The sequence below is a fragment of the Ciconia boyciana genome, chromosome 9, assembly GCF_034638445.1.
Source record: "Ciconia boyciana chromosome 9, ASM3463844v1, whole genome shotgun sequence".
Classification (NCBI taxonomy): Eukaryota; Metazoa; Chordata; class Aves; order Ciconiiformes; family Ciconiidae; genus Ciconia; species Ciconia boyciana.
Genome location: NC_132942.1, coordinates 5821163 through 5964466, shown reverse-complemented (window position 1 = coordinate 5964466; position 143304 = coordinate 5821163). Strand labels below are relative to the sequence as shown.

Sequence of the window (143304 nt, the reverse complement as noted above, 5' to 3'; positions counted from 1 at the left end):
CTTTCTGATGATGGCTCCTGTGACAAATGCAAAAGGGCTTTTAAAGACTTGTCTGAATGCAGATATCTTCCATCTGCAAATACAGCAGTGTGGCGTGGTGGGGAATACATGGTCCTGAACAAACGTGCAAGGGGCAGTGCAGAATCATGCAGGGCTGGCTTTTGTGCTGCTGCATGCGTGTATGTGTGTTTCAGAGATGCAGTCCGTAGTCTGGGAACAAGCAGCAGAACAGTGGGATGCTGCCTCAGCATGTGGGTTAAAATGGAACTAGGATGGTGACAATACATGATGACAATAAAAAATTAAAGCTAGCGACAAGGTTTCAACCTTGACGCATTCCGCCTCAAGAGAAGAGCAGAGCTGAACACAAAAAAGCAGTACGTGCCCATGCTGTGTTTTTGAGTTGCCTGTGTATTGGTGCCAGGCAGCTGGGTGCCTTGAGTCTGTGTGTGCAGGTAGCCTCAGTCAGCTGGTTACAATGCCAAAATATTGGCCTTTTAGCTAAAAGGGCTCCAGCGAATCTCCCTGCTCCAGCGTCGGCACCAAGCAAAGGCAGAAGCTGCAGAAGTAGCTGGGATCAGATATGGGGCCACGGAGACAGGCCCTGTCTTAGTGTTATAGCAACATGCTTGATACTTGCCCACACCCCAAAGCACTTCAGTGCCCAGAAAGCCACCTAGGATTGTGACTCTGCCTGTTCTTTGAATTGGCCATATAGAAAATATAATTTGTATTGTTATGAGTTGCATGAAATCTAGTAACTGGTTAGTCACAGTAAACCTTTGTGTTAATGACTGCCTCTTCATTTTGGAAAAATACAGCAGCTAACTGATCTCCCCCTTCATATGTCAAAGCATCCACTAAAAGCACAAGCTGAAGTCACCAGTCAGAGGAGTTGTAGGGGCTTCACAAGATGCTGTTCTGTGGCCCTGGCAGAACAGCATCAGATCATCTGCTTAAGCAGCCAGAGAAAGCACAGAGAGAAAGCACTGGCAGCGCAGTCTTGAGAAAATGCTGAATGCAGCTTTTTGCTGGGTAAAAAGGGACTTGGAGCTCTCTCCTGCTGCTTCATTCCTGGTGCATGAAGGGAAACAAGGCTTTGTACATAATTTGAAAGCAAACAGGATTGTGTCAAAGATACCAGACTCCACCATTAATTATTTCTCCAGACTGGAATGACCCATGGGAGTCAGATTTTTAGCCAGGTCCTCCAGGCAGGCAGATAATATCATGAAAGGTTCTTATCTGATGGAAGTGGGTATTGCTCCCCGGATGTTACAGTGATACACACCAGCAAAGAAGCTGACAAAAATAATAAAATTTAAAAAAACCACACAAAAAACCAAAAAAAACTTCCATTGGAGTTGAAGCTGAGCAGTACATGAATTTAAATAGCTGTTTTAAGTTAGCTACTTGGTATATTAAGTACATCATTTTCCTGCTCCATTACTTCTTCATTAGCAATTGTTTTACAGCAGACTATGAATTAGAGTTTGAAAAAAATGCTTTTGAATCCTATGCAGTTTGACTCAAACTGATTCCTTGTCTAAAAGGGTAGATCTGATAGTTCATAGATCTGCAGGGATTGCTGATACATACTATATAGTTGCTCTAAAGGTGTCTGCATTTCAGAGCTGTTGGGCTATGCATCTGCATTGCTGCATTCTGTCTATAAGTTCCCATTAGGGCAGTTTCCAGTATTTTCCAAGCTTTGTCTCCAGTAACATTGCAGATCTTTGGGGAAGAAGGTGCAGAGGAGAATATTTCTTATGTGTTTATACAGTATCTACTACTGTAGGACTCCAATTCTAACTGAAATCTTTGGGTACTGCCACAGTATTAAATAATAAATCTTCCAAAATGTTGCTGTTTAAAAGCAGTTTAGGAGATTGTGCAGAGTGTCTGAGTCCTACTGTGCTAATTCACTGGAGCAAGGGATTTACTGTTGATTATTTGATAGGATAGGTGTTTGGCTCATAGTAAGAGCTGGGCATTCAGTGGCATTAAGTTGTAATTATCCTCTTGAAGTCCTTAGACTGGTCCAGAGGTGCAAAACTTAGACACAGGCCTGGACTTCCCCCAGTTCTAAGGCTGTATTGGGTTGTGTGACCTCATTGTGTCCTCAGATGTAATTTGAAATGTAACCTGCTCGAGTCTGAGCATCTTCTTCGGTTCAGCAGGAGAAGAGGGTTGGGGTAGCTCAGGACCTAATTCACAGGGAGACTCATCAATGCATTTTAATGCTTTTGGTTCAGTATGCAGGGTGTTTGTTCCTTGAAGAAAAAAAAAATCTGAGAGACGGGGTTTGTAATTACTCTTTGTAATTTGGATAAAATTGGCATCTTTGACTTGAATGACCCTCTATGCAAAGATTCTTTCACGCACTGAACAGCATGATTTCCCATCAATTCCCAGAAAAAGCACTGCTCAATCAAGACACCTCTACCTGCATGGGAGAACAGTGCTGTAGCAATGGTACTTCCCTTGGTCAGTAAGCTGGGTTTATTGCACACATTTGATAGTCCAGCCATATTTTCATTTTCATACTTAAAAAACCATGGATTTTCCCAGCAAGTAGTTCTGCCCTACCACAGATCTGCTGTGCAGCTGCCTCTGTCCTCCAGCTCGGTTCTTAGTCCCAGCAAGTGCCTCAGAAAATATAATACTTAAAATAGAACGGTTGTATGTGCCTCAATCCATACAGATTATATTTATAAACTGCCACTGCTCTGGGCATGTACGAGGACAGGCATGGCACCGAAAAATGAAAGGAAATGCCACAGAGCCTTTTATGCTTGCAAACACCTTGACTGTAACTTAGTTACTGGGAAATGCGCTTCATAGGGTAGTGCATGATCTCTCTGAACTGGCACCCAATTGCATGATTTGTCTCTTCGGTATTCATGAAGAGCTCTCATTATGGCTACTTCTCACATTTATTTCTAGTTACACTGATTTATGATAGGGTTTTAATTAACTTCTCTTTTCTGGAGCCGACCTATATACTTAATAGATCCTTACAATCTAGGCCTAACACATTCACACTGGTGGAAGTTGCACATGGAAATACCCTTATAGCCACAAGCTTTAATTAATAAAGGATTAGATCCTCTAACAGAGCAGTTAGTGAGGAAGATCTCAGCTCTTGTGTTACAGAGGAGGTGAATGACTTGTTCAAGGTCTCTTCTGAGCCCTGATCTCCCGATACCAAATCAGTGCTGTGGTCCTCAGACTCCCATTCCCACGGGCCAGGTACACCGTGTGTGTGGACACATCCTGTTGTCCAGGCAGGTTGGCTTTGTGGCTGTTGTTTTCCATCTTCGCGACACTCAGCTTTAGTGAGACCTCAGATCTGACTTGGCTTTGGAGGATGCTGGGACACCCCCACAGCAGACAGTGGAGAAGGGAAAGCTGCCAACAGTGTCGGACTGTTGATTCCCTGTGAGGCTGCCATGCATTTCAGTCTGAGAGAGCAGACTTGCACTGCAGTCCTGGCTGCAGAGACATATAACAGTGCTATGAGTTAACTTTGATGTGACATCAGACTTTTAGTTTAGTATGACAGTCCCTCAATTTTCTAATAAATTTGGGTCAACGCTGGTCTTTTGCGGGATAATTAAGGTTGATCCATTCTGCAGGGCAAGCAGGAAGAAAATTCATTACTGTGTGGGGAGGTCAAAGAGGGCCAAGGTGGAGAAATATCTGTCCTGAGCACTACTGTTTAGTGCTGCATCCTAATTGATCAGTGAACTATGCAAATGCTGAACAGGTCAGGCTCTGCATTTTATAAAGTGTCAGAACTGATGAGGCTTTCTTTGAAAAGTTACCTTGCTGTGCTGCATGCTGCTGAGAGAATAGGAAAATGGGATTTTTAAGCATTGTTCATTTTTAATTCATGGCAAATTCTTTTTATGATCTTTATGCAGCACTCAGTCTGCTGAGCATAGTGATTGCCTCTGTAAACAAAGTACTTGCAACACAAATAAGACAACAAACAGTCTTCAACCTTTCTTACCCCCTTCACCCCCCATAGCTGCTGTAGGTGCTGTACAAAGCAATCGCAGAGCAGAGACGTGACGGTCTCTTATGACTGCAAACAACATAGCTACTTTGTAATAGGATTTATTAGCTTGGGCTAAGGCTCAGGCAAGTTCAACTTCTTGTTCTGGAGCTAAAATCAAAGGCCACAGAGGCCACTGTTTCACACTCCCTTGGGTGTGGACTTCCTCTCCTTGTGTTTTAAGGAGGGAAACCTGATCCAAAGCACAGTCTACATCTTCTTTCCACCTGGGCTCCAGGATTCTGGGTAGAGTGTTGCCATGAACACTACTGCCCTGCACAGGAACAGAAAATAGGGGCATCTCATAGCTGAGTTGGGTCCTTGTATGGCACTTGCAAGCTGAAATCCCAACAACATCGGGAGGAGGAGCCCTGCTATAAATACAGGGCTTTGTTTGTAGAGCTTTGACTTGCAGGATCATGCTCAAGTCCCATAGCCTGAGCACTCTGCTAGAACAAATTGCTCTGAGAGATCTCGGTGTTTTTCGTTTTACTATGACTGGAGGAATGCCAAGTTTTTTTCATTCACGTGTCCAAAACAACTTATCTGACCTCAGGGCTTTACAAAGCACAATGAGTTAGAATCATCCAAGAACAAGACCTTCATATGAAGTAAACTACATATTCATTTGTACAAGTGATGTGGGGACAGAATTCCTACTTGTGGCATTAATAATTTTTGTGATAGGCCCTTCACCACTACTTCCCATCAATGCTAAAGCTGGGAAGCATTGTTTTTCACAATGAGGCAGGCAAGAAGTGGATCTCTAATTATGAATACTATTAGGGAGCAGAAGCAAAGCACCAAGGGTTGTTTTAAGTATCAAACAATGGAAATCATCACTTAGGCTCAGAGAACACGTGTCTGTTACTGATATTAGAATTGTTAATGTAAACATGTCATGCTTTTCCTTTGTGATAAGACTGTGCAAATAAAAAGAAGAAAAAAAAAATCATTTCAGAGGATGCTTGAAATGCTGGTTCCTCCAGGCAGAATTCTTCTGGTGGGCCCTGGTCTGCCTCTCGGACACTGGTTGAAAAGCAGAGTGGCAGACTGCCATCCCAGGCTGGGAGAGGTATGCTGTGGCTGACGGTCTTGCTATGAGGAACAAGGAATCTCTGATTCTAAGACAGGAGGTTGAAGTGCTCATAGGAGAAACAGCTTGGCTGGTACTGCTTCATAAAATGAAAACTAAGGAGAGAATGTGATTGCTGGCTATAAATACAAGAGGAATAGATAGCAGGAAGGAGAAGAGCTCTGTAGTTGGCCTGTGCATCTGTAAGCTAGCCCAGTGCTTTTGCATTCTATAAATTGACTTAATGAAAGATATTACCTCTCCCTGCAGACTTTGCTTTTCTTCTAGTCTTAGTCCATAACAGCTATGGTACTTCTATGCTTGACACTAGAGTGGAACACTTACAGTCTAGATGAGAATAAATTTAGTTAGAGTGTGGGGAGGCTTCCAAGTATGAGAGCTGCAGGGATCTGGAAAAGGCTCACAGTAAATATGATGTAGGCAAGGCACCTGAAATAGCCATAAATTGGCATTTGATTAGTATCTGAAGGATTGCATGACATGGGAGCACGTGATAGCAGAGTTGTTGTGATGGCTCAAGAGATCCTCTGCAGTCCTAAGGGAATGTGAGCTGAAATAAAAAGACTGTGTAACATCAGTGAAGTGGGAAAAATCTGCATGAGGAACATCAGCAGATTTACTATCCAGTGGTTTCTATTTAATTATTGATAGTAATCCAAGTACTGCTTACTGTATCTTGTACTATTTTACAGTGTTTTCCTCTGTGTATTGAATGTCTGATTTACTAAGAAACTATATGCCTTGGAGTTGTGTAAGAACAATAAATGTATTCATCAGCTTTCGTATAAAGCAGTTGTAAGACCTCACTGAGGAGGGCTTCTGCAAAGACTTAAGCTGGGGGATGAAGGGGAGTGTAATAGAGTTATATATAAGATTGGCACATCCATCTAATGTACTATGTAAGCTGTGTCATAAGGTTGGTTGTTTTGTTTTCTCTCTTTGCATGCTTAGAATTTACAAAAAGATTTCAGAACTTCAGTGTCCATACCTAGGGTAAGATGTTGGCTCCCACTTGGGCACTGTTCGAAGGAGCCAGGGTCTTGAATGGAGCACTGTGCTCAACACTTTCTCCTTAGGTCTGCCATGGACAAAAGCCCTTCGTCACAGTCAGCCAAGAGGAATGGAGGGCAGATGAGTGCTGTGGCCTTCTTAGCTCCCTGATGCCTGCAGTGGGAGGGTGACTGGCTGCAGGCATTTTGAATAGTTACAGTACACAGGGCGTACAGCGTTTTGAATTTTGGAGCAGTTTCTTCAATAGGACTGGATGTGGGATGGCATGATGCAGGACAATTTTGCATGGAAAAAATTTATCTGAGTGAGTTGCCGAACTTTTGTCCAGGATAAACAACCAGAGAACATTAGAATATTTCTCTAAGTTAACCTCTGCCAGTGGCATCACTGGAAGTACCAGGAGAAACCCTCATCCTTCCTCTGCACTGCATTGCATCCTTGCTCTGTATTGGTAAGAGGGAGATTCCTTGTCTTAAGAAAGGAAATACTCCAGAGCCTCAATATATATGGTTCATTATGATACAAAATACTTCATGCACATATTAAAAAATTGCAGGTCTAAATTATTCCTTGAAATCTCATCTGAAGGGGCAGGCTGTGATGGAGGGGCTGATAAAATAGAAGCTAGCCAAGGATGGAGACCTTACTGCCTGAGCCTCCCCAGAAGAGCACGCGTGCTCAGAAGAACAAGCAAACAAACCCTTCCCACATACTGCATGGGCCTGAACTCGGGCTGCTCTTTTTGATAGCTTGAATGGGCTTTGGATCAACCTGTGTGAATGGGAATGTGTTTCTAGTAATTACACAGCAATAACCTTGTGAGCTACTGCTTCCCAGTAATAGTGAGGGAGCCATTGCAAACAACTGGATGAACACAGGATGATGTTTTACACTGTCCTCAGTTATCATTCTTCTCTTGTTGTAAATGCATCTGAAGGGCGTGATTTCCATTTTGAGTACATTGTAGAACCAGGTCAAACATGAGGAATTCACTTTTTACCTGCCTGGTAACCTGACAGATCATGTAGTTCGATCCTTGTGAAATTATCTGACTAGATGCAGTGTTCTTCAAAAGCAGAGGATTGGAACTATTTAGACAAAGAGCAGACAGGTGTATTAAAACACAGCGATAAGAATAGTTGCTTACCCAAGCCTTACAGAGAAAATGAAATTAATGGGAAAAGTGTTACTTATTTGACTGTGAATGTGGGAATTATTACTAATTGCAAGAGTAATTCCTTGATAATGATGCTGTAATGATTCTTTCTATTACAAGTGGTAATGCTGTCATTACTACATTACTCAAACTCAGATCCATGGGGAAGCTCTGTAGGGTGAGCAGTGATTGAAAGTTCCACATTAAAATAATTACCCTCGATCTTAAATTTAGAAAGTGCGTGATGTATATCTAATGTTCACTAGATTTCTTCAGGCTCCTCTTCCACAAAGATATTTCTCTTATCTGTACTGGGCTTTGGTTATTTTGTTCTTTTTACACTAGTTAATTGTTCAGGACATGTTTAAGGATGATATTCAGAAATAAGAGTTTTAGCATTGTTAGAATGGTGACAACCGATAAATGAGCAGCTTATTTCTTATCTATGATGTTGTGTAGGGAAAAATGTATCATTCCTTATCCAGAGCTTTTCTGTTCCTGCCGCCTCTTTGAGACAGGATTTCAGCATCTTGGCTGAAACATCGCTGCCTCTTTGAGACAGGATTTCAGCATCTTGGCTGAAACATACAGTGGCAATGTGAGAAATATGACATAGGTAGGTGTGACAAATGCTAATCCAGGTCTCATTTTGATCCTGAAAGCCCTGGTGAGAGGGCAGGGGATGCAAAGGACTGTGAGAGTGCCCTTCTGTTCACAGTGTGGAAGGGAGAGCTATGAAGTCGGGCTTCCACGCAGGCTTCCTCTCTGCTTTTGCGCCTGTCTCGCTAATCCAACGGCACTTCCAGAACTTCCTAGAGAAGGTAGGGCAAGCCCTTCTCGTGGGAAATACTGTTAATTCAGCTCTCCCAGAGGTGAGTAGCTTGCTTGAATCCAGTATTTTAACTAGTATCTTCTGTACTGCTTGAGTCAGTTCTTTGATGGCCAGAATGAGGCATGTGGCTGTCACGTACAGATATGCCTCGGCGTAGCAGAGACCAGGGAACATCACTGAAATGCAGTGAGAAAATAAGGTGCTTTCCTCTCCTTACTCTTTCTCTGTGGTGTTCCTGGTAGCAACTGGGAACTGTGCCACTGCTGTGCCCTGCCCTTGGCTTGTCTTTCAATGGAAGACTGTGCTGACATCAGTGCTAAATGCTCATGGTCAAGGATTGCTATTAACTTGTAGGAACAATTCTGAAGGAGGGTTTTATTCTGGCTTTTCTGTACCAAATGAAGGGGAAGGAAGCCCCCAAAATAATTTTTGGCTAAGCTAACTGGATATAAATTAGGTTGCCATAGAAAAACACAACTCACTTCAACTCGGAGATGAAGGAGCCAGTGGGAGCTGGACAGTCTCCGGCTTTGGAGGCACTTGCAGAGCTTCTGAACTCTGTTTCTTCATGAAGTCCTGAACAGGGGCTGCTGGCTGGGACCACTGAGGAGGGCTCGGGTCCTGTGTGAGGGTGATGGCTGGCCCAGCTGTGGGCCCTAAGGACTTCTCCCTGATCTCTGACTGCTCTTAACCTCAGTGACAATCTTATCTCCTTGCTGAGCTTGTCCCAGTTAACTGAAGTTGGGGACTTGTCAGGATTCTCCTCTGGCAGAGAATTTTAGTCTTTGTTCTCATACATATTCTCCTTTGTAGAAGAGTACAGAATCTGTTTTCTTTTTAAGAATAATTTTGAACATATTAATGATATTGGCAATTACTCAAAGAAAAACATATAATCAATGCTTGTTAGTCTGTGTGGTGATAAATCTTAAAAATACAGTCTGTGCTCGTCTGGAATTTATTGCTTCAGGCAAGGTGATAGCTTCAGCAGTGCCATTTCCAAAGACTGCGCTGTGCATTTATTTTCTCATTAGCATCTAGTTTCTATTGTATATTTTGAACAAAGGTAACCTTGGAGTAGGAACACATTCCTTTCTGTCAGGAAGAACTTGTGATGCTGTTTCAAAGGTGCATGCATGATTGAGCAGCAATACATCACAAGAAGCTCTGCAAAGAAGATAATTCTCCGTGGGCTGTAGTAGAAGAAAAGAAAAATCCATTTTTTTAAGATTACCGTACTTTGTGTGTGGGGGAGGGTTAATTTATGTGTGTTGTGACAAGCTCTCTCAGATGGCAAGTAGACTGTTTGTCAACTCATAACTATCATTCTCCAAAATAGCAAAGATTCAACGATTTGCATTTTAGTAGGTTTTGATAAAAATTTATATTCTTTTTTTAAATGAGGGAGGCTGTTGTTGGTGCAAATTCTTTAAAAAACAAAAATCCAGAATGATTTTAATAGTTCAAGGGAGGAATTTGAAACAGCGACTCTTAACTTTCCACTGCAGCATCCATTGTATAGTGTAAAAACCCTTGGTATATTGTTAGCATTTAAAACGTGCTTAGGATGCGTACAGCCCACGCAGAGCTGGAAGTTCTTAGTAGCTGCATTTCTGAGGATGGAGGAGAAGACATGCTGGGCAAGCAAGGGAGGGCAGTCTTATGGCAAAAGCACTAGCTGGGCCCTGGAGGAAGAGGAGGTCTGTGGCGGAGGGAGAAGGCTATGTGACCAAGGGTGGGTCACCTGATTTGTGCTATTTTTGCTTCTTTGTTGCTTGTCTGTCTCGTTCATTTGGATTGCAGCTACTTTGGTTTGGGGATGCCATTGTAAGTGATGCTGTATCAGAGCAATGGTTTTGCTCAGCTGTGTTTTCTTGGGGCCTGGCACACTCGGACTCCAATGTCACATTCTCTCTGCAAAATAAATAATAAATGGTCCATCAATAAATATCAGTGGGAGACCTGGAAATGGCCTCTCAGGTGCTCCTGTTTTGAAAGAATCTGCATTCCAGCAGCATCTCAGAATATTAGACCCAGCCCAAGAAGGTAAATAGGAGCAGTCCTTTCTGTAGCTTGGACCAGAGCTGGGATAATAACCACTACCAGCAGCTTGAGTCCCAGGAAAGACCCATTCACATCCCCACAAACCACAGGGCATAATTAGAACAGGTAAAAGGAAAAACACTCGTAGCAGAGTCAGGTATCAACCAGGATGCTAATCCCAGTAGTCTCACTTCACAAAACACAAGCTGAGATCTTTAACAACTCTGCTTAGCCTCAGACCCATCTGCTCCAGCAGAACTGTGTCCCCACACCTGAGGTGAGCACTGACTCAGAGGAGTGGCTTCTGCGAAGAACCCACTGCTAGCTGAAAAACCTCTCATGTTTGGAAAGTTCATCAGTGTAGGGCCAGCTGTCTCTAATGCTGTCAGCATTTTGACTTAATGTGCCATCGCTGCAGCTAACAGCGCTATCTGCACTAGTGTTCTGGGTGCACCCTCAGTGGCCTCCTATAGATTAGCTGAGCTGTCCCAGGAAAACAGAAGCAGAGCTGATGAACTGTGGAAAGAAAATAGTATTTCTTCAGTTTGCTGCTCTTGATGGATTTTAATGATAGCTGAGATGGCTCTATCCATGCTGAGGATGCTGCACGCTGAGCGTTAGGCTGAGTACAAACAAGTGCTCAGGCTCATACTGCTGCAAAGCAAGAGCAGTGCCTGAGGAACTCTGGAGATATTAAAGGGCTGCACCAGCCGAAGCAGCTGGATCGTGGCTTTCAGCTCTCAGTGTGAGCGAGCTGTGGTGTCGGCCCTTGCTCTTGTGTTTTTATGATGATGGAGATAGAACAGGGAACTGATACCTTGGAGTTTCTCACTTTCGGGATTTTTCTGTGATAGCAAGTTTGAATCCTCAGCCTTCCTAGGGCACAAGAGTCACAAGAACTTGCTTCAGTCAAAAATGGGGCTGTTCAGTCCTGTACCAGGTTGATCCGAAAGGGTAAACCTCTATCGAAGGAGTTACTGGTTTAAGGATAAACTTCTGGTGTGAGGCACTGTATAATCACAACACAAAAAGATGGCTCTTGGCTTGAAGAGCATTAGCTCTGTAGTCAGCTACAGCTGTTCAGGCTCGAAAGATCACATTAAACGCAATGTCTGTTTCTAATCATAAAACTTGATAGTTTTTGAACAATACAAAGTAATGTCTTTGAAAGTGCCTTAAGTTGGTAATAATGATGAAATGCAAAGAATCATCCAAATTTTTTCTGTTTACTTCTATAATATAAACAGCTTTATTCAGTAGTTCCTGCATGGGGTATTCAAGATTTTTGACTGACAACAGAAATCCACATATGGCTGAGAAAAGTGTTGGCATGCTCTTGTGTGAAGTTTGTTAAAACTGTATGATGGACATCTTGTTATTTTAAAAATCCTTTTCCTTTTCAAACAAATTTATTCTGTGGTTTAAAAGCTGAGTTTTAAAAGCTAATTGGACAAGGCCAAGGATAATTAGACTTATACTTATGCAGAGTAGTCTTCAAGGACTATTCTGTAAAAGAACTCTGAGTCTGAAACTGAAGTTTGTCAGAATATCACAATTAAAAAAAAAAAAAAATTGCCATCCACTCTAAGTGACAATTCCAGTTTTACCAGGAGGTTCTCAGTATCTAAGGCAGAGATGATCTGGTGCCATTATTTACCATCCACCTTGTCAAGCTTTCTTCCTCCCTTCTCTCCTGGGGGTGATGCTGACCACCAAAATAATCGGACCTGCTGGTGCTGTTTGTAGGATTAAGAAGGTTAAACCAACATTTGGTCACTCACTGAAGGCTGATGATTCATAGCTGTTAACAAGTGCATTCAGTAGTCATATTCTTTCTGACCATCAAATCAATCACATCTTTAAGAGGAGTGTAAAAGGATTCATTTAGGAAATAAGAATGTTTGCAAGCAGCCTAAACTTTTTTCTTTTTTTAGGGAATTTAAATTCTCTCCTCCCCTTACATAGAAAAGTTTCAAAAGAACATCTTCGTCTTTTTGCAGTTGCTTCCTTGTAAAGTCAAAGATGAACAAAAGTTTGCTGAAGGCGTCCTCCAAAAGTAAAACCAGTCAAATCATGCCAAGTTGGCTTTTTTGGCTTTCTGTTAGGTGTGTAACAACATTGATTTCTACATAGTAGCTTATTTTTGCCATTGAAACCTGTGCAGCATGCACAAACATGACTCCCCTGCACAATCTTACTGTGCTTATTTAAGCCTAATTTTAAAAATCCAACAAGGAAGTTTTTTCTTTAAAAAACAATAAATGTGAAATGGAAAGCAGAAAACTGACTTCATTTATTCAGTGACTTCATTTCTCTCTGAAATCTTTGTGCTATAGGCCTGTAAGTGGAAAACATGTATGAATGTTACACATTGAAGTACCCCAGACTTCTAATATGGGTAACCAGGCAGAAAGGTTTCCTTCCTCAAAGCTTAATAAAGATTATTCAAATGGTATCTTACAACTTTGGTAGCAGGAATTGTTTCTTGTCTTTGCTGATTCCTGAGTAGGACAAAGATATATGAAATCAAGGAGAGAGAGAAGATGGGCTACACAGGACTACTTGAAACCTCCGAAGTTCAGACGTGATCTGCAATGTTGATGATGGTTAGGCTCAGCCTGTGTGTTTTCTGTGGCCATTTCCAAAAAGAAGCCACCTCCAAAATCTAGGTGGCTTACCAGATCTCTCTCATTAGGAAGAAAGCTTGATGTGATGCAAATACACTAAATTTATAACAAATATATTGCTAACATCCAGTTTGCTCCTGATACTGCAAACATTAGTGGAACTGAAAACAATCTGGTCTCTTTAGGTCTACAAAGTCTGGTCAGTAATGAGTTACGCCCATCTAAATGTGGTCCCGCTACCTTGGCATCAGGGAGCTGCTATCTCAAAGGCTATTCCTCTTTGTGCATGAAATGGAGTTTCTTGCCTGTAGTTCAACCACCTCCTCCTGATCCCCCACACCAACCGCAGCTGTATCAGTTCTCAGGTCATTCATCTTGCCTCCAAGTTTATTAACTGTCCACAGGTTTCTGGATCTTGTGCTTTTCTGCTTTTGCCTGGATCATTTCATGGCTGAGATACACGTCTAGAAAAGCACAAACGTTATTTCATTCAACTTGCCCTGGACTTGTAACTGCATTTCCCACCTATGCTATAACTTGTTAGGCCTCCCCTTATGCTTTTACCTGCCTCACTGTTATCACACATCAAAGATTCGTGCCACGTCCTGACTAAATACAAGGCATGCTCTGGCGTATTTCTCTGTAAAGTGCCAGGGGCCAAGTTCTCCCCTCGGCCTCCGTGCGTGGCTCTGCTTTGATCTGCTGTGTGCGCAGGCACCTGGAGGAACAGATCATCTTACCTGTGGTTTGCCTCCTCTCCCTCCCAATTATTACAGGAAGCAGCAGCTTTTACAGGGTAAATGAGACATTTGAAAGTGGCTTGTCAAAAGGTTCCTCCTAATTCCATAATGCAAATCTTGCATATTAAAGAAGTTGTCCCTCATTAGGCACGTGCTGTCAACTAATGGCAGGTATCCTCTGTTGCTAATATCTATACATTTGGGTAATTAGAGCTCAACTGTGTCCTGAAGAACTTACAATTGCAGCTTGTATGCAAAACTCAGAACTTCTTGAATGAGAATTTTTCAGTTGTCAAATCTGAGTGGTTTTGTGGAAAAGACCTGACTTCCCAGACTTCTGACAGAACATATGCATGTCTGAATGGCCCCTATTTCTTACTTTCCTACAAGCCCCAGCCTCTCCAAAATCCCATACAAATTGAATAAATAGTGTAGGGTTTCAGTTCCATGGAAAGGCTGCAGGTTTGGGCCAAAAATGATCCTGGAAATTTTTTTTCTTTTTTTTTTCCCCTGAAACCAAAGTCTGGTTTACTCTTAAGCTCTATTTATTGTCTAATAGAAAAGATGGAGGAAATACGCATTTGAGAGCAAACGGACTAAAGACTTCCCCAGGGTTCCACATGTACTCCAGAGCAGAAGCTGAATTGAACTTACAGCTCCTGAGTATAAATAGGGCCTTAACCACAGAATGATCTTTGTCTTGTTATGTTAACGTAATCTCTGTTACATGCTGGCTGACTTAAACCTCTGAAAAGCAAAGCTGTAGCTCAAAAATGAAACAATGGTGGAATCACTTCAGTACTAGTGAATTATTAGTATTAACCATTTAAAGAAAGATGTCACTGTTTTAGAGGAATAGCTTTTTTAAAAAGTGTTTTTGAAGGACAAATCTTTATATTTATGTGGCTTTTTTTCCTTAGCCATTCAATAACCAGACTGCAGGGAATCATCTCTGAGAAAGCTGCTTTGACTCTTACTCTGAATTCTTTTACCTATAATTTGCTAATGAATTTCGGCTTAAGTGCAGTTAAAATGTAAGAGTTTGACTAGGGAATGGATTGAAAATAATAATTTTCCTTCTTCCTGTTTCCTCTCTAGGCACTTGTTAAGAAATATTTGAATGCACTGAAGTGTGAAGAGACTGAGAGCTTGTTAAAATAGCAGAGGGGCTGCTGTTTGAGGGGAGGCAAAGAAGAAAGGAAGGAATCTGAAGAAACTTCCTTTCCAAGGAAGATTAAAAACATTTCAATTTGAGGAAAAATATATGTCCTTTCAGATCTTCCTGTTGCGCACTTTAAAATCAAACGAGCTAGAAAATTTGTTTGGCTGCTTCTAAGAGCATCGGTCTTTTATGTCTGCGTTGGGACACTGGACCTGGTGTGCACGTGCCCAGGCTAATTGCATTGGTAATGGTCTCACTGCAGCAACTGGATCCAAAATTTGATGGATATTTAGGAATAATGGATGCATTCGTAGGGACTGGGATTGGCAAAAACCAGGTTAAAGTCTTTAAATATCTAGTTTGCAGTCGGTGATTCATCCAATTTTGATAAGGACATTTTGCATGAAAAAGGCTTCTCTTTCCTCAATAATTCATCAACTTCTATATTTCTCAATAGCCATTGCTCAACTCTGGTTAGGCATCTTCAGGGCTGGCTGCTCATAGTGCTTCTGTTTTTTAATACCACGCATCCCCTGCAGTCTTCTCAAATGCTGTAACCTGTGGGATCAAAGCAACTTTAAGAAGGGCAAAGTCAGCCAGCAGCCAGCTCTAAAGCAAGAGCAGTATCTTTGTCATGGTGCTTGCTGGCTCGCGTAGAGGGTGAGTTCATGCCACATCTATCTAGGAGCACACAGCCAGGCTCCATAGGGTACAGCCCTGGGATGATGCGGTGCACAGGAATGAAGCCCGCAGTTGGCATATCACAGTAACTGTAGGGATGAGGACAGACATCAGCTGCAACTTTTCACTGCTGGTCATCTCAAATGAGAAGCAGTTTATGTTTGCCTACCAAGACTAACACAAGGCCAAGTGACTGGGGTATCTCTGTGTGCGTGTTTGCCACTTATGAAAGGACTGAGACAGGTTCTCCATGGGTCCAACCCACTGGTGCCAAATAGGAAAGGACTGGTTGGCCTCTCCCCTATTCCCTTCTGTTCTCTCTACCCATGTTATATTGAATTTGATGCTCCTTGGGCCCTGCATGGAGCTGAATCCATTTGTTAATCCAGCAGAAAATTAACCTCCTAAAACCAAGAGGATTTTTTTTCTGAATTGCCACAGAGTTGGCTCAGCACAGGGGCTGATGAATGTCAGAGCTGAAGCAAGGCAGAGACAGGACTTCTGACTTTGGTGCCGGCACCTCAGCTGTGCCGTGTAACTCCACCCATAGCAGTTGTTGCCTGCCCTGGGAAGTAGAGTTAACAAGTAAAATTTGGTTACTGTGAAGGGTCTTAGTTTTTGTGAGGTTATTACAGATTAACAGGATGATCTGTGGAGCAGATATCTTGTGCTGGGAGCAGATCTGACCTGACTCTCTGCAAGGGTGGCAGTAATATACCTCTTATTTTTGCAAAACTGGGCTAATGTGGGTGCAATGTTAGTTTGTTTCATGATTTACAAGCATGGTAATTTAAAGCATTCAATTAGATTACATGTGATTAAAGACACTTTTGCTGTTAATCAGTGTGGATTAGGAGGATAGGTTTAAGAGTTTAACACTGAAGAGGACTTAAATATTTGTGAAGTACAAACTTAGCCATTCATTCAGCTGTAAGCCTTTGGGATCCTGAGAAGGCCATGTTTCATTTCACAACTGCATACAGATGGGGAAAGTCTGTTTACAGATGCGTCATGTTCTGTGGAAGGGACTTAGTGAGAATGTTTGCCTTGGACTTTTAGTATTATTCAGATATAGTTCTGGTTTAGTTTGGATTTTAAGCAAGAAATTTGCCCCAATTCTACTCTTATGTGGTGGGTTGACCCTGGCTGGACACCAGGTGCCCACCAAAGCCGCTCTATCACTCCCCTCCTCAACTGGACAGGGCAGAGAAAACAATGAAAGGCTCGTGGGTTGAGATAAGGACAGGGAGAGATCACTTGCCAATTACCATCACGGGCAAAACAGACTCAACCTGGGAAAATAGGTTTAATTTATTACCAATCAAATCGGAGTAGGGTAATGAGAAATAAAACCAAATCTTAAAACACCTTCCCCCTACCCCTCGCTTCTTCCCGGGCTTAACTTTACTCGTGATTTTTCTCTACCTCCTCCCTGCCAGCGGCGCAGGGCAATGGGGGTTGCGGTCAGTTCATCACACACTGTCTCTGCTGCTCCTTCCTCCCCAGGGGGAGGACTCCTCACACTCTTCCCTGGCTCCAGCGTGGGGTCCCTCCCATGGGGACAGTTCTCCATGAACTTCTCCAGCGTGAGCCCTTCCTTTGGGGTGCAGTTCTTCATGAACTGCTCCAGCATGGGTCCCTTCCACGGGGTGCAGTCCTTCAGGAACAGGCTGCTCCAGCATGGGTCCCCTGGGGGATGACAAGTCCAGCCAGCAAACCTGCTCCAGCATGGGCTCCTTCTCTCCACGGGTCCACAGGTCCTGCCAGGAGCCTGCTCCAGCATGGACTTCCCATGGGGCCACAGCCTCCTTCGGGCATCCACCTGCTCCAGTGTGGGGTCCTCCATGGGCTGCAGGTGGATATCTGCTCCACCGTGGACTTCCATGGGCTGTAGGGGGACAGCCTGCCTCACCATGGTCTTCACCAGGGGCTGCAGGGGAACCTCTGCTCGAGCACCTCCTCTCCCTCCTCCCTCACTGACCTTGGTGTCTGCAGAGCTATTCCTCTCACATATTTTCACTCCTCTCTCCGGCTGCAATTGTCCTGTTGGGGTTTTTTGTGTTTGGTTTTTTTTTCTTCCCCCTGACTTCTTAAATATGTTATCCCAGAGGTGCTACCACTGTCGTTGATGGTCTGGGCCTTGGCCAGCAGTGGGTCTGTCTTGGAGCCAGCTGGCATTGGCTGTATCGGACACAGGGGAAGCTTCTAGCAGCTTCTCCCAGAAGCCATCACTGTCGCCCTCCTGCTACCAAAACCTTGCCACGCAAGCCCAATACATCTTGTTTGAAATTCAAGGTTTGCTTGTACAAGTGCTAGGTACAGATTGAGCTAATGCCACTGAAGTTCTGCACAGGATGTGGGGATGCAGCAGGCACGGGGACTGAGCTGAGCTCCCATCCCAGCCAGTGTGAACATACCATGTATGGATGCACCAAACTGTGCTGGGGCGGCCCATTGCTATGACCCTGTCACACCCAGCTAGTCAAAGGAGACATTTGGTAATCACTTTGAATCCAGGCCCTCAAATGAAGAGACCCTGAACTTTTAACCGAACTCTGCAAAACCCTGATTGCTTGGCTGACGTGCACCTTGATAGGCAGATTTCCAGAAATCTGGGGAATTAAACAATAGTCTGGTATGGATTAGTGTTGCTGGCTTTGAAAATCATAGCTGTATATTTTAAGGATTGAATTAAGCCATTTAAATCATCCAGCCTGACTCGTATAACATCATGGAGTTTTCTTGCCTTACATTCTAATTGAGATAAAATATATCTCTTAGGTATAAGGACCAATCTGCCACATCCCCCAAACAGGCTCTTCACCTACAAATTGTCCTTAGTCTTAAAAGTGCATGTAATGGTGCTGATGCCCCTAAATTATGTTAGCAAGTCCATAAAATTGGCTTTGATATTCAGCCTAATGTGCTAAACTGAGCCGGACACTGAGAAGCTTGATTGCCCAAGTAGGGCATATAGGTGCCCTGGCTTGAAACTTGGCTTCTTGTCACCATAACATGTATTCTTCACCTTAAAAAACAAAACACCTAACAACCCCCCCCATAGTGACAGCTTGTTTACACATCACCTCAGCGAGCCTCTATATGGTTGCTATAGTGTTGCTAACACAAGTGTGTGGATTACGAGTAGTAATTTTCTGCTACTACTTTTCCAGTTGAGCAATAAAATAATCCATGTTGGTGTACAAGCAAGTACTTTTAGCACACAACTGAAAATGGCTTTATCAAAATTCCCAATTAAAACAAACCCAACCTTAGCCTTAAATTTGAAAGCCTATTCATTAGCAAAACTCGTTAGCTTGTCAGTTTGTTAAATATTCCCAGGACTAAACTTGCATCCCCAGAAAGAACAATGCAAAATGCAGAGTTTTAACAAAGCCGTAAGAGAGGTGGAAGTCCTCCTTTCTTTTGCTAATGTATTTTCAGCACTGTTTTGCATCCTTATGACTCTGGGGAACATAGTCTGCAAAGTACATGATTAAGCATTATCATCATGATTTCAGAAGCCATTCTGTTACACCAAGTAATAATTCATTTTCCACCATTGTGCACACCGATATTACTGTCGGAGCTTTAAGCTAGACCCTGGCACTTACACAATCAGCAGAAGAGAAGCCATAAACTAGCAAGAACTGTTGTGTACACTTTTTCCCACTCATGACTTTTATACTTAAAGCCAAACAGGCCCATGGACTAGAATTACAGTCCTGCCATAGGCTTGGCAGTCTGGTCAAAATAAGGCTGTTCTGTTACTCTAAGGCATTTTGGTTTATGGTTATAGTTTTCTGTGGGTTTGTAAGACAGTCTTATGTTTTCCTGGAGGCACCATTTTAATTTTGAGGGCAAATCATGACCAGTGTTGGATTCGTCTGTTTAATGAGATTGCTCCAGGTAGAATTTGCTCTCTGTTAATTAAAACATTCACTTGGACTCAAACTTGAAGCAGTGCTTGGAAGCAGGAGAGCAGCAGCCCCTGGGTGTGGATGTGAGAGGGAGGCTGAGGTTGGCAGGAAGGTGGAGCTTTGGGGCAGAAAGAGGTGCATGAACCTTTACGCTTCTAATCCCTGCTTTTCCAGTCTCCCTGTACAGCCACCTCATGTGCAATGACATGATGGCTGTGATGTCAACTGACAGAGTATTACAAGGGGCTCTTGCTGCTCATAATCCCTAGACATAAAACTGGAGATCTAGGCCCCATTTCCCAAACAGGGAGGAACATTTTCATTACTATGTTAATTCAATCTCTCCTATAATAGTGATACTTTAATTGCTCCTCTGTTTTCCTCAGACATAATCCAATTCCCTTTGGCCTCCTAGTTTATCCACACGTTAATTGGGTTATTGCCTTGTAAAACAGAAGGGCAAATATATCACTCGAATTTTATCACAGACAATTAATAAGCATGACTGAGTTTTTTAAAGTGCCCTAATGCAATTAGGTGCCAGGCTCCCAGGAATTTCAGTGGGATCTGGGTGCCTTCCTGCATCACACCTACTTGGAAATCCCCATCCCAGACACATAAGGAAAACCATGTTTCTTTACTGTCCATTGAGCACTTCAGAGTTTCTCCTTTTCAACCTGAATTCCTCATTCTACAGTCTTTAATCTTGTAAATCTGCTTTTGATTTAATCTAGTAAAATTCCTTTTGATTTCCTTGATTAAGGATGATGGGGTCAAAGCTTTTGAAGTACAGCTGAAAGCTTCAAAGTATAAAAAAAGGCAGAGACAGAGCTTGGGGGACTGGTAATGGGACACCCAGCTTCTGATGTTCAGGACTGCAGTCCCTGTCAAAAATGACTCCACACTTCCTCAAGCTTGAGGCTGCGGGACTGGTGTCCATACCCCGAAATCTGATGGGGCTGCTGAGTAACAGCCTTGTTCATCAAACTCAGAAAGCTCTGAAGCTTTCCCATCTCCCCACACCAGCTTGTTGTGGAAAGGAGCTTATGCTGGCATGGCCAGGTCTGTGCCAACACCTCTGAGCCCCTCCTGTTTCATGGGCACTTGTCCTGTGACTTTTTATTACCTGTGTCGAGGAACACTGGACCAGGATAGTAGCATTGGAAACTTAGGGAAAAAAAAAAAAAGTGGACCACGAGGAACAGCCTTAATTCATTTTCACTTGAGTAGTGCAGGGAAACACCAGGACTGAGCACTCCGTGGAGATCTTACCCACTTCGTGGCTGTTTCACCACCACTCATATCGGCATAGTCAGAAATACCCTTTGTTTGTAATCACGACCATGCACCCTGCGACTCCTTCAGCTGGCCTTTCTTGGAGACAATGTGTTGCAACAGAAAGGGAGACGGCTGCTACATCCTCCCAAAAGTTTCTACTGACACCAGTATTGGGTAACAATGAACAAATAGCCACCGTTGCTACAAAGCCTTCATAAAGGAATCACATGTGCTGAACTAAGCCCTCTTTACTGTTGCTTATTTGGGGCGTGAATCAACCAGCATAAAAACCAATAGTGCCTGATCAAAGGGTGAATACTAACGATAAGAATATTATATTAAGTCATGGGATATCTCTTCCATACCAGCAAAGGTATTATAATCATGCCCTACCCACATCGTGTCTGTGTAGTGGCAACAATCAATTTTGTTCAAGCTAGCAAGGGAGAAATAAGAATTGCCAAAGCAACACACACTTTGTATTCTCTCTTCCTATAAAACATGGAGTGAATAAAACTGACAGGGATCATTTTGCTTTGAGTGGTTTTCAGATAAAAACACTTTCCACCCAACCTTACATAGCACAGGTATTATAATGGCCGGGGAAAAGCATATGTTTTGTAGACCATTGCAGGAGTTGCTAAAATTGAAAATAGAAGTATGTTACAAGTGGTGTGAGAGAGCTGGGGACAGGTACTCCTCCAGTGTAGCTCAAGCAGGGGCTGAAGACCCAGGACTGAGCTTAGCTGGAACCCCTGGGCCCATGGGAACGGCCCTGGTGAATGCAAGGCAAGACATGTATAAATGCAGTGCTAGATTAATGTCATAGTTTCTCTTGACCTGGAACATATTGTAGGTGGTAAACCTTCATGCGTCAGGGAAGAAACAAGTCTTTTATCCTAAAGGCTAAGGGATGTGCCAGGAAGGTGTACTGCCCTGCATCTGTCTCATGGAGAGTCTTAAAGTCTCCTTTCAAAGAGGCTGATGTTGGCTGCCATAGGATGTTGGTTTGGTTAAACCATGAAAACCCAAACCAAAGAAAGATAATTGCTTTTGGTCCAAAATTATTTTCTTTATTGGAATCTTTCTCATTTCAAGTAATTCATGGCTTTAGAATCAGTAACTTTCGCTGAGATGTGAATTTGGGCTTTTCAGGAAGTACCATATTCCAGACTTTAATGGACAGAGGGATAATGAGCGTACTGGTCCTTGGGTGCTTCATGGAGCTAGGCAAAGTGTTTGCTTTTGCTTCTGACTCTTCCATGAGGAAAATAAGCTCTATTGCTGGCTGGGCTTCCATGTTTCTGTTGAGCAAAAATTACTTATATCTGGGAAGTTTCTCATGCGAGAATGTAGAGATATGCTACTCCAGATGGGCTGATCAGGGTCTCTGGAGGGTGCGGATTCTTCATCGCTTACAGACAGATCGACAATATCTCAAAGGTACAGTTGTCCAAACAAGCTGAGAGCTCGATGTGGAGTGTCTCTGACCTGTTACACTGTAAATTGGCTATGACTGTCATAAGCATCATCTTAAAAGCTACAGACGTATTTTTTGTGTTGTGTCTGCGGTTCTCCCATTTCCAGGAAACACCTTTAATTTAAATAGAAAAAGTCTGGGTAATTAAACAAAGCAAAATGCTGTAGAGAGGAGTGTGCCATCCAGCTGTGATTGTGCAAAGTACCAAAGTTTCTTTTCTCCCCTCCAAAGAAATTAAAGGAGTTACAGTCTTGTTTCAACTCAGCTAGGGTTCCTAAAGCTCGCTTTACCTATTTACCACCATTACTGCTACTGGCTGTAGGCGTTCAGCTGTATGCATATATAGAGGGAAGTGTTCAGCTGCCTGGGTTGTATTCATGGACGACAGCTTGGGAGCACCTGAACTAGCCTGGCCTCAGCACAATACCTGACCAAGTGGAGTTGTGCCAGTGCATCTGGGAGCACAGGCTGAGCCTTTCAGAGGCATTGCTATTCCTGCTGGGGTCTTCACAGTGTTTTTGCTGCTACTCAGCTGCATGCTGAACCAGCCAGCTTGTAGGACTGAGCGGTGAGTTTTCCCTTGGGGAAACTTCCCTGCCATTTCATTTGGAAAATAATAAAAATGAAACATGGAGATTTTCTCTGTAGCGGTGGATTTGGAAAAGAGGGAAATGACTGCAGTAGTGCTCTGTTAAATGCTCACTGCCACGGGGGAAGGGATGCTGCTGCTGCTAAATTTGGGGTGGATTAAAACTCCCTTGTAGTATAGGACAGAGCATTTTCATTTGGAGCTGGGAGTCCGTCCAAAACAGAAATGCAGAAATACAGATCAAGCTGTGATTCTGATAACTGCTCAATCCTGTCCTCCCATCCCTTCTCCCTGTACAAAAAACAATGCAAGTTTTGGTCTCAAGCCTTTGGTCTTGCTTTTCTTTTTGGCTGAGCACTCATTTCAGGTAAATGCTGTCAGACAAGCTTGTTCCATTTCTTGAAAACTTAAAAGTCCAGGGATTCACTTTATGAGATTTTTTTCTTCATTGCAGGCTTCAGAGTTTAGACGAAGAATCCGGACATACTTGTTGGGGTTTTTAGTTACAAAAATGTCTTAAATAAGATCTTCTATAACCTTATAATCTTTATTTGTTCTTGGGCTTTTTTAATACCTTTCAGGATTTATTAGCTGTGTATATGGAAAACACCCTAAAATCTGATAATCTGCAAAATCTTTACTCAGGCTGTTGAGTTGATTGCCCTTTACAAGACTTTGTGACATCTCAAGTACTTCATTGAAGCTACAGCTATAATAAGATTATTGCTAGGTTGCTGGCATTAAATATAATAGTAGCCACAAGGTTTTAAAATTGTTGCATGCAATTTTAAATGTATCATTGATTATGCTGGAATTTATTCACAGTTCTTTAAGACAGCACTGTGCCCAGATGAACTGGGAAAACCCTGATCTTTTTGCTGATAAGAAGCAGAGCTCCCATCATTTTACACCAACAGAATCAGGCTCGCAGAAATATCCCGAGATAGGGAAATAAAAATATCATTTAGGTTGGTAGCTGATCTGCCTCTCTCATGTAAGTGGGAGGTGGGCTCCAAATTCAAAGCAGCAGAGGGAAGTAGAGCACTGATTTCCTCAAACTGTTTCCCAAATGACCAAGGAGTCATGGGGGATTGGGCATTTTCCCCCAGTGATTTTCCTGGTCTGCTCTTTGAGATATATTAGCTTGGCCTCATTCCCCGTAGAAGAGCTATCTGGATTGAATGGTCTAAAACCTTTAAGATCAGCAAGAAATTAACAAGCACAGATGGGAAATTGAGTCCTGTCACTAACTTCGAACAGGCAGCATAAGATCTCAGGGATAAATGAGAAGGCTTAAGGGAAATATGGTGCTTAAAGGACTCTATTACTTACATCCCATAGCACTGATTTTGATTAATAGCTCACTAATGCTAGAAGCACCATAGCCAGATCAGAGGGAGCTCCACACACTGGAGCTATATCGGGCCCCAAGAGCTCAGTCTACGGGGCACAATCGTAAGATAATTCATGTGGTTGTAAAAAAAGGGATGGCAGAAATGGGAAAGAGGGCAAAAGTGTTTAAAATGCAGGTACCTATTATCTATTAGATCTGTTTCAGTTAGGATCAGCCGTGGTCCATGCTGTGTCTCCAGAGGTGTTATTCTGGGTTGTCACCCTGGTACGTCTGAATGGAGTTGAGTCTGGGGTGCTGAATATTGTGATTGCGATGTGATGCAGAGTGAGCTATCTTTTGTGTGCCATGGCACAATTTCCCTAGCCCAGAAGGACCATCTGAGGCTGAGAGGTTATTTGACTCCTAAGGACATACAGACTGTAACTTTGCCATCTACACTTGCTCTGTCACTCTGAAAAATCAGCCATTTGGCTGGCATGAGACCTGAATTTCCCATTCATACCAGCTGGTGCAATGCAAGTTTCAGGACTGTTTTAACCGGAGAGATCTGTGAAGGTGGCAATAGCAGTTAAGGCTTTATCAGTTTTTTCAGACTTCTGGGTGAATGAATTGTAGGCTCTGTTTATGACCTTGAACTGAAGATGACCACTCTCTTTACAGCCTCAGCATAAGTCTTACCAGGACCTCGTGAGAAAAGTGTTATCCCCTTGTGGAGCAGAGCAAGCCAAGGGTTGTGATCCTGAGGTGTCACACAAGCCAAATCCAGCTCTGCTTTCCCTGGCCACAGCCAGCCCAACTCCTGTGAGATTAACGAGCCAAATTCTGATCTCACTTATATTTGTGGAGTTGTCCCATATTTGTCCCGAATAAATCAGTTTTACCCTGTTCAGGAAAGCCAGCTAGGTTTTGGTCCCAATAAAGTCAATGGGAATTTTGCCATTGACTGCAGTGGGTTTGGGTTTCATTTGCGGTTGAGAGCTTTCAGTGTAATATAATTATTTCCTACTGCAGAAGGCAGTACTGTCCCAAACCTGAAATAAATACTTGGCATCCTCTAAACCAGGCAGCTCTCATCTAAAGGTGCATTGCATTTCCCATAAAGACTGCCGCAATATTTGGTTGGCCAGGATGCTTCCCCTTTCATGCTGAATCAACAGCTCTAATTAAGCATGATGACAAAATATGAGGACTTCTATGTAATTATGGCAACGGCACCACCTGCCTCTAATTAAGCTGCCAAAACATTTGGTCTAAAATGGTGCAATGAATAAGAAAAAAAAAATTATATGCAATATTTTGGCAACGCAACAAGAGGTTGGCTTTCCTCACATAATAAGCTTTAACAAAGTGTTGTTAATCTGATTTCTGATTAACAGACTATTTAATCTTATAGCAGTCTGACGAGACTGAGCTGCCTCTGGTTTAAGTTTCCACCAAGAAAACCTAAGATCTCTAACATTTTTAAGGGCTATACTTATAGGAGAACCATTAGATTCTCTTATTATTTTCATTGTTCTTCTTGAGCGCTCCAAAGGTTACATTCTCTGAATTCACTGAACTTTTAAGCCTTTCATTAAATTGGAAGCCGGAGGAAAAGCTAATTTTTTTTTCCACTTCCTAATTCCTCGTACAGAGAAGTCACTGGTATGACTAATTGGGAGGAGGAGGGGTGCCCAGAAACCTTACAAGCTCTGCACATTTTAGAGCTGCTGGTCAGCTGGCAGAAAGTATCAGCTTTGTGGGCTGCTGTGATGCCCTGGGGTGTTCGGTGGCTAATGGTCTCCCCCTAGAAGTGCTTCTTGGGTTGGATTTAGTGACAATGAGGAGGGGAATATAAAGTGTAGCAACAGCAAAGCAGCCCAACCGCTTTTTCAAGACTTGTGTGGCCATTTGGGTTTCAGAGCTGCTAATGTAACCTGGCATGTTAAATCAGACATGATCAACACTGTAAAAGAGCCAAGCATACCGACAGTACAGATGGGTGGCAGATAATGAAAGCAGCCGTGGCTGAGCAGTGTAAAACTGCTGATCAAACCACGTTAATATATGGGACTTACATTTCTGAAAATCAGCATTTGAATACTAGGATGAAAACAGGTAACTCTGTATTCACCGTAGGTGCCAAACCTTCAAAAACAAGTTTTCAGCAGCTTTCGTCTCTGCCCTGGCTGCCTTAAATTTTCTTTTGGCATGATTTTTTGACTGCCTTGTGACCCCTGTAATGATTGGTGACTCCATAAAGTGGGTATACTTAGTTTTCACCAGCCGCGGTGTTTTATTTCTGTTCTCTTGCCCTGTTGAGGCTCTTTCCCATAGCAGTGTCTGGGCTGGATTATCTACTCCCACTCCAGCTGCAAAGTCTTAACTAGCTTTAAAATTCAGAGGAGTTTCAAAAAAGTCCAAGAACTTGGCAGCTCTCGGCTATTTGTAAAGATGACTGTTAATTCAAAGGATTTGTTTCAATTTTCTCAGCCTGAAGTAATGACAACAGCAGTGTTCTTGTATCTGTGTGCTGGTTTTGGCTGGGATAGAGTTAATTTTCTTCATAGTAGCTAGTATAGGGCTGTTTTGGATTTGTGCTGAGAACAGCGTTGATAATACAGGGATGTTTTTGTTACTGCTGAGCAGTGCTTACACAGAGTCAAGGCCTTCTCTGCCTCTCACCCCACCCCACAGCGAGGAGGCTGGGGGAGCACAAGAAGGTACAGCCAGGACAGCTGACCCCAACTGCCCAAAGGGATATCCCACACCATATGGTGTCATGCTCAGCATATAAAGCTGGGGGAAGAAGAAGGAAGGGGGGGACGTTTGGAGTGATGGCGTTTGTCTCCCCAGGTCACCTTTAGGCGTGATGGAGCCCTGCTTTCCTGGAGATGGCTGAAGACCTGCCTGCCCATGGGGAGGAGTGAATGAATGCCTTCTTTTGCTTTGCTTGTGCACGCAGCTTTTGTTTTCCCTATTAAACTGTCTTTATCTCAACCCAGGAGTTTTCTCACTTTTACTCTTCTGATTCTCTCCCCCATCGCACCAGGGGGGAGTGAGCGAGCGGCTGGTGGGGCTTAGTTGCTGGCTGGGGTTAAACCACGACAATCCGGTATATTGCTGGGACAGTGGTGAGATTTTTAGCACTTGAGAAGAGGCTTCCTGGTGCAGTTCCCTGCTCTGACAGCACAGATTTGATGGCACAAATGACACTCCCTTTGTAGGTTAGACAGCCTTTATATCTGTGTGCTCACACGCCCTTCAGAGTTGGGTGCAGAAGTCCATTTGTTATCTCCAGGCTTCCTTTGTGCAAGCAGTACGTTGGTTAAGTAGTAAACCTTAAACAGATTTGCTAAACAAAAATGTAGTTGACGGGTTGTACCATGACCCACCAGGAGAGAGGCAGCAGTGTAAAACTACCTCCAGATTCCACCCTACTAACAACACTTGAGACATGGAGCATCCCCAATAAATGGTTTCTGTACAGCTGCATGATAAGAAGAAAAGATCAGGGTCAGAGGTCTCATTTTGTACTGACAGAGTGCATGGATCAAAACCCCGATGTGGTGAGTATCCCACATGATTTGCTGAAGCAGCGGGAATACCCAGTTACTCACCACTCACTGGGACTCCAGCCGACAATAAAAGCCAGGATCTCTATTAATTCTCAAATCTTGTCAAAACACCACCCTGCTACTCAAAAACAACAGCAACAAACCTTAGGTGACCTCACCTCTCTTACACATCGGACTGGCAGATGAAATGCTTTTTTTTACCTCCGCTCTCTATTGTATTTATCAAATATGTTTTCAGATGCAGATTTGGGAATACCCTGTGTTTACTTTTAAGTGCGCTTGGTAAGATTTGTTTTCTTAAGAGCTGATCCAAGAACTGAACAAATGAGCTCCTGAGCCGGTCTATAGAAGGAGATGGCTAGGGTCAGTTTAATGTTTTCCATGATTAAAGTACATACTGCTGAGTAAATACAGGGAGGAATTATATATTTGACTAGCTGCTAATTACAGTGAGCTCATCCTGACTGTGCTTCCTTTATAAAAGATGAAAGTCAGATCCCTCAAAACTCTCATATTTAGTTCCTTTGGAGAAAATGGTCAGGTAAATAAAACAAGTATTACTGCTCTAGTTTGTATCATGCTTCTTTTGCATGCTAATCCAAAGTTCCCCTGAGATAATTTGACAAGAAGGCCATTAATGCAAATTTAAGCGTGACCTAGAAAGGATTTATTTTTCATGTACCACATTGATGCTCTGCTATTGTTATTTGTTCTTCTTTGTTTTAAACTGCCTAGTGTTTTGGGCTTGCCTTTCCTTCCCTTTCTTTCCTCCTTTTTTTTTAAATCTCATGACCATAGTAGCATACTTCACCTCAGAAGAAATGTGTTGCTTTCAAATAAAATGCTCAAGTAAGATATGAAAATGTTGCACGTAAAGAATGGAGTTAATCTGGCAAACACTAGGTATCGTTTGGAAAAACTGTCTTTGTAGGCAATTGAGAAAAGTTGACTAAATAAAAAGTTTCTTTTATTTTACTGGAGAATTTGTGTGCAAATTTGCATTATAGATACCTGAGCTTTCCCAAAAGATGGGGTCTCAAAGCCCTCCATTGTCTAGCTGTGCCAACTGGCCAGCAGAATTAAGTAAATACTGACAAACCCAAAACTATTGCAGAAAGTAGGATTAAACATTCTTCTTTCAATTGCTCAATTTTGTTTCTGTAATTTCTAGGCATATCATGATTTTGGGGGACTCTAACTCTGACATTCATGTGAGACATCTAATGTAGAAACAAGCAAGGAACAAAACCAAACACTTGAGAATCTCAACAGTTCTGGGTTTCGTTATACCTTGTAAAGAATAGAAAGACCACAGTTACCTGCCTCCCTTTAGCCCTTTGCAGGTCACTTCAGGGCTTTTACTATTTTTGCAATTTAATATATATGGAAATAAAGTATGTAACCTTTCCCAAAGGGATCTCAAAGCTCTGTGCCATCTTCCTTCACTAAGCCCTCAAAATATGCCATTGCTCATTTCAGGAGAAATAAATCCTAGCTGGTTTCCAGATAAAATGTGGCCTGTTAGTATGTGTTAATAAAAATCCCTCTGTCTGAGCCCGTGCGTTTTTTTCCCTTTGGACAGCTAATAGCAGAAGAAAAACGGTTACTTTCCTTTTAGCTCCTGAGTGTGCTGGGAGGTTATTGCTGATGGTGGCACTGAGAATGCATGCAAGGGTGCACGCACAATTCGCTTCTGGGTTAGTTAATATTTTTCCCTTTCGGGTCGATACGTCTGCTTTATATTCGGCTGAAGAGAATGCAAAATACTTCCTCATGTGATGCAATGGGGACAGCGAGCAGTGCTGAGGCGGAGGGAAGTTAAATGACTTGAGGTTATGGAGTAATTGAAGCAAAGGCAGATCGAGGTGCGAGTCCCACTGGAGCCAGGGCTGTGCCGCCAGCGCTCCCGCTCCTGCCCTGCCCGGGGAGCCACGCCGGGAGCGATGCCGCCAGGCAGCGAGCTCTTGCTGACACCATGCCAGCTTCTGCTGCCGGAAAACGCATCCAGTGTCCAGCCCGCTTGACCCCCTGTCTGAGTAACTTGCTTTGCCATTTGTCACTGCCAAATGTTTCTTTATTCTGCCTCAGTCACTCGGTTTGCCACTCATTTGACTCCCTGCATAATTAACTTTGCCAGCCAATTGACTCGCTGTGTAATTATCTGTGCCAGTCACTTTGGTCTCTGCATATTAATCACGGTGTCTAACGGGCCTCGGGGCAGGTTGCAGCTCGGTGGGGCCGGCAGCAGGTGCCGGCCAGCCCTTGCACCCACTGGGCACTGCCCGGAGAGGGGGGAGAGCCCGAGGGCCCGCCGGCACAGACAAGACCTCGCTGGGCTGGGACCGCAGCACGTCCGGGACAGCTGCAGAGACACGCCGCCACTTGCTGCTTCTCTTCTCTGACCTGAATTTAACTCCGTTTCCCAGAAGTGCCCCCCTCCAGCCCTGCCCCTCCTCATTTAATTGTTCTGATTTCATATCGTGTCCGTCTGCCTTTGTCGGCTTCTCTGACACGCTCCCCCGTGTGCTTTACTGCACTCTGGTTGTGCAGACTGGCCCTTCGCTCCCCAAACGATCTGCAAGGCGTCCACAAATTCTTTGTTCAGCTTCAACCAGGGGACTGTTTTTGCAGGATGCCTTGGAAAAATTATCTGACTTAGAGTGACAAGTGTGAAGAGCAGTTGCAGACAGTTTATACATCCTCCTCATGGAAAATAAACCTGTTAGTGTATGCCATATGCTACAAAGAAGTGGCTCTCGGCCACGCAGCTGAAACAGTAGAGCCTTTCCTTGACTCTTTGTCTGCTTGTCTATTTGTCTTCAAAGAAGGAGGCCCTTACAGCTGACACTTCTCCTTCTGTCCTGTTTGCCAAATAGCTGTGGACTTTGTAAATAATGCAGACAAAAGTTTTGGATGTTGTTAGGAATAAATAACGTAATGCCTAGATTTATCATCTAATCGCAGAATAACGTACTTTGGAAAATGATCTTGCCTGCCTGCCTACCATTCAGAGAGGTTTCGTTTTCTCCTTTGGTGCACTTTGCCTTTAAAATCTCTTTGCTTTGTTCTGCCCCTTCTGCCCAACTTCAGTCTAGCCCCTTTATTGCTTGATCAAATTTTGTACAACTTCATTCCCCGTCGGATACACTTCAGTTCTAAAAACACAATCCGGCACCAAAACCAAACAGACTTCCAATCTCATTTTCCCTGATGGTGTTTTCTAGTTTGTCTGGACAGATAAAATCTATTACTAGGATTTTGGCCTCTCTGTACCCTTTTATACTGACTGGTTATTTCATAGTCCAGTTATTCTCCTTGCTTAGAGGACCTATAACAAATTCTTGTAAAGAGCTTTTTAAAATCCTCTCCCATTGCTCGATGTTTTGCATTTGTATGTAACCAACAACATTTCGCAGAGCTTATTTTTCTGGAGTATCAAGGAAGATAAATCCCCAAATGCATTTCTGAGATACAAAGACGTGAGTCTATACTGTGCAATCAAGCATGATGTTGTTATCTCACCTAATTTTGGTTGAGGTAGCTCCACAGACAGGAACTTTCCAGCTTCTGCTGTTAGTATGCCATGAACGTGACGTGCTTTTGCCCCGCCGGCCAGCTCTGCGCAGCCAGGGCTGTGCTCAGCACAGACTTGCTCCCAGCTCACTCATGGACCTCGACACGGTGCACCATTGGGTATGACCGACGTGAATATTCTGCTCATGTCAAGGGGAGGCAAGCATTCCCCCTCCTCCCAACTTGTCTTTCAGTCTCCAGCTTTTACATTCCCTGACATGTTCCTTGGAAAGCCTGAATTATTGTTGGTAGTGGTTTTGTTTTGCAAGAGTATGAGTTCTTTGGCTGACTAATGCACAGACAAATCATCTGTCCTGGCTTGGTCTTCCCGTAACTTCCGCATAACAAAAGGAAAAGGAGTGATCACATCTCAGCTGTCCTGCGCTCTCACGCCTGCGTTTCAGTCTGGGGCAAGATAAGGGTACGCTGCTGGGAAGAGATCTAAAGTTCACAATCTGGAGTTTTTCTTCTGAGGTTTAACAATTTTTTTCTTCTTCAGAAAAAATGAGTTCATGGGTGAAGTATGACTGCTGTTGGTTGTTTTTTTTGTTTTTTTTTTCCTGAAGCGTCTCTGCTCTGCCTCTCCCGACAGCTTTGAGCTGCAATAAACCCACTCAGAAACACACCAAGAGCTAGTTCTGACTGGTGCGGACAGTGCAGCTGCTGAAATTCGATTTCAGTAAAGGAAGTGACATGACTGGAGCAAATTCCTCAGCTTGACATTTAAGAGCAAATACAACATCATCGGTGGTTTGGCTGGGGCTGTTGTTGTTTTGGACTAGGCTTGGGTCAGTGGGAAACATGGCAACAGAGGGGATGTACTAATGCAGCTTCATGTTGCCTGCTCAGCTGGGGAGAATTTGGGGGACAAGGGGACAACTTTGCATTTTCCCCGGGTGAGTCCCTACCTTTGCAGATGTTCAAACGCAAGGCTCCACGCAGAGGGAACTCCAGCAGAAAGGAGGAAAGAAACATAGTCCTTGCAACAAGCTCTAGCTAAAGATTAACCTTGCTGACTAATTGAATGCTGGGAATGAAAAATGTTAAAACAAATATACTAAAGAACCGGGCTGTATTTTTCCTCTCTATCTGCTGATGGAGGGCTGTGTTGTCACCTGTCTGGGCCAGTATCTTTGGATATTAAATAAACCCAGTCTCCTTCTGTGATACAGTACAGGGAAGTTAATTCGGCTCTATTAGAAAAGTCGACAGCATAAAGCAAGCCAGTAAGAGCTTTGAGAGTGTGTCCTTCAAGCTATATTTCACACCCACCTAGTACATGGAGATAGCAATGTTTACTATCACTTTGTAAGTATAACTCTCTGGATGACTAAATCAGAAAGTAATGAAATGCAACTGCCTGCTGCATTTCTGTTTTCTATTTATTCATCTTTCTGTAAAAGAGCCTAGGGTCTGCGATCCCCTCCTATGGGAAAAGCAGGAGTAGGTCCCCCTCTGGGGAAAGCCTGGCATGTGGGTCCGGCTGCCTGGCTGCGGCTGGGGAGATGTGGGGGCACGGACTAGTGCTGCCAGGGGATTTCAGCTTCAGTGATGGAGTAGGTTTGGTTCAGGTCTCCTAGTTTAGCCTCTTCACTGTTGTCTGAACCTCTGGAATGTCATTCTAGGAAGAAACGTTACCTGGAGTCGTCTCATTAGTGAGGATGTGAAACAGTGAAGAGGTTGTTATCAGCAGCTTGGGTCTGCTGTTTTGGGTTCCCCGTTGTGAGCCAGAAGCGGCTGCAGTCACCGGCCGGAGAGCCTGCGTCGGAGGGCAGCCCAGGTACCCGCGGGAGGGACTGGGGAAATGCAGCAACCGCTTTTGCGGACAGTCCTGGTGTGGTAATGAGGTGCTCTGGGGAGGTGTCTCAGGAACTAACTTTACATTCAAGACCAAACTTTACCACTAATCCACATGGCGTTACAGACGGTGCTGGTGGGATGCCAGTTCAGAACAGAGCTTGCCAGGAAGGGACCCTTTGGCTGCAGGACACGTTGCCACAAGAGGTCAAAATGTTACCAAATCTTGACACCCTCCAAAGTCAGCGCGGCATCTTTCTCTTTACCAGAGTTGACCTGCAGTGACGAATGATTGCCAGAAACAAGGGAGAAAAAAGAGACAACAGCGGAGGAAGTGGGAGAGGGATGCTGTTAGAAATCTTTGGCCTTTTAAGACCTCCTTTAAAGTCTCTCTATTATTGCAAAGATGAGCTTGCTATAAACTTCTGAATGGACAGACAGAGCCTGAGATGCAAGAGAATGGGCCTAAGACAGTTTTCTATTATCTGGGAGATTTCTGTCTTAATAGAAGCTTTCAGAGCCAGCATGAGAGTTGAGCTTTAAAATTATGCCCCCGTAGGAACAGAGCGTGTTCTGATGGAAAAGGCAAATAAATTGTGTTTTGCGATATGATATTGGACACACAGGGTATTACTCTGCTGGTTCTCAAGTCACACAGACTCCATCACAGACAGCAAGCCTAAATGTCTTCTGTGGCAAAAATAAAAATCACTTTCTGTTCTCACTAAGAAAATACTTTGTTCCTACAGGGCAATACCTGGTCAAGGTGGCCGCTCTTTTCATCTTGCAGAGCTCTGCAGGGAGTTTTCTTCTCCTCTGTGCTGCTGAGCCCTTTCTACTCTTGTGCACACATTTTTCTTTTAATTTTTCTTTTGACAGTATCTATTATTTCAACCTGTAAGTGTGAAATTAATGTTTACATAATTTGAACCAGTTAAAACTAATTAAAGTAAACTGTCACCTTCCAGACTGGGCTGAAATGGAGACCAGCCCGTGCCCCAGCACACACACCCACACCCCCCCCACCTGCCTGTCACACAGCAGGATTAAATGGCAACAAATCATCATGTCAGGTTAGCCGAAGCTTCGCTGCTCTGGTGCTCCTCCATCCTGCAATTTCAGTCGTCACATCAGAACTCTCTGCACATTCAGACCTGCGGTTTACAGAATAGATTTTGTACTTTCAGCCTTGCCACTACTTTATTTACTTTAGTACTTTCTTTACTCACCACTTCTGGGTGGTGTCTCCTTCAGGGATGCTAGCCACAGCTTCCATTATTGGCTGCACCGTTTATCATAATTCCGCATTATTTCCTTTTCTGCCAATGGCAATCACATAAGAGCAATGGATTATTTACCTCCTTTCAGTTTAAATATGATCTATATATTTCAGCCCAGCTTAATAGCTCTTACATTAGCAGTGCATTTCTGTTTGAAGATTTTAATTGGATGTATGTTCCAATAATTCCTACAACAATATTTATTTTTCTGCCAAAAAACGGGATTCAGTAAAGAGCCTGCCTTCATGTTTTACAGGTTTTTTAAAGAGAAAGAATCTAATGAACAAATTTTTGTGTTACACTTGTTTTTTTTAATCTGCAATTAAGGGAATGTAATTACTTTTCACCTTGTCTTCTGTTTGCTTTTTGCATTCCACTTCTGCGCTTGGGGTATGAATCATGTTTTATTTCATGACTGGAGAACAGGCATGGGTGTGCTGCTGATTCTGTGTCTGGTCTATATTTTCAGTAGAGACACTCAGCTGCTACAAATCAACAAAGGAGTCAATGAAGGCAAGTTGGTTTAGATGAGCAAAGGATGTAACCTTTGATCTCCTGCAAGAAAAAGCCTTGACCCTACCCCTTTGAAAAATCTAATTTAAAACAAAAAGTACAAGACTGTCAATCAAACACATACTATTCTTCTCTTGCTGAGGGTTTGCTCTTGCAGGCTTTTTTCCTCCTCCTAGGAATGCAGTCGACAGAATTCAGAAAAAAACCTGATACCTAAGAAAGACCCTTCAGCAAAATGTTTGTCCGGCAGTGTTAGAACTTGCCCCTGGATAATGAGCTAGATCCACCTTTATCATTCTCTTGCAACTCTCACGCAATTAAGCAGCCGATTCCAGCGTTCACTGAAACTTACTGACGATTATCAGCCTGTATCTGCTCCTGCTGACAATCAATTTTACACTGGTGGAGCAGAGTGGGCTTGGGCTCATATCTGGCAGGTTACCTGCCTACGTACAGAACTCCCTCTCAAACCTCATGCTGTATCACTGATGCAATAACTTTAAGCTTTCCCTTGAACCTGCTCTCTAATTAACCACTGCTTTAAGTTCTTATCAGCAGATTAACTTACTGCAGAAACATTCTGCATTTCCATAGCTTCCAAGCCACATAGGAACATGGCTTCTGTCATCTTGCCACAACCTTGACATTACTCAACATGTCAGCTGAAGTCTTAGAAGTTTTCCAGACCCTTTAATCTTTACCCCTCACTTAATATTGTTCCCTTCAAATAGATGTCATTCCACCCACAGACAATTTGCCCCATGGGGATCTAAAGCAAGCTGGCTTGAGTAAAGACCCATTTCACACATGGAGGAAAACACAAGAAAGATAAGAACTCTAAATATAAGCCTCCATTTAAGAGGACAATAAAGCCTGTGCTTAAATCCATTCCTGTTGTAATTATTGGTGTTACAAGAGCTATAGAAACGACAGCCTTATTTGTACTTGCTGTTGTACAAATATATAATGAGGAGCAAGTGTTGTGTCCTGAAAGACTGCCTAGCAATGTAAGAATAGAGTCAACAGGAGATCCAAGCAACAGACAGGAGTACAGAAAACTTGACAAAACCTTTATCTACAGAGGGATTCACTAGCCAAAACAAATTACCTGTTGATCAGCGCTGTGATTTCTTTGGGTATTGTGGCATATCCTCAGCCCAAAGCACATATTTAACTCTAATTGAAGAAATTAAAGTTTAACGTGCTTCAGTGCTTTGCTGAATCAGGGCCCTAATGCTGCCACTGGCCATCTTAACGCTGGACAGAGATGAGCTAAAGAATGTGTCTGGTATCAGTGAAATTCCTTAGTGGCTCCCAAATTCAGTACGTTGTGTCCAGCCAGAAGAACTGAAGCCCCTTTCTATACTGTGATTTTCAACTCTGATTAAACCATCTCAATATACATTCCCGAGGCCACTGATGTAATAGATTCCTTCCAGAGAAAACACTGAGTAAAGCAACGCTGCCAGGAAATGGGAGCCCTCACACTTGGTGCCTGTATTTATTGTAAATATCCTGACTGAAGTCTTTTGTGCAGTAGTTTGAGAAGAAGCTTGTTGTTGTCACCCTCCTCAACTGCACCATTGTCCAAGTCTGGAAAGAAATTGGGATTTCATCTGTGGTGAAAAAAGTCCGTCTTAGAAAAAGAGACGAAATACAGTAAGGGCAAAAATACCCTGAAAATGGGTTTGCAGTGAGAAAGTAAGTTTCCTGGAGGTCTTGTCAAAATAATCTTCATCAACAAAGGACCCTTAAATGCTATGGGATTTTAGCTTTTTTTTTTTTTTCTGTAATAGTAGATTCAGTACATCAATGCTCGTTTCCCAAAAGTGATGCTCTCCCTGACCCTATGGTCGCAACATGATGCTCATCCCTTTGCTTCAAACAAATTCAGCACCTTTGCAGCTTTCTGTGGAAGGAGCCAGCCCACCTCACTCTTAGGCATCTCCCAGAAGCAGCAAAATTCAAGGGGAATTTTGCAGCTGAGCAGGATAAAACTCTTGAGTGTTTGTGCTAGGCACTCTACCATGGCCGTACCACAGGCTCGAGAGCTCTTCTGCTGGAATCAACAAGCCCCTTGTCTCAGTACTCCAAATGTCCAAAGCTCCTTTATGAATTAAGCAGCTAAAATACACACAAAAGAAGCAGCCAGTTTGTTGGCATGCTAATAATATTAAATGTCATTATACTGTTAAGTATCAAAGATACTGAGCTTGGACCAGAGTTCTCCCCAGCTGAAACCAGTTAGTGACTGCAGCCTAAGGCATCTGGGCAGGCCCGCACTAACCAGAGGTGCACATCTGCTCTCTGTGCCTGGCTGTGCCCATACAGCCATAGCTCTGCGAACAAGAACATCCGCAGCTACTTCCAAGCTACTACTGAAACTTGTGGGTCTTCCTATAGACCTGAGCGCTTGCCAGATTCTCATTAAGATGTCAGAGCTAAAGACAGAGATTGTCATGTAAAATGAGGGGCAAGGATGGGGCTTAGCCCCACCACGAGGGGCTCCTAGGGGCAACTGGAGAGGCTGCTCCTGGGTGATAACTCCTGTGGTGGCTGTGGACCAGCTGCACCTGCCCTATGACTGCTGACAGCTCACCTGGTAAAAATTATCACAACGCTAACAAAAAAGCACAGCTACTTACCAAAATTGAGAGTGGAATATCTTAGTGAAATCACATGGCTTACTGGGTGTGCCTTTCAATTTTTGATAAATCCCTCAGTGAAAACATAGGCAATGTGTCACCATAGGTACCTTTCTAATTAAACTGAGAACACACCACACCTATTCCTCAATGTCCAGTGCTCTTTCTCCTGGGTGCAATTCACAGTGCTGGGTTTGATCTATGAGCTCCTTGTGTGGCTTGGTTAACGGCTGCCTTGGAGCCTGCTCCTTTCTCCTCCAGCCATTACAGCAGCAGAGACCGACGGGATGCTGTGTCAATGACTTCCTGAAGCCAAAGCTGATACAGATTTGGGCAGTTCCATCTTACTGGAATTAACTCCCCTGTTGAGCCAATGAAACATGTACGTTGAAGTTAGCACAGAGTATAAGGCTAAGCAGTGTGAGTGAGAAGCAAGAGGCTGCATATCTACCTTAACTAAGGAAACCAAGCTGGGGACTGTCAGAGGACACCTTTCCTTTCACAAAAAAGTATGGAGTGAGTCAGCTGCTGCTGAAGGAAATATATGCCTTTGCCACCTTTGTTTCTTTCTATCTGAGAATCACATCTACATGTCAAATAATGATGAGCGACAACCCTACCCTTCCTTCTACAGCCTGCTGGCAACATAGGAAATGAGGCTTGGCTGTCTGGAGAGACAGAAGTGATAAAAGATGTGGAACGTCTGAGAACCAGAGGCCTCTTCTCTCTGGATCCCTTCCATGGTGTTTTATAGATTCTACCATCCTCTTTCCTTGCCCGTGGGAGATGGGTTATGATGTGGCAGAGAACGATGCTGTCACACAGCTGGGTGAAGCTAAGGGGCTGCACCTTTGTGAGCAAATACCAAAGAGTCCTTTTTCAGGAAGGCAGAAATAAGGAGGGACTGGGAGACCAACTCAAAAATATTCTTGGGTTTTTGTGGTTTTGTGATGTTTGTTCATTCTCCCAGGTGTCTCATTAAAAATGAATTAAAATGAGACAATTAGCTGCTACTGTGAATTTTCAATGCTGCTGCATCAAAGTACTTTGGAGTACTTACTAAATAACAGCTGAGTAATTGGTACCTATCTCTACCGTCTGTCACAAAGACAATGGACATGGGGAGGGTCCTGGAGAGATATGGTCTTCACTGAAGAAAGGAAATGAATGTTTAAACAGGCTAATTATAAACAACATATATAAATTAATATGATTAGCAGTAGCTTGACTGGCTTTTTTTTCCTTTTATTTTCTGCTTCCTTCCGTATAGTTTTCTTCTGGTTGGCTGTAGAATGGGTTCCCTGGTGATCAAACAAGAAAAGACAGAAATAATATTCCTTTCGCAAAACCACGGTCAAAAGGCCCTTGTGCTTCTTAAAAATGGAAAATGTGGATACATGTCATCTGGAAACCACTGCCTGACAGTGGTTGCAGAACAGTTGCAGCTTCTTCCATATGTTCCCCCTAACCTCGCTTCTTCTCCTGTTACTTTTCGAGCAGAATTCAGGTCTTGACTACTGCCAGAACCAAAATTCTGAAGTCCAGCATTTCCCGTGTCAAACCTACCGTGCATGCACAGCCAGTCCTTGTGTGTGGTGCACCCACATCCTGGGGGGGTCCCCCCTGGGCACACGCGTGTTTGATCCCTGCAGGCAGAGCCACCAGCCCTCTGCCCTGAGCGGTGATTTACTGCTTTTCCATGTGTGCAGCATGGTACAGCTGCTTGTGCCTCCCCAGCTCTCTGCTTCTGGGTGGCAGGGTTTCACCCTGGGAAAAGGAGGAAAGAAACAAGAAAAGCAGTAAGGCAGGAGACAATTTCTGATTAACTCTTTTTCACAGACTACATTTTTATTTGAGACTATACCAATTCCAGTTTTCATAACAATGCATTTTTCCTTTGACAAGTGCTTATTTCATTTCATATAGTTGTCTAAATAGTTATCACACTGCTAATGCTTCCATCCAGAAATTACTCCCCAGTGTGACAGATCCAGACCTTCCAGTAATTTGCGTATGTAAATTCAGATTATTGTTATTATGTTCACATGTAATACTACAGGTAACAAAATGAAAGAGCAGATACAAATTATCTGCATAAATATCTGCATAAAATATTCACATATGGAAACCTAATTTTTCTTGTTTGTATAAATGTCTGAACATGTAAGATCTATCAACCAATCTCACTTGTAGCCATACAGCTCAGAAGTGTGTCATATTTATTGTGTGACTCCTAACATCATCTTCCAGTAGTTCATAAAATAAGATCACTGCTAGGAGCTGATCGGAATTCAGAACTGTATGATCATTTGGTTGCTACTGTGGGTCTAAAATGTCTTTTTTCTTTTTTCCTGCTATGAATTTTTCTCATTTAGGAGTCAACTAAACTATAGTGATCTGGGAATTAGCAGCTGAGGACTGTTCAGCACTGCAGGATGCTTAATGCAATTAGCAAAGTTAATAAAATGTTGGACAGGTGCCTTATACCGGGGGAGAAAAGGCGTTGTTCTTATTTGCTCAGGATCAAACAGTTACGTTACCTTGTTTCTTTTAAGAAAGCATCTATTCTTAAAATGGAATGAAATAAAGAACAAAATCAATGACTGACCTGTTATTGGTTGAATTCTACAGTAAGCTTCCCTGTTTTCTACTTACGGGAGAACAGCTTCAGGAGACAACACGCATCTACTTGCAGAGGGGCACAGAAACAAAAGGCACACTGAACTGGGCAAAGCCTGAAGAAGATTACCCTGGAATATCTAAGGAACAAGTTGAAGCCAGCTCTGAACCATCTACCTTTAATAACGGGTGGAGGATGGGAAATATAACAGAGGTCAGAGAGGAGTAAGTATACTGTTCCTCCTCTTTTTGACAGAGCTGATCCTTGGAAAACACACACTTATCAGCTTAACACCTGAAAAGATGGTAGAAAAACTGATTCAATGAGAGACAGCTGAAAACTACTGATCTGTAGAACTGGGGGGAGGAGAAGACTCCTGCTGAAAGGTCCATGAAGCATAAGAAAAACAAGGATGTTGCCAACAAGGTAAGTGTGTGAGTCTACCTGTATCTTCACTCAAGAGCTCACAAACTGGAGGACTCCCCCACTTAGGGTGAATGTTCTCCTGCATTTGTCCTTGAGGGAAAACTAAACTAGGTAATTCTCTGAAGTTATTTCTATGTTGATTTTAGAGGAAGATTGAGTCTGAGCAAGAGCCTGTAATTATGATGGGTCTTTAAAATAAAAAAGTTAACATTTAGAGAAAAGACCTTAAGAGAGAAATTGCAGTCAGTCTGTCAGGCTGCCTGTCCTCAGGTTCAAGCTATGTTGTTCCAGGTTGTGTTGATTTTGTGTTTCCCTCACCTCTATATTTATATCCTTCTAAGAAAAGATTCTACTGTGGCTGAAGTGAAACTGGAGGAAAGGATAGTCTTAGATTCTTCATCCCTGTCCTGCCTCCTACGCCATCCGCTGCAGCGGCATCTGTGCTCGGGGAATACAAGCAGCTGCTTCTGACGTTACACCTTCCCCATGCCTTTGCTCTCTGGGGATCCCAACTGAATCCAGAATGGAAAGCAGGCATATGAAAAAATAGTGGCTGGAAGACACAGCATCACTTATACCTCTGTGATCATGTAGGCTTCCCTGTCAGCCATGGGGATATTGGAGGGTGACCAAAAACCCAAAGGGGCCCAATCAAAGGCAAACCAAGGATGCCCCATGCCATGCACAGCTTGTGAAACCCCCCATCTGCTCATGTGCCTCAGAAATCTGCAGAGCACAGTTCTAAAAACAAGGAGCGTTTTACTGTTCCTGCTGAGGAAAAGGCAGAGATCCTTGTGCAGAGGGCTGGTGTCTGTCGGCAATGTGTCAGCGTGTCTCTAGCTGCCTTTAAGCTGGGCTTGCAGGGCCACCCTCTCGGAGCTGAGCTTGCCAGACTGGAGAGCTAGTTTATTCCAAAGGGAAAACCTGCATGGGGACAGGCTTGGAGCATGGGCTTGAGGCCAGAATTAATGCTGATGTAGCCCCAGTCTCTGGGTAGAGCTACCCTTTTACCCTTTGCATAGGTGCAAAATAATTCTCAGTCCACAGGTGTAATGTCAGTACCATTTTAAATATAAAATGGGAGTGTGACTTATCATTGCGGGCTTCAGCTGAGAAGTTGGTCTTCTTAAAAGGACTGTAGTCACTTGCCTTCACTTAAAACAAAGGTAAGTTGATAGAAGCTGGTGGCTGAGATCCTGGACTGTGCAAGAGGAGCAGGCAGGACACGCTCTCTCTTGGGGGTGGGGGAGGTCACTTCCAACCTGCATTTTGTGTTAACGTGCAGCAATGCCCAACCCCTTAGACACCGCCTGGGCTGACATATGGAGAGAGGTACAGATGTGCAGGCTGCTTGCTGCTCCCCTTCGCAACCCTGGGGTGGAAGAATTCCCTAATCCTGCTTATCTGAAGTATTTATACCCCTCATAGTGGCCAAGTGTCAGCAGGCATGGCACGGCTGCATTTCAGCTTTGAGTCATCGGGTGAAAGAAGTCTGGTCTGGGGCCTGTAGTGACTAGAAATCATTACCTTGTGTTGGCTGCTTGTCCTCCGCAAGATGAATTTGTGGGCTTGATCCATTTTCCCCACATACATGCATAAAACGCCCACACATATGGCTTGTATTAGCGTGTCCTCATTGGCAATCTCTCTAAAGACAAACCAAGCTGGGGAGCACTGGAGTGTTTCACCCAGCTGCAGCTCACCTGGCCCACTGAGAGCACAAGTATGGCGAAGGAGCAGCAGAGACCAGGACATTCTCTGTGGCTGTCCTAAAGCGGTGCTGTGCTCCTGTGCAATAAGATGGCCCTTCCCCAACATTTGCGATAACCTTTCATTTGTGTAACCAGGATGTTTCGTCCTCCCTTCCTACAAGTGGCCCAGTCATTCTGCTTTCTAAGGACATGCACTTGAAGAAATAAGTAAATAAATGTTGCCCCTTATTTTCACTTGCGGTGAGCCCAAAGCTTCCCTTGAAATCACAGGTCTCTAAATGCGGGGTTCACAGGAGCGGGGTCCTGGGCATGCGGGGTCCCCCCCCGCAGCGGTGGCTCTGCCGGGCAGGATCCGGCCGCGGTTTGGGGAGGAGGCCCCAGCCCCCCGCTGCCGCAGAGCGAGCGGGAGGGGCCGCGCGGGGGGATTCCGATCAGCACGACTGCCAAAGCCAATTATCAGGCAGAGGACGGTATAATTATATTAGGGAACATCTGTACTTCATTAAAAGCCCTCGCGGGGCGGATTCACGCCCGGCCACGTTATGCCCAGGCGCTTCCACCCGCTCCTCGCCCCCCTTGACCGCGCACGGCCCCCGGCGCCGCCGCCCCGGGCGCAGCCGGCCCCGCTCCGCCAGCTGCACCGCCCCGGGGCCGCGCCCGGCTCCGGGCCGCGCCGCCCCCCCGGGCGGCTGCACCTGCCCCCGCGGCCCGGCCGCCCCTCCCGCCGCAGCCGGGCCCATCCCGGGCGCGGCGGGCAGGCGGCGCTCTGCGGCCGGGCTGCGCTGGGGCTCCGGGGCGGTGCGGCGCGGTCTCCTCTTCCTCCTCCTCCTCCTCCTCCTCCTCATCCTCCTCCTCCTCCGCGGCGGCGGCGGCGGCGGGCAGATGCGGCGGTTCCTGGGGCGGCTCTCGCCCGCAGCGGGCTCCCGTCCCCCCGCCGCCCCCATGGACGGCAGCGGGGGCAGCAGGCGCGCGTAGCTCGGTGAGTCCCGCCGCGGCCGGTCCCGCTCCCGTCCCCTCCCCCGGCACCCTGCCCGCCGGCAGCCCGCACCGCGCTGCCGCAGCCGGGGATGCTGCCGTCCTCTCCCGCGCTCCTCCGTTTCCCTCTCTCCTCGTAAAAATCACTCCCCCCCCCCCCCCCGGGCGCCCCACGCGTGTTGGCGGCGGGGGCCCGGCTGGCGGCGGCGCCGGGGCCGGGCTGCGGGGACCGGCTCGCCGCCCGGTTCTGCCACCTGCTCCCTGCGGCGTGGCCCCGGCTCCCCTCGGGGGCTGCGGGAGCGTCGCCTCTGCGGGCTGGTCCCTCCTGCCGGGATGGGGTTTGGGAGAGCGCTCCCTGCTCGTGTGCCTCTCTGTTAGGAGTCCTGGGCTGGGGGGGCTGCGGTTGGACTCCCAAACACTTGTTTCAGGGCAGGACTTCACCAGTATCAATCTTGGAGTTATTTTCTTTCAGCTAAATTAAATTTAAACTGACTCAGCGGTTGTAAGAAGCTCAGGGAAAAATGTCAGTTTTAGGCTTGTTTTCTTTACCTTGGGTTTAAAGACCTCTCTCTGTATATTCGGTAATGATTTTCTTTTGTAAAATAATTTTGTTGTGCTTGATTTACTCCTGGAATTTAACAATCCTCCAAGACAGGCAGGCAGGCTCGTTAGAGGCTGAAATAATCAGCTCCAAGGCACAGGCAGTGCCCTTGGCCGTAACAGGTGCAATGTGCTTATTCTTATGAACAATGAAATGGTTTCAGCATTCAGGTTTATTTGTATGCTCTGCATTTCTGTGACTCTGAAGAAATTGTCATGCTATGTTATGTCAAAGATGCGCTTACAGCATGAGCGTGTCCGTAGTACCTAATTAACAGGACATGGGAGCAGCTGCACAGACCCCGTCCGCCAGTGATGGCTTTAATACCCAGGGTATTCCTGGGTGACACCATATAGCTTGGGGTGTTTTGGTGGCTTGTGTGAGGACCCACGCTGGACATTGGTCCCTTGGTGATGCTCTGGCACAGCATGAAACACTGGGAGAGGAGGGGGAAAAGAGAAGTGCAGAGGAGGAACTATTTGTGCTCAGATTGTATTCTCTAGACTTGATGGTCCTTTAATACAGTTCCCTGCCCCTGTGTTTTCCGAGTAGGGTGGCGGTGGCACATCTTGTGTTGTTACTGAAACCTAAAATACTGACACTTGTATTCCACAGAAGAAATGTCCTGGGCAGGTATTTCATAGATAAAAAGATTGTCATTGTTTTAGTAGTTTCACGCGCTCCTTATTTAAGGCAAAAATCCAGAGTGACACCACATCGGTAATTGACTTAATGGGAGTCATTCAGGAGCTAGAGCTGTAAGATCAGAAGGAAATTAGACTGGAATTTAATTATTGCTCTCAAGCCAATGTAGCACAAAAGGTGTATTCCAGGTTCAGCTCCTGCTGTGGGATACCCGTGCTCTGCGGTGCAGCCAGTGGCACCTCCTGCCCGGAGGCATCTCTGCCCTCCTCGGCACTGAAAGATGCACTTTGCTGGCGCTCTGCTTTCCGGGACTCTTTAAATCTCACTTATTTTGTTAGGGATGGGAGGAGGAGTGGACTGCACGTGTAGGATGAGGAAGGATGACTGGGTAAAGTGGTGAGGATGGGGAGTGTGTTCATTTGTTACCCTCCGCCTCTTTATAGATTACAACAAAGAAATGGTAGAGCAAAGGAGGACTCAAGGCTCTAGCCAAGGGAAAGTGCCTGGCAATGAAGTCTGTTAGAGCTGTCCTCCTGGGTGATGTTAGTGGAGGCACCGAACAAAGCAAAAGCACCAGAGATGTCTAAGAGGTCTTGGCTTATTGTCAGAGATGCTCCGAGACTGCACTGGCTTGGAGTTATGCCTTGTAGCTTACCCCATCATGAGAGACAGTGCTTCTTCCTCCAGGAAAATGGTGAGAAAGAAATTCACGGTGGTGTTTTCTGGGCATTTGGCCCTCTCCAGAGGGTTTCCCCGGTGGCGGGGTCTGCCAGCTCATGCTAATGAGTTGCAGTAGCAGTGAACTTTGTGTTGTTCTGTGGTACCTACAAACCTTGGGACAGCAGAGTGTCTTGCAAAGGAAGTGGAGAAACAAAACCAGCATTTCTACTGCTGTGTTAACTTCCCTTGGACTTCCTACAGCCTCACCCAGCGATGTAATTCCATCCCTCGTGGTTCTTGGTTTACGGCAGGTGAAGGTAGGAATATGCTTCTGCCTCCTCTGAGGCACAGCATTTTGTATAGCTCTAATTCAGCCAACCAAGGAAGATAATTACCTTGTTAACCCTTTGTAAGGTATGACTGATACAGCTCCCTCTGGTTTATTAAGTTAAAAGCGGTGTGTACTGTTAAAATACAGCACACTTCTCAAAAAGCCATTAGTTAAGGAGAAAGCGTTTCTATTATACCATCAAGTCAACTTCACCTAATGATGTTCAGTTGAAAGGATTTAAAATGTTATTTAATCAAATTTGGGGACAATAATCTTAAAGGATTCTTTAAAAATCCTTAGAAACAATTAGCAGCCTTATTTAGCATCTCGGGTGATTTGTCCTTTTCACATCACTGGCGAAGCATGATGTTGCTGTGAGTAAGCTGGATAACATTTACGGATCTGCTAAAGCAATGAAGCTCTGGATAGTGGTCCTTTAATCGCCTGAGGCTTTTCTCGCTATATATGCTTGTTTAACAGAGTTTTGAAAATCATCTCTGGAAGCCAGTTATTTGTTTATGCTGCAGATGGTGATCTGGTGAGGGATATGTCCATGCTGCAGTCATGGATGTAGCCTGAAGCGCTCTGCTCTGCAGGAATGTGTGACCGTGCGGAGCTCCGTGCACCCTGCTGCTGCAGGTACCCGCTCTGGCCGTGCTGAGCTCACCTGTGCAGGAGTGCTGTGTCCTCACTCCACTGACCTGATGCGCCCGCAGGAAACAAGTCAAGGTGGGGTTGATGCAAGAGCAGAGACTTCTGGACGCTCCGGCCAGCGTAGGAGACTCGTAGCCCCGAGCCATTAGCTAGGCCAGGAGTTTAGCAGGATGTAAATTGAGTTAGATGTTTCGGATAGCTAAGAGGAGAGAGCAGCGTGTGCTTAAAATGAACAAGGCTTTAAGGGGGATCCAATGCCTTTTGCTCAGTATTGTTGTCTCTGATAGTGTTAGGAGAAGACGCTTTCTAGGTGCTGTTGATGGTGTTTGTGAGGACTGAGTGGCAGTGCCTGTCCTCTGAGGAATTATAATAAAGGAATTAATAGTAGCAAATGAATTCATAATCGTAAGTCTAAATCTGTGTGGTGAGTTCCATAGTAAACTTCATTTGTTCTTTTTTCTCGTTTCCTTGCTCGAGGACTGCTCTGCCTGTGGAATAGTAGTTCAAATGCTGTGTGGGGTGCTTCTTTCTAATGGCATTGCATTGGTTATGTTAGAAATGTTTTGTCTAAGTAAACTGACTCCAGACACTTCCCACCTGCAGGTTTCTTCAGGGATGCAGAAGCTTAGCAGGTGTGTAGCAAAGGTCTTTCCTTGCTGCTCAAATGTCTGCTCATGTCCTAAATATAACTTCTGCGAATTTGTTTTTGGTTTGGGGCTGGAGACACTTTTCTCTTTTACCCTCTTTATGGATTCGGAGGACTTAAGCATATGATTAACATTAAACGTGTGAATAGTCTCCCCAGACTCATTTTTTGGATCAAAGGCAGAGTGCTCAGTATGTTGAGAGGATGGAGCCCACAACCACTAAATGCAGGGAGCTGATCTGCCGCTGTGCTTGTCTGAAAAGTGTATGATATGAGTACTTTGGATTTATGTCTGTCTGTGCCCCAAATCCCTCTGCTAACTGCTGTCTTGATGTTCCTTATCTACAAAGCGCTTACAAGCATTAACAAATCTTTGTGATGCTGCTGCGGCATGTTGCTGTTCCCATTTTCCAGAAGGAGAACCTGAGAGGGTTTGGTGATCTGCTGAGACCACTGCGAGTTATGGACAAAGCGGGGCATTGAACTTGCAGCCTTTAATTCCCAGCCCCGTAGGGCAGGGGCAGCAGCACAGCTCTCTGGCAGTACTTGGTTAAGCATTGCCATCTTTCACGTCATCAGGATGCTCCCCAGATTTCCATCCCAACACAAAGGCTTCTCATATCATCTACTGGATCAGACTCCGATCCAAAATACAGTCTGTCTGCAGGAGTTGAGCAGTGGCCTGTCAAGGGAAAGAATCTCAGAGAAAATTTTTTATCTGTCCTGGTTCTCAGTCTGGCTGGATGTTGCAAGGAGAGCTGCTGTCTCAAGACTTCTGTAACCTGAATGGTCACAGCTTAGAGAAAGAGGGATTTTTCCATTTTCTTTCCTGTAAGTGCAGTGATTCTTGATTTCTCGCTGATTTAAAAATACTCAGAGTGCCTCTACAGAGCAGAGCGCCTGAGTCCGTGCATATAAATAGAGGCACACTAGGTGTGTATGCCTATGAGCTGGCAAATGAATCAGTTTCCAAATCTGAAGTTTGCGTAGTGTCACTTTTGGCTCCGAGTTGTTTTTTTTTTTTCTGCCTGGTTTTTGTGTTGCTTCATTTCCTTAAGTTCAAAGAATTTCTCAAAAGAGAACGGGCAGACTTCACATGCGGAGGAACGTGCTTTGCACTGATCTTGCACGGCAGCGCTTGTCGCAGGGCAGCGCGGAGGTGGGGGGCTGGCGCCTGCCTCCCTTGCTGCTCTGCCCTTCGTCCATACGGCTCTCTTGGACCGCTGTGGGATGCCGGCGTCCTGGGAAGCTGCGGTGGCCAGGCACGCTCATGCCAGATCAAATAACCGTGGCGAAGGCAAGCTTCTGTGTGTTTTGAAATTTTCCTTTAGGAAATGCGATTCATCAAAATGCAATGTTTTGTGATATAAGGCAAGTGACAAATTTGCAACAATTCTCGAGTTTCCCGCAGGTTAGCCGTCCGGCGTACCTGCGCGTACAAACATGCGTAAGGGACAGGCAAGCCCTAATTGGGACTTCACTACCTTTACGTGCTTTGTGAATGAACCACAACCATCCTGAGCTTTTTCATTTATATAATGGCATCTTTCTCTCTCTCCTTTTATCCTCCGTAGGGAACCTGTGTTCTGAACTAACGTTCCCTTCCATAAATGACCCAATCAGCCTTCATCGCTGCTCGTTAGATCAGAAACTTCATTAGTTAATAGCAGTGCTGTTCCTTTTTGTCCCTACTACAGCTAAGCTCATGGCATTTACAGACGGACTTGTTAGTCATTAATATTCTTTGTATTCTTCATCTTTGGCTTCAGAAAAGAAGGCCTTTCATCTCTTGCCTTGCTTTGTTTTTTAGAAGCAGCCAAGTTTGACTGGAGGAAAAAAGAAACCAAAAAAACATTTCTCTCCTGCTTTCTTATGAGCTTGCAAGCAGTCTCCCCTGCTGACTTTGTACTTTCACAGTAGACAAACATTGACTTTGTTTTCACAGAATATAGCTGGTTTATTTTTTTTCTTGGTTTACCTTTTTGGTTATGCCTCAGCAGCTTGACAGGACAGGATTAATTAGCAGCACCTGCCTATTTTGCGGAAATTCTCATTCTTTCCACAATTTTTCCATCGGGTTTATTGTACCTAAAGTCAAATTGGTGTAAAGAGAACATAAGCATGTGTCTAAACTTAGAAAAATTGTGAAGGGTTTCCCTGGTTTGGAGCCTAGAGGATTACTGCGATTGGTCTGTCGATTCTTGCTCTTTTCTTTAAAAGAAATCAAAATGCTGATATCCAGGAATGTGTTTTAACTCTGCCTACCTGGGGTAAAATGTGCACGGGCAAGTACAATAACAAACCATGTTCCTCAGTTGGGGAAGGCTTTCTTTTCACCACTAAATGCTCACTGCTTCTAAGCGGTCAAATCCTTCGCTAATCTGCAGTGCTAACTAAAAGGAAGGTACGGGGGCACAGCATTTGATCTCTGTGATCACATGGGATCTTGCAGCTCATTTCTGAAGAGCAGGACCAGAAGCAAAAAAACTTCTGGCCTGGGCTATGTGTGTTGTTCTTGAGGTTGGTTAAATGCTTTTTTGAATGTGCCAGTAGTTCATATCCATTCTGCTCAGGTTTCCTCACTCCTAGCTCTGATGCAGTGCATATCGCAGTGCGATCATTAAGTGTGATTACCACATTTTTGACCTATTTAAAAGTCTCTGGCTGTGAAATTCCAAAGATTCTAATTTAAGCTATAAAACAGATTAGTAATGTGCTGTCGCTTACACATTTCATGGTTCATTTCCTGATTACAGCAATTTTGAATGTGTATGTATAGTCTGTTCCAATGCATATGTATAAACATCGTATACCATGTACAGCCTGGTCATCTGGGCTTGGGGCTCACGTTCCACGTATCTTCCACAAATTAAAGCAGATGGAAGAGAAAACCACAAGTGCAAGAAGCTGCAACATTCCACGTTGGTGCTGGCAAAAGGCTCGATGCTTTCTGCAGGGCTGGAGCTCAGGAGAGGGTATAGGAATGAGGATCATGCAGGGGTATGGAAGTCAGGCAAGAGAACAGACTTCAGGAACCTCTTCACACAGTCCCTTGCTCTGCCCTGTGGACTGGAGAAGGTGCCCTCTGAAAGCATCAGGGCTCAGTGGCCGTCCCTGGATTGCTGCTAGGGGACGTTAGCTGTACTGAAGCTGGAACGCACCAAGATGCTACGTGTACTCAGTGGGTCTGCAGAGAACAAAGGTGGCTGTTGAGATCTTCCAATCTTTTCCATCACTTCATTCAAATCTGTCTTGTTCGTGGAGCTGAAACTCTGCAGAGCTTCCTTATCCGTGTGCACAGAAAGGAGTTTGGGGTTATGGTTACGTGGTCACTTATGATTCAGCCATTAGGATGACACAGTATGAAATAGTTCACCAAGGTTACAGGTGCAACTGCAAACAGTGGATCCAATACAGAAATTCATTTTGAAAGATCAAGAGCATGTGAAAGTGGTGTATACGTTATCCTGTGGCCCAGTCACTGCGTGAGGCCTGAATCGGCAAGGCACTTCTGTGCACGCTTGTATCGAGTCTGCTGCTGGTGAGGATGTAAAGAAAAGCCTACGTCTCACTAAGTTTCATAGGATTAGTTATGTGCCTAAAACTGCATCTCAAGATTTCTTCCTGAGCTGGGAGCATGCTTAAAGCGAAGTGGGTGGCTGCCTGAGTTTGGTGCCACGTTCCAGAGGGGCTGACCCTGCAGTCCCCATGTCCGTGATTCCGGCTTTCACGTCTTTCAGAAAGCAGCATCCCTTGGGTTTGGGTATGAAGCCTTAAAATCTTTGTATTGACTCTCCACTTACAGACTGGGTACACTTTTTACTTGTGTAGCAGCTTGTTCCCCTTCCCTTCCTGCAATCTCACAGCTGGAGCTGCTGCAAATCCAGTGGTTTTAATAGTTGGAGATGTTTGGGGGGGTCTCTAACATGACGCCCACTGTCACCTGGTCACAGACACAGTGGGGTCCTCTGTTTTTCTCAACAGTCGAGGTAAGGTATAATACCTACAGGCAGAAAAAGGAGGAGGGAAAAAAAAAAGGAAAAAGTGAAAGACAGGTGAAAGTTAATTTGGCTTATTAACTTATCCTTTTGGGTCATGGCACATGATCAGAGTCCTGACCTGACAGAATCAAACAGTTCTGTGCTGAAGTTGGTTTTGTTTGGGGTTGTTGTTTTTTGTGTGGGGAGGTTGTTTGGTTTTTAAAATTAGTTTGTCATTTTAATAATGGTTGCTGTGTCAATCACATCCAACACAACCAAGTCAGGAAGCAAGCAAGGTTTGGAAGATGAGGGCTTGAACTCTATTTATTTGCTCTCTTTAAAATACATTGTCATCACAAATTGACATGCATATTAAACCTGTAATCTTGCAGATATTTTAAATAGTTGAATAATTTGGGGCATGCGAGCAGTTCTTCAGAAGTCAGTAGGGACAGTATCTGAGCTTGGGCATTGGCAGATTAAGGCTACAGGCTGTTAGCTATTTAGCTATTTTCTTACTGCCATGTCGAGTACTTGGCTCTTTGGTCCTACGTGAGCTGTCAGATGTGGATGTCTGCCTCTGTGTGAGGTTAGCAGTGATTTTATGCAAGTTTGGGATGCAGGATGAAAGCAAGGTCTGGAGAAGAGCAAGGTGAGATGGGACCCTTCTCGTTCAGGACCTGGGGGCGAGCTTTGGCGCAGCTGAACCCCTCGTGCCTCGCGCACACAACGTGTGAGAGGTGAGAACCAGGCAGTAGGCTGTGGTATTTGTCCCTGCTAAGGAGCAGTGTCCCTTGGCATTTTCTGTCCTGCTCCGAGGAGAGGAGAGGGAGGGAGGGGTGCAATTGGTGCTCCCCATCTCCGAGCACTGCCGGAGGACAAGGTCAGCAGCCTCTCTGGTGGCTGCTGCTGTGCCACGACCTGGAGGAGAGATTTCTGTTCCTCTCAGCCTCCGTGGAGACTGCCAGCGCAAGCCTTGTATACTCATTCTGTGCATCAGGGGCAGGATTTGTGCTTCTGTTCCTGGCATGTGTGTACGTTAAACAGCGTTTCAGATGTTCAGTGTGTATTGCTTTAAAACACCAGCAGGAGAAACTCTATGAAGGCAGAGTTGCTGCTGTTTGGTACTCGGTTGCTGGAGGTGATTTGGATCCTTTGGATCCTTCTGTCCGTCTCCCAAGTGAGAAGTTGGTTGTGAGGCTGGCTAACCCCTGGCAGAAGATATCATTACATGGTGTACACAGCTGGGAGAGCATCAGCTTGTCGCTTGCAGTTGTCTTATTTCTTAATGTGGTGTAGTAAATTATAAATGTACACAAACACCTACGGAGCATTTCATTCATAAGCTGCCAGAGTGCAGTGTGCGTTTTGAAATTGCTGTTTTGGGGTTTGTTTTTGTTTTGTAGGATAACTTCATTATCTGATACTAGGCATTTCTTAAAAATAAATAGATCACATGAGAACCATGTGTCCATTAGTGATTCTGCTAATAAAATTTAGGTCTTTTTTTCGTTCAATGAAAGACCTTCTGTGCAACAACCTTTTTGCTCTTTATGGCACAGTTATTAGCTATTATTAGGTTGTTTCAGGAAGGTCATTATTTGCGAATTGGTGTGCTGTGGGGCTTAGAAGCATGTGCCGCAGCATCGTGTAGGCCAACAGAAGTATTTGAGAGCATAGATTGTTAGGAAAACGTGCAAGAGGTTTGTATAAATAGGGATGGTTATGACTAAGTCCCACTCGTGGCATCACTCGTACGCCTCTCTTCTGGGGTATAGCAGTGCGAACAGCTATCCAGTTTGTGTATTAAAGCAAGCACCTTCTGAAGTGGAACCACAAATGACAGCAGAATTATGATTAAAGGGCAGTCAGTACTGATGGCAAGCCCAACATAAAATACAAGTCTGGCTGTGGTTAGGAGAATGTGCCCATGTAATAAGCAGCTTAACTTGGTGTATTACTGTGAAATAGAAAGAAGCGTGAAATATGTGATGTGAAGAGTAGGCTGGATTTCCCTGTCACTTTGTATTTATGTACCTGGAGCTGCCCTGGCTTCTCCAGGGTTACTTCTGAATTACACCCAAGTGAATGAAAGGTGGATTTCCACTTCTCAACGCCTTTTTTTTTTTTTAAATTTGGACACAGCAGTATAATTTCTCTGTTGTAGCCCTAGATTTGAAGTTTTCATATCAGATAAAATGCAGCCAGTAAGACTAATTGGTCCAAATGTTTTTTTTTTTCCTGATCAGATGGTAACTGCTACAACTTCATTCAACTCCATTAAAGAAAATAGGTGTTGTTCCTTTCTCATTAATGGGAGTTGGATTAGACCATTAAAGGCCAATTTCAGCAGAGATATTAGCTAATACTAAGGCTTGATCCGCAGCGTTTTGCAGTCAATAAATCAGCAATTGCCATCTACACAGTAGCAGGTCTAGTAGGGGTTTGAGTGTCTTTGAGATTGAGGGCACTTGTCTTGAGTATCGCTTCTTTAAGTTTTCTGAAATCAGTGAAATTGAGATAAACCCAGTGACTTGTTCATGTCTATTGGAGTTGCTCAAAATTTATGTTCTTCACTGAGAATGGACTGTGGCCTGCTGTGCTTGAATCGGGGAAGTCAGGAGCTTTTCCCCTTGGACTATAAATAGCCCGCCAAATGTTTGTATTCTAAAGGAGGTGTTCAACCAACCACTGAAACAGTATTTCCAAATTTCTTTAAATCACTTCCTAATCGTTTCTGTTACGGATAGCCAGGTTTTACTTTTTGTAGGCTTTTACATGCATGAAGTTTCCTTTTAAGATTGTTGTGTCTCTCTTGCCTCCCCTCTTGGCAGGATTCTTCTCCTTTGCAAGCCACGTCCAAATATCTCAGTGGTATGTTGGGGAAAGAAAAGCCTCTTGTATAAGGCTGTGTGTGTGAGTGTTTCAGCAAGCAGCACGAGAAATCTGATGTTCTGTCTTGCACACCTTCTATGTTGATGTTTTGACAAGCCCCATTTAAAAAACTCTTATGGCAAGTGATTTTTATGAGCACATGTGGAGAGGAATGTGTAAAGTGCTTGAGATGGTAGGGACGAGGAAGATGCACGACAACTGCTTTGTGTAAGATGATCTGTGTTCTGAGGAACAAATGGTGCATTGGGATGACAAATGGAGCAGCGGAGGTGCAGCTGGGCTGCAAGGGCTGTTCAATAGCGGAGGTACTGCTGAGCAGCTCGATGAAAAGATTTTGTATGCTGGTCAATGTAAACAATTTCTTGTTAGGTTTGAGCTTTCTTATAAATTAATGATATAATTCTCATTGATTTAATTAAATCAGGTTCCAGGGTCTTGATTTGCAGAGTTTTCTGGTAGTGGTTTTATAACTAGAAGATTTTTAGGCAAATAAATGGCCTTTATTTTCTTGCTTGCTGGGTAGGGTGTCTGGTGATAATTAGTGCATTTATCAAGGCGTCCTTCCATGTTAGAGACGGGCCGTTATCCACTTTTGATAGACGGAAACAGAGGGACGGTGAGATTACGGGACTTGTCTAGAGCCTGCTGTGCGATGTAGCAGAGCACAAGAGTTAAGTGCTGGCGCCCTAAAAGCCAGGCTGGTCCCTTGAGTCGTGCATCGCTCTTCCTTTGGGCTACGCTGTGCCTTTGCCCTTCCTCAGGAGGGCAAACAAATACCGCACAAATCTGGCCCTGTTCCCTGCACCAGCCTCCCAAGGCAAGGCAGGGAAGGGAGGGTGCTGACCTGTCCCATCAGCGCCCTGGGGTGCTTTGTGATCTGGGGAGCAGATGCCATTCAGTTGCAAAGGGAAAAAGAGATCTGTTCCCCATCTCTTGTCATGGTGACTGCGGAAGCTCTCCCTCAGTGCAGACCTTCCTCTGGAGCTTGAAGACAAACAAATCTTAGTCCTCTATTGCAAAGGCTTGGGAAAGGCAATGAGCATGAGTGTGTGAATGGTTTTTCAGCATCTGAATAAAGAGCACGGTAAGGAACCTGGTGTTTGTTCCCGGTGAGGTGCGGTTTGCACACTGCCTGGGGACCCGTGGAGCTTGCGCTGATGACATTTGGAAAAGTGCATCAGGACTGAAGGTGGGAGCCAGCCAGGGGTGTCCCAAAAGGATGGAGAGGGGAAACAAAACAAAAACTGTAGGGAAAGTAGTGAAAACTGACAGTTTCAAATTAGCAGGTCTTGCTCTTAAACCACCTCCCAGGGGAAAGGTGTTTGGGAGAGCATCACTTGGGTCTTTCACGTGGCTCTGGCTGAAGTCTCCGTGGTGATTTGGAGCTGAGAAGGGGAATGGGTTTGCCCAATTTCTTTCCCAGTTACTCCAGATAGTTTCTGGTTTCCACAGCGCCAGAGCCGTGAATGTGGACCCTGCACCTGCCCGGCTGGTTCAACGGAAAAACACCCTCTGCCTGAGCTCAGGGCCAGAGTGCTGGGCAGCAGGGCTGGGCTGGGCTGGAGCAGTTGTCCTGTACGTGTGATGGCCTCGTCCTTTCTGCACCTGCAAAGCCGTGAATGCTGTGGGTCCAAGGCACAGCTCAGTCCGCAGTCCCCTGCGACAGCAGGGAGTGAGGCGAGGTCCTCCGTTATCAATAGGCCAGCTTTAAAAAACAAACCCCCAAACCCATGAGCTTTTACCTTGGCTTATCTCCCTGCTGTGAACAAGCACTGCTTGGTTCACAAGAGACTGTCTGTAGGTCCTTCTGCATTCTGTGAGCGCTTCAAATACTGAAAAGTTTGTTCCTAGTAGAGTAAAAGAGGGATTTGCATCGTTACTAGCAATGGAAGAGATAATTTTGCAAAGATATGAGCTAATATGAAGTATCGGTAGAAATGCAAGCAGTCTTTAGTCTGGAATATTATAAAGCAAAGGCAGAATACCAGAAAACATAAGAAAATTTAAAAAAAAAAGTAATTTGATGAAGAGTCATCTTGGCATGGCCTTCAAAGGGCATTAATGCTGTCAGCAAGCAAAACGCAGGTGCACAGACTTGAGGTTTTGGTACCTTCCCAGCTTGGGCTGGGAGCGCTGGAGTGATCCCCGCTGTTGGCACTGCGGGGAGCCAGTGCTGGTTTCTTGGCTTTCCACCTGGTGAGGCAACATGTGCTAATATCGTATTGCTCTGATTAGTTTTGGTTTCTCTCACTTGAGTTTGTGTGTTGGCTTTCCTCAGTAGATCAAGAAGGAATTAATGCTGCATTCTACTTAATTGTTCATCAACAGCTAAAATCATGACAAAACTGCTCCACCCCAATTAGTAAAACAACAATTAAGAAGACTTAATTAGACTCAGACATCTGAAATCTTCCTGCTTCCTGGGCTTGGGAATGCTGTAGCAGACCAGTGCATGCAGCTAGCAAACGTTGCTTCGTGTTAGCCCTGCACTGATGAACAGAGTCACTCGTTTCCTCGTTTAGAAGTATTTGACCTTAAGATACGACAATATATTGAGGAGGTGACTTAAATCATGGGAACTCGTGTTTCAAGACTCACTTAGTCAATATCTGGATTTTATTTATATGTATCTTATTATTATTTCTACTAATTACTGTGTCAAGTAACTAGTTTAGCAAGGCCAGCTTATAAGATGAATTGCAGTAAAATCTTGGGAAGAAGAGAATGTTTTTTTCCTACAACAGGACCAGAGGATTTTGTACCCCTGAGTTAGATTTGCAAAGCCTCTGACCCTCCCCCCATTGGTATTTTTTCTCCTAAAAACAAAGATGCTGTCAGTGCAAGTCACCATTTCCCCAAAAGGGTCGTTTACCTTTCATAAAAAATAATAAAGACCTGTATAAATACTCTCCATATGCTGCTACTGGATTGCATTAGTGAAATATGTCAGTGTTTGTGGCGTGTGCAGCCCCACATTTTATGACACCACTTGAAAAATGCGAGACATTCATATGAGTTATTTGGAAGATGGTGACAAGACTATTTGACATAGCTGAGTCTTAAACAGAGCATTTTCAAGCGTACAGTGGAGAGAGAAAAGCATGCGTGACCAAGCATCGCCAGCGCTGCGGTAGCAGACTTCCATCCATGTGCTACTAGAAAGATGGCTATGGGGCTTTCCAGTTTGCTGGATTTGTTTTTCCAGTGTGACCTGTGGGACCAAGCAGATGGCTATGAAGATATTTTCTGCATGGCTTCCAGAGATTTGAAAGCAGGGGTTTTCTTACAGCTTATGTAGTATTGGGTCTCTACCATACCTAGGTATTTCCCATCCACGGCTTTACTGAGCTTCTCGGATCATCTGTATGTTGCCAAGACTTACTGCAGAGCTCAGTAGTAGAAACGTAGACACAGAAGAATCTAAGAAAGGTCATCTTTGACCTCTTAAGCAACTTAGACTTTCCCCTGACAGTGTTGGCTACGGCAGAGTCAACCCGTGTACATCTGGTGTCTCACACACCTGAATGCAGCCATCTGAGTTGGTGACCAAAGCCGGCTTTTCCTGAGCCAGAAGAGCAGGGGTGATCAGGGGCAAGCTGGGTTTGGATTTGGGTCATGAGAGTATGCCATGGGCGGCTGAGGAAGAGGTTACCCCAGGCACCCTTTCCTCTGAAGCAATTGTGCTAATGCCCTCCCCACCCAATACAACAGCGGGGACGATTGATAGTAAAGAGCAAGGAAGCAGCAGCTTCTGCCTGCATCTTTTTATGACTATATCTAGTCCCTGAGCCTTCACTGTATTATCTCCTTAAATCTCTGTGCCTGACAATTTTGCTTTAGCACAGTTGAATGTATTGCTGTCCTGGGTTGCAAAAGAAAAGCGTGCACTTGCAAGCCTGCCGCAGGCTCTCCTGGGAGGATTTGGAGTAAACCTCCCAACGTGCAAGTGCCCCGCTTCAATTCTCCCTTTTCACATAGCTCTCTTTCAAAGAGCGAACTATTGCGAGGAGAGGCTGCTGTATGCAAATTTGAGATGAAACCTTTTGTCTTTCCAACATTTTCTATTTGCATTGCTCAAAAAGCATTTGCGGTTTCCCAGCTTTGGACTCTGGCTGTGAAAACGCCCCGGCTGAGGGCTGAGGGTGTTGATGCATTGCGTGGTGTCTCCAGGTACAGCATTCACGAAACAGCGGGTGACGGGATCGACAAAACCCGTGGGCAGATGATTTGTACTGCAGGCAGCAGCACAAAGTGAGGGCTCTTTTGGTTAATGAATATTGAACTCCTGTCTTAACAGCAAGTTGTATCCTGCTCTGCAAGTGAGCATCTTTGTGAGAGGCTGAGCTGCAGACAAGGGCGCTGCTTGCGAATTCATTAATTTGTGGCTGGGTGATGAGTGTGCTCCAAACAGGGCTCTGCTGGTCACCCGACAGTTGGTGCCATGCAATATGATTATTTCTTTTAGTTGTTTCGTTCTAATTATTTTTCTCTTGAAAGCTAAGAGTCTTTACTCAGTGCTGGATGCTTTTATCTAGCTGTCCACGTTGCGTTTTGTACATGACAATATCCTCCCTTGGAAAGAATTGATGTAATAAATTTGTGCATGCTGCAGTCCCTAAATTCAGCTCTATTTGTGGCAGGAGTTCCAAAGGGCACATATGTCTCAGAAACATTGTGACTGTTGCATGAAATGGTAATTTTAATGCATGGAAGATCAGCTTCTGATTTATTTTTATTAGTGCAGATGAAAATTACTATGCTGATTCAAGTAGGGCGTAAAATAAATATCTCTAATCTCATTCCGTGAGGAATATTAACTTCAAATTTTGTATTTCTTTTCTCTCCCAAACCCCTGTAAAATGCTTAGTATGCGACTTGAGTGTCTATTGTGTTTACGTAGGAAGGTTTCTCTTTTTCTTTTTTCATGCTCATAATAGGAAAAGTGTATTTTAATTTCTGTAGTGTTTTATGCAACATAGAAGTTCCAGTTCCTTTGATCAGGAAAAAGTCTCAGTTTTTAACCAGAGCACAGAAATGTGCATTTATCCCAATGGACAAAAGCATGTTAGGAAATCCTTTCCCAGACAGGATACTGCAGGTGATTTCAATTTAAAAACCACCAAGACTGAGAAATCAAAAATTTTCTACCAGCAAGAACACATGGGCAGCCAGAGCTTGTGGAAGGGATTATTTCTACTCTTGTTTTCTTTTTACCACCTACAGGTGAGGACCAATATGGTCCTGAAGACTTGATAGATATAGAAGTAGCTTCTTGGAAGGTTGACTGTAAATTGAGGTTCTGGCCAACACCCAGGTGCTTGTGTCTCCACTTGTTTCCCCAGCTATTTTGGCACAAGCTGTGGGGAGGATAAGCCCTTTGTAGACTTCAGCCGTATCCTGTCTGTGACAGGTTAATCTGCTGCCCACGTCCACACCTCGGGGTGGTTGACAGCATGAAACCAGGCCTGGAAATGGATAGTGCTCCTCCCTGCTGCCATTTCAGGGGTGGCATGTTATAGGAGATCAGGGGCACGATGTGTCCTAGCTGCTGTACCATGCCTATCTGCTGTCCTGCTGCTGGACAGTCCTAGTCGTTCTATTAGCGTGCAAAAGCCATGTTAACTGATGGCACTGGCCATGCCATCATGGCACTGGCCATGCCAAACAGGTCACTGAAGAAAAAGTGATGATTCTCGTAGCATGGCTCAGCACTCCTGCTCTGAACTACCAAAACTACCAAAGGATGTGGGTAAATGGAGTTGTGAATAACTAATACTAAGTGTTTTCATCCCTAGATAAGTTAGCAAAAACATAGTTATAGGCAAGCCAGGACTTTGTACCTGCATATGAGAAGATGAATGCATGGTTCTGTGACATGGTCCTGTCTCTGGCCGCTGTTGTAAGAGCATTAGGCAACAGTGATGTTTCAGTGGGGTTAATTGGTAGCCTAAATAGCATTGTGGGAAAACAGTAAAAGGCCTTGAAGAGAATGTTAAAGGATTCAAGTATCGCTTAAAGTATTAACAGAAGATGCACATGTAGGTATGTGCGTGCATGTGTGTAATTGGCAATGCAAAGCCTTTGAATGGGAAATCATTGGTACAGAAATATAGTTAAGGTTTAGAATGGATTTAGTTCAAACAGCCATAGGGAAAAGTCAGGATATTAAAGCAGTAAAAAGATGTACTGCAAGGCATTCACTTCTGTATCAATATATTGATTATACTGAGGGTGGAGTGTGCATTGTTGGGTCTTCTGGTAGGAAAGGGAAATTTATTTTGGGGAATGGGAAAAATCACTGAAAGTGCTGTAAGAAACTAATATTAATGCTTCTTTCTGAAGGTCTAGAGAGGGTTCTTGTGAGTTTTGCTCTGTGTTCCAGTAAGTTGGGGACTGTCCTCTGTGTGGGAACAGGTATGCACAGTCTAAAGGTGAAGAAACCAGTGTGGTCTAAGACTCCACAGGTATAAGAGAAGGAAAGTCATGATATGAAAATATTTATAATGGCAGGGAATTTTACACTGCTAAAGTGACACTTCTGCTGTGAATAATTTACCATAATGAAAGTCAAAAGTTTGGCATCCTGATGAGTTGACTTTGGCTGTTCGCAGTGAGAGAGCTCAGAGGGATGTTCCTGAGGAGGTAAGGTTGATGCTTATTATTCCAGAGAATGACTTGAACAGTCTTTCTGTGTCCATAGCACATAGTCTGCTAAGGACTATCATCCGCTGGCCTAGGGAATGGACACCCAGAGTGTGTGGTCAAGATGGTGTCTATCCCAAATGACCTACCTACTGAGGAGCCCGCTGTGGGAATCGCTGGTGAGCATCCCTTCACCTGGGCCAAGAGCCCTGCTGGCGTAAAGCTTTTTGTAGGCAAGGGTTTGGGACTAATTTGAAGGAGGTGGCTTTGGGAGTGTTACAGGTTGAGCTGGGGAGAGTCCTTATAAACCTCACTGGTCTTGCGACTGGTCTCTCTTCTGTCAACTTTGTTAGTGGCACCCCTGCCATCTTGCAGCGGGTTTACGGTGTATGGGGGACTGCGATGGAAAGCTGCCATGTCTGTGTCCTCCAGTGTGAAGTGGGAGCATGTGTCCCATTTGTGGTCTTCACCACTATCTTGTGCTCAAGCCATGTGTTCACCCACTCGATGATAATGCCCAAGTCCACCATGGACTTCTGCGTGGTGCTAAGGATGCTCACCCCATCCTGACCATACCCCACCATGCGGCATGGTGCAATGTGGCATGGTGCCCAAATGCTCAGCTAACTCCAGACAAACCAGCTCACGCTGTAGTTCACTGTTTAAATAAAAGTACCCTGTGGTCCCTGGGTACTGAGACAGGCTGAGAGACGTGATGTGTGCGTGGTATAGTGCAGGGTACAGAGCCAGTTCATGACTCTATACTATAGAGCATACACGCCTGCCCCAAGGGTCTTATATTCACAAGAAGCAGCTCATCCCTCTGTCTCCTGAAACCAATAGACCCAGCTACCGTGTTTTCTTTGGCTACTAAGTGCTTAATCTTTGACTGTACTATAATTCCTTTAGGAGATATTAGTGTATTTAAGGGTTGCTTGGTCTCCACTTGCAAATACGCCTCTTGTATTCCTGGATGAAAATATTCTTGGAATACTGATTTTAGTGCGAACCTTCCAGGGGGAAATCCTTTATTTCAGAATAATGGGCCTTTGTCCAATTTAATGTAACGTACTTTGGAAGTGGAAGTCTGTAGTTTGTTGCGCAGGAAATGCACTCATTTACCAAATCTCATTAACTAACTGGCACCTATTTAAAGGAAGTTTATGCTCTCTTATGGTGTTTAAAACATCATCTGTTATGAAAAGTAGCTCTTTAGTTTTTTAGAATTGATCTTTGATTTTACAAGTGATTCCTTCTGCATAGTAAAATTAATTTTTCTGCTATTTCTTGTTATGAAGAAGGGACCTCAGCTTTGAGAATTACAGTTTAAGCTGCTTAGAATTGTATGGCAGCTCTGTGCTTGCTGCCAGGAAGCTGTTACTGTGCTCAGGACAGTGCGTCTCTGCCATTTGATGTAATATTCTACGTGATGAAAAAATAAAGTAGCTTTTTTTTCTTCCTTGTGTAGCCCCTGCCACTTCTGGGCGGCGCAAGATTAATTCTGGGCTGCCAATCTACAGAGCTCTTGCCCCAAACAGAGACACCTAGCAACGCCTGCACTGCACCAACTGTATCAGGCAAAACTCATCGCCTTTCCTTGGTGGGCTTTATCGATATAGCCATGCAAACGTTTCTTCTCGGCCGCCTCATCTTTGCTCCCTGCCTTGCTTCACTTTGTCATTTCCAGGTCACTTCCCTTGCCTTTGTCAGCATGTTTAGTGTTGCTTCGTGTAGGCGCTGCCCTCGGGAGCACCGTCATGCATACTAAATGCACGTCTGGGACCATGGCGTGAAGTGGCCCATCCACTCGGGAGCAAGATGCAGCCATAGGGAAGAACAGAGGAGCTGCAGACCTTCTGGAGGTCAGTTCTCGGCAGCCGCACAAGCACCTGCTATTGTCCTCCTGGAGCCAGGGTGCTCGGGTGGCCCTCGTACAGGTGGGTGCTCCGCTTCTGCCATCCCTGGCTGCTCTGACTTGTCTTCAGTGGTGCCTGAGCCAGCCTATTTTAGTGATGCAATTATTCACATTGAGCGTAATCAATGAGCCACAGAGCAATCTACCGGTGGCTCCAATCAGTGGAATTACTCAGAAGGATCAAAATGAGCTGCTTTTTCTGAAAATGATGCTGTCATTCACACAGACATGAGTTCAAGGAAACTCCATTCTTTATGCAGGGGATGCTGTGACCCCGAGTACCTGTCCACATAAGTCCTTGTCTTGCCGTAATGCAGGAGTATGGGTCTGCGTGCGTTTGGGAAGATGAGGGTACCAAAGGTGTTTGCCTGCAGAAGAGCAGGGTAATAACCTTACCAGAGAGAATATGAATAAAGGGCTGCAGAAGATACTGCAGCTTGCTTTCTCTCTGCTGGCAGTACCAGTGCAATGAGTAAAAGATTGTTTCAGTTGGATTTAGCTGTCTCTCTAGGACAGTGTGGATGCAGCTCAGACTGTGACAGGCACCCGAGGAAGGCGGTGGAAGTTTGTGCAGTTGTCCGACAGCGAGGTGCTGTGGCTGGTGCCTGCTGGCACGAGCCTGCTGCCCCCACGCAAATGAGCCACGTACCTTCAGCACCTAACCGTGAACGCACACTGGCTAGGTGAGTCCTCTTGCCTCTCTCTCACATGTGCTCTCCTTCCAAATTACAAAAATACACGGAGGATTTCAGGGAGGGAGGAGGGATTTGGTGTGAAAAATGGCACTCCTCTGTGCTTGGCAGGACTTCAGCTGAGCTTACAGCTGTATGGAGGGGAGGCCAAATGCGTGCCCTCCATTTGAGTGTGCCTCTCGGCACAGCTGTGGGAAAGTATCACGCAGATTGCCAGCCGCGTGCTGTGATTTTTATGTGTGCATCTCTGCGTGCACTGGTTATGTATTATTCTGCAAACCTGCCTCTGTCTGCTGGCTAGCCCCCAAAAAACCACAACTTCGTCTCCTCCCCCGTGTGTGCTGGATGCCACTTGCTCACCAAGAGCGTGGCCTGAAGGTTTTACCCTGCCCATGAACTGATGCCAAAAGGGACAGTCTCTTTTCTCTTCTGCAGTCGTGCATCTCCTCCCTCTCCCTTGCCCCAGGTTTGCAGGTGTTGTGGCTGACGGGAGCGGACTCCCTGGGCTCATCCTGTGGGCAGTGTTCAGCTTTGATAAGGGGCAGAGCAGTCCTTGGAGGGTTTTTTACCTCTTGGTGTGTTAATTTTCTGCTAGATCAGCAGATTGAACAGACTCACCCCGCTTGTCTGCCAGTTGCTGTCTCTGTGCAAGGGAAGCCACAGGCAGCGGTGGGAGAGCAGGATCTCTCCTTCACGCTGCGCATGGTCGCACCAGATTATGTTTAACATCCAACTGCTGTCTTACCTACTTACTCCTCACCTTTGGATGTGCCTGCAAGTGGAAACTGCTGAGTTTTTATATGATTATTGTTAGGTTCTGAGTTTCAAAATGCAGCCACAAATAGCTGTTTGGCTGTCAAAAGCTAAAATGTTGTGTGCATGAAGTCATTAATTTATTGTCAGACTCTTATGCTGATCGGGGTAAGCAAGAATCAGATGATGGGATCCAAATACTTCCACGCTTTCCGAGACCTCAGTTCCCAAGTCAGAGATTAGGTCCAAATGTTCATGGTGATCCTTCCCAAAATGCCTCATCCCAAAGGGCATAACAGACCCCTGCCCATCTTTGGGTACTTGGCTCCGGTTCCTGAGTTTAGTTCCTGTCCCCAGGCATCCTGTGCTGCCCTGCAGAGGTACAGGGAGCCAAAGCTGAGGGTATATTGAATTGCCAAAGCCCTCTGTATTTTATGTATTTGAAATCCAGCTGGGGAGGAAGATTTGTTCTACTCCACGTTACTGTTATTTTAAGGTATTGGGTTTGGAGTTTGAAGGGTTTTCTTGCTTTATTTTTAATCCTCACAATAGTTATGTGATACAGAAAACCTAGCCAGGACTCCTGCTGCACCGAAAAAGTAAAGGGGTATTTGAAAAATGTTCACTTGGGTCCAGTTTTTCAACTTAGTTCAGATCCTTGATTTGTGAGCCCAAAATATATATGAGAAAGCCAAGGTGCACAAGCAACTGATGTCTTTGAGACACCAGTATGTCTTGGAGCATGTCTCTAACACTGCCTTTTGTCTTGATTTATAAGAATAAGCATGGTAACACTATGGTATTTGTTGGTAAAATCTAACTTCCTTATGGCAGTGCCTCTGCAGGTTTCAGGCACCAGTTCAGCAAAACACAGAACCATGTGAGCAACCCCATCTCTGCTGGATGGCATATTTATATGTTTACTTAATTTTGAGCACGTGAGTAGCCTTATTGGCTGTTGCGTATTGAAGCACAGGTTTAAATGATTTACTGACCTGGGGCCTACATGCAGACGTGAATATTAAAAATGAAAATTTAGGCATCCAATCCAGATTGTGAAGCTGAAATACTTATTTTTCAAGGCAGTCTTGGGGATTTAAACATTTTCCATTAAGATTAATGGAAGATACATGCCTTAATTCCTGTAGACTGCTTTTAAAAACATCAATCAAGTCTTACAGTATGAAGCCCTAAATGCTTGAAGTCTTTGCATTGCAGTCTGTGTTCTCAGCTCTGTGGGCCTTGCAACATCTCCTGGTCGCTGTTTTGCATCAGGACTGTAACTGCCCTTATTGCACTGTGTTGCCAGTCCCTGCAATTTTATCTTTAGTCTCATGGCACTTAATTTTATCTTAAAACCACAATTCCTAATCCTGATTCACAACGGTACGGCCTCAGTTTCTATTCTTATTTCTACTTAGCACATGTTGCAATGGGAGATGGACATTTACAGCCTTTAAATTCGTGAAAGAAGCACTTGAAACACTTGACAGCATTAACCATAAGCGCTCGGAATCCCAGAGGGAATATAAAGTTGATAGACTTGTGCATGTGTGTTTAAATCTCGAGGTTTTAACCTCGGTCTCCTGATCAGTGGGAAGCCTGTTTCATTGCTGTGGAGCATTTGATGCTGGCAACCTGGCACGTGCAGCCTTACAACCTCCCGCACGTGCGTCAACCAGACACACATGTTGTGAGACTGGACGGGTCCTGCTGTATTTTAGCATGTACCACAGTTAAACGACTCTCCTGCCTTTCTGGAAAGTACTTACAATTGTCCCCGGCTCCTCGCCTTTTTTTGGTGCTCCAGGGATCCCGGACAGGTGTAGCAAGTGTAATTTCCATGTGCTATGTGTAGAGCTGCTCTGTTTTTTTGGAGGTAAAACCATGTTTTCCTTCAACTCTGCCTTTTATGCGTAGGCATCGGTGCTTGAGGCAGAGCATTTCATTAAAGATTTATGTAAAGCAGGGGCTGGTCTCTGAGGCAGGAGGATAATGCTGTGTTCCAGAATGCTAATGCGGAGCTGGAGCAGTTTGAGATGTCCATAATGCAGCACCAGTTGGCACGACCCAAAGTTTCATCCAGGAGAGGGAAACTTGCACCGTCTTTATCTTTGCCATCCTGTAACTTTGAGGTTCATTCGCATTTCGGTTTACAGTGAGGGAACAGAAACACCCTGCAGGCAGGCCTTGCCAGGCACCCTGAGCGTGCACGGGCTGGGAGGAGCGAAGGGCGTTTGGCTCTTGGAGCTGGGGTGCCAGTCAGCAGCCCAGCACGGAGCCTGCCAGTACACTGAGCTGAAATTGTTGGGAGAAAACCGCAACCATGTGATTTTGTTCTCTCTGCCCTATCCTTCCTCTTCCAGCTGGCACGAGCAGGATGTGGAGGTGAAGCTCAGCTTGTGTTTCCTTCACTGAGATCTCTCTGATACATTTCAGCCACTGCAGAAGTTATGGAGAACGTGCCTTTTCTCTGCCTCTGGTTCTCCAATGCTGTCCTGGTAGGATGATTTGGAATCCAGAGGGTCTGTTGTTCGTGGAGACACTTGCGAAGATCCACAAGTCAGTCTGAGAGCATTGGTGTGGGTAGCTTCACTGCATACCTGGCGGTCACTGCAGCTGTAGTGCTGCTGGAAATCTGCCTTGTGGAAGAGCAATTGGGTTCAAACAGAGCTGTGAGCAGAGATTGTCCTGGCTCTATCCCCAGCAGGTTGTGCAGAGCCCAACCAACCTCTGTCTGACAGCGCTAAGTAGAAATCTAACAGCATATGGAGCTTCCCCTGGGCTTCACAGCTGCACGCAGGAACCCACATGTACTTTTTCAAGATCGTATTGCTTACTGTTCATGGCAGGTGCCGCTCCTGTTTCCCACTTTGCGGGCAAAGCTCCTTCCTGTAAGGATGCACCCAAAGCCTCCAGGGACTTGCTGTCCTTCAGATGTGCATTTAGGTATCGCTGAGCTGTTTGTTTGAATGTAAAGGCATGACAGGAAATGGAGTTTGTGTTCATGGAAATGTAATTATGTTGTGTAAACTAACTAGTAAAAGTAATTCTGGAACTCCAAAACAGGACAAGATTTGAATACTTATTAACCAAAACAATGGTGGTTGCTGCGTACCTTGGAGTAAACACCTCTGTCCTATAGGAGAGGCTATAAGTGTTGTTCCATCCTCTCTTATAGCTCTGGCAGCTGGAAATGACCATCCTGCAGACCCAGTGTAGGAGGCTTTGGCAAATGTGATCATGAATTCTCCCTGCTGTATGAAGATCCTGCAAGTTACAGGATAAAAGACTGGAACAAGCTTGCCTACGCAGGCGGTACACTTGAGCTAATCTCCTGAAGATAGGATCTGTGTGTTCCTTTGAAGTCATTCATGGAGAGCCACGATAATGTGGAAATCTCTTGGACTGTCTCCCTCTGCCCGGCAGCTCCAGCTGGGATCAGAGGCCAAAGTGCTGCATTGAATGCGTGAGAGGGAAATGCTGCTCTAGGACTCTGGGCATGCCGAGGGTGGTGGGTGGCAAACGGCCTTGTCAAGGGATGAACAGGGTAGGGTTTGATTTTTGCAAGCTGAAATATCAGCCAGAGCAGTGTAACAGCATGAGTGTGAAATAGCTTTCTGAGTCGGAGAACCCAAAGATAGGTGTGCGTTGCAAATTCTTCTTGTGGTGTGAACTCCCAGCTTGCATCAGCTGTACAAAGCAATTACACTGCTTGTCACTAAGGTGTCGGATCCCAGGATTGAATTGGTTTCACTAATTTCACCGTGCACCTGAACTAATAGAGCAGACTGTGACTGTCTCATCTGCAGTTTGTTTTAAGGTGAGGCTCTCCACAAATTGGAAAGCCCAAGTCCCAGTCCTCTTAACATCAGTCATCTGCATGGAGGATGCCAGCCACATGTGTGTATTTTAACAAGCACACAGCTGGAGAAACACCTTCAACTGATTATTTTGCTCTGTGTTTGCTGGAGGCGGGTAATGCCAAGCTGATGGCTTTTATAAGTTTTTTTTCTGAAAAACTTTGAATTATTCTGGTGCAAGTCAACTTGGTTGCTTTGTGAGTAGAGCTGGAGAAAAAGATTGGCCAATGTTGTTATCCTAAGCAAGGAATAATTCTCTAGTTCTCCTAAACTGTGGAATATGAATTGAAAAAACACAGATCTATTTCTGCATTTTTGTGGTCTCCATTTTTGGCAGTGCAAGTGATGTAGGACAGCTAAATGTCACTCGACTTATCTGCTGCGTCTTCAGCGATGAGTGCAGGCAACCATCAGCTTCCAGTTACTTTCAGCAGCTCTGCAAACAAGCACTGGAAATGGCTTTGCCAATGCTACAGACAATGTAGGGTCTAGAAATAACAGGTTGGCAGTGATAAGTTGTTGTTTCCCAGCAGCTTTGGAGGACAGGATATACTTGAAATAAATCTATCAGGTAGGGTTTCAAATTGGCCAGGGCTGTAAGCAACAGTTTATTGAGCTTATTTATGATGTTGCACCTAGGAAATGAAATGGAGAAATGTCAAGTGCTTTCAACAACAGCCAGCACAATTTAATGCCCCCTCCCCCTTGCTTGGAAGCTCTGTCTTGGCATCGTGCCGGAGGCATATTATTGTAATAAAACACATTCACATTCTAGGTGGTAAATGGAATTTACCCGATAATTAAAACTACAAATAAAATAAATTCATTCATCATCTTCATTCCCAGCGTAGCTTACATTCTTAGCGCTATATATGGTATAAAAATGTGCACCTTGGGGTTTTTAGCTGTTCATGGTGTAATGACCAAATCCATCTGTGAGTCTTGGGAATCTAAGCTGAAGCAACACCACATAAAAGCTAGATTTGAGCAGTTCCCTTAAATGATGTTTCTGCAGTCTCTTCTCCTGTGTTTGGACTTTGGCCCGGTCTGAAGCCCATCTTCTTTCCAGACTGCTGGTTGTTACCATTGTACAAAGAAAGAACAGCCTCGAGTTCCTCAGCTGAGTAACCATCTGTCTGCCCTCCCACACAGACACCTGAAGATGAGTTAATGTTGAAAAGAAAACAAATCATTTAAACAATTTTAAAGCCTCAAATGCATCTCTCTACAATCTTGAAAGTTTCCAGTGTGTTTTTTTTCATGTGTTAATAGGATAGATACAAGCAAACTTTACCCCTAAGAATGTTACATTAAAATTATGGCATTCAGTTTGGTAGAGTTGCTTCATAATTGTGCAAAGGGTGTTCCTGATGCCTTGGTTAAAATGCGTGCACTGAACGTGGCACGTTGAACGTGGGTCACCTGGGTGTGCACAAATGAGTATTAGTTGGGTTCTGTCCTGAGGGCCAGCAGCCCTTCTGCAAACCTGGGGACAGGGAAGAGCGACACAAGATCTCCACTCTGTTTTGCAAATCACGTCTGTGCAGTCTTACTGAGTAAAGCCTTCATAAGCAGTCACATAATCCGGTACAAGTAGCACAATTGAGCACAGCAGATTCTTTTCAGAGGAGTGCTTCCTAATATTAGGATAAACTTACACAAAATAGAAAAATTAAAGACAACTTTGAAATAAATCCTGAAATGCAGCTAGAGGGATCTTGGATTAAAAACCTCTTGCGTGCTGCTTTATGAACAAATAACTTCATCCGTGATAGATTGTGTGCCCCGAGTGTACATAACAAGGCAATTAAGAGAAAGCACAGTCAATGGAATAATATTGTATTATCTTTTTGTTTCACATAAGTCCTGTATCTCCTTTCCACTGCCAGTTTGCTGTAAATTGCACCTTGTCATTAATAGGATTATTGATAACTCTGCCAAACACAGCTTCTGCAGAATTTACTGTTTGCTAAAATGCCGCCTTCATCGTTAAAAAGTGTTACTAATGTGCTTTAAACATAAATCTTGTACAGTGTTAGTGCTCTAGGTGACAGCCAGCAGCAAGTAGAGCTCTGCAGATTGCTAAAGCCAGAAGACAGGGACACGCGCTGGCTTTGGGCTGCACTGTCTCAAGCTGTTTGAATTTTTTTTTCCAAGTATGTAAACTATTAAAAGGGGTGAATTCCACCCTGCATAAATCAGCGTGTACCATGATTGAATGTTCACCAGACAACTCATTTTTCTTGCTTTTGCCCCCTACCCTGCTTGTTTGGGGGCAGCAGCTGTGGTGCAGGTGGCCCCAGGCTGCGCTGCTGGCGTTGGCTCTCTGGGGCCCTGCACCCTGGGAGGTGGCACTGAGGCTGGTTTGCTCCAGCCTCGGCCATAGGGACGTGGTGATACGCAGGTTCAAAGTCTGATGGCCTCTGGGAAGTCAGCCGAAGGACGTGCTTTCACATCCAGCAACAAAAAGCTGTTCGCTGTCGGCAACGTGGCTAGCACGTCACACGCTGTCCCTCAGCCCAGACCCAGGATGGATGACTGCGGGGCACGGGCTTGTTTTGGGCTAAAAGACAGCATTGTGGCTGGAACTTTCTCCAAACCACTTTTCTTTGCTGAGTAGCATCATGTCTCTGAAGTTTGGGTGCAGTTTCAGCCAGCTGGTTCCTGGCCCTTCGTCATCCTCCCCTGCACAGTGCATCATCGTGGTACCTGCAGCATGGCTGTGTAGAGCCCAGAGCAGGCAATGCTGTGTCTTCTCTGCCCTTTGACAGCTTCTCAAATCTTCCCTGCATGTCCCTTCACGTTGTGGTTCAGGAGGTGCAGAGTGGGACTCCAGAGCGGGATTGATAGCGGAGGTGCCATTGCCTATCACTCCAATTGATTTGGAAGAGCTATGTCGCAGGGTTATCCTGGACTACTTTGCTCCTTCCAGGCAGTGCTTTATTGTTGACAGGTCTGAAAGCTGCAGAGGGGTTTGGAGGAATGAAAACTGATGATTCTCCCATCTCTCGTGAGACCCAGAGATCATCCGTCACTGCTTTTTCGGTCCCACCTCCAGCCTGAATCCGAATTGTTGTCTAGAGCATCAGAGGTGTTTAGGTGATCGCTGCTGCTCCCTGTGTGCCTAGTCTCTGTCTAATGTTCTCTAGTGCTCAGTCCAGCTCAGACTTAAATAACACAAAGGGATTTAATCATATCTGGGAGACACGATTTATTATTATTTGATGGAGCTGTGTGGTATCCATCTGGAGTTGTAAGAAGGCACGAGCAGACTTGCCTTGGTACCCTCTTGACGTTTCAGCACAATAACCAAATTCAGGCCAAGCAAGGACGGTGCAGAGCAATTCCTTGGGATTTTCATTAGCAATGAGGTGATGTTCAGATGTCTCGGAACTCGGGGCCCTACACGGAGTTAGAGCAGTGACCGCTATGCGTTCTTGCGGCCCCTTCTCTAGCTCATGTAAAGCAGCGATTTGAGACAGCCTGCCCAGTCATTTAGAAGATGATCATTCTCTCAAAGCAGCAGTTTGTCAGACTGTAATTTTAAAATTACATTGTGTTTTGCTAGAACTTGGCAGAACTTCTCCTAGGCCTAGACTTTCAAAATAGCAGCCCAAAAAAGCTCATTCCTGGTGCAATTAAAAACAAAAACAAAAGGAAGAAGGAAGAATGATTTGAAATTAACTGTTTGTTTGGGGAGTTTTGTTTTGTTTTTTTTTAAGAGAATGCTGTCTGAAACTCTTGCTTTTGAAGATGTATTCCCACGCTGAGTCACATCCAAGGTTCATACTGAAAAGCCTGGCTGGCGTTTTAGAGGTCGATTTTGTTGACTGCTTTAGAGAGGTTGCCAGCGCACAGCAGCGGTGTCTCGCAGAGGAGGGCTAGAGGCATGCCCCAAGATAAATCGATTTAAAAGGTAGGCACTACCTCTTTTCTGCTTTAATTTTCCTCCCCCTGGGTTTGCTGTGCTGGTGTGATTATAACACACGCTGGGCTGGGGTTGCCATCTTTTGCTGGGTGACAAGGACAAATATTTTTGCCTTTAGAGAGACTGAAGGTTTCTCTATTGTGTGTCACTGCTGTCTGGGGAGCACGTAACTTCATGTCACCTGTGACAAACACGGCATTAGAAATAAGCCTGCTATGGGTTAAGAGCCTCTATCTCGAGGTTATGTGGCTGTTATGCTACTAAATGTCATTTTAACTTACAGAGTCTCACTCCAGCCTTATTTCTCAGTGCTTCAGTTGGCGAGTGTGCGGTTTTGTTACTGCTACGCACGGAGTGCATAACTCAGCGTGAGTAAAGACGCCCATCTGAAATCATAATGTACAACTATATTAAGCCCCATTAGTTAAGAGTTGGACCGGTTACAAATGAGGGTAAAATGCACACTCCATTACTGCATCTGTCTCTTCTCTGTGTGTGTTTAATTTTCTGAACAAAGGGTGGGGAATTAAGAGACACCTCTGATACATTTGCTGCCGTTTTAAGCCAGCCCAGATCTGGGAGAGCAATTGTATTTTAATCAGCTCTGTGAGTCATCACAAAAAACGCTAGCTCAGGTTTGATTGCCGAGTTTGTATTGTTGCTGATGTGCAAGACATGAAGTAGAAAGAACACAACGTGGTATTTAGCTGCAAGACTGAGCTCAAGATGCTGACAATTTGAAAAAGCTCGGTTTTGACTTTGCATGCCAAATAAATTTACTGTAGGAAGAACACGCTTGCCACCCAATGATGTCACTTTCATAGAGTCACTTTACAGATAGCGCCCACAGCTCAGCAGAAGGCTTGGTCTGAATACAAAGACCTCTTCAGGATTCTTCTAAGTCTCCTGGTTGGAAGAAAGCCAGTACTGATGTGACAGTGAAATGTGTGCAGATAGTGAAACTACTCAGCCGGTAAAATTCCTGCCTGAACTCACTTGCAAATCAAAAGTGTCACTGAACTGCCTAGAGAAGGTGAAAATTATCAAAGATTTGCGGATGTGAGAGAGAGAGGAAAAAACTCATGGGATGCTAGAGAAGGTGCAGACATGGTGCTGGAACAAAACCTTTCCTTGTGGGAGGGTTGTTTGGAAGCTCCTGGAGGCTTTTGTAGAAATGGGCATTAAATAATGATGGACCGAGCTCCGGAATAACCTCCTGACTCCGGCTTCTCATGGTGTGTGGTGTGGCAGTGGAGCAGAATGAAGAGCCGATGTAACATGAAAAGGGATGTTTTAAAAGTGGAGGATTTGGGAATTTTGGAATTAAGTTCCCACTGGGAAATGGCTTGGCTGGTAAAATGGACTTACAGTCCTGGAAAGTGTTGGTGATTTGTACCATATATAAGACGGAATTTTTTTCTCCCCAGGTAATATGTGGTAGCCATCTAAATACTCACTATGTTAATAAAAATTATAAACAAGAAAACAATTATATTTTTATGAAAGATAGGCACACACTTAAAAATGCCCTGGACAATAAAGAATATTGGTCATTAGTATGGTAAAAGACACATAATGGGCTAAATAACTTAATTTCCCACACATTTCTGGATTTGGCCGACGTGAAAGATTTCACTGAAATGATCACAAAACAGACTGAGATAATCTTGGCCAATATCCTCCTTTCGCCAAAACAGATTCTAATAATAAAATCCTGTGTTTGATTGCTTAGCCCAATGAAAGGCTTTTCGTAATCCTTCCTTTTCATGCTGTTTAATAGGCTGTAGCGATAGTGCCAACCAGTCGAGAGCAGGAAAGGAAGGAGAGTTTTGTGCTGGCCTTGGCAGGAAGGTCGGGGCACGGATCTGGCCGAAGCGCGGTGGCACTTGCGGGGACCAGCTGGGGGGATTGTTAAATGTGCAGAATGGAAGTGAACCGGAGTGTTGGTGTGAAGGGGGGATCTTCATGGATTTCTCTATTTAGAAGATAATACTTGAACAAAATGCTTATTACAGCACAGGAGGAAATGAGATACAGGCAAGCTCCTCATATTTTCCAAGAGGGCTCCTGGGCCAGTATTGACAGGGACTCTTGGCCCTGCTGAGATTTGGGGAGGTCTCCAGGTGAGGTGACAGGGCTGTAGACACGGACTGCTTTTGCTGTTTGTGGAGTAGGTAAATGGCCGTTACAGCTCTGCTTTTGGACGCTGCAGCTTCTCCGTAGTTTAATCCGCTAAAACTCTGAAGAGCTTAAATACCCGGCACTCTGTCTGAAGCTGAATTACATCTTGTCCTGTTCTTGTAGCATAACGTGGTGTTTTTGAGCAATCTCAGAGTTGTGTTTTTTTTCTTCACCGACCATTAAAAAGTACCCAATCCCACCATGTTGTTTTAAAGCTTGAGTGTTTCATTTTTGTGGATATTTTAAGCAGAGATCCTTGAAATCCCTAAAAAACCAGCTTGTTTCTCTGAGTCCCAGGCACGTCTGCTGAAAACACTGTAAATGTCATAAGAAGCGATTTCACTGTACAGGCTGCCCAAAACAGACATATTGATGTTATTTAGCCTTCACTTGCCAAGTTGAGCGTTAGGATTGTGTTTTCACATGCGAAGAAGCTATCGGCTTTACAGATAGCCATATTTTCATAAGCTGCATTTGGCTGTCACACCTTCTCCTGTAGTCTCTTGATATGCAAACAAGTCTCGGTTATATATGCTCCTGGCCTATAAACTGATGTCCCTGAAGAGTCCCTGATTATCCTTCCATTAACTTTTACTCTCCCCCTGTCTCCCTCGGGGAGGTAACAAGTAGTCTTTCTTTCATCATGGATTTCCAGCTGGTTACCTTCCCGGTTCCCTCTTAAATGGATTCTCTCCGTAGTTGTGCATGTCACTAAGGAAATACTGACTGTGAAATTTCAGCGCCATCTAAAAGTACAGCAGGGACTGCTGAAATGCGGGGAAGGCATCCTGGATCTTGGGAAGTGCCATCCCAAAGAACAGAGTAACCATACAGCACGTCTAAAGGGTAGTGTTGTGCACCAGGAGAAGGGGCATTGCTGTTTCTATATGGTGTTTCAGCTTCTCAGCTATACTGCTGAAAACTTTGCCCAAGGCTTGTGTGACTCTCTGCCATTCTTATATTGTCTGGTCTAGTTAGTACTGTTTACAAACCGACATTCAGACCCCTGTCTCCGTTGCATTGAATGCTGCACACTTCATTACATTCCTCATTTCCACAGTTTCTGTCCTTTATGGTGTTCAGATCGTTTCTTAATCAGATTTTTATACGCTATGTCTGTTGTGGCTGCAGCGGAGGACACCCCAGCAAAGCATTTAGCAGTGAAATCTTCATCTGTCCTGTGTCTGTCCTTCTGCAAACTCCTGCGCGAGCAAGTGTTGGTGTGAGTGCAGCCCGAGTCGTATTCCCGAGGTCTGGGTCCGTGCAGGGTGTTTTGCACTGGGAACCCATCCATGCAAGTTTTGGACACACTGCTGATGTCTTGACCACTAATCTCTATTATTACTTAAATTCTAAGTAGTACTAAAATAGCCTTTGAGGCCTCTCTCTCCTAGCACGTATTCCTACTTGTTCTATATCCATTTGACAATGGGCTGTACGTTTCTTCTAGTTATTCCCTTAAATTGAGCATAAACCGGTGTTTGCTCGTTCCCGTCAATATTCTGTGTTTGAAAAAGGCTGCTGGCTCAGCTCCTTTAGAATTATTCAAACTGAAATGATTATTTAGCTGAATAAATGTTTCAAGACAAGTTGCACTTTTCTGGTTTTGGTATTAGCACTCCTAGAAAATTTGCGAATACCAGAGACTGAATTTTTAAAGGTGATATATCTAACCTTGTTGCTGTAGATATTTACATGAGCAGTCGGTTGTATCTGGGGAGCAGAGGTGACTCCCCTCATCCACGTGATGCAGAAGCATACTTTTTGAATAGTCACACTGATTTCAAAGGCTTGTTGAGTTTGAGGCCACTGAACAGAAATAAGATGGTTAGAATTTGGCCCCAGCTATGTTGTGGTGCCAGACCTAATTTGAGCATGTGGTTCATCCAATTTCCCATGCGGAGTGGAAAGTCAAGGGTTTTCTTCTATTGCATGTATAAATCCATGGGCTTGAGAGATTACAGGTGATATTAGACTCTTCCTTTTGCAAATCCTACATATTTGCATATGTGTACATGCATAATTTTACCAAAAATTCCCCTACAGTGTTTAAAGTCCTGTTGTGCTTGTCTCTGTGCAGGTCTGGAGTCTTTGAAGATTAAGTAAGGGTGAGACATTTAGCCACAGGGTAACAACTCTGGTGTACATTCAAATTTTGTATCAGGTAGTTTGTTAGATTATTAAAATAGTACAATTTTGTAACAATGGTAGTTGCTGCTTTAAAAACCTCACTGTTGCTCAAGCAATATGCAAAATGAATGAATGAATATAGCTTTTTATGCTGGGCCCTATCCGTAGACAAAGTGTGGGATTTTCACTGTGTCCCTGTATAGCGTGTTCTGCTCCAGACACTATGGAGGGGTGTATGTATGTCCCCATCTGGGCTGCCTATATGCTAAGCAAGCTGCTACCCTGCAGCCTTGGAGGGTGAGGGGAAGGAAAACCATGCGTGTTGTTTGTGGCTCCTCAGAGCGCCAGAATATTGAGTTAGAAAAGCTCTGTGCTTTCTGACAGGGTTGCATATCTTTCTGATCTATAGGATTTGCACCCTTGACACCATCTTTTGAGGAGCACTTCCAAAAAGTATGGAATGAATGTAGATTATGTGGGAAATATCTCAGTAGTGTGCTCACACAGCTCGAGTCGGCACAGTCTCCCACTGTTAACTGAACATGTCCTTTATGGAAATTGGCTTTGTAACCCACATTTCAACTGCTGAAGAGTTATGAGGTCAGCAAGTGCAGTTCAGAATTTAGCTTATTTTGTGTGTATCTTGGACCATATTCACCCCTGGTTTTTATACCACAAAAATCAGTGGAATGATGCCAAGAAAAAAATTCATCGCCTGATATTTAAAGTCGGATCCTCAAACACACGTGTATTTCACTGAGCTCCCTACCATAGCTGTAGGAAGGCTTCTGCTTGCTGGTTCCTGAAGTTTATCATTTTATACAGGCACCGAGAATAACTAACAATAGCAGATTCTGGATGGATGTTAAATCTTGTGCTTCAGGGTATGAACTAGTCTCTAACTCCTAGAGAGCAGAAAGAGGCTGCTGTAGTGAGCAAACCATTGCATTTCTGCCCTCCACAGCCCTCTTGCCCCTTTCTACGATGTGTCTGATGGTGGCCAGCGTGAGAGGCAGGCGGGTGAGCTGGATGGTCCGCAGGCAGCTCGGCACGGGTGATTCCCGTGTTTCTCCGAGAGCAGATTGCTGATCCTGAAGCCAGAGCATCACATAGCTGGTGCTTGGATAGAAAGCAAAGAACCAATGTCTGCGGTCCCTTTTAATGACAGACTTCTAGCAGTGATCACAGAAGTGTCTCGCAGAGTTAATTTTGGCTAATGAGCAATTAGTCAGCTCGGCAGTGACTGCCCCCTGCCCTTTGCCCGGGGAAGAGGTGGTCAGGGCTGAGCACGGTGCTTCCCCGGGGTGCGGGAGCCCCGGCAGGACCTTCGGGGGCCCAGCACCCTCCCCTGTGGTGCCTTGGAGAAGAGGTGGCACCAGAACTTGGTCTGCAGCTGAAATTTCCTCTTTCTGAAGTTGAGGGATTTATTTTCCAGCTACGACTTTGCTGTGTTATCCTAAATGTCAGCAGTCTCCTCTTTTTTCTTTTTTTTTAAATACTTAATGCAGCCAGAGAAAATCTGTCAGCAGAAGACTCCTTGCCTGCCCAAATGAAGGTTGAATCTTGCGTGGGCTGAGCCTATTCCAGCGTGAATGTGTTTAAATTTGGGGACAGCTACAGATGATGTTGCTGCTTTCTTGCCTCGTGTGAGAAGCGTGGGGCTGGCGAGCGCCCGAGCGCTGGCGCTTGCCCGGCTGCCTCGGGTCACAGCGTGGCAGCGGGTGGTGGGACTGGGAGCGGGCGCAGATGGTGCTCCAGAAGGGGAAATCCAGAAGCTCACGAGCTCGTTTCTCTTAGGGAGACGCATCCATATGTCATCCATACAGCACAAGAGCCTGCTTGTCAGTCTGGAGCCCTCTGCGGCTGCTAGGATGAAATAATCCAAATCTATAGCTAAGACCGGGTCCTGATGCTGGCTGCACTGGTGTACCCCCTATGCTCTGTCCCCTTCCCTGGAAGGGAGTGAAGTCCTGTGTTCGAGTGTCATCATCAGTGCCTCTCCAGCCTGGGGCTGAGGGGATATTTGGGAGGAGGTAGCTAGGGAGCCTGCGTGGCTGGATCCATCGTTGACAAGCTCAGCTCTGACCTCTCCCTTTTTATGCATCCCCAGTCCTGGGCACAGCTCTCGAAGGCGAGTTGAGGACAGGGGATGTGAGCACCATAAATCAGGTGCTTGGTGTCCATCCCCTAGGCTCGGCACTGCACACCGAAGCACAGAGGTGCTTGCCACAAAGGATTCCTCGTGGTGGGACGTAAATCTCAGGGATGCCTGCAGACCGTGGCAATTCAGAGCAAAAGTCTAAGAGACATTTGTGCTAATCTGGTAACTGAGCATTGCTCAAATACGGTGTAATTAACAGTGGTGATAAATTGACATTGGTGACAGTCAGAGCTTATGCTGCTCTTCAGAAGGCATTGATGTTTTCTGAGATAAAGATTAGATCCTCTTCCACTTAATATTTTAGTGAATTTGGGAAGAAAAGGAAGTCAAATGAAATGTTGTCCCACCCAGACTGGAGCAGTGATAAGCAAGTTCCTTGAATTGCTGCATTTACATCTTGGTGAGGGGGGTGCACTTATATAAAAATGTGTGTGCCTCTATATAACTGCATATATATATGTAACGCCCAAAATACATCATTATGCATTTGTATTTGCACGTGGAGTCTGTCTGAGGATGTATGTGTATATATAAAAATATGATTTATAGGTTTTTAAACCTCTCTGACAGATTCCAGGAGACCAATTTCTAAATGTATGCCAAGATTTTTGACTAAGAGACAGGTAGCAGTAGGTGCTAATAAATGAAAGGACTGCAAGTGAAATGTTGTGACATGCACCTCTCTGAACAACCTGCGAAGCGCTGGCAGAATCATCAAACCCAGCTGAGGGTAATCAGCAGGGACTGATAAAGCTGCTCTTGTAATTATTTGTTTGATATACAGCTTTCCTTCTTCCTTCTGCATAAATAGCAGAATTGCTTTGCTTAGTGTGGGAGGTTTTTTTTTATTCCTGTCAGGGCTTGTTCTCACCAAGATGTCATGAGACGAGGACTGAGGTCTGCATTTTTGTTTTATTTACAGGCTTTCCATTGTAATTCTGACAGCATGCGGTGAAGACAGCATTCATTTAGATGGGGAGAGGTGTCCTTGCTCATGCAAGGCTGTTGGTGTTGCAGAGGCCAGGCCCTGCCATGCTGCTTTTAAGCCGCTCTGATTCCTCTAGGTTTGGCCTGGAAGAAGCTGTTCCTGAGAGGAGGTGGCTGCTGAGGTCTGAAGGCAGTCCTGATGTCATGCCCGTGTATTTAGATATTAAATAAAATTCCCACAGCAGCTTTCTCGTTTGTAAGTGTGAGTTTGATGATGCCGCAGCCCAGACTGCCCTACAAAACTGCACAGCCCTTCAGATTGACAACTGTTAGTTATCCTTAAATAGCTTCCTCTGCTCACCACTCCTACTGCCTAAGCAAGAAAATCCAAGCATTGACTGATTTCCAGGCGGTCACAGTGGTGGCCCGTCAGCGATGACTGAACGGAGCCAAAAGGCTCCTGTTGATGTCAGTGGTTTCTGGGAACGCTGCCTGCGTGGTTTTGTTCCGGGATTTCCCTCTCCGTCCATGCCTCGTTGAGCTCTGACTTCACTCGGGGCAAATTGTGCAATTCTGTGTTTAACAAAAGGTATAGCAATTCATTCCCACACTAAGCACTCACATTTTCGTTGTTCCATTTATGTTCTATTTATCCTTTTCCTTTCCTTAAGGAAAGGAATGATTTCCTTTTCCTTAAGGAAAGGAAATTTCCTTTTCCTTAAGGAAAGAAAAAGGATAAATTTTTCTTAAAAAATTAAAAAAAAAATCCCATACACCAGAATAGTTTTTATATTGTCTAAGGGTTTTACCAGGAACTCAGGAGGAAGGGGGAGGCGTAAAGGGAGAGAGGCACATTAGAGCAGAAAATAGATTTCCTAGCCTGAAGTGAGAGAAATCCAGACTGCTGCCTTTAGCATACATTTGAATACTGTCAAGGGCATCTGAAATATATTGGTAGGCATTCTCCTTCTAATATTACTAAAAATCTGATAATGATGAGGCCCAGATATGCCACCGGCCCTGGACTTCACTTGCACATGCAATACTGGGAAAGTGTCTGAGACATCAGAGGCTGCGTTCAGTCTTGTGCCAGGGTCAATGCCAACTCACTCTTACTCAGGAGAAATACTTCAGACTTGAACCAGATTAATGAAAAGAGAAATTGTTCTGAGACTAAGGCAAAAAGCTTTACACCCATTGCAGTTTTATGGGGAGTTGTTCCTGAGCGATTACGGTGCATCCTTTCAATGCTTTCTGATTCCAGGCAATGATGGCATTTTAAGATAAATAACATGTTTGCGGCTCTGCTTGTTATTGAAGGGCTTTTATTATTGCTGATGTTACATGAAAAAGAAAGTTATTAAAAAAATGTGGCACTAACAAATTGAAGCCCCCAGGGAACTGTTGCCTGAATGGGATTTTGATTGGAGTTCAATTTAATTGGCCATAAATTTTCTCATTTCTGATTTACATTCTACTTCAGACCAGTCTACCAAATTCATGTTAATCAGATTTCCATTTTTCTCTATTGAACAAAATACTCCGACATGAGCATAAACAGAAATATTCCTTCAGCAAGGTGACCTTGTTCCTGCTTGCATCATGCTGGTAATTGATTTAATGCCTCTTTACCTATAAATTGGGCCTCTTTCTGAGGCATGTCCGTCAGATTTCGAGGTAATTGGTTAGCATAGTTGGTTTTTCACTGTAGTATTTTGACTGCAAGATATTTCTCATAAACCTCTAGCACAAGAGTAGCTGTGATCATTCTCACTGACATGATGGAAAAAATTCAGCTGCTCGACGTACGCATGCCTCTCCTGTTGGCTGGCTTTGAATGCAGCTGTGTGCATATCTCAGAGAATAAAAGCTCTTGTTCTAGCCCAGAGTAAATATGTGAGATGCAGAGCCCAGTAATTTCTGTAAGGTTTGAGTTGAATCTTTTTCCTGTCACCTTGCAATGTCTTTAGGGGAATGAAGTTACGCTGCAGGCGCTGCTCGCACTGGGCCCTTCTGCAAAGGAAGGAGCCGGGATTGTTTTTGTGCTTGTCGTGAATGTTAGCCTTTGCTCCGTGACTCGCCCAAGTGCTAGAAGGGCGAAGATGGAGACCTGAGGGCTTCTCTGCATGTTCTGGGGCAATGTAAATGCTGGCTTGGAGGTGCTGGGTCCAGTTTCTGGTCTGAATCTTTGGAATTGCTCTTTTGGATTAGAATGCTTTTTCATGGGGAAGTTGGAAGCCCATCAAGAATTGCTCAGTGTGTGAGTTGTAGCTGCATTTTACAGCAGAGGTCACTTTGGTTTCAGTTTTTCCTTGAAAAACTGGATGAAGAGGGTTTGTGCTTTAGGTGCTTCCCCAGTGCCCCATGGGAGCTGCAGCTCGGTTGCTCCTGTAGCCTGTTCTCCCAGGTCAGAGCTTCCCAGTGCATCCCCTTCCCCACCTTGTGCTGAGGATGGGGCTTCGCCATGCCCTGCCCCTCCTCCCCAGGAATGGGGCTGGGCAGCAGCACTCACCTGAACTTCAGGCCCCACCAACTCCCAGGACAGTTCGGAGCACTTCAGTTTGGGCCAAACCAGGTATTTAGAGGAATTTCATCACCCCCAAAGAAATCTTGCAGAAGAAGATCAGGATTTTTCCTTCCCGTCCTGATCTGCAGCACCCGAAGGAGGCTCCACACAAGGGGACTGTGGGGGTGAATTCCTTAGGGAAGTGATTTGGGAGGGGAGATAAGTAAGAGATGAGAACTAGGTGGGATCAAAGGAAATAGAATTGTCATCTAATTCTGATTAGATACCCAAAACCCTTAAATTCGCTTGCTGCTCTTGCAGTCTCATTCATGGGAATCTCAGTAAAGTGCCTCAGCTGCTGCAAGGAATGGGTAGGAAAGGGGAGGGAGCCAGCCTGCTCTAAGATGTAATCGTTGTTACTGAGTTTGGAGAATATTGCAGTTAAGTGTTTTTCCCCACCTTTCCCATCCCATGGTTCTTTTCCCTTGTGATTCTTTTGTGTTTCTAAGTTGTGTAGTTTATTATATTGCTCATTTAACCATTTCTAACAGTATTGGGATTGACAGGTTGAGTTTTCTGCAATCTCACAACTTCACGGACTGTAAATTGAATGTTTTATGGCCTGTTGAAAAGGTGAAAAGAAAGTTATGTCTGCTACTAGTTTCCTAATTACATCAGCATCAAATACACTGAGTTTGTTAACGCCAGGTACTCTTGCTGAGAAAACATTTATAACCACGGCCTTGACAACTGGAAGCAATTACTTTGCAGTGGTTTTCCTTTTGTTTTCTGAAACATTAGAATTCTTTCTCTCCTCTTTGCTCTGCTTCCCTCCCTGCAAAAGAAATAGAGAAAAATCTGAATTTTAGCTCATTATTATTATCTTCTGAATTTTTTTTTTTTGTCTGCAAAGATGAATAGCTGGAAAATTACTGAAAGTAATGCAAAGAAAAATTAGCATCTATTACTGAAGTTTCTGCTGAGCCCACTAGTATTTAAGGCTTGTATGACAGCAGTGGGCAGGTACCAAGGCAGATGAGACCCAACAGTGTCTTGTGCTGTCCCAGCTGAGAGCACAGAGCAGGGTTTGTTCTCCAGGGGATGGGGCAGAAAGCGAGTGCTTCATGGGAAACAGCTGAAGGACTCATGCCGTGTCCTGACCCGGAGGAAGCATGTGGCAGAGACGAGAAGCATCATTGATAAAAGCTTCTTCATGCCAAATAATGCATCTACGGACAGCTAAACCCTTCTGGCTCTAGTTTGTGTGTTCAGGCTGTGTGCGAAGTTGTCGATGCGGAGGGTTCGAAACTCGCCTGCACTGTGCAACCTGCTCCACAGCACAATTGTTTCTGCTCCTTCAGTCATTACCTGCTTGAGTCTCAGTTCGGGAGTCAAAGTCTTTGCCAAGCTACCTAGATGCTAACTCTGGTTATAGCTTGGACCTCAAAGCCCAATGAATAGGACAGGGAGTTGGTTCTTCTCCCATCTGTGGCATTAAGTAGATCACCTTTGGCTCCAGTTTCCAATCCTGCTGTTTGTCCATCGCAGTAGTGACTTTTGTTGGAGCAGGATTCGTCTGTATGTGAATTGGAACAAACGAGGCCTTGGTTCTGGCGGGATTGCAACTAAACATTGAAGAAGAGATCTGTATGTCTGCTCTGAGCTGCAGGGCTGTGCAGTCCGTTAGATCATTTGGGCCAACATCCATCTAGAGAAGATGCTGGTTGCTTGTGATTCTTTCTCTTTTCCTGCTATTCCATCCCTTAGTTCCTGATGCTTTTGGAGCAGAGCAAATCCTTCAGCAAAGCTCTTCCAATGTCATGTAAAGAGATTAGCAATGGTTGGATAATAGGTTTGGTTACTAAAGCTGGCCAAGAATTCTCCAAGATGTTTTTCCAAAATGTTTTAGGGTGAACCATCTTCACTTCCTTGAACTGTCTGGTTGGTTGGATCAGTAAAGACTTTTGCAGGATTGAGATGGGACGGGATGGGAGATGTGTCCCACCTGTGTTCCCAGATGGGAGTAAGAACCAGTCCAACTCACTCTAGATTAGGTATATTTGTTAAAGTCCGTGCCTTGCAAAATTATGCTTGACCTTGAGTCTCCCATACCCTTGATTTATCCCCTGCTCATGCTCACTGAGGACTGACTTGCACGTCCTGAGTTCTTGCAAGGAGGAGCCCACCATCGTGGTCAAGGATAGCGAGTGAAACTGGAGCCTCCCTCATGGCACAGACAGACACACCAACCTCCACACCTTCCCTTGCCGTCCTCTCTAGCTCCTGTAATTCTGGTGGGAGATTGTCAAAAGCTTGTGCCTTTCATCCCTGAAGTGGGAAGGGTTTTATTTATTTTGTTAATCTGAAAGTTAAGTGGGTGGGAAGATAAGTCTGCAGCCCCGCTCCATTCGTCACATGGTACCAGCTCTTGTTTCCCCTTGAGAGAGGCAGAGCAGATGGAAGGCAGACATGAAATGAAGATCAAAAGTAAACAGTGTGATTAAGTTTTTGATAAAAGGATAAAACACTTATCACATCAAAGCTGCTGAAAAACACATTAAATGTTTCCTGAACATTTCGTGTCCACGTAAGCATTGCCACAGGGACGTTTGCAACAGCAGGTGGTGAAGCTGGGGAATGCTGGTGGGGTATTTACCCTCGTGGCTCTGCCGCAGGTCACCTGGCTGGCACCAGCAAGGCAGAGCTGGCAGCCTGTTAGCCATCCTCTAGCACATCGAGCCTCTCTTGCTGCAGATTGGCCAGCCCATGTTATGTGCATGGTTAGGCAGTCCTTTCTTTAAGCCATGCCCAGCTCAGTTTTCCAGGTTTGGGCACTGTTTTTCCAGAGGTTTTAAGGCACTTGCAGTTGTAGATGGGTGCAGAGTTTGTGGGTGGCTTTTCTCCTAAGCATTGGTGATCGTTTGGTCTCATGCTTTGGCTCAGTGAATCAAGTCCTTAAATATTTTTGTGTAAGCAGTGTAATTTCTAGTGAGAAGTGCCTATGGATTGCCTATTTTCATCACTGTGTTGGAATGCTTAGCAGTCCCGGCCAGTGGAGAAAGATTAAAAAGCAGTATATTGCCATTATTTTTAAATTTCTTTTCCAATCTTATGAACGCATGAAATATATTAAAAGTATGTAAAGAAAAGGCACTTTGTAATAGCCAATAAAAGCTAAGAATTATGAATGATGAAACAGAAGAACAGCAGAAAGGAGTAGGGGTAGAAATAAATACAGCAGAAGATCCCCTGTTCCATTTATTACCATAACACCCCAGAAGTGCATTTCCTCTGCAGTGGCAATGGGCTCGCTTCCAGCAAACCCAACTTTATCATCCAAAAAAGCCACAGTTGAACGAGCTGTTGCTCAAGCTGTTGCATTTCCCAGTCAGAGAATCCTTGGCTGAACACCCAACCCCAAGATCTGGGAGAACATTGAGGAGCCCGCTATGGTCCGGTGTGACACCGTTGTCCTCCTCATTCCTAGGGATAGAGGATCACCAGGACATCTTACTGCAAAGTGCCCCAACGCTTACTGAGGAGGGACCTTTCCTGTGCCTTCTTGCTCAGCACCACCTGCACAGAACTGGGATTATTGGTTGCACTGTGGCACTGCTGGTGGTCTGAACATTTCGGTAAATTAAATGCAAAATGCTGCGGCACTGGCTCAGTAGCATTTTGCATTGCCTTGGTGCAGATGTCAGTGCTGAGTCCAACCTGCTTTTTTCCATTTTATAACCTTGTTTTTCTGTAGGCAAGGAGGGAGCCACATGCCCTGCCTTCTCCCACATGGAAGGTCCTGTGTCATAGAAACCAGTCCCAGAAACAGTCTCCCCTTGCATTTTCTGTTTTCTTTTTTTTTTTAACCAGTGCAGAGACATTTTCATATCTCCAGCTCTCAGTCCTTTAGAGCACAGGGATAGTTTAAATGCCGTATGTGTGCAGCCACCTGTATCATCAGTCACTTTGTATGGCAGGGTGTGGAAGTCTGCCCTTCACTAAGATCCCCCCACCAGCAGCGCTCCCTCCAGAGCACCATTTATCACAGCGGTCCTTCAAGCCACACATTATATTTTACCCTTGTCAGTGCCACAAGAGCCTGTGTGCTGTTAGCAAAACACCTCTGCTCCTTCTGAACCCACAGGCGTTAAGTCTGGTTTTGGGACCAGTGTACAGCAGTATATGCTTCCAAAGTCAGGGCACCAGCCCTCCATGTTTACTGCTGGAAATTTCCCAGTCTTAGTAAGTATGCATAAGAGCAGCAGAACTTGTGAAACTTGGGGGTTTGGCTTTTTCTCGCAATATTAGATTTCCCTATACTTAGGAAGGTTGGTGGATGCTGTTCCTTCAGGTAGTGTATTTGTAAGGTCTCTCACCTCCATACAAGTCCTCGAGTCCAGCGACGGGTCAGCTCACATCGCTGCTCTCTGCCCAGGAGGTCAATAGTTTGGGTCTTTCTCCTCTACCCAGCTGCTCAGCTTTATGGCACGTGGAGGAACTCGGCTGCTTTTGAGATCTCTGTATCATCCTGCAAATTTTGGTTGAAGCTGGCATCTGATTTCCTTCTGAAATGAGAGGTACAGCAAAACATTGTATGTTGAATTGGACTAAAGTTTAGGGAAGCACTTATCTGCTGAATTTTCACATGCTTAAATCTCATTGATTTCAGGTTAAGTCCAGGCGGTCTTTAAGTGAAGTTTTGGGCCATTTTTACCACGTGCGGGCTGTTCTTTCCAGGGAAAGTGGAAAAAGTTTTTATACCCAACATGGACTTCTTTACAAATATCTCATGATCTGGACTAGATTTTTACTTGCTATGGGTTATATTAAAAAGCCCAGAAATGGGGCAATGCTGCAACAGTTTAAGAAAGACATGTATTAGAATCACAGAAAAGTTAATCAGAAGGAACCTCTCGTGGTTGTTAGCCCAAGCTCTCGCTTGAAGCAGGGCTAACTTCAAAGTTTGCTCAGGTGGCTCAGGGCCTCGTCTAGTTGAGTTTTGAAAATCTCCCAGGATGGAGATGGAACATCCTTTCCAGGTCCCTCTTCCAATTTCATGCAGTGCTCAGGGGAGGATTTTCTCTTACGTTCAACTGGAATTTCCCTTCTACAGCCTGGGGGCGTTGCCTCTCTTGCTGTCACTCTGCTCTTCGGAGGAGGGCCTGGCTCTGTCTACACCACCTACCTTTTCCATCATCCAAACCACTGTCAGTACAATAAGACAAATCTCCTTGAGGTTGTTTGCTTGTTTGTTTTCCTCTCTCAGTGCTTCCCTTGTTGTTTCTGTATTCTGCGAGTGATTGACAGCATAACCTCGTCTTCTGCCTACTGCAGGCAATCACATATTTGGGCTCTTTCAAAGCAAGATCTTGTTTCTATTTAGTGCTTTTGAAAAGAGTACTTTGGAAACTGCATGAACAGAAAAAGAAATGAGGTGTTGTGAGCAGAGAAGTCCCTGTCCTAAATTCCTGTCTGCCAAATACTAATGTTAGTTATTATCAAGCTTAGTAGTGCAAGGGGTTTTTAGTCTCTGTACAGTTGGCCTTCATCCTGCTGTGAACATAACAGTATCAGCCAACAGTGAGCAAAAAGGCATGAAGTTAAAACCTTCAGGTCTTCTTCAGTGGCAAGTAAGGGGGCAACCAGGCACCAGCTCAGATATGACACAGGCCTTGCCCGAAAATTTGAGATTAGACCAGGAACTTCAGAATAAAAAGTAAAATTTAATTTCTTAACAATACCCAAGACGGATGTCTCAGTGACAGTTGTACTGCTCTTTTTATTTAGTTTTTTAAAAAGGTAACTTTTTCTTAAGAAGCATTAGTATGTATTTCGGCAAGATTTCTCATGTAATGAGATGCAAAAGTTCAGGCAATATCCTGTTTAGATACGTTTCTATTTGATGATAAAAATGGCATTGACAGTGAAGGATTGCACTGAATAAATTATTACTTTGAGTTCTGTTTTATGCTGAAGCCAGGATGTGTCTTGTAAGTTCACAGCTGTTTTAACTTTTTCTTTTCCTCATCTAGACAGCTATATGTCCATGAGATTTATTTCTTGATCTATATGGACATGCAATCCTTCTTGGGATTATTGCCATAGAAACAAGACGTAATGTAGAGCGTGTTAGAAGTAACAAATGGGATTTGGCAGTCTTTCCCATTTACTACACAGTCTGAGCTGTGTACAAAAAGCAGCAATTACTTGCTCTCGGAGCCTTATTAACACGCACATCTGCACATTCATTAAAACTAGATACTTCAACTTCCATTCTGGCTCAGATGACATTCAGATATTCTGGTCTTTAAACGAAACTAAAATCCCTGACTTCTATTTTATTTTTCAGTCAAGGCAGGAATTTGTTGGTTTTGACATTTGGGTTCCTTCTTGTTTGATTGCAAATCCCGGAGGCAGCCCGCGCTCCCAGCCCGTGTGAGCCTCCCAGAAGGAGATAAGATGCAATAACCGAACCGCTGGCTCCCGGGGAATGGTCCTTCCTTTGAAGGATGAAGTCACCCAAGTTTTGCTCGTAAAGGCTGATCTCCCACGGTGCTGGGACCCAGCTCCCAGCCTCTCCCAGGGCTTCACAGCCTGCCTGGCTCACAGGCACACTGCCCTTCTCGTGCTCAGCGGCCCAAGGTTGCTCTGAGTTGGAAAGTTGCAGCAGCCTGAGCTTGGGGGAGTAGATGGGTTGTGCCAGGCAGAGCGGTGCTTTTTGCACACAAGGATATTTGCAGGAGTAAATACAACGTACTTGTAACTAAAGCTGAGCTGACTGTCTGGGTCACAGCACTTTTACTGACATATGTAAGGGAGAAACGCAAACTCAAGTTTTTAAGCTGAATCCATGGGGCAGCTTTTGAAGTCGTGTGGGATGGTGAAGAGGCAGAATACTAGATGGAACAGGGTAAAGAATAGAGCAGAGAAATATATTGGAGAATAAGGCGTATCTGCTGACTGCCTGTGACCGAGCACCAGCAGGCAGGACGACTCGGCACGCTGAAGCCCTGTGCCTTCCTACGTGGGAGGTTGGTGCCGGCTCAGAGGGCTGCAGGGTGCAGATCTTGCTCTTCCAGCAGACAGAGGTTATGCTCAGGAGGGAGAGCTGGAGTCCTGGAAAATGTTTTGTAGCTGCTCAGGGGGGTAGAGGTTGGCTCTAGGACTCTTCCCTTCCTTCATCTCTTTCCCATCCTCCCTCGCACCAAGTAAAATCAAATTTAGAAGCAAATTATCAGGTCACAGAGGGGTCCCTTGCTCTGGATGATATATTTGCTGACCTGGGAGTGAGCATGCACTGTCCTCTTCCCAGTCTGCATCCTATAACGCTGCCTCGTGTTGAGAGCAGAGCAGCTTCTGGGGGGGGTTCAGAGGCAGCTGGAGATGCTTCAAAGCTCTCAGGGCAAAATCTGTCATCCCTTGCACCAATTCAGGAACAAACCAACTTTGCTCAACAGAAGAAACATTAAAACCTGATTGTAAGCCACAAAATTGAGATGGAGCCTAGAATGCAACCCGGAGAGCCCAGAGAACTGATAATACAGGGAGCTGGAAACTGGGCTACACGCTCCGAGTTTGCCTGGCCTCCTTTTCAAAGGTGCTGAGGACTCTGCATCTCTAGTGAAGTCGATGAGTGCTCAGAATCTTTTTGAAACATTTATTTAGTGCCTAAGTATAGATCTAGGACTGACTAACTTCAGGCTCCAAAAATAGTGCAGGTGTCTGCCTTCTCCCTCTCCCTCATTTCTCTTTTCATTGCTCTTTAATCTCTTCTTCAGCTCCCACGTTCTCTGTTGCCTCCAACTCCCTTCATTTTTCCATCCTCCTCCAGTTGACTTCTGACGCGTCTCCTGTCCCGTGGGAGCCACAGAGCATTTCTCAAGGTCCATCCTGAGCAAGCCTTGGGTGGCACCTCTTTTCTCTCCCTCTCTCACCCTAAATTCTCCCTGCCTCATTCTCAGGGGGACAGAGGTTCAAACGAACAGCTCTGTTCTGCTCAGGAACTTGCTGAATTCAAGTCCCAAGTATCTTGCCTCTCCTACATGGGACTGACCAGGGCTGGTAGCAAAAAGGGGATCATCACAGACACATCACATTGGGGGTGGGAGCCCGAAGCAGCTGATGTCCCTTCCTGGCCCAAAAGCATAAATCAGAATGTCCCATTTTCCTGTGTATTTCCCATCGCAGGCATTATCTGCCAATGACAACAATAAAAGAGCTTATAATGAAGCGATCATGTTAATTTTGTGAACAGGAAGCTCTCATTAATGGCTTGTGTTTTTCAAATCAGCCAGAAGACAGATGTGGCTGTGAATCTGATGGATGTTGTCCCTGATGTGAGTTTCTGTCTGTTGTAGGAAGGCATGCCCCAAACGCTGAGTTCTACCAGTATGTTTACCCCATGTGGCTTCAGCCCTCATCTACATACTTCAAAAGAAGATGAAAAAGGAGGACTGATCTTCCAGGATGGAAACCTTACCTCAGCATCTCTGGATGCTCTAATCCAGCATCTCATACCTACCACTGATTACTACCCTGAAGTAAGCAATTCACAGTATAATAAACAGTTTAATTTTGATGAATTGGGGCAGCACTTTATGCAAAAGTGCAAATGTGTTAAATCTTGAATTAAGAGGGCTAATTTAAAAGCTGCATACAATTAAAGCTTGGTAAATCGATGCATTGCTTTAAATGCTGTTTCACTGCTCTATAATTGTTCCCCTGAAAAAGCAGATCCCAAAGTTGATACTGCCTTTAAATAAGAGAACGGGCTGAGGGGGGAAGGCTGTGGTGGTGATGAATTAGTGATGTAGCAGTCGGAGCACTTCAAAAATAGCAGTGCATCCCAGAGAGGCTTAGATGAAGACTGAAGCAAAAAAATTCAAGTCTGAACTGGCATTAAATTAGCTGAATTTCAGTAGCTGCTGAAGTCATCCAGGTTTGTTTGCATGTACAAAGCATTCCCTCAGTGACAGCAGAGACGCTCCTTCTGATGGGTTCATAATTTACCTAGGGTTATATTCACACCAACTTTGCCATCACTGGACAGCACAGTCCGGATCCTAATCCGTGCTCCATCAGTGAATATTCAGTGTTTCTCCACCAACAGTGTGAGGATCTAAACTGGAAGCAGGTTTATGGTCCTGCAAGCCATTGACTTCACTGGATTTTGCACATCCTCAGTGGAATTCAGGACGGAGTTTGACTGGAAGACTTTTAAGTGCTAATATATCTCTATGGAAAAGGCTGTATTTCAAAGCACAGAGTAGCATTGACTTCTGGGCAGTTTAGAAGACTACAAAAGTTATCAATGCAGAGCAGACAGCATGTTTTAAATTACCCGCAGCTCAGTTTCTGATCAGCTAAAAATAAGTAATAAAGAAGCACATCAATTAAAAAAAAGAACAGAAAGGCAATAAAAATAGGTAATGGACAGATTAGGCTGTGAGATTTTCATTAAGCAATGTGTGATGTGTAATATTATACCTGCTGCTCAGGAGCATGGCTAGGTCTGGAGGAAAGAAGATAATTCAGGCGCTGGGAGGGGTCAGAATGCAAACAACTGAGGATTCCTGCATATATTTTAAATTCACTGCTGGAATACTTTAAATAATCCAAGGATTTATCCAACAGGCCTGCTTCCCACAGCTTCACAGTTGTGGGACTGCATCTGATATGGCTTGGCTGATAGGAGTGAATTTTGGGGAGTTAGTAGAATAAATGAAATATTCCTTAAAACAGGCTGGGTGAGACCTGCAGGGCTATAGCAAGATGTGACTAACCTGTGGGCGTCTGCAGTTCACGACCCAGTACAACACCGAGGTGCCTGAGTGTCTACGTGTTTAACTTCCGCTGGCCTCCGTGCATCCCTGGTTGTGCTGTCTCCTACACCTGGGCTCGCTCCTGTAGAGTGACCTACAGACTGTCTTTGCTGGGTGTTTGCACAGGGTTTGGGCAACCAAAGGCTGGAATTGGATGCTGTGGAGGAAGGAGATGCTACTGCCTCCTGCACCCACTGTAACCAGTTCCATTTTCAGGGTCAGGAATCCCTATGTCTTTTAGACATAAAGATCTGTCCCAGTGGAAATGCAAAAACTGTGGAGTTCAGGGCTTTTATGGCTAATATTACCCACTGTGCGGCTGCTTACAGCAGGTCTGCTTGTCTTTCTCCTGCAGAAAGCCTATATCTTTACATTCCTGCTGAGTTCCAGACTCTTCATCGAACCCCATGAGCTTTTGTCCCGAGTTTGTCACAAGTGCATTGAGCAGCAGCGGCTGGACGACCCCGTGCTGGACAAGGTTAGTTTATCTTTACAGCCCAAAAATGTGAGATGTTTTCAAAGGGCAGAGAATTCTGGGGTCTGGTGTGTGTCCTTTGCCTCCCTTTGGATTGAATGAAACTTTCTCGTAAAGGATGACGGTTGCCACTGAGATCCTGACATTGAGGCATCCTAGTATCCTTGTCCAAGAGCAGTGCTCCAGGCACTAGTCACTTCAAATCTTCTTCTAATTTTCCCTTTCCCCCTGTCTTAGTCTTCCCAGGTGACTTTCCTTCTTAACTTCTTTAAGGCTCTGATGAAGCCCGCGGGATGCAAGGAGGTAGGATGTAAACCTCACACACCGTCAACTGCAGATGTCGACACACCACTCTCTTTCCCATTTTTACTTAATGCGTCTGCCTTTTTGCTTTCTTGCTTCTGGTACAGTAATATTTCCTCTTGGCCTTACCTCACTTTGAACGCTACGTAACAGCATGCAGCTACCCACTAACCTCCCGTTGCCGGCACTGACAGATCGTCCGCACAGCCGTGGTGCAGAGCGGCACTGTCTGGCACACCAGGAACGACTTGAAGCAGTAGTGAAGCTGTGACAAGCTAATAGGATGAGAAAATCCAAGCTGTTACTGCGTCGGCACTCCTCCTGTTTTGCCCTAGGACTGTCCAGACCGATACAGTGTGTAACAACACAGATGCATCCTCTGGCAGTCCCACACACGCTACCGTGGAGGTGGGTCCCACTGGATCCTTTTCAGTGCTGGATTCCACCCAAGCGCTCCTCGGTGCATTGATGAAGACCTATCCCGTACATTACCTGGAGCAGGAGATGCATCTTCGGTGCAGTGGAGGGGAGAAGAACGTGCGTTAGTTGCAACTTTCCAAAAAACCCCAAATTCTGAAATTATTCTCAAGATCAGCCTTTCCAGCTTTGAAACAGTATTTTTGGCATCAAATACTGAATCACCAACATCTGAACGCACGTGCTTGTTTTTGCCCAGGCAACTGGTTGCATGAGTAACAGGAGTTCTGCCCTCACTATGGAGAGCATAGCCAGACTACATAGAAATCTGATACTTGGGTTGCCCGTGCAGTCCGTGTTAATAGGAATATCTGTATGGGGTGCAGCATCCAAAACAATTTTTCTGAGGTGTGATGGGTTCTGTTCTCCGATGCTATGGCAGATGCAAATTTAGGAGGATTAAAATGTGAGCATTGCAGAGTTTTGCTGCTCATTAAACTTTGCAAGAAATGAGAAACGCTATCTTATTACAAAGATCTCCCAATCTGCCTGAGGTGAGTCTGCATTTTGGACTAGCCCGTAGTAACGCAGAGTTGGTGGGACACAGCTGATTTTGTGTTCCTGAGAGTGGGCTGACGTTGAAACTTTGGACACAAGCAACCTCCCGTCCCCTGAGGCGTGTCCTGTGACTTGCACAAAGTCCTCTCCTTCAAATTCGTAGTAGCAGTTTACACAGCTGGAGCAAATGTCCCTTAGACCTTTGTAGTTTCCAATAAAGCTTTCCCTTTAGCAGCCACCTGCTGGTCTTTGAGCATGAGCTTAATGCTAGCTGACAGCAGTTATTTTTAGAGATGTGGTTCATTGAAACCTGTTGTTGGCGGAAAGCTGAAATATGCATTTTAACCACCTTGGTTGAAAAGCAGAGAGCTGTGGAGCTCAAGAGTATAATTTTTCCTGATTACAGGGTACACTTTAGCTACAGTACGTAGGATGCAGAAGAAGGGTGTTTGTTTTGGTCTGTGTTTTCTGTAAATGAAAATGCAGTTTGTTGTTTAATGCAATTTCCTTTTCACGTGTTCTTGGACAATGGAGGATGAAAGCTTTGGAAGCAGCCGCACTGACGTCTTTTGAGACAATACTAATGCACCAGTTGTGCTCTTCCCCACATTTCCCTCTTTGCCCCATATCTTCCTGACTATTCCCACTGCTGCATTCTCAGATAAATCTACACCAAAAGCAAAGTGGGTGCCAGTGGTGTGTTATGTGAGTGGGTGTCCTTGTCCTATCATGACCTTGAGCTCATGTGGGAAGAGAGCAACATTATCAGTAACCCAGGTAAAGTTACTAACGTGCTGGTGTTTTGTCCATCTTTTCTTCCTCGTGTTATATCTGCTACTGGTCACTAAGCAGTTTTTTCATACAGCCAGAAAGCAAAGAAGCAAAAAACACCTCTTTGTTGGTCAAGAAATACATTCCAATCAATTTTTCAGGGAAGGATGAAAATGTAGGAGGGTTGTAAGTACAAAAGGGAAGAACATATGGTTCAAATCAGCAAAAAGGCCAGATGTTTTTAAAGAAGGTATAAAGGTTGCACCAACAAAATGTCCATCCAACCATAAATGAGCCAATTGCATGTGCAGAATACTTAAATCTGCATGTAAAACAGACAGTTGTGCATGCATCTAAGTACTGGTGTATTTTGCATGCCAAAATGTATTATCATTTGTGCACCACACTATTTGTTTGCATGTGTGCAGATTTTGCAGGTGCAACCATAAGTGCCTTCTTTGAAAATCTGGCCCCACATTGAGTGACATACATATTTGCTGGGAGACTTTAATGAGTAAACACGTTTCAATCCCTGTCCATCATTCTGGTTTCCATTTCAGGCTCGGATCAGAAAATTTGGACCCAAAATCTTACAGTTGCTGACAGAGTGGACAGAGACATTCCCGTATGACTTTCAGGAAGAGCGAATGATTGGCCATCTGAAAGACATGATTCACAGGATAGCCCCGTGTGATGAGGTGAGGATGTCTGACCTGGGATGTTGTGCGGAGATGTTAAGTTCATTTTCCCACTTGGTTCCTCCTTTTCCTCCTTTTGCCACATCCTGTTCCATGCCTCTTCCTGGGAACTCTCACAGCTTTGTTCTCCTCTAATGGTTAAAACCTTTAGTAGTTTCCCTGAAAGCCACATCTCTCAGTTTAGGTACCCCTGTGGCAGTGGCATGGGGACACATTGGAGTGATCAGTGGAATTTATCTACTATACATTGCATTGTAAGAGAATAACACCCCCATTTCACAGATGGAAAGATCTGAGGAATAGCATAGACTGAGTGTGGTGGTCACAGAGCACAGAGCTGTGATCTCCCAAGTTATAGTCTAGCAGAGGAGTGAAGTATCGTGGCCTGAGACCAACCATCTTGGCCAAGCAGTGGGTCAGGGAGTGCTCCAGGATGTGTAGTTCAGTGAACGGGGAGTGGAGCAAGCAGCCAGTCATCAAGTGATTGCACTGGGGAGCTAAAAAAGATCATCAGTTGCCTGAAGGTACCTGATGAAGGCTTCCTTTCTCAAAGAAAATGAGTGGTTGTGAAAGTGGAACCACCAAAGGGCATTTATGGTCCTTTTTTTGTCTCATCTTCTCCATTTGCTTATGTCCTTGATCACCTGTGCCGAAATCTAATTTTCCATTCCTTACTTTACATGTCTTCAGTCTGGTAATTTTTTTGAAAGAATGTTTGCATTTTGTCATCTTTTTCATTAGTGAATCTAACAAGGGTTTGGCTTACACCTTCCTGTCCTGTGTAGAAGAGTTCCCAGGCCCTGTGCTTGAGCTGGCTGACATTGTAAAGCAGGGACCCAGGCAGGAGCGAGCCGGGACAGAGCAGCAGACTCTGATCACAGTTTGACTGATGCCACTGGAATCCCCATCAAAGTTCACAGGATCTGTGGGCCAAGAGATGGCTCCTGTTGAATCCAGCCTATTTGGCCAATATGGTGAGATAGCAAGGGACAGTCCTTACATTTAAAGAAAATACAAATGTTTATGGACGTGTAGCTTCTCTGGGAGCATGAAAGCGGCAGAAGACAGCAGTGTGTGGCCTGCTGGGCAAAACTCAGTCTAGATGGCTGTTATGGTCTAGGTGTTCAAATGCATGAGCCATGTGTGTGGCAGAGTAGGACGCAGTGAATGGAGTCTCTGGGAGACCTGCTTGCAAATTCAGGTGGGTGAATCCCATAAATTAATTCAGAAACATTAAAAATACCACAAACTCCATGAAAATAATAAGGATAAGAGCAAATAGTACATAGAGTCTCTAATTACTTCTAGGTTAACCATGGGATGTGGAACAATTCAGTTCCATTGGCTACATCAAGGCCTGGCTTCAGGCCACAGATGGGTGCAATTCAGTAGAACAAAAAGCGCATACCCATGAGTCCAAGAAAGAGATGGATGGAGAGAAGAGAGAAGGAATTAACAGGGTTGCAGCACAACGGAAGTGAAATTGGACCCTCCTACCCACATGAAACACGAGAGAAATGGAAACAGCTGCTCTTGGGCTGGGCTGGCATCATGTTTGGCACTTTTGGGTGGCTGTAGGCTGGCATGGCTTGGCTGGCTGGGCTAGCCAGCCCATGGGAGAGGAGGGGTGGGAAGGGGAAGCTGCGTGATACTTTGATGGAGGTGAAGGGAACACAAAGGACTTTCAGGAAGAGCCAAGGTGGCCTCAGTTCCATTGACAGAGCAGTAAAACTTCTCCCTGAAGGGGAAGAGGCAATGAACTTGCTCCTGTCAACCACTAAGAAAGGTGCCTTGCAGCCTTTCAGCATCTGAAGTGAGAGAAACCCATACAGACCCGCCAAAATCATGTCCACTGGAAAGAAGGAACCAGCCAAAAGGGCAGAGAAGAGGGGCTTTATGGGTGCTCTTTAAAAGCAGTAGGTGCCCTGGTGAAGCATAAATGCTAAAAATCAACTTTTTGCATACAAAGCAATAATTTATTTGCCTAACCTGAGCAAGTGCTGCACACCTTTGCTCTGGCGTGGGCATAGCTGTGTACCAATGCTTATGGGTGCCCTTTGGGACAAATCATTGTTTTTCAAATATTACTAGGCACTATAATTGCAAGTGATTATGCCTGAGCAGAATCAAGAATTAATTTAAGAAACAGCTCATATCCTGCAAATGCAAATTTCCTTTTTTAAGGGACAGCATGGAAGAGTGGTGGTGCCCTTTAGTTGTTTGGAAGAAAGTTGTTCCCATTGTGGATCATAGAAATTAAAGATTGAAAGATTTGTGAGGTCATCTAGTCCATGTAGGTTAATGCAGGATTTTCCCCTGCAGTGTATGCTCCTGTCCTTTGCAGAGTCCACTTTCTAAAGGCTCTGTCATGTGCTTATAAAGGTGTCCATGCTGAGAAGCATTTCTTAGTAAGTGCTGTGATTTGCATTTAGAGTTAGAAATTTTAATTAAAATTTGAGCTCCTAAGCCACCTGCTGAGGCCTGCCATCTTCAGAGGAACTCTCCCAGTTAAGAACGAAACATTTTCTTTAAATATTAAACAGTAGTATGCTTCTTTTGACTGTTAATGTGGCAATGAAGTGAAATCAGTTGATAGAGTCCAGCATGCAGCCATGTACAATGGGGGGTCACTTTGTGGCAAGGTAATTACCAGCATGTTGAAGGTAATGAACAATGTTGTTTTCACTTAGTGAACATAGCTTAAAGAAGGCAGGAAATGCTTTTAAAAGGGCAAAAGCAGGATTTTTTTTAATTTCTCCCCCAACGCACACAGAAAAGCTTTCTAGGCAACCGTGCACCCAACCGATTTTCAGTGAGTCTCTTCAAGAGCTCTAATTTCTGAATAATCTTTTTTGTGTCCACTAAGTGTCTCTCATTTCATTCTTTATTAGGTGGCTGGCTTAGCTGAGTCTTTGTTTACTGTTGTCTATATATTATTATGCCATATTCCCTACAAAACGAGGTGAAACTGTATCTCTTGATAAGGATTTATTGAAAGACTGGCTAATATGCATGTCTTTCAAGCAATTTTATGCTGCTTTTTGGCTTTTCATCCAAACAGTGAAGAATTTGATACTGCACAGATAGGGCTGGTCCAAGATTTCTCATCCAAACTCCTTTTTGAAGGCGAACTGGGTTTTCAGCTAAAAGTTTTTTAGCCAAATGTTTTATGTTCCGTAGATGACTTGGATTTCAGTGCTGTGCCTGCCCCCCTGCCCCGAAATTAATTCCCCTGTTTACAAAATATGTTCACAAAATACCAAATATGTCGCTATTTGAGTTTCCACTAAAAAAATAACATTCTATTTGTAGAGGTTGATAAACTATGCTGAGATTTGCAAACACACCTGGATGTAAACCAGAGAAATATTTAGATGGTGTTCAGTAGTTTGGGTCCAAGACAGTCTTTGTAAATCCAAAGTGTGACCATGTGTTTGAATGAGGATTTACATGAAGAAGGCCAGTAGTCTCACTTCCTTGGATCTAGTATACATCAGGAACAGATAAAAACTGGAAGAATGTTTTTTAATGTTCTAAAAATTACTTACATTATTTATTTTTACGTCTTCCTTACTCAATTTTCACTCCTCCTGTGTGATTTGCTTCCAAATATAACGTGTTGTCATTCTCCAAGACAAGTCCCACCTGCCTTCTAGAGACTTGCTTCATTTCAGACTTACCAGCTATATTTTGCAAAAAAAGCCTGACTCCGTCCTGCTTATTTGGCCCATGTTCCACCCCAGCTCAAGAGAGCGTCTTCCTTGAGTGAAATGAGAGGTTCCTCAGCAATGTGAAACCTTCTGCTAGAAAAGCTGGATGAAAGTTATGGTGTTGCAGCAAAAGTTGAAGCACTTGGGATGTTCTGAAGGTTTCCAGCCTCAGACTGTAATGGAAACAGGGTAGACGTGAGCATGTTATTCTTCACTGTGAAGTAGCAGGAGATGCTACTTCCAGTGTGCAGCTGGGATCCTGTGTAGGTGAGAAGAGCACTGACTCTGGCTTCTGGTACCATGAGTGCTGTCAATGCCTGACACTGAAGGCTATCCACAGTCTACAAAAGTCTGAAGAAGAGAAAGGCTGTATCTAAACCCTGGGATTCAGGAGTACTTTCCAAGACTTCGCTTGGGCTGCATCCAGCTTGGGATGCAACACAGGTGTGTGTTGGTCTTCATGGGAAGGCACACTCCGGCCAGGTCCCTGTTGTGATGATGAGGACTGCGTGGAGGGTGTACATCTGCTGCGCAGTACAGATGTAACAGAAGAGGGCTCCGTGCCAGCTCTGGTTTCACCCTGACAGATTACAAACTGATGTTACTGGCAACTTGACGTTACTAAATTCCATTTGGGTGGGGAGTGAGGAGTTATTCCTCTTGGGAGCAGCCAGAGGATCTCTCCACTGTGTGTCTTTGTGCTGGAAGAGGAGCTGGTAGCAGGCCAGCCTGCAAACTGTTTTCCCAAGTGACCGTGCTCTTTGAAATTAAAGCAAGCACCCATTGCACCCATGCCTGATGCTCCTTTTTCTGTCTGGGAAAGCCCATGAGGCCATGTTCCTCAGCAGGGTACACCCTGTGCTCCACGTGAGGCTTTTGCCCAAGGACATTTCCAATTAGTCCTTGTCTTTAAAGCCCATCCACCAGTTCTCTCAGTTATCTCAGTTTTGTGATGTCTGCATCTGTCAGTCATGAAGAGTTGAAGACATTTCTTTCTGCTGATCCTTCATGGCCAGCAGCTCTACTCATTGTCTGTAAAGAGCTTCTCCAACTCTTGAGAACAACCTGAGCAACCTAGTAATGATCATCTTGCTGAGCACATGGCCATGCTTGGAATACGATACGAGCTTCCTTCAGTAGCAGTTAACATTTTGGATATTAAATACTCAAAGCTACATGATGCTCAGACCACTCCAACTGGATAGCAAGTAGCAGCATGCTTCTGCTGCTCTCAGCTCAAAAGGGTGGAGAGAATAGTGTCAGAAACATTTCTTATTCCTAATAAATAAGAGTTGACTAGGCACCACTAACAGGTAGAGTTCTTGGCCAACGCGTAGCTGACGTAAAGGATAGGTACTGATGCTGCTGTGCTCCAGAAAGCTGCAATAACTCATGTTTGTAGCATTACCTCCTCTCTGATCCTGATGTTGGCAGGAATACGCAAGCATCAGTGCCAGCCCAACCCACCAGTCCTGCCTGCCTCTTCTCTTGACTGCAGTCTGTTTCTGTGGTCCAGAGCACAGAACTGTAATTAAGCCAACTGGTTATTCTGAAATAGGCTTGTTGAAAATAAAATGGTAACCTGTTGCTGGCTTAGGAGTATTTTGCAGAAGGGAGAATTCAGCATAAAAACACTCCTTTGTCAAGTTCTGTGGGTGGTTTATGTTTCTTTCTCGCCCTGTCTCTCCAGGCCTACTGGAAAAAGATGAATCAGCTTTTGCAAACCCTGAATCAGAAGCTTGCAACTGTCAGCCATGGGCAAGAAGGGATTGTCAAGATCAGTGCTGCTGTCTCTGATAAGCTGGTTGCCTTTAAAAGTAAACCTCCATCAATTCAGAGAGAAATCCTGAGCGTCTGCAGTGACCCTTACACTCTGGCTCAGCAGCTGACACATGTGGAGCTGGTAAGTGGGAATGGTTGCCAACTTCTGCAGTCAGAGATATTATTTTAAGCCATCAGCTGCTAAGTATTCCAGACACAACCAAAAAATGTCTGCACTGCTGCAGCACATCCCGTGCTGTATCAGCACTGCAGCAGGAGGCAGGGTTTGACAGGTTAAGAGATGCTTGGGAAGCAAGCTATATATCAGAGTGTTCCTGTGCATCTTGGGGCGGGTCACTTTACCTTTTCAGCTTGTTTATTTGTGAAATGCAAGTCAGAGTCACAGGCAGGTCAAGGGGTTCCCACTTCTGTAAGGTGCTCTGAGCCCCACAGCCTGACGGTACTATTGAAATGGCTGGTCATTAGCCATTTTATTAATTTGGAAGAAATTTTAACAGTTCAAATCCGTTCCTACAGATACACAAAGCATCTGAGTTGTCTGATGTGTTTTTCATTCTTCCCTTTGAGACTTTGTGCATGGACATACAAGAGTGCGCAAATGCCACCCACACAAAGTCCTGCTGTTTCCCTCCTTGGACTGCAGTTCACCGTCAAACAGGCTTTTGATGGTAATCACTCCAATTGCAGCACCAAGATGTTGGACAGACTGTTGTGTTGCACACCCTTCTCCCAGGTTCAGGTCATCTGTGTAGACCTCCTGGATGTTCACAGAAGAATATAAAACATTGCTGCCATCTGCAGATCTCATGAAGCTGTAATGATTCCCTGCTGCCTGTCCTCCTGTAGACACTGTTCGTCCTTGAGAGGAAGGCTGGAAAACAAACCATGAAATGGACTGTGGATTGGAGTGAATATCATGGAATTAGCCTTGGGAATTCTGAAGGTAGTTGATATTCTATTTGTCAAGAAGTGGAATAGTTCAGAAACCCCAAATTTAGGATCACCTTGGTTAGTTTTCAGAACATGCAACTTTGGCTCTCTTTGCTTTATATAACTTAAACCAGAGTAGAAGTCCTTTTGCCTGGAGCTTTTTCTTGCTTTTCTTTTCCTCCACAGTACAACTGTCTTCCAAGGGGAGATTCCCTGTAACTGGGGCACCGCTGCACTTTTAAAACTGATGCAGCTAGAGGTTTTCATTCCACTTTACTGTAATCAATGCTCTCTACCTTCTCTTTCATTTACTGCATCCAGTACACCAACTACCTCGGACTGAAACTGTCTGAAGCTTATTTGTTAGTAAGAATTATTTGCTATTTATTTAATAACAGTTATTTGCTAGTAAGAGTCCTATACAGTTATCAGTGGCAAGGTGAGAAGCCAAGAGAAATAGCATAGGAGTAGCCATAAAATTTTCACTTAAGCAAAACTACCACTAATTTTATTGTTACTTGAGTGTTCTAAGTTTGGGCTGTAGGAATTCCAAAATATCTCCTCTGAAATACCTTTGTGGCCTACAACAAATATTGTTTTCTAATGAACATGTTTAAGGGAATTGAAAAGCCTAATAAGAGGGTCAGTGGTGTGGCTGGAACTGCCAGGTTTGTTCAGGAGCTGGTGGAGATGGACTGTTCTTTACTAAGTGAGATCTGGATGCTTTATTTACTTTTGTTTTGGGTAATGCCTGGGACACTCTACAGTGTAAGCAATGCCTTTAATGTAAGCCTGTGCATCTTCAATGCCTTCCTTCCCCAGTGGCACAGAGCCCACCGCCTTGGGGCATCACCTGAGCTTCACTGGTTGGGGAGGTGGGGTCAGAGCACTGTGTGCAGATGAGCAACGGATTGCTATGGTCACAGCATTACTGCCATTTTAACAGCTGGGAAACAAGGCTACTGAGTAATGCTGGACCACAGCAGGTCTGCGGCAGCACCAAGCACAGAACTGAGGTCTGCTGGCTTCCAGATGGAGCCCTGTGCATCCAGCACCTTTCTCTCTGCGCAGTGGAGAGGGCTCTTACTGTGGCTTGTCAGTAATGAGACATATTTATTCTCATTTTCTTCTTTCTGAAATAACTCTAATTGTTCTTATGAATTTTAATGTCTGGTGCTAGTTGGCTGTCTACCAGTTCAGTAACACCATTCAGAGCTGACAGATAATGGGGATGTCTAACCAAGAGAAACAGAAGAGATTCTGGGGTGCTTTCTTATTTCTTCCTCTCTCTCTTCCCCCCCCCCTCTAATAGGAAAGGCTAAGTCACATTGGACCTGAGGAGTTTGTGCAGGCATTTGTACATAAAGACCCTCTGGATGGCACCAAGGTATGATGTGTCCGCATGCAAAGTGTCTCCTGCGATCGCTGTTTGTTCTAGATGAACTGGTGTGATGAGATCCGTAAGAGCAGGGCCTGGGCACATGTTGACGAGGGCCGGGCCAACTGAGACCTGTATTCTCACAGCAAGGATGGGACCTGTTGGTAGAGCTCGCACTGGCAGGTCATTGCCATTCCTTCCTGGTGAGAGTATGTCCTAGCCTGAGACTGGCCAGCACCCTGATGTTCTGCTTTCTGGCTTGTTCCTCCTAACCTGCTTTGACCAGGGCAGATGGCTTGCGGCTGTACACAACCAGGGAATGTCTGTTCCCAGCACTGAAGGCGTAAAGACTCTGGACGTGATGTAATGCCCATAGTGTGTGCCCAGACACCACAGTACTGAGTCAGTGCGTCATGAATCAACATACTCTTCTCTCTCTACACAATAGCTTTTAACCCAAAGCACTGCAGGGAATGGAGTGCCTGATCAGGGCTTCAGCCAAAGCCCGTGGAAGCCAGTTGGAGTCTTTCCACTGATTCCAGTGGGGTTTGAAGCAGCATTTCAGTGAGTGCCTCAATAAGGAAAGAGACTTCCTGGCTGGAGAGGGAGAGTCAGAGATTTCGCATACTGCAGAAAAGAAAGAGAGTGGAAAATTCTTTCCCAGAACTGCATATGGGCTCCCACTGAGATCATACATCAATGGCAGAATTTCATCATTGGATGCTGAACATAACAGGAAGACCTCTGCTTATAGTGCTGCCCAAAGAGCACCAGAATAGCTTGTCATGGTGAAAAAATGGATGGATGGATGGATGGATGGATGGATAAAAAGTGCAACATTGGGCTCTTTCCTTCTCTTATTGGAGTTATGGAGATTCTGCAGTTGGTTTCGGGGAGAGGGGAGTGGGCAGAGATGGTGTTTCAAGTATTCTGAGCATTGATCACATCCTTTAGGAAGGAACCCCAAGGTAACAAAGATGTGTCAGAAACATGAAATATCAAACTAGCCACAGCGAGATTTTGGCAACCTGCTGCAAACATGAGGGACACGGCTGAAAATGAACAGTCGTCATAATCTGTATCGAAGTAAAATGAAAGAGATCAAATGAGGGCACTAAATTTGAGTGAATTTTGGAAGAGTGGGAGGGAGGCAGCAGGGGTGAAAACAAATTGCATAAAGCCATAGAGAGGAAGGGATGGTAAGAGGAAGAAGGAAATGTTCAGTAATAAAGTAGTGTACGCACAATGGCTGTAGCTGTGTCTAGAATTTCAAACGCAGGGCCAGCACAGGATGCCACCAGGATGTGAAGAGAAATTGAGGTTACCAAGTAAACATAAGGAAACATCAGCTAAGGTGGACGGGAAGGATTAGAATGAGAGGCAGAGAGCCTGAAAATAACGGTGGGATGGGAAATCCAAGCAAATCATCTTGACAGCCTATGACAAGTTATCTGACAGTTATGCATGTTCTTCAAGTGCAAATCTGAACACTGAGGTGCTGCCCAGTAACAGTTCTGTGACTTCAATGAAGTGCATAATAACAGAGAAAAGAACAGGCACAGAGCAGGGACGCATCACTGCATTGCCTTTTAAGTTCAAGGCAATGTCTTCCCCCCAGGAAGATCTACTTAGTAAAGCAAAAACTGCCATAACGTTTTCACACAAGACATGGCACTAAGAAATTATTGGGATTCAAGTCAGCAAAGCTGATGAAAGCAGAGGTAGTCTGCAACTTTTCTCCACCCTTTCCCTGGGCTGACCAGAGATCCCAGCAATGATTTAGAAAAGCCTCTGCACCAGGGTAAGGTATAGCCGAGGGATTGTGTGGGACCTGGCAGAACATTGTACATAGCAGCACAAACCTTAGGTGGAGTGACAAAATTATTCCCTGACCCATGGAGACCACCCCTGTTAACCACAGGGAATTGGCTCTGGTCTGAATTCCCTCCAGCTGGAGATCGCATTAAACATCTTTCTTGCATGAGGCCTTCAAAAGGTTTCACTTATGAATTTTTATCAAGCACTTTGAGTTGCAGATGGAAGATGCTAGGGAGGTGCTAAATATTGTTGCCATTTATAAAGCTTAACCTTTAAAAAGCAGTCTGTTTCAACTTTAACTGTTGCACATTTTTCACAAGTTTTGTGGTATTAGCTGTGGTTCTTACGCCCTGGCACGGGACAGCAGTGTCAAGATGGAAATACCGTATTCAGAACAAAACCTAGGTTTTCTGTGCTTTTTTGCTATAACAAGAAACAATACAACAGAGTGCAAGAAAAGCAACTGCTATGGATACACTGGGGCTGCTTTGGGTATCCTTTGTTTTGTTTGATATTTACATGCTGCTTGCTGACATTTACCTTTGAGATACTTTTAAAATACATTTTTATTGTATATGTAGTCTACTCATAAGGTGGCTAGGAATTTCAGACTTGTTCAGACTTGCTCCATAGCATGGTAGTGTGATTTCTGTTTCTAAATGTGCCTGTATACAGAATCACAGGTGAATGCTTTCTTACCTTGAATTACCTTGGGAATCTTGTTAAGCCCTATGTCTTAAGGGGTTTTAGTCACTTGTTTAACTTACATAATATGGATAATCCCATTGACATTAATGGATCTGTGTTTATGCATTGTGATTTTCTTCTTAGTGGCACATATTTATGGTAGCTCCATCTTAATAAAACAAAAAATCAGTATTCTCTGATACCCTCTAGTGGATGTTAATGAATGTTCAAATAAATCACGTGAACTCTAAAGAGCAATGTGTCCTAGATGGACAGTCTAAGAATTTAGGGCTGGGAAAAGGACTTGAATTCTTACAATCCTAAGCAACATCTTCAGGCTATGTGAACTGCCCTATCACTCCTCTGAAGTCAAATTATCTGTTGATGTCAAAGGAACTGGAAGAGTTCAGCCAAGTATTTGCTCCCACAGCCTGTATCAGCTATGGGAATTTATGTTAAGTTTCATATAAAAAAAGCTTCTTGTAATGGCTCCTCTCAGTGAAGTATCTCTGGCATGTAAGTGACCTGTTCAAGAGCAGCCATCAAGACAGAGCTGGTCACTAGAGAGCCTATTATCCTGAAAATTCAATAAGGGGAATATTTTTTTTCCATAAAGAAGCAACTAGAACTGTGTTTTCTTTTGCTTATCTCTTGTTCACTTCACTAAATTACGGTCTCTCCCCTCCAGAAAAGGGCTGTGGGTGATTGCATTTACTAAAGTGAAGGAAGTCCTGGAATCAAAGGCTCAAACTGAGCATGCTGTGGAAGACTGTGCTTGTCTTACTTTTTCTGCATATCGTTGCAGTCTGAATCCTGCAATGCCCCGGCTGTTAATATCCCAGTGAAGAAGGGTCAGTGCAGACTGTGCTGGTGAACACTTGCTCAGGCAAATGTGCAGTGTGACACACTCAGCTAGACCCTGTGCATCTACCAGCCACCCACCTACCCACTGACTTTTTGAACGGGGCCCTTGATGCACAGTCTTCCATATGCATGAGAGAGATGTGGCCAAGTAATTACCTTTGTGTAGTATTTATCGTAGAGATCAGGCAGCTAACTGAAACACAGTTATATGTCTTTCTGTGCTTTTTTCTCCCCAGACTTGTTTCAGTGAACAGAAGAAGACGAGTAACCTTGAGGCCTATGTGAAATGGTTCAATAGACTCTGCTATCTTGTAGCAACAGAAATTTGCATGGTAAGTGAAAAGTATGTGGCATGTTTCACCACATGCCTGAAGTACCAGTTTGAGATCGTACGTTAATAAGCAAACCTGGGGATTTATTTCTTACGACCTAGCTAAGCATCTGACGGTAAGTTTTAGTGATATTGCACTCACAGAAGCGGCCCAATAAATGACAAACATATTGCAAAACAGAGCTGGCAACACACGGGGGATGCAGTTCTCTTGATGTAGTAGGAGCACAGTGTGGAATAATGAACCCTGCAGGGAAAAAGAGAGGAAAAAATGCCTTGAATTATCATGTGAGATTTCTGCTGGAAAAGATTCTAGTGGAGCAGTATTTGTTATCTGTCACCCTAAAGCTCTGTTGTGCTTGTGAATTCCCGTTGTGTGGCTCTTTGTCCTGCTGCCCGTTACTGTAGCTGTGACTAGTGGTTTTTTAACTTGGTAGTGGTTTTAGTTTGTTTAATGTGGCCCCATTGAAATGAAATGATGTTTTCTCCTTTGAAAAGGGTGTGGAAGGGAGGAATAGTAATAGTATAAACAGCCTAGATAGCCCGTGACTCAAAAGCATTGCCATTTGAAGATCTTCTTTGGAAAAGGTAGGGTGATTTCAGTCCAATTAAAAAGTGTATTTAAAATGCAAGCTACCATTTGGCCTGGCCATATTGCTGAAAGGGCCAGAAGAGGGGAAGGGGATTAATGCAGGGAAACAAAGTCTTTCTGGGACAAAGATGCTGCTGTTACACGGGTGTGAAATCCTGCCCTTAGGAAAGGCTGTGCTGATGTGCCCACTGACTTGAGGAAGGCCAGCAGGGAGCTGAGGCATTGCTTCAGGGCTGTTTGGGCTGCCTGTTCCAGCGCTAAGACATTAACTGAGGCAAGCCTGGGAATTGCTGTGAATTTCATCTGTGTCACTGCAATGAAAGCTTTGATTTTAGAGACTGCCAGTCACCAGCATCCACTGGATTGCTGGAACAGAGTTAGGGCCAGTGACTGACAGCAGATGACCCAAGCTGTGCATGGACCCCTGCTATGTGTGTAACAAATGCCTAAGACACCCTCCAATTCTGCATATGCTTATTCCAGATATTTGTTTATTTTAATTTGCAGCCTGCAAAAAAGAAACAGCGAGCACAAGTCATCGAATTCTTCATTGACGTTGCCCGAGAGTGCTTTAACATAGGGAATTTTAATTCGCTGATGGCAATCATTTGTAAGTACAGCTTCTAGCCAGGTCTCTCCATCAGCTGTCACGGATGAGGAGAAACCTGACTCTCATCCATGGCTTTCTTTTCTTCTTTGTCACTCATAGCTGGAATGAACATGAGTCCAGTTTCCAGGCTAAAGAAGACATGGTCAAAAGTGAAAACAGCCAAATTTTTCATTCTTGAGGTAAAAAAAAAAAAAAAAAGTGCTGATACACTGCTTGAATTATATTCTGGATATTTTTTGTTTGTGAATGTTCACATTTTTATCCAGGTATGAGATGTTTCTAGACATGTTTCACAGGCAGAGGGCCAGATTCTGGCTGAAATTTCCCAGGTGTAGTGAGGAAGGTGTGAAGCTGCTGATACGTAGGGGGGAATCAGAGCACTCAAATAAATAGGAGGAGGAAAAAAACCAAAAATATGAGCCTATATGCAAGCCATAGTGCTTCCACCGATGCCAGTTTTGTCTGGCCACAGACACAATGCTGAGTGCAAAGCTCCCAAGCTATACCTTGGATGTTGAGTGAACAAGGCCCAAGGTTGTTTTTGGTATTGAGGATACCAGGATTTGGCATATATAAAATGTGCATCCTTATTCTTCACATAAAAGCTCAGTAAGCTGTTACTAGAAACGTAACATTTTGATGTTACTGGATTTTTGAAGATGTAGGCTAGGCTCTGTTCAGGGTTTGCTACAACTGCGGGTAAAGTTGTCTTCAGAGGACCCAGGTTGCTTTCTAACCAACGTGTCATCTTGTGTGTGTCTAGCACCAGATGGACCCTACTGGTAACTTCTATAACTACAGAACAGCATTGCGGGGGGCTGCTCACAGATCACTCACCGCACACAGCAACAGGGAGAAGGTAGGTGTGACCACGTCTCATTTATCTCCAAATGGATGGTATGCATTGCTGCTGAGAGTCAGTGGCTCAAAGACTTGATGCAAATGCTCTCCTCCTTTCCATGGGTCACCAATGCACGGCTCGTGCACTGCTAAATGCAATTGCAAATGTAAATCTGTGGCTGAAAGGAGTCTGAAATGGATCACGGGGCTTTTGTGGACTTGCTCTCAGACAGTGGGGAGCTAGAGAGGGCAGGACACACAGCATGGAGGACTTTGTTGCAAGCATCTTTATATCCCTGGAAGAATCACATTGTTTAGATTAATAAATCTGATGGAACAGGTATTCCAGACTAAAATGACTTTTATTTTGGTATGGAGCATTAGCCTGGCAGGTCCAGGTGGAACTGGGCTTTCGTTACAGCTGTGCCAGCCGGGCCTCTATGCAGACAATCCCCTATTGAGAGAGAGAGCAAAGGGCACGGCACTCAGCGATGAGGTGGTTCTCCATTGACATTAGGGAGAGATGGCTTATCGCAAGTCCTGCAAAGGAGTCTGGTCTGAATCCATTGCAGCAAATTTGGGGTGAAATTCTGTCCTCATGAATTTTCATTTTGTTTGGTTGTTGCTGCCATCTCTGTGAGCAAGAATTGAAGTGTTTTATCAGTGTTCGTGGCAGATGCATAGCTTTCTGAGATGTCACTGATGCTGCAAAAATCAGATTGACGAGAGGTTAGTGCAGGATCCTCCTGTTTTGTGCCCCAGTGTGTTTCTTGTTTATTTTCTTATTTCTCCATTCAATTCTCCTTTTTTGTTTTATGAAAGCGGGTTTGTTTTTAACGTCGCGATTGCTCATAGTCATAAATGGGTAATCTCTGCATGGCTAAGGTAAAGTAGATACTGCATGAACAAACATAATATGGAACTTAGTATTCATTCACTAGTGGAGCCAGGCCAGATGCTAATCTCACATTGCTGTAAATTTGATGTAAATCTGCTGAAGCTAATGGAATCTCACAGCATTTACAGTGAAATGGGATCAGCATCTGGTCGCAAGCTGACTCAGGTGCACTGGGAGTATGCTGAGTTGTTCTGAAAAGCAATTCTCTGTCCAAAGAAGAGACGACGGCCTTGGATGTTTGTGACTGGCAGAGAAATCCTTTTACCTCTCACATACCGCAGCAAGGACCTGTCAGTCTGAGATGCTTCTGCAGTTTAGTTCTTCTGCAACCATCATATATATTCAAACCAGTTGCTTTATTGTTTGACTTAATTTCCTGTGGAAGTTAGCAATCTCTGTCATATCTCTACCCCTAGCTGGTTAAGACTGAGGGCAGAGAGGTTATTAGATTGAAAGGAATCTATTTTACATAAGAAAAAGCCCATATTTTGTTTCCCTTGTGTAGATAACATTAGTTCAGGAAAATGCTCAAGCATATGATTTGGTAGCTCCTCACACTGAGTATTTTACAGTGTCAGATACAGCAGATCATGTAATTCTTGCTGTAGGAATTAAGGAATTTTGTTGCTTTTTATAAGCAAGATTATCAGATACTTATTTTAATGAGTTTGAATAGAATTGAAAGCACACGATCACTTTTTTGATAGAAAATGTTATGTTGTTTCTTGGCAAACTTGTGGCCGAGCTCACTCTGAAGAAAATTTTTATCTTCAAATTGAATTGTGCTTACAAGGGTTTGATATCCCAATCCCCTCCACCCCTCTTCTTGACAAGTGGCCACCGCAGAAGCACAGATGGAGGCTTCAGGCCTCAGTCCATCTGCTTGAGAAGGAAGGTGCTCTGGAGGGACCGCTCGTTGCAGACCAACAGACTAAGCAGTGGGTTGTGTCTCGCAGGAAGAAAAACTGCCCGTGGGCTCAGAGGAGCTAATATTTAACTGGCAGCCTCACCAGAAACGTTACTTTATTCTCTCCTCAGGGCTGGTGTCTTGGCTGCTGAGTTTTGAACAGCACTTGAACAGAAGCACAGCTCGGGGGCTAAATGATATCCTCAGAGGGAGACAGGGTGAGCCAGTGACCTGGGGCACCCTCCCTCCTCCTACTCTGTGCACACATCTCACCCAAATCCTCCATGTGACGCCGGCCTTCTGGCACAAAGAGCACTGCCTGATTTCATCACCCGCTCCATCCTCATCCTCAGGGTGCTCATGCGAGACTGCAGCACAGGTTGTAGGAGAAGGATCTCGGTATACCCATGGAGGATCCCCTGACCTCAGTCCTCACTGTTCTAATCCAGCCCTTCTCTCAGTGTGTAAACGATGTAGTTTTAACTACTCGTCGCTTGTTCAGGAGCAGGCTTTTAAAAAGGCACGGCAAGGCAGCTCTCAAAGTTGAGAGGTGCACCACAGCGGCAGAAGTAAACCTGGCAAAGTGCAGGGTGAGAGAACTGGTAATGAAGAAGGGCTGATGTTTCATGCAGAATTCAGAGGGGTATACTTGTTAGGCACTAAGTCTGGCTTCATCTATGCAGTCAGCTGACCTGTGCCATCTCCAGAATTAAGTCATTCCACTGGGAAACCCTGCATTGTGCTAATGACATTTCTCTGGCTTTGAAATGTTGGGAGTATGTACAGTGCGGTACTGTGTGTAGTTGCCATCTGATACTATGGAGGAAGAACATGTCTGATCTCATTAGCTTCCTTCTTTCTGCAGGAGGCAATTGTCCTTCAGCATGTGGGTGGGTTGGATGGCACAGGGGGGGAATCAAAAGGGAGTGAAATATGAGTTTCTGGCACTAACCCAGATTTTATGCTAGCAAAGGGCCTGGATTGAAGCCAACGTTACAAGTGTAGCTATATCCACTTTTGTTGCTTTTCCTACAGAAATTTGGAAAACAAAACATACAGGGTAGCAAATTTTTACTGGGGAAATAAATGGTGACCCAAAGACAGAAAATGTGTAGAGAATTGGTATCCTAGGGTACGTCTTTGACGCCTTTTGGATGCAGATGAGAACAAGCTCTACCCACGCTCTGAGCTGACTGGTGGCTTTGTAGCTGTATTAACATGGCATTGAGCCCACATTCATATACCTTCCCTCTCAGCAAGGCTTTTCGTTTATGTTTAGTACCACTAATGATGGTGACCTAGCTCCCAGGCAGTGTGGAGCAGGGCAGAACAAGCTCACATCTGCCTGCAAAAAATATGTAGACAGAACCTGGCAGTAATTTCTAGCTGGGGCTCAGTGTCTGGCTCCAGCTGTCTGTATCGTTCCACCTTATAAGACCACACTGGTTACAGAGTTATCATCATTTTTGGTAGAAAACCAACCACACAAACTGAATTGTATGCTTTACCTCAGGTTGATGGATCTAGTTGGGATGATATAAAAATGAATCCTGAAACACACTTATCTCAGTTTGCCTAGAAATTGCTCCACCTCACCCTGATAGCAGGGCTCAGGATTTTGGGGCGTTAGACTGTCCTTTGTTTCCATTCCTATATTATATCAGTGGGATGTATGAGGATAATGCCAGTGGCTCTTGGAGTGTCAGTCCAGGCTTTTTTATGGCTATTGCACTGACATTACAGAGTTTATCTATGGCTGTCCCATAAAAAAGCCAGCAGAGATGCAGATCTTTAGCAGTTTACTGCATGTGGTATTTTAGCTGAAACAGAAATTGGCTTCCATTTTCACAGCAAGAGTTGGTAGTGGCTTGTAGACTCCTTTCCGCAATAAGCGTTTTCGCATCTATGACTTGCTCTCACTGTTGCAACGTGAAGGCTATAGACTGGAAAATAACAGCTGCCAAGCCTGTTCTAGGTCCATTTCGTATCCCGTTACAGCTGATGTACAGCATGAGATGGAATAACAGTACGACATTAAATACTTAACTAAAGGATTGCTCCCTTGGCTGGTCTTGCATGCTGTGAAGGCACTTTAACTTTGGTGCACACTTAACAAGCTACAGTTCAGTTAATTTACAAATAGAACAGTGGAAACATTTAGACACTCTGCCGTGCTTTCCTTTAAGTTCATGGTGATTAAGTTTATACTTAAGTGGTTTAAAAGACAGGTGTTGCTGCCACAGGAAAATGCTCATAGAGGTGGCTGCTGACCTTATAGCTCAAACCCTCCAAGTGGCCGCCTTCTATCACAGTGCCACTGCTGGGAGGTGGGTAGACTCAGATTTGAGTATCAAATCCCAGAGCCCTGAGGGTCAGCTTTGTCATGGACTGGTCCTTTGTGTTATCTTTCTTTTCCCTTGACTTGTGAGACAAGAGGACCCAGAGGGAGTCTGCTGCACTCTGGGTCTCTGATGAAGTGCTGGGGATGCGCTTCAGGAGCGCCGTTGCTGCTTTCTGCCGTAGAACATCTGGCATCAAATTTATCCCTGCTGTAATTCCATTAATTTCAAGAGTGTTACCTAGAAGTAGACTTTTTCTATAGCAAATTATGACCTGAATCTGATGGGTTAGAGAGAAGGCTTGGATCACTGCTATATGCCATTTTGCCCTGGATGATGCCCAGGGCTTATTTTGAGTGCTACAATGATCTCTCTGGCTACTGCTGGCAGTTTCCTGTCAACTAACTTAATATTTTCAGTTCTACTGTCTGCAGGTTAATTTGGAGAAGCAGGTTGTACTAATCAGGCACCAGGAAGGAAATTACATGCCTCAAGAGGCAGCCATGCATGGAGCTGTTGAAAATGAAACAGCTCTTGATTAACTGTTTGTAGACAAGTCCTTGGTCATCAAATTTTATTCTGTCTTTCCTTGTTAAGGGCAATGCTGGTTCTTTGGTTCCCAGCTGTCTTTAAATGTGTGTATTCAAAATCCTTGCTTATAAAAACCCAACAGAGAAAGGAAGAGTTCTGCAATTTTATTTTGCTCTTTGCTGTTTGATCTTGTCATCAAACAGTGATGCTGTTGATAATAAACTGGGTTATTATCATTTTCTTAGTCATGTTATTCTGCTCAGTGAACACTGTGTTCAGTTCGTATTCATTTCAGCGTATATCCTCCTGATGGCTGAAGGTGTCTCTATACCCTTCTGCCCTTACGCTTGCCTGTCACTGTACTGCTTTTTAAGTGCACAGCACACTGAAAAGTTAATATTTCTTTTTTCTCCTCTCTCCTGATTGGGTTCTTCTTTCATCCAGAGAAAATACTGAACTGGAAAGATAATAGTTATGTCATTTCTCTTCACAGATTGTGATCCCCTTCTTCAGCCTGTTGATCAAAGACATTTATTTTTTGAATGAAGGATGTGCTAATCGCCTTCCAAATGGACACGTCAACTTTGAAGTAAGATCTGAAAAATGTTTTTATCTATCCCATTCTGATAGCACTATCTGAGACCATTTGCCTGCAATTTCAGTGCAGACCAACAAAGACTGAATATGCCAGAAGGGACGATCTCAAGTGACTGTGAAGGTTAAACTAATCCCAGAATGTTTTTTAAAAGAATTAATATGTATATCTTATTTAAACATTACAAGCAGATCATCCTAACTTGCTTGATGTCAGTTGGCTGCTAGAAATACAGCGTCAGTAGTATAAATGATTATACTTATGGCTTGGAGGGGAAGATGACTTCATCAGAAAACATGGAAAACTATTTTTCCTATACACACACACACACACACACACAGAGAAACAAGTCAGTATAAAATGCTTTACACTTTATTTTATCTGCCTTTTTAGCACTTTCTCATTTTTAATAAAGAGGTTTGGCAAAGTAGGACATAAATTACTTGTGGTCATTAGAGAAAAATTAGAACACAAGCAGAATTACAAATAGAGTACACAGTCACTGTGTCCATGAGGTAAATGTCATGCCGCTGATATAAGGATTTGAATGTGTTATCTCCTGCCTGTAGGTTTTACACAAAAGAATTTCTATTAAATGCAGCAGAAGGATTTATATTCCCCCACAGCCCTGGCACTAGGTAGTAGTAGTCACATATCCTGAGTAATCCCAGTTCTGTGCTGGAGCGGATGGTTTTACACTAGTACAACTTGTTGGTAGTGGCAGTGTGCAGGCACTCGGGTGTTCTGCATTGTGCTGTGCATTGCGGTGGCTATGTTCTTGTACGCCGGTGGAGGGGCAGAGATGGGGTGCTTCTGAAAGAACTGCCCAGTGTTGATGAGAAAATAGTTCTTGAGCTCTCAAATTCTTTGTAAATAATTTCTTCAAAATCACTTTGGTTGCATTAAATTTCTCCTTCCGTTACTGGCATTGTGAGATAGTGAGTAATGCATACAATACTGAGCCTGGCATTGCCTTAAATTATATCAGAACTGTTATAAGACCTCAAGAGCTGTGAGGCATTGGAGTCATTCCACTTGATGTAATTTATATCTAATTCTGCTCCCTCCTGTTCCATCAAAGTTTATGTCCTCTATTCTTAAGTACATACGTGTAACCCGTAACTTCGTTCATGGATACATTTTCATTTAAGTACAAACGGAGTTGGCTTGTAAGAAGGAACATAGCACACCCTTTCCTCTCGCTTTCCCCTGTAAATGAACTGTGAAAATGTACCCATCTAAAACATACAAGGCTCTTTTCTCCTAATATCCTTGTAGTTGGCACGAGGGATCCTGGATCCCAGTCTTCTGCTTGGATGTGGTTGTTTTAGTGAGATAATCTTACTGCGGCTGAGTGGAATGGTTTTATGTTTACAGAAATTTCTGGAACTGGCTAAGCAAGTAGGAGAATTTATAACATGGAAGCAAGTGGAATGTCCCTTTGAACAAGACCCTAACATCATCCACTACTTGCATACTGCTCCCATTTTTACTGAAGATGGTAAGACTCTGTACAGTCTCTAAGCACTGAAAATATGTTTCTTCATCACTACTAATTAACACCCTGCTCCATGCTTTGGTGATCTCTCTCACTGACCAGTCCCAGTTCTTTCCTAGCTTTCCTGTCATGCAGCTTGTTTATCCCCAGCCTATCAACGTGTTTTTGCAAATGTAACCTTCTAGCTCTTGAAGCTGCTGCCTGAGTGCTTTTCTTTTGTCCATAGCTTCTCTATAAGGCACTGTCTAGGAAGTTGCCATTGTGGCCCTATTTTTGTAACCAAGAAAAGAGGCCACACAACCATGTCGTGGACTGCTATGAATGTCAGCTGTCCCTTAGCCACTCATTCTGTGATTGATGGAGCCAGACCTAATCTCTTCTGCAAACCAACACTGTCATCTCTTCAGTGAACACAGCCCAGGGTGATGGTAGTCCAGCTGACCTCCTCCACTACAGCAAAGAAATATGTTATCTACAAAAAAGAATTTTTAAGAAAAATCTTCTCTAGCAATTAATTTAAGCTGTAGCTATGAAAGCCCTGTTCTGAAATAATTTCTCTGATTGTCTTTTTATACTTAGTGTCCTCTTCAATTTGGTATCCAGCATGTCAGACTGTGTCATTTCATATTCGTTCATGTCAGTTGCCTCTTGGTACATTGTCACGCACAGAATTGTCTATAGCTATATTTCCATAAGCTATACTGGTGTTGGGTTTATTTTTTCTTGATTCTATAGGCAGTTTTCTGTACTAATCCAAGTTAAGCAGACCAGACAGTTTTTATTTCACAGACTACTTCAGAACACAAAATACTGCTTCAAAAACCCTGCCTAAATCCTAAGAAGAATGACTGCCAAAATAGAATAATAATGTGATTAAAGTAATACGTGTCGAAAGGAGATAGGATGGAGGCATTTGTTCTAGTTTTAGGCTCCAAAGGGACAGAAAGTGAAAGTCAGGGGTATCTCAGAAGTGGTGTTTAAAAGTACAGTTTTCATGCTACTGGGCCAAAAAAGGGTGACCTCAACTCACTAATTGTTTGCAGATTTTCTCTCTCGTGCCCTTCCCTATATCCATACTGCTTTCATGAGATGCCCTTTGCAGAAGCCACAGCAGGCCTCCCCTGTTACCCAGGGGAAGTGCAGAGCAGAAAGACCTGCCCTGAGTAAACGGTGAGAGAATATATTAGAGAGATGCAGCAGTGGTATGTGAAATGCAGCTGTACTATGCTTGTCACAGTGTGGAGGAATAGTGGGCCAACACTTGAATATTAAAATGCAATTGAATTGTAGCACAGACTTGAATACTGAAATGGTTCAAGCATTAAAGAATAAAGCATCACTAAACAGTCAAATGAGGAAATGTGTGTGAATGCAAATCACAGCCTACTTTAAAAAAATTCTGTGAAGACAGTGAGATATTAATGCATTGTCAGCTTTTGCAGAGGAGACTCTACAGCCTAGACACATTTTGGCATCATAAAATGCATCCTACAATGCAAAGTTTTGCAGAAAAAAAAAAAAGACTTGTTTATTTTCTTCAGCTGTGTTCCTTCTCTGGTTTCTGTAACTCATCCTTACCTTGAGGGTGTTTTGTATTCATTTAAGATACCATGTCCCCGCAAGCTTTCAAAAGATTGAGGAAGATAAAGTTGTGTTAAGTGAGGGAGGTATCCTTAATTTTAAAAAGTTTATTTGTGTCAGCTCTCGCTGTCTCTCTTTTTTAATGTTCATATAACACTTTGGTAGCAGTGCTGTGATAGAGTAAATAGGCCCAGATCTCTATATGCAAAACCAGAGACCATTTAACTGTTTAATATTGTTATAAGAAGGTCATGCTAACATACTTTAACGCTGGGCTCCTTTACTGTTCCATTGAAATTCACCTAACAGCTTTCCAAAGGTAGCCATGTGAGCTAAACATCAGTGTCCTACTGATTACCAGCTACCTGCTGGACCATGAAGTTTTAAAGTTTCTCTTGCTGTGTTGTACAATGTAGGACATACAAGAATGCAGAGAGATAGGGGGTTACTGTTGCTGTTGGAATAACACATATTTACCTTTTCCAGGTTTGTATCTGGCTTCCTATGAAAGTGAAAGTCCAGAAAACCAGACAGAAAAAGACAGGTGGAAATCCTTAAGGTAACCACTCGTTTTAACAGCTCATTTCTGAAATACCCCCAAAATGCTGCACTGATAGTCAAAGCTTGTAAAGTGCTGGCATTTCAAATGTGACCTTTGATGGAGGTCTTTTCCCTTTAAGACCAATCTACAGAGCGGAGGCTGCACTGATAAAAGCTAATCGTAATCTCAAATTATCCACCATTTAAAGAATACCCTCCGTTTGTGCATTTATACAGTGCTGTACCCATGCAAAAGAGGCCTGGTGTAGATGAAAAATGTCCTAGGTTAACTGGATCTTCCTACAGTTTACATCTCTTATAAGAGACGTATAACGGTTTGGTGTAAGTGAGAATCTAAAGAGAGTGATTTAAAAAAAAACAACCCACTTTTATATTTGCCTTTTTTTCATTGTTCTTATGTTTTAAATTTACAGATCCACTATTTTAGGAAAGACTTGAAGATTATTGCAGTAGGTCAAGGAAAAGAAATCCGCAAACATTTTGCACTACTGATTCCAAAGATGCCTGTTTGGGATTTAGACAATTTCTTTTGTTTGAGTTTTTTGTTGGGTTTTTTGACTGCCTAACATGATGGATGAACTGGATTCATCCACTGAAATCAACAGAACTGTGTGCACAATGACGCTTTTCTAACTATGAGACATAGAGAGGAAGGACAAACAGACTATTTGTGGCTGTGCCCAAACCGCGTCACGATCACTGTAACTTTTGCCTCTGAAGGAAAACGTAAGAAAATCAGGAGCATGGAGAACCATGGTACTGCAAAAGAGAATGGAAATGTATAAAAAACGGAAAGCAAAAAATACCCATGAATATTTCAGAAGCAGGTGCTTCAGACAGCAGCTCTTTAAACTGTCTGAGGATTGTAAAATTAAATCAAACACAGACACAGCAGCAATCTGGTTAATTGCTGAATGAAGAAAGAACTTACATTAGCAGTCCCCCAGCCTTGTTGAACAAAGCACTGACTGCTACAGGTATAAGCTTCCAGCAGATGAAAACTGACATCGCTCGCTCATGTGTATACATGTATGTCACATATAGACCACATCAGCATGGGACAGTTGTACAAACCCCATGAATTTTTACAGAGAACAATCTGAAGTATGACTATTGCTTAGTTATTCTTCCAACCACCGTTGTTGCTTTTCTTACTGTGAATCTTGGCTGATCTGAGGAGGGCACAGAGTGTAGACAGTATTGCTTAAAGATCCGCCCCCCCCTACTACATCTAAAGTTGAACTGAAGAAGCAAATTACTCTGGACTCAACTTACCTCTATTTAATGTATGTAGTGTATTCCCTAATTATGTTGATGCTGAAATGCATCTTTTAGAGGGTTTTACCACACTTAAAGAAAAAAGATACTGCATTACCATTTGAAAAAAATCCATCAGGTTCCAATTAATACAGTACTGTTTATTTTGCAACATGATACTAGGAGGATAGGAGGGGGAAGGTAATTGCTCTGAATTTGGGAACTACATGGTATGCTTTAAAAAGACAAAGGGTTTCAGACTAGAATGAATGCACTAAAGAATTTGTCATTCATGAGCGGATAACCATTTTTCTCTTTTTTATTTTTAGGATCTAAACCACGTTCACCATTTCCTTACAAATGATATGAAGTAGGGACTATGTCTTGTGTTTAAAGTTGTACAATAATCAAGGGGCTACTGTAACACATATATTAAATGATAATGACCTATATGGATATTAGATTCAAAACTAAGCCCTAACAGTAGACTAATTGTTTATATATGGAAGGAAAGTTCCTACCTGCCCCAGAAAAGGCCTCAGAAAGCTTAAATGAAACCTAAATGCCACATGATATCAAACTTTGCATTTTATTACTGACTTGATGCTGGCCTTTTCAGATGTTCCAGTCTTTCCCTGTCTAGAACAGAAGGATGTAACCCTTTCTTTGAGATCAGTAATAGTTTTATTTTGATACGAGGTGATTCCAAGTGGCTGTAGTGTTTTGAAAAATTAGGGTAATCACAAAACCTGGCTGTGTTGGCCTATGCCAGAAAACTGGAGCTGTTCCTGCCCTCTGCCAGGCCTCAGAAGTTATTCATGCCTGAGTGAGTTGTTGAAATGTGAGGCATTGGTGAGCTAGTGTTTGAGGGCAGCTCTGACAGTTGAGCTGATCGGGAGTACAGCAGCCTGAGACATGCTCTATGTGATATACTAAAGGTTTGTAGTGTCTGCAGTGCAGTTCTTAATTTGGGTTTTGATCTGTGAAAACCTGTGCAGTCTGGATCACGGCCACCTGGAATCCACTGCTCTTGCAATTGCTGAGATGAGCAGGACAGCTTCTTCTAGATTTGCATACATAGGGGCTTGAGGCAGAACTTCAATTCTTCTTTTCGTATAGGTCTGTCAGCGCATGAGTTCAAGTAGGGGAAACATAAAAATGTCATGTGTTTACTCAAGCTTTGTATGGAAGAACTAAGTGTAAGGATGGTACAACATCATTCCAGCCAGGGAATGGTCACTATTCCGGTGATACTGTCAATATGCTGTTTGTTAATTTTTGTACATGAGCTGAGAGCTATACAGAGAAACGTACACACAAAGCTGTTCCTTCGAGCAGAACCATTTCCAAAATGATGCCATTAAAAGCCTGTTAAATTCCAACCAAATTCAGAGCAATAACCATAAACATATCTACAACAATGCTAATGCTTAAGTGTGTTTGCTAAATGGACATTTTTTTCTTAATGTCTGCATCTTTTTAACAGGCACAGTGTGACTTCATAGTGGAAATGTTTTTTTATTTATCTGAAACCCAATGTAGGTGGATGGGCCCTTTCTTAAAACCTGCTTTTTAAAATGCAAATCCTCACTCCTTTTCTAATGAGCCAATAGAGGCTGGTACAGCTGATGACACCCTGAAGATGAATCAAAATGTGATTTCTCATGATAATACTTTATATTCTTGGGCACCTTCTGTGAATTCAAGCAATTTTGTAAGTATGAGTTAAATTAGAGCTCATAAAGTTTATCACTGTTGCAAACTAAACCACTTCCATAGTCCAAAACTTTCAAACCTCAGTGCTTAAAATGGAAGCATAAAGGTCAGATTTAGGTAGGTATTAAGGGCTTAGTGGGACTTTCAGAAGCACCAAATTATCTTTAAGCCTTTATGTAGTCACACATTTAAAAGGTCTTTTTTCAGAGGTGCTAAACATCCTCATCTCTTGGTGAACACTGAGGTAATTATTGCTTTATAGAGGTGCATGGCATGTTGATCCATAGTATTTGATCTCCAGAGGTGCTGGCTGCTCTTTGCAAAACGACTTGGAGATGAGAGTACACAGCAACTTAAAATGAGAAGACAGCACTTTTAAAAAACAGACTAGGAACCATAGCTTGTCTTCACATAATTTTGTGGCTAAAATCCTATTGATTTAAATACAAACTATGTAAAGCCTTAAGTTACAGCTGTCAGTTGCATTTGTAATTCACATTTGGCCTAACTGGGGTGTACAGCTCCAGACAGGAGAGTGGTTAGAGCCTTGCTTCACCCACAGGTTTTACAAAGCATGAATACAACTGAAAACAAAGGATGACAATTTGGGGAAGAGATTTCATCCAAAAATGTATTAACATTACATGAAAATGAGAAAAAGTGCATCCCATAATTAATATTTTCTTGCTATATACATGTAAAGAACTCCTACCATGCTGAAAAGAAAGCAATATCACTTAACACCAAGCACTAAGCCACTGTAAGGCATGTAGTCATTAGACTAACATCGAGACAAGTTACTAGTAGTAATGTCATGGCTTTCTAATTCCACTTTTTTCAGTGGATTTGTCTCCCTGAGAGCTGCTTGAACTAATGCTACACAGAGAACAGAGCAAAGCTAGAGCTATAGGTCTGTAGCGTTAGCATCAAAACCCTAAGCTAGTAAGACATGAATATATGATACAGAGTCTTTCAGAAGCATTAACTTAGCTTTTGTGTATACAGCAATATTTTAAAAGACCCAGATATATGAAATCACTTCTGCACCTCCTCTAGCATAATCAGAGTGGTAACAAAAGTTCTATTTTTTCATTTCTTGAGTGTGCCATTCTGCAATGCGGGGCTAGATAAAAAGCCCAGTGAAAAACAAAGAGGGAATTGTGAGCCTTGAGCTTGTGTTGAAGTTAGTAGATGAACTTGCTCAATGCCTCTCAAAAGACACTTAATCATACAGTCTTGCCCTCAATTTCACATCAGCATCAATCACATCACCTAATTAAAGGTGGATGGATGTAGGGCTGCTAGGCGTGACTGAATTTTGAGGGAAAAAAACTCTTGAAATGAGTCTAGCACACAAGAACCCTGTGCACCAGAGTGCACTAAGCTTAGCATATCGTTGTTCCCTCTGTTAGGCAGTTAACACAATTCTGTCATACAGCTGGCTGGAAGCTCCCCATGTGGATAGAGGACATGCAGATCTGGAAGCAAACTATGATCCCAGCCACTGCTGAAACGGCACTTTAAAAAAGTGTGGACACAGCTGCTAAAGCACTTCAAATAAGAAACAATTTAAGCGTAGAGATATTTTTCTCAGCTTGAAAATATTTTGTGATGTGGTCAGTGGTGATAAGATAATCACTCACTTAAAATCAAGCCATTCCCTTACTGATACCTTGGTTACTTCGTCATGTTTTGTTGCAATAGTTTACGCACCTTTTATTAAAGCACATGAGCACTGGTTTGCACATGACTGTAAATCCAGTTTAGAACAGAGCTCAGATGACTGAATATGTAATTGGAGTTATCAAAAAGAAGACATGTTAGTAGAAAATATATTGTTATGCATATCAGTGTAAAAATGTTACACAGTTAACAGTATCTGGCCTAACAATGACTGTGTTCCATAGAATGAGACTGATCGCAAGCACAGCAACGTGCCAGAGGAAAAACTCCAACTGATTCTGATGGGCTTTGGAGCAGTCCTGCGATTATCAACTATAGTACAGTTTTAAGTGACTCATAGGGATTAAATTGCATTGACAACTGGTATAGTCCCTGGCCTTTCTTTTGAGCCAGATGCAACTCTCAGATGGGCAGGTTGCACTGAATAGGGTGAAAATCCAGCCTTAGCAAAAGTTTTCTTTGACATTGTTGAAGTTTCAGCAGCAAATTCAAGGACTAAATCTGATCCAATGAATTAATTCACGTCTGAGAGCAAAATTTTACTTTCTGGCTTTAAGAACCTTTTTTTCTTTTTTAGACTGGTAGAAATTAGCCTTACTGTCTCAGGTGTCTCTTTCATTGGAAATTAAAACCCCTTTGATTGTGAACTGATTATTTCCATTGTTGTAATTGCAGAATGTGATTAGGGAGTGACAAGGAAACAGGGAAAAGCCCGTTTGTCACTGCTCAGAGGCTCAACTGTGGGCCAAAGACTTTCTTTTCTTTTGTCCTTTTTAACATTATCTGTTGAGTGAAATTACCTCAGTAGTTGGTGCAGGGCATTATTGAACTGTGGCTGGGGAACAGCACACACTTATCTGGTGTCCATATGGCAGCACATACACTAACAGGGGGATGCAGAGGTGATTAGATGATCCTGTACAAAGCTGACATGCAAATTCATATCTGAGCCTGCACTCTTAGGTTTCTGATGCTGGGACACATCCCTTTTGAAAGGTAGGAAGTTCTTGGAAGTTCACCTGGGGCAAAGCCTACTTCCTTATCCATCCAACAGAATGATTACAAGAAAATTCTTCGAACTAAAAGAGGTTCCTCTAGAGGACTTGAAACAGTGAAGAATTTTACTTAGTTGACAGAGATTTTAAGATCTAAGCAACACGGAAAAATAAGTACTTAAAAAAATTACGAGAAATACCTTGATGGTTGTTAACTTTCATATTTCACAGCATGGCAGCAGAGTGGAACAAGATATCTGTGCATATCTTCCTATTAATATCAATGGCAGCTGGGCAGGCTAAGGCAGGAGAGAATACAGTGAAATACTGATGCAGAAAGCTGTACCAATACTTTTGTTTTAATGTTGGGTATGTTGGAAGGAAAGCACACTGCCTTAGAGTGTATCCCTTTCCCTGCAACCACTGTTAGCTGCCCTGTGGAGCAGCTGAGCTCTGAGCTGAGCAGAGAAGGCAGCAAACAAGTTACCTTTTTTTGATGGAACAGATCTGGAGGCTGATCTGTTTTGTATTAATTTCTTTTACAATTCTTTTTGCATATTTTCAGATATGCAAAAAATACTAAATACATTAAGCTAATGTTCATACAAGGCATCATATCCTGCATTTTTACGTTATGCAAGATGTAGATAAGAAGCTAATAGCTTGTATGGGTGGTATTTCATACACTCTGCACAGGTGCAAGACACTGAAACTCAGGCTATAACCTCAGCTACAGAAAAAAAGCTAAGTATGAGTAACTCTTGTCTAGATCCCCTGCCTTGCACTGTGGCCAGATGCAGACTGTAACGCTGTAAATTCAGAGTGGCTTAGACTGCTCACTCTTCCCTTGATACCTTTTCCTCCACAGAAGCAGTATTTTTCTCCATAAACAGCTCTTGCAAAATGCCATAGGAACATTTTTCTAGTTCTCTGCCATACAAGGGCTCTATAATCATACTCCAGAGCTGTCATAATAGAATAGGAGTCCTTCTCCCTTCATCCCTGTGGCCCTAAAACTGCCAACCCAGACTAATACTGCAGTAGAGCAATGTTCCTAGGCCTTCTTGAATGCAGAAGACTTAGAGTTCAGAGCTCATGAGTCCTATAAGTTAAATATCTGTACAGGAAACTTCCTTCTAAAATGTGCACAGCCCATTTAATGGACTCCTAACCAGAAAATTCCATAGTCCAGCTACCTTTCAGAGAAATGTGACTTCCTCAGTGAACTGTTACTGGTCAGTACTACATCACTGCTTTCATTATTTAATTATGCTTCTAAAATTCCAGTCTTTTTGAAACAACTAAACATATGATGGTTTCTTGATGTTTGGCCCATGGGTAAACAGAGTTGAGAAAACGCGAGCTGTAGTCTGGACAGTTGACATCATATGTATTTCCATAACAGCCCAAGTTGGGTTATCACTTACAGTCTGTCCTTGCCTTGAACTAGAAGGAATTGTTCCAACAGAATCCTCCTAATTCTTAAAACTTAGTGAAAGATACACACACAGAGCTCTTAAATTCAAGTGTTTTCAAGATACAATTCTTACAAATGTACAAGTACTTCCCTTAGGAGTCTGTCTGTAAAAAGACCATTGCTAGTACCCAACACAGATGGAAAATAAATTATCCTCTGGGTTTCAGAACTCTTAGCAAGTGTTCATCAGCTTATAAAGATGCGAAATCAGATTTTAAGATTTTTTCACTTTTAGTGACAGTGACAGTACCAGCTGTCTTAAACCTAAACTCCAAGAACATAGCATTCTAAAACATTTATTCACAGACCTAAAAACACAGAGTAAAAATGGGTAAGCAGAACTGTCCTTATTTTCAGACTGAGAAATTCAAAGGTTGAATGACATGTCCAGGGTCGCCTGGGAAGCATGTCCTTTCAAAAAATTACCCCATAAAGATATCCAAATTTTAGTTTTACAGTTCTTCTGGTGAAACTCCTTTTTACAACTGTGCTTAGAAAAATAGGAACTAAATTATAATTTTATTTTTTAAAAATAATCAAGCTAGGAAATAAATATGGATTAAAAGACTGATATATACTGATCATGTGAGCGATAGTAATGAGGCACTGTGCTTTTCCTGTATCTTTTTCTTTAAATTAAGCAAATTCATGTTATGATTAGCATTTTCCAGTCAAATTGAAATCCCTCTACCATCCATAATACTCAAACCATGTAGCTTTGTTAGAAGTCCTCAGAACAAATATTGACACACTATTAATTGCACAGGCAGGAAACAGTAAGGTTACTTGAAAGCGGCTGTTATGATTTTGTGACTGTACATAGATCTTGCAAAATGTTAATGATAATATGCATACCGTACCCCACATAAACACTGCAAGAATAGCATGGTCATTGTTACGCTTTATAGCTGTTGTGGAAAATGTCTTAACCTGCATTCATGATTATAGTGCCCATCCTATTCCCATGCCTTTTTATACAGTTGTGGTAAGATTGTTATGAAATCCTTTTGTCAGTCATGTTCGAGCTAACTTACCTATGTATAGAATTTATATATTAAACCCCCCTAATTTATACTGTGTTTTAACAGTTTGCCTGAACTGTCTATGGTTTCTAAATTTTGTAATGTGAGTGTCAAATAAGAATAATAATAAAAAAAGGCTCAGCTGTGTTGATTTTGTTTTTCAGTTTTCTTTGTAGTAGAGATTTCAACAACTACAAATCTACAGAATAGGCTGCAAAGAAACTTGGGTTGCTTTGAAATTGCAAAAATATAAACATATCCCTGAGTGTACACGACCATTCATGAATGTGCATGTAGGCACAAAAGTACCTGTCGTTTCTGCTCTTCCTCTTGTTTCTACTTTACTGCTTCTTTCTTCATCCTCACACATTCAGAACATGCACTGCATGTACACTGCAAGGAAAAGAGACAAATTATCTTAGTTCCCATAATAAAGTATTTTCCCAAATAGGAGTCATAGACTGAAAACTTCTTCATAATGAGAGGAAAAATCTGGGACTGGGCCTGAATATTTTTAGTCTGTTCCTATAAAACTCCATGGTACAACTCATGTTTAAATGTGTTCTTTCATTATTCGTATTGCAGTAAACTGAGAGCTTCTACTGAGAGGAGGGACCCATTTCAGTAATCACGTACAGTAAAAGACATCCTTGCTTCAAGTAGCTTAAAATTAAAATAAGAAAGAGGCTCAGAGGTGAAACTCATGTGTAGGCGTAAGTGGTGGAGTTTCCTTGATGTAACATTGGGCATCTGCACCACATTGCTTCTGTGAGTGTGTTACTTCTGTTCAGCACAGCCTGGTTCTGCCTGCCGTTACCAAGCGCGGACTTCTGCTCTAAGTAGCGTCACTGACTCCAAAGCTTGCAGAAGTGTGATGTGCAACCCCCTTTCTCAGCACAGTGTTCTTACGCATGGTGTCGGAGCTCTTGCCAGAAGGGACTCTTAAGTCATCAGGCTGAATTTCCTGTACATTGTAACTTTTCCAAGCTTCCCAGTGTCAAGCCCCCAAATCTTTATGAGGCTAAAACATTTCAGTCCTCAGAAGGACTGAGACACAGGCCACAAGGCCACAAACAGAGAGCGAGAAAAGTCCAAGTTTCAACCATCCCTGTGAGCCTTGCAATAAAAGGGAATGGATCAGGTCAGCTCAGCCCAAGGTGATCCCACCTAGACAATCATAGTGCTATTACTGAAGTAAAAACCAGTCTAAACGCTGGAGAGAAAACATCTTGCCTGAGTAGAAATCTGCCAGCCGTTTAAAGCATGGTGTTTCGCTTGCACTTAATATCTTAATACCATGTGTGAACATGCTGAGGGCAGTGTAGGCCATTCCTGTCTGCCACCTGGCACAGCTCAGAGAGAACCGTCATATTATTTGGCCACAACTTTTCACCAATGCACGTGTGAATGAACACAAGTGCCCATGCCCACACAAAGTTTCTGGGTCAATGCTTTCCTAAGAAAAATTCTAATAACTCATTAACAAGGAAAATGTGTCCCTGAGCTATAACCATATCTTATTCTTTTTGACCTGGCTGAATATTTGCATTTTGCTATCTACCGCAAAAAAATCTATTATAAAATTATGCTTTTCAAAAATAAACTCTCATGGAGTGGAAATACTACTGTCAGTGGGTTCTCACTTTGCCTTTCTGCTGATCCACCCATCCAAGCTCCTATTATCTCTTTGAATTTACATATGCCACACCAATCTAGGACACTGGCTCCCTTGATCAGTAGTTATAGTGATTTGTGAAATGAATAATATATTTTCCCTGATATATCTTAGAAATGCTCCTGGTGGCTTTTCCATCCCCATTCAGTTCAGTCCCTTATAAACAGAAAGTATTGTCATTACTCTGTCCCTGAGCTCCAAAGCAAAGCTACAGCTGGTACCACCCAATTCAGGGTATCTATGAAATTCTCTCCATCAGTATAAAAACCAAACCATGGAACTGCAGAAATCCATAAACTAAAGGCAAAGCACAACTACTAATCAACCACCCTCTGATGCTAACCAGAGGGAGGAAAAACAAAACCAATACATCTTTAATTAAGAAAAAGCAAGCACAGCACTGGAAGTACTGAAAGCCAGGAATTTTTGCCTCTGCTGTTGAGTCTTTCTGAGGCTTTGGGCAAGGCGGACAACCCCTGCTTTAAATTTTGTATCTGAACAATGAGAAAGCTAAATGAGATTTATGCCTCCTGAATAGCTGCTGTGAGGATGGATCACCTACTGTTGTAAAGCATTTGAAAGAGGGACCATACAAAATTGCATTTTGAAGCAAATGTTTTGAATGTAGCTTTTCATACATGCACAAATGTGTCCCACCAGGATAATTACACTGAATTGTAACGTATTCTGCTGTACAAAGCAATATCTAAAACATAGTTGCATTGTGTGTTACTCTCTCCTCAAGTTGTGCATACATTTGGTGTTGTAAAGTCTAATTAAACAAGGAAATATCTCATATAAACAAAAGTAAATACCATAAGGGTTGACAGCAGAAGTAGCTGTAACGACATTCAAATGAGTTTCCTTCCCAGTTTTGTAAAGACTAAACTTCTCTAATTTGATTATTCACTGTTAGATTATTCCTATCTTAAAAATGGCTATTTCTAGAGGGGCCATTGCTTTGTTTGTGCTACATAACCTGGTCATGGCCAGTGAATTTCTCCTGACTTTATCCTTCTCTGAGACACCACTTAAATTCCAGCTGACATTCCTCTACTGCTGGGTCTCCACTGCCACCTCCTGAACAGGAAGGAAAATTAACTGCAAGAAACTTTCCATAAAAGCCAGATACCCTCCCTAGACATTCCTCCTGGAATAAGAAATCAGTGAGAAACTGTAATTTTCTGGTACAGTTGGCTAGTGTCAGGTCAATGGATATTTTCTGCATGTTCACAACACTTCGGCATGTATGTTCATGTGTGCATGCTCGCTCTCTGTATATGTAATTTTATCCCTCTATCTTTTTTCTGCTGCTTGTGGTCTGAGAGAATTCCTCAGGCAGGGGCTGTATCAGTGGATGTTGAGAAAACTTGTAACACTTTGCAGATGTTATTGCTAGTTTTGTAAATAATAATCAATCATTTACATGCTAAATGAGAAATAGTAAACCACTGGCACTGAAGCCATATTTGGCATTGACAGACTTGGTATATGACAAGGACTATGAGGTAAAAAGGTTTTTTAAAAACCACGTGGCAACAAACAGCCGTCAATGCTCCGTATCTTAGTTTCTCTTCTTAAAAAAAAACCCCAAGAAGAGAAACAGGATTTTCACTCTAGTGCAAACCACATTTAAATGCTTATCTTAAGCTCACTGGCAAACAAATTTCAAGGAACATTTTAAAACCACAAAATCAAACATGTCTTCATTTTAGTACTATTTGCTAATACTTTGGGGGACTGACATTAAAAAGAGACCAGCACTCATTCAATAAAAAGTACACTACACCTTAGATATTCTGGTTTTTGCTTCAGTTGCAAAATCTTGCTGTATTAGAGGTAAAACTTGCTAAAATTATTCTGGGAAAGTGTCACTGAGTTCGGGAATTTTTCAATTTATCCACTACCCTTCAGAGATTTGTAATTTTCCCCAGCTAAAACATTGTGAGTCACTAAATTTGAAGCTTGCATTTCAGTTCTACTTTCCCCTCGTTTTGGGTTTGCTTTTCTTTACTTTAAAACAATCTCTTTGGGCTTATTAAATTCTCTGTCTGAATGGTTGCTAGAGGAGTTGGTAATAATATTTTTCCACTGTACAGTGCTGCATTAATTCAGACCTGTGACACCAGCGTTTTGCTTTTCTCGGAGCGAGCAAGCATCTGTCTCTGCCGGAAGCACATGACGAAGCTTGATTCACCGTCACACTTCTCTGGGTACGAATCGGGAACTGCACCGTCAGTGTAACCGCGGGCGGCCCGGCCCGGCCCGGCCACCTGCCCGCCTCACGCCCCGGCTGCAGGGAGCACCCCCCGCCGCGGCTCCCGGCTCTGGCCCAGGACTAGGAAACAGCGATTTGCTTGCACTCAGCAACGCACATACTCTCTGTCCAGCGGTCAGAGCACTCACTCATGGAGGAAGGGGCAGCTCCAAGTTGCTGACTTGGGCGGATAATCAATTTTATTAGGTTTTTTACTGTACAGCATCACGCAGGAACCACTCCCCTGGGACTTACCTGCGAGCTACTCTTAAGTGTGAGCATGAAGCCAGGCCTAACAGTGGAATCAACCTGGACACCGAACTACTTAAACACGTTTGCTGAGCTCATTAGGAGCAGTTAATTGGCGCTGCGATTTCTGTACCGCTCCACCCCTTTGACGAGGCGACTCTCAGGGCCGACGCGGGCACCAGAGGAGGGCGGCCCTGCAGCTCGGTGGCAGCCTTTGAACCCGGGCTCGCTGCTTGAATTTGAGTCCCTATCCCACACAGCCTCAAGCTTCTTAGAAGTTTCCCCCACAGAGGGGCGCGGGGAAAGGCCAGGCCGAGGCGTGTGGGCTGGGCCGGGCGGACAGGACCCCGCTCCTCTCAGAGCGGCCGCCATGGCGGCGGCCATGGCGGCGGCTGCCGCGGCGGCTCAGGGGCGGGGCCTCGCCTCCAGGGGCGGGGCCTCTGCCGTCCCCTGGGTGCCTGTCAGGGCTCGGCTCTTCCCCTGCCCCCACCTCCGCTAGGGGGCGGCCTTTGTCCTACGCCCGCCCGTGGTGCTCTGCGTCTGACGTCACGCCGCACAGAAGCCGCGAGAGGGAGAGCGAGGGAGGAGAGGAGGAAGGAGTTTCTCCGCGCTCGGTCGCGGCCGCCATTTTGTTTGTGTGCGCAGGGCGGACACGGGGCTCGCTCGCCTTTTTTTTCAGCTGTAAGTGGTGGGGGCGGCCTTCCTCTTCGGGCTCTTTTATTCTTCCCTTTTTCCTCTCTCCCTTACGTTTCCAGGGGGCCGAGGCAGCACGGAAGCGGAGGGGGTGCAGAGGGTTGGTGAGGGGGGCTGGCTCGCGTCGCCTTCGCGGCCCGGGGAGCAGAATGAGCGTAGAGCCCTGCGTGAGGGGTTGATTGAGGAGGTGTTAGGGTGGGAGGAGGGATCCTCGGTGCAGGACCCCCCCGGTCAGGGTTTCCTGTGGCGGAGAGCGTCTCTGCGGAGGGGGCTGCGTGTGGGGGCTGGGGCGAGCAGAGCTGGAGGCCTCGTGTGCGGTGGGTACTTTCGGGGTGGGGGCCGCGCAGCATGGCTCTTTAGCCCGGCCAGCACGGAGGTGTCTGGCGCCTGCCCAGATGGCAGCGTAGATGAGCCTTTCCTCCCCTCCACGGCTCCAGAGGCCTCCCAAGGGAAGACCGGCGTGGAAGTGGACTTCCTGGCCGTGGGTTGGGGTAGTGGGTGTCTTCTGTAGGGCCTGCTCCTGCGTGTCTGTACCCCAGACGCTCAGATCGGCCTGGCTCGACAGACTTTGGTCATCTCAAAGGAACAAGCCTTTGACCTCCTCCGATCCGTACAGCCTGCCAAGTTTTTGAGGAGAGACATTTAGAAATTGCTGTGTAGGCAGCTTATGGCAGGACTTTTGTGGCCTTCGTGAGACGCTTTATGTATGGATCTTTTACAAAACGTCCATGGCTCCTATTTGAGAAACCTTATGGCAAAATGTGGGATTGAAAAGGGCCTGTGATATGAATTAGGACCACATGCTATAGGAATGCATATGTTCGTGTCAGCTGGCAGTATTACGTAAGTGAAGTGCTTTGGTGCATAAATTTAGAGGGAGTGCATAATACTCAAAAAATCTTAAGGTGGCTCCTACTGTAAAATGGATTGTGGCCTCTTCGGGCCTTGCACAGACCGATTCTAACAATTTCTTTCTCATTTGCATTTACTTGGCTCCTTCAGGGACAGAATTTGCAACTTCTGTCTTAATTCCAGTAATTCCGTGTGCACTTGAGTGTAGTTAAGCAGCAGTTAGTTCTCAGCTAAACCTTTTCTCCAGTTTTCTCTGTCAAATGTCCATCCTTCCACCCCCAAGGCCCCCTCTGCAGGACACTTTAATGGTGATTTTATTTATATATTTGTCCACTATAGAGCCCTTAGTGCAGCCTGCCTTCTGCCAAATGGGGAAGAAAAAAAAAAGGCAATCATAAGTAAAATCCTCAATTCACCTATAACTGAGTGTGTGTGGGGAACTCTTCACCTCAAAAGTAGAATAACTGAAACCTGAGTGTATTTCATAATTTGGGCTATGTAGATTGAAAATAGAGGAAAATGGCTTTGGAGCTGGGTAAGAAGAGAAGAAATTCAGACATGTAAATGAAACACTAATTGGTTTTAATTTTGTCTTGATCCTTCAGGTGTTTTTGTTTGTCATTCAATACATTAGTATTTTTCTTATTAATGTATCATAAGCGAAGATGATTTTTGCAAGACCTAGATCATGACTGACTCAAAGGGTGTGGCAGTCAATTTTTGCATAGTTTGTCACTCTGGTTGCCTTGTATTTGTATTTTAAAAACAGATTTCTTTTAAAAATATTGGTGCAGGTGTCTGTTGTGTTTTTTTTTAACTACCAGCCTGTCACAAAGGTTATGAAAGTATTGGAAAACCTTTTTCAGAACAGGCTTGCCATTTACATGTTCTAAAACTTTCCTTCTTAATGCCTCCAGTTGGTACAGAGGCAACTAACGTTGTTCTGTGTAAATTTACACAATCATGATTTCTTTTTTTTTTAGTGCTATCTGTTTCTAAACTACTTTTCTTGCTGTCACCACTTACTATGGACGCTTTTTTCTTGTCCTGTGTTAGTTCATTCTTCAGAATATACTGAAATAGATATGTAAGCTTATTCTTATTTTCAAAAACTGCCAAAGAAGAGTAAACAAATAATGGTTGGTTTTGTTATACTCTTAATTCTACAGCTGTGCTTTACTTTCCTTTTTTTCCAGTTGTGCATGTACCTGTTTGAACACAGAATTCCTGCATATAACATCCAGCAACGGAAGCTGGTGGGTTTTGTCTTTGGCGAATCGGCTGAATTGTAGAACACCCACATTCTTGCATGCTAATAGGGTTCAAAAATTGTGGCTTGGCTCATAGTACTGCAGAGTTATGTGTTAGTATTTCAGAGTTCATTGTGAGTGTTACTAAAACTTTAAAAAGTGTCTGTTTAACAGTGATCTGTAAATAGATTCATGAGAGCGGTTTTGAAACTGATTGTACATACTTGACTTTCACGTAGTAACTTATGTACAATATAACTAAAAGACCTAAATCTAGGTTTTGTTGGAGAGGATATCTGAAGATTAAGGTCTCTCTCTGACAGAAGGCTCTTTAAGGAAGTGATTCTGTTTAGTCACTTGAGAGTTTATTTAAAATGGGCTTTAATGACATGTTTGAAGCTATTAAGTGAAGATGAGTTGGCCTATTTAATCTTGATTTGTGTTTTGTAACAGTGTTACAGTGTTAGGATGAGAAAGCTATGTCTACTGGCCAAACCAAAATAATATGTGGGGGAAGCTGAGGAAAAATAATTATTTGAGGAAATGGTTCTTTCTAGTTCTGTAATATTTGATCAAACTACAGTAGTTGACTTGCATCTACAAATACCAGTGTAATGCTTTTGTCTTTTATGTGTTTTTGTCGATTTGTTTTTTTTCAGTGGCAGATGCGGCATTCAAAACAATCTCATTGTCCTGAATGGGACGACAGAAAGAGCTGGGATCAAAGAAAGCACAGTAGCAGCCGTAAACGCAGGAAAAGGTCCCACAGCAGTGGACAAGAAAGCAAGCACTATAAACCAAATCACATTTCAGAAAGGTATAAGACTCTGAGTAGCACTAATGTTTCCTATCATGTCTAAAATAAATACATTTTCAGGATAAGAGTTTTTGAGTGTTCAAAGCTGGCAATTCCTTAAGGCCATTTAAGACAAGCTTAAGAGGTAGTTGGTTTTGTTAACACAGTACCTGAACTGTTAAATAGAAATTCTTTAATAAAAACAAGTAAATGTTACTAGTTTGTTTCACTGTTGTCAGTTAAGTATTGGTATTGAATACATTCAATATTAAACGTAAAGTAAAAAGTATGCCTTTTCATTTACTTAATGTGAACGAAAGGAAGAGAAGGTTTGTTTAATCATTTAGTGCAATGGTAAGTATGAGTTTCTCTTACTAATTTGGAGGTGTTTTGCTTTTTCTCCCACACTACTTTCACTGGAAGGATGTGGTGTTCTGTTATTTTTTTCCTTGAGGAGATCCCATGGAATTCTTTTAAGAGCTCATACTCGTGCTTATAAAATGCTGGAAGGGCTAGGTGTACAGCAATATGGGGGCTCTTTGCCTCAGCAGCTTTCTTAAAGGTTTTTTTTTTATGTGCAGAAGATCCTTGATCCAGATATTCTCCGAGGTTTTTAATGTTTAATGCAGAGCACTAAGAACAATGCTACTTCTCTCAGTCTCCAGGTTTTATTTTTTTTCTTTTTTAACACTTTGAGCTTTGGAAGCATATAAGGGGATTATTGCTGTATCGAGAGTGATTTATTGTGTGACTTTGGAGATTGTAATTGAGTTGCTCAGTATATTCTAGGAAGTGTTTCTCCTTTTTGAGTCTGAATTTCTTATTTACTGTGCAAACTGTGGACGGATTATATATTGTTCATGTGGATGGCTGCTATGTATTTGAGACTGACAATGTTGTTAGATTCCTAATAAAGTAACATCAAAAGCTCCACTATTTTTTGGGGAGGGAGTCAATTAGAAAACATTCATGATGTAAAGACAGATACTATGTAACTCTGTAACTCAGCTCAAGTCACTTATCTTGTTGGAACCTCAAGTTTTTGAAGTGGAGAACATTCACTTAAAATATATTTTCAGTCATTATTTGGACGATAGAGCCATAAATGAAAGAGATCATCATGACCGGAGATATGTTGAGGAATACAGAAATGACTTCTGTGAAGTGTATGACCACAGGCATTATCACAGAGACTATGAAAAGAGTCACCATCATCACTATAGCAAATCCTCTGGTCGGAGCAGGAAAAGTAGTCATAAAAGGAAGCATAAGAGACATCATTGCTCCAGTCACCAATCGCATTCGGTATGAGTAATTTTTAACTTTATTATTAATGAATTAGTGGTAATAGACTTCTTAAGTGAGTGCTAGAACTTCAATTCCTGGTCACAGTACTTTTAAGAAATATTATTAAAAAAGGATTTGTAGTTGAGTACATTTATGAGCATATGAATATGTTCTTAGTTGAGACTTTTGGATCAGAGTGTTGGGTGGGGGGTATCTTGAAATTGAAGACAGGTAACTATCCTATTTCAAAGTACAGTTGTCACTTTTTAGTTTTACAGCATAGTGAACTATGTTTTTTCGGGTAGACTGTGAGATGCCATCCATCCTATTACTAAAAGTAATGGAAGTGACATGCCTTTTTAATGTAAGGTTAAGTGGAAGTGTGAAACATGCATGTCTGGTAAATTGATAAGAACAAGCTCTACAGTTTTACACCTGATTCCAGAAAACTTTGATAAGCCGCATGCCTGCTAATGGCAGCTAATGTCTTACTGAAGATAGGATAAGTTTGCTGCTTGCCTTCTTTGAAGGCATGCTCTCTGAATTTCTCATTATTGGCATGATGCCCACTGATACATCTTCAGCTCCAGGTGTTTTATGTCACATTTCTGCAATAGAAACAGCAAGTTGTATTAGATTATACAATGCAAGTAAAGGACTTCAGAGTAATTTTTCTTCTCTCTCTAAACGTGAGGGAAGTAAAATTACTTGATTTTTTAATGTTTAGATTATATACAGTGTATGTTTTAAAAATAGAAACATTTCACCTGACTGTAAGCTTAGATATGTAAATAAATACTGTTTTTTGCTATTTGCTAGCAAAGTATTAGAAATAGTGATGTTGCATTCTTAATCTGTCTTCAGTTAAGCCACTGTTTGAGAGACAAAATTGTGTTGTTTTTTTCTGTTGCTTTATCACTTTAAGTATTTATCTGAAAATCTGTTCCTTGCCATGTTTTTCTTCTGTAACATAAACTGTGCCCTGTGAATTTCTGGGGACTGAATTTGAAATTGCTCCTGCCAACTGTTCGTGGCCTGGTGTGTAACTGAATGCCTGAATATCTCCCCGCTGAATGAATTGCGTATTCTGCCCTGAATTCACTCTGATATATTGATTGGCTGGACGATCTTGGTGCCGTTTCCAGAAGAGTCACCGAAGGAAAAGATCCAGGAGTGTAGAGGATGATGAGGAGGGTCACCTGATCTGTGAAAGTGGAGACGTTCTAAGAGCAAGATGTATAGAACATTTTTCAACACTTTTTAAAAACTTTTCAGCAAAAAATCTGTTTAGAATAGTATGTCAGAGGAGGGGGGCTAAAGAAATCTTCATTGCTCTTTTTGTTCTGTTTTTTTTGTGCTTTTTTGTTTTTTTGCATATCTTCTTTTCTGTAGAATTTAAATACTGTGTTCAAAAAGTTCCAATTAGTAAATGAACTTGAATCTTGAGATTAGAACAAGAGATAGTTTTTTGGCTAACTGTTTTCATGACACCTGTCCAATAAAATAATGCATTCAGATGCTGAGATTTAAAGTAATTATGCTTTTGTAATGGCACATTTTTAAATCTACATTAATAATATTCGTTCTTGTTTAAGTAGTTTTATAATTCTAACTTGTGTTTGTTCTTTTTAGATGAAATTGTTGCGACTTTAGGAGAAGGAGCTTTTGGAAAAGTAGTGGAGTGCATAGATCATGATATGTAAGTGTTGGTTATCTTTATGAGCGGATCTCATGACAAAAGACACCACTTAGCTCAGAAATTAAAGCTCAGGGATATTTTCTTTACAAGAAAGTCGCAGTTCAAATAAAGTGTTGCAGTATATTTAAGAAAGAAATTATACTGGTTTTGAGAGCTACCTTGTAAGCTTATTTCTAGTTTAAAATTTGTAAGGATTTTCAAGGGATACCACATCTGTTCCTGATGGTTTTTAAGGTTCTTCAGTCATCTCTTCCAATACTATAAATGTATTTTGTTTCTTCTGCTGCTCTGTGAAAGGCCCTTGGATGGTATTGACTTTATACAAGATGGTATATAGAGAAATACCTTGTTTTTCCTCTAAGCTTTTGAGAATGTCTTTAACAATGAACTTCCCTAACCGCATTTGTCTTGGGAAATGTCTGCCTACAGAGGGTTTCTTTCAAAAAATAAACCTTTTTATAAGTGTACTTTTTTTCCTATACAAGCTGTATAACCACACGGTGCAATCTACTAAGCAGATATCATCTGCCCTTTTTAAAGAGGGAGAACTATGTTTTACTTCATTGTGTTTTTCTGTTGGTTCTACAAGTGCTGTTGCCATAACTAGAGAATGTGAGGGTAGGTAAAGAGTACAGAATTGGTTTGGGAGACTGACTTTGAGAAGATGATGCAGTGAGATGCTGAGAAAGTAGTTTCAGTTCTTAGTGAAAGCAATTGCTTGGAATTGATCAAGCTGTAAATTTCTTTCCTCAGTCTCCATAGTCAGAATTATCCTTTGAAGTTTTTCTGAATGCACAGTGCTCCAGTATCCAGTCTTTTTTTGATAAATGGTTACTTCTGTGTGATGGCATGTTTGGTGGAGGAGAAGAAAATTACTGTATTTCCACCACTTCTGTATGTGCTAGGAGTTTTAAACAGTTAGTAAAACTCAGATTATTTTAGCCATATGTTTTATATCTGCAGTTCTGTGACATGGTTCTAGTATTTTTTTCCTCTGCCTTTGGTTTGTTGGTTCTGTCATTTCACAAGTTAAGTCTGTTCAGAAGCTTGAGGTTGTGTTGTAAGGGCAGACAGTATTCTTAAGTCAGGAGAACCTAAATAGCTCTACAGAGACAATTAAAAATTGTTTAAGAATTAATGGGAGAGAATGAACTATGTATATCTGTGTTCCATTTAAGTAATAGTCTTACAGTTTAAATGTTACACTGAGTGCAGGTCAGTTTTCACTAGTACAAAATACTCAGAATCTAAACTTCAGAAGTTATTCAATTCCCCTGATTCCCCAGGAGCACTGGAAAAGAGACACAACAAGTTGTAAGAAAAAATGTCAGATTTTTGGAGTACTTTCCTCAAATGAGAACTTTGCTATTTTTTTAATCATCTTGCAGGTGGATTCCTGATGTTTATTCTACCTTAGATGAGATAATAAGACTGAGAAGTAGTTAATGTAATATAACTATGAGTGTTTGACAAAGGAAAGATCAGTATTAAATTTCTTTATAAAACCAGTTCTGGTTAAGTTGCAATGTGCTTAAGTCAAATTCCTGTAATCCAACTCATAATTCTCTATGACCTTTAATTTTCCTGTGTTTCTTTTATTAAAATCGAGCTGCTTTGGGGTTGTGGGTATTTAACAATAATTGATTCAGTTTGTGATGCTTTACTTTCTTTTAAAGGAGAGGAATGCATGTAGCAGTTAAAATTGTGAAAAATGTTGGTAGATACCGGGAAGCAGCCCGTTCAGAAATACAGGTGTTGGAACACTTAAACACCATGGATCCAAGCAGCACTTTGTAAGTATAAAATTAGAATAGTCAGCATACTAAGGGTTTGCAGAACATAATTATTCAATAAATTGAGTGTGTGTGTGTCTTTTTCTTTTTTAAGCCGCTGTGTCCAGATGCTGGAATGGTTTGATCATCATGGCCATGTTTGCATTGTTTTTGAGCTACTGGGACTTAGTACTTATGACTTTATTAAGGAAAACAGCTTTCTGCCATTTCATATTAATGACATTAGAAATATGGCTTATCAAATTTGCCAGTCTATAAACTGTAAGTAGTCGGTACTCTTATCAGATGTGTGGGGTTTTTTTTCCTTTAGGAAATGAATATATTAATTATGGAATACTGTTCTTTTTTTTCCTTGTAGTTTTACACCATAATAAACTAACTCATACAGATTTAAAGCCTGAAAATATCTTGTTTGTGGAGTCTGATTACATAGTGAAGTACAATGCCAAAATGGTAAGTTTGTTCTTTGTTTCTCCCAACTTGAACTGGGCTACTTCTGTCTTCATCTGAACTTTTCTTAACAAAAAAAAAAAAAGTATGTGTAGAAAGGTCAAGTGATGGAGTTATGTTTCCTAGAATTTTTTTTGGTGCTCTTTGAGATGTACGAACTTTCTGCTAAGTGAGTAACTTTGCTCTGATTCAAACTAAGCTGTTTCATCTGATCACTAGTTAAGTTCTTTGCTGTTTAGTGAAGTTCTGGCATTCATAGGGAGCATTGTGTTAATGGCTTTGAATTTAGCCAGGTTTTTTCCTTCATATTTCTTAAGCCATTTGAATCCCTTTAAAGCATCCCTGTGTTTTGAGAGGAATGTCAGATCTTGCTTTCCGTCTGAATACCCTGGAGTCCAAAGTGCCTGTCAGTTTTGCAGTCTTGGCTTAATAGCTAAGATGAATTTTCTGTTTGTCATCAACATGTGATGTTGATCATTGGGCAATGGTATAATTGGCACGGGCCCTGAATAGGACTGTTCTTGACCAGTGTCTTCCTTTTAAGTCTAAGGAAACACTAAGGCACAACGTTAGGGTAAGAAGTTGTCTGCACAAATCGCCTCTAGCACTGGCAGAAATACAAGTTTCTTTTTGTGTTGCTGCTCTTTTTTCAAAGTATAAAAACTTCTTAAAGACAGAAAAGCAGCATGGACTTCACTGCCTCTAGTTTGTGCATAAGGCTTGACTTTTTTTTTTTATTTTAGAGCTAAAATGATATAGATGAGTGTATGCACCAGTGGACAGAAAAAAACAAGACACATATAACAACTAATGGAAGTTAACTTGAAGGTTAACAAAAGGGGAAAGCAGCTCTGTTACTGTGGGAATGGTCTTTACTCAGCTGGTTTTAGTATTCAGATTAAATCATTTTGTTTACTAGCTCCTCTTTCTTGGAGCTTGAGCTGAATAGGAATTGATGTATTTGAAAGGAGTGTTTTGTTACATAGGTTTAATTTTTAGCATTTTATCTTAACTGGTATTTTGAAGATAAATAAAGGTAATGTGATGAATACTTTTTGCCTGAGCATGCTTTTAAAAAATACTAATAAATAGCATTTTGTTTTTCTTGCAGAAGCGAGATGAACGCACTTTAAAAAACACAGACATCAAAGTCGTTGATTTTGGAAGTGCAACTTTTGATGATGAACATCACAGCACATTAGTGTCTACAAGACATTATAGAGCTCCTGAGGTTATTTTAGGTCAGTAAAGACTTTTAAACCTTCTGACAGTTTAATTAAAGTTCATTCAGATGTCTTTACTTCATAAACTGGAGTAGTTGCTCATGGTTCTAATAATTGGGTCATCTCTCACAGATGGTGGTGTTAGAATTCTTAACAGTAAAAGAAATACTCTAAAAACAGAGGTCCAGACATGTTCCCTTCCCACTTTCTCCCACCAAGGTTTGGGGAGAGGTGTGGAGGGGGAAAATGGGCATCAGTAAATGCATGGAAACTGGGTATATGCTTTGTGGATTACAGGTTTTGAGAATATATTGAAAAGTAAAACAAACTGTGCCTATTTTGCAGCACTGGGATGGTCACAGCCTTGTGATGTTTGGAGTATTGGTTGTATTCTGATTGAGTATTACCTGGGATTTACAGTGTTTCAGGTATGTACGTAAAGTTAAATTGAACGTTTTTGTTACAGACTACCAATTTTGATCTTTTAATGACATGTACTTAACTGTTACTGTAAAAGGCATAACCTCACAGGCGCTTTTTAAGTATTATATAGATGAGATTGTAAAGACAGCATGCATATATGAAAACGTAATGTCTCGGCTATCTCCTTCAGACTATTTAAGATGATCTCTTCTGGCTTTTTGGATGATGAAGCCTGTCTAGAGTCTGAAGATACTGCTGGAATTAAGAGTAAAGCAAACATAATCATACAAAACTTGGTTTATGAACTCTTGTTCAGGGGTCATCTTAACTGTGGAAAGTGCTTTATAACAAGCTGCATTGCATAATCTTTTTAATAATTTAAGGTGATAACGTATAAAGATACTCTGACAGTACTCCAGCAATCATGTTGTTTGTAGATAAGTGTTGTTACCAAGTGGCTGAGAGTAGAAACAATATAAGTGCATTCATTGCTCTTTCTGCACAGACACATGATAGTAAGGAACACTTGGCAATGATGGAAAGAATACTAGGGCCTCTGCCAACTCACATGATCAAGAAATCCAGGTAAGTTTAGTAAAGAAATAGTAAGTTGCCTAGTATTTTCCTATTATAAGAGAAATTTTAAAGTTTCCATTGTTAGCTGTGAGCTTCTGAAGATCAACAAAGAGACTTCCAGGCTTCTTGTTACCTATTAGTCTATTGCAAGAAATTGCGTCAGACTTAGGTGAATTGAATAGCTGACAATAGTTTTAGTCTGAGTTGCCAGCAACCGAAATGCCAGCCTTTTGAACAGTAGCTGAATATGAATGTTCTTAAGTCTTTAAAGCTAAGTTTGGTATGGTCACCAGAACAGTATTAGACACCCATTTTTCTATAAACTGTGAGAATAAAGAACCTGCTGTCATGAGAAGACTTATATTGAGAGGAAAAAGAGGGTCCTGTTTTGCTACCACAGCTGCCAGCCTCATCCACTGTCCCTTCATATCCCTCAGGCATGTGCTTCAGTGATCTTTCCCTCTTCCTCAAAGATAACTACATGCAGCAGAAGTTTCCCACTGCCATTGCAAGGAGAAGCAGCCAGCACAGGGTTCTCCCCTAACCCCCATATGTCCAAAATCCAGAGCATGTGAGATTTGATGGTCCATTCCCTTTCTGAAATACTTTGTCCTCTTGACAGCTAACCTAGATAATCCTGTAACTCATGTTATAGTAGAATTCCAGTAATTCTAGGTTGGGCAGTGTATTTAGTTTATTACATTTGTCCAGCTGATTCATAATGCATTTTGAAAAATGAGAGAAAACTTAGCTGCAATTGGAATAGATTCAGGTAGTATTTAAATAAAATGCTACTTACGTAGCAGTGGTAATGTGATGCTGAGGTGTGGATTTGTCAGAACTTTGTTTGCGCTGGGAGTCTCATGTATTTGCAGTACACTTTTGGGAATACCTGATTTTGTTAAATACTTGCTAACCACTTCAACTGTGCAGAGTTTATAAGAAATGTTTTTAAAAAGTTGACAGATTGACAACCTGTCTTTTTGTTACTAGCAGATGAGACCAAGTTGTTCTCTTGGAACACCTGAAAGCATCCATCTCTTTAAATGTCAGTAATGGAAAATATGTTTTCAGTGGCTGCTTTGATTGGAATACTGAAGGACCTGTTTTCTAAATATTGTGACCAATGGTAAAATAAAAGCAACAGGTCTCTGAATAAATATTAGCTAAAAGAGATGTTAGCTCCTCAAATGCGGAGGGATATGCAGGAACATTTTTATGGTGTTTCAAAACTTGTTAGAAAAGCGTCCGCCCACTTTATGCACTGACACGGTCTTAAAATTCTTTTCCTTGTCATGCAGAAAGCATTATTTTCACCATGACCAATTGGACTGGGATGAACACAGTTCTGCAGGACGATATGTTAGGAGACGCTGTAAGCCTTTAAAGGTAGGAGACAACACTTTTTAAATTATTTTATTAGATTTGCAGTTGTGAAAGATCTCTCTAAACATACTTCCTTTTTTTCTTTCAGGAGTTCATGCATTGCCAAGACACAGATCATCAAAGTCTGTTTGACCTTGTTCGCAGGATGCTGGAATATGATCCAGCCAAAAGAATTACTCTTGATGAAGCCTTGCAGCATCCTTTTTTTGAACCATTAAATAAATAAATAAATTCAAAGATCTTTTATGCTTCTCCAAGGAGATTTCCTAGACTGTGTCAGTCAACAGAGGTTGCATGAGACTTTTGTAAACTTTAAATTATTTTGTACAGTTAAGTCTGTAAATATTTACATATGTTTTGTATAACTGTTATGTTTACCTTGTTGAACAGTTGTAGTCTTATGGGTATCAAAGTGAAAAATAAAATAATTTTCATTTTTGAAAATTGTTTTCTCTTTGAAACTGCGCCCTCTCCTTTTCCCGATGGGGCTAGTTATGCGTCTGACTTGAGGTGAGGAGTCTGTGGGCTAACTGAACGAGTTTTGAAAATATTAAATGGTTTTAACTGGCTTCCTTTTATTAGTCATAAAGAAGATTTGAAGGGCTAAGGCCGCCTGATCATGCTGTGTAATACTTGGTGGTAGCATTCTGAAACATGGTTGAAAGCAGTGTATATCCGAAGTAGGTGTATCTCTTGCGGGTCACCTTCTTCCCAGATTTCCTGTTAAACAGCATGCATCGTGCTCTGGCTGGCTAATCAGTCCCTGGAAACTTGTCTGATGCTTTCAATGTTAAGTATTTATAGGTAATTTTTTTGTTAAGGTCTGAAAAGTAGCATTTAATATTTTCAATATTGTTTCAATTTGTTGAAGATCAACGTTTTCATGATAAGGATTGTACTGCCCCTGGAGAAGAACGCAGAGAAATACTGCGTGCCACAGAATTGTGGCATATTTAAGCCCTTCTCTTGCAATAGTAACAAGATCATTCTAAAGTCTTCACGTATGTATTTCTGTGGAGCTTGATCTCTAATTACTGATAAATTAAGTAACCTTGGCAACTGAGAACACTGTCATCAGACTGTAATATAGGAAGGAGGAGGACGGGTTCTCAGTTGCAACTCCTGAACTTGGGTGCTGAGTAGAGAAAGAAATGGTACTACTTTCCAAGTCCTATTAATGCATTTTGTTTGGTAGCTTTTGCTCTTCTGTGTTTCAAGTTGATGTTTTCTTGGTCTCGTTCAATGCTCTTTCAGTCTGTTTGACACTGTGGATGGCTTGCTGAGCAGGAGGAAGGGAAGCTTCCGTGGTAGGGTTAATTTGGGCTGTCTGTCGGTGTAGGTGCAATAAGCAAGCTTTGGCCATTTATTTTGGTCCTGGCTTTACCATGCAAGCCTTTCTTAAGAAAGGAAACAGTAAATTGTTTCAGCTCCCCAGGAGCCTGACTTCAGGTTTTGTGCTTGCTGAGTAAGTCCTAATGCACAGTAAGATTTTAAACTGAAGTCCTTGTTCCACTGGTGTGGAGGAGGCTTAATTTGCCAGAGGCTCCAGACGTGCATATCTCTGACTTGGGGGTAGAATATAGCTGGGACAGGCTTTGAAAGCTTATCTTCTGTAACCAGTGCCACCTCCTGTGCTTGATTATATCTCATAATAGACACCCCCCTTCCTAGGACGTTGATGTTCACATCATTGTTTCTTCTCTGCGTGACAGAAAACGTAACAGTTGGTGCTGTCCAGGTCAGCTCGGTAGGGCTGAGGAGGACGGGAGTGAATTCCTTCCCTTGCTGCTTCCCACAGCATTTCCATCCCACA

General features: G+C 43.4%; 2 protein-coding genes and 1 long non-coding RNA gene across 4 annotated transcripts; 2 read left to right on the top strand and 1 right to left on the bottom strand.

Annotated features, from left to right (window-relative positions):
- The first annotated feature begins 43101 nt into the window (after window positions 1–43101).
- Window positions 43102–118631, top strand: RASGEF1C (RasGEF domain family member 1C). Its single transcript, XM_072872142.1, has 14 exons — window positions 43102–43131; window positions 89595–89777; window positions 91414–91536; window positions 94143–94280; window positions 99681–99893; window positions 102015–102089; window positions 105686–105781; window positions 106880–106982; window positions 107082–107161; window positions 107746–107841; window positions 112991–113086; window positions 114470–114593; window positions 116658–116730; window positions 117146–118631. The coding sequence occupies exons 2-14, from the start codon at window positions 89601–89603 to the stop codon at window positions 117168–117170; spliced, it is 1419 nt and encodes a 472-aa protein (XP_072728243.1). The 5' UTR covers window positions 43102–43131; window positions 89595–89600; the 3' UTR covers window positions 117171–118631.
- A 1305-nt stretch (window positions 118632–119936) lies between these two features.
- On the bottom strand, window positions 119937–129454 carry LOC140656442 (uncharacterized). Its single transcript, XR_012044081.1, has 4 exons — window positions 129070–129454; window positions 125192–125275; window positions 122584–122682; window positions 119937–120057 (listed from the first exon to the last, which is right to left on the bottom strand). It is a non-coding gene; the product is annotated as an uncharacterized lncRNA (long non-coding RNA).
- Window positions 129455–129548: 94 nt separating this feature from the next.
- Window positions 129549–141920, top strand: CLK4 (CDC like kinase 4). Of its 2 annotated transcripts, XM_072872140.1 has the most exons (14): window positions 129549–129744; window positions 131805–131864; window positions 132518–132675; window positions 133734–133959; window positions 135087–135177; window positions 135574–135640; window positions 137317–137433; window positions 137528–137694; window positions 137792–137886; window positions 138995–139124; window positions 139452–139534; window positions 140035–140114; window positions 141407–141494; window positions 141580–141920. In XM_072872140.1, the coding sequence occupies exons 2-14, from the start codon at window positions 131811–131813 to the stop codon at window positions 141715–141717; spliced, it is 1494 nt and encodes a 497-aa protein (XP_072728241.1). In that variant the 5' UTR covers window positions 129549–129744; window positions 131805–131810; the 3' UTR covers window positions 141718–141920. The 2 variants fall into 2 exon arrangements, with proteins under 2 accessions (XP_072728241.1, XP_072728242.1); XM_072872141.1 differs by lacking the exons at window positions 131805–131864; window positions 133734–133959; window positions 135087–135177 and having other exon boundaries at window positions 129594–129744.
- Window positions 141921–143304: the final 1384 nt, after the last annotated feature.

Excerpts from the sequence above, each read along its gene's own strand:
- RASGEF1C (XM_072872142.1), top strand. The coding sequence starts at position 89,601 with ATGCCCCAAACGCTGAGTTCTACCAGTATGTTTACCCCATGTGGCTTC. Across the intron at positions 89,778-91,413 it reads CCACTGATTACTACCCTGAA|AAAGCCTATATCTTTACATT; the intron begins GTAAGCAATTCA and ends TTTCTCCTGCAG. Across the intron at positions 114,594-116,657 it reads TCCCATTTTTACTGAAGATG|GTTTGTATCTGGCTTCCTAT; the intron begins GTAAGACTCTGT and ends TACCTTTTCCAG.
- CLK4 (XM_072872140.1), top strand. The coding sequence starts at position 131,811 with ATGTACCTGTTTGAACACAGAATTCCTGCATATAACATCCAGCAACGG. Across the intron at positions 137,887-138,994 it reads TGAAGTACAATGCCAAAATG|AAGCGAGATGAACGCACTTT; the intron begins GTAAGTTTGTTC and ends TTTTTCTTGCAG. Across the intron at positions 139,125-139,451 it reads AGCTCCTGAGGTTATTTTAG|CACTGGGATGGTCACAGCCT; the intron begins GTCAGTAAAGAC and ends CCTATTTTGCAG.